Source organism: Podarcis vaucheri, assembly GCF_965113315.1.
Source record: "Podarcis vaucheri genome assembly, chromosome: 2".
Lineage (NCBI taxonomy): Eukaryota > Metazoa > Chordata > Lepidosauria > Squamata > Lacertidae > Podarcis > Podarcis vaucheri.
Genome location: NC_138760.1, coordinates 73,988,266 through 74,119,463, shown reverse-complemented (window position 1 = coordinate 74,119,463; position 131,198 = coordinate 73,988,266). Strand labels below are relative to the sequence as shown.

The 131,198-nt window shown below is 47.3% G+C and overlaps 7 protein-coding genes across 9 annotated transcripts; 3 read left to right on the top strand and 4 right to left on the bottom strand.

Annotated features, from left to right (window-relative positions):
- Positions 1 to 1,031: 1,031 nt before the first annotated feature.
- DOK3 (docking protein 3) lies at positions 1,032 to 12,564 on the bottom strand. The gene is made up of 5 exons (XM_082213380.1): positions 12,131 to 12,564; positions 8,429 to 8,719; positions 7,169 to 7,262; positions 4,342 to 4,514; positions 1,032 to 2,170 (listed from the first exon to the last, which is right to left on the bottom strand). The coding sequence occupies exons 1-5, from the start codon at positions 12,185 to 12,187 to the stop codon at positions 1,349 to 1,351; spliced, it is 1,437 nt and encodes a 478-aa protein (XP_082069506.1). The 5' UTR covers positions 12,188 to 12,564; the 3' UTR covers positions 1,032 to 1,348.
- A 143-nt stretch (positions 12,565 to 12,707) lies between these two features.
- Positions 12,708 to 29,212, bottom strand: DDX41 (DEAD-box helicase 41). The gene is made up of 17 exons (XM_082213379.1): positions 29,054 to 29,212; positions 28,786 to 28,899; positions 27,983 to 28,142; positions 27,819 to 27,893; positions 27,483 to 27,543; positions 26,525 to 26,661; positions 25,721 to 25,793; positions 24,256 to 24,409; positions 23,955 to 24,091; positions 23,151 to 23,313; positions 16,273 to 16,404; positions 15,853 to 15,924; positions 15,516 to 15,612; positions 14,492 to 14,641; positions 14,120 to 14,191; positions 13,661 to 13,771; positions 12,708 to 13,156 (listed from the first exon to the last, which is right to left on the bottom strand). Exons 1-17 carry the CDS (start codon positions 29,075 to 29,077, stop codon positions 13,020 to 13,022), a joined length of 1,869 nt encoding a protein of 622 aa, XP_082069505.1. The 5' UTR covers positions 29,078 to 29,212; the 3' UTR covers positions 12,708 to 13,019.
- Positions 29,213 to 35,109: 5,897 nt separating this feature from the next.
- On the bottom strand, positions 35,110 to 68,197 carry FAM193B (family with sequence similarity 193 member B). 3 transcript variants are annotated; one of them, XM_082213364.1, is made up of 10 exons: positions 67,971 to 68,197; positions 48,026 to 48,265; positions 47,292 to 47,508; positions 46,729 to 46,929; positions 45,789 to 46,185; positions 43,057 to 43,252; positions 42,352 to 42,588; positions 38,843 to 39,851; positions 37,416 to 37,491; positions 35,110 to 35,530 (listed from the first exon to the last, which is right to left on the bottom strand). In XM_082213364.1, the coding sequence occupies exons 1-10, from the start codon at positions 68,136 to 68,138 to the stop codon at positions 35,434 to 35,436; spliced, it is 2,838 nt and encodes a 945-aa protein (XP_082069490.1). In that variant the 5' UTR covers positions 68,139 to 68,197; the 3' UTR covers positions 35,110 to 35,433. The 3 variants fall into 3 exon arrangements, with proteins under 3 accessions (XP_082069490.1, XP_082069491.1, XP_082069492.1); XM_082213365.1 differs by lacking the exon at positions 46,729 to 46,929 and having other exon boundaries at positions 67,971 to 68,195; XM_082213366.1 differs by lacking the exons at positions 48,026 to 48,265; positions 67,971 to 68,197 and adding an exon at positions 47,613 to 48,009.
- An 11,439-nt stretch (positions 68,198 to 79,636) lies between these two features.
- On the top strand, positions 79,637 to 106,378 carry ZFYVE28 (zinc finger FYVE-type containing 28). The gene is made up of 13 exons (XM_082213294.1): positions 79,637 to 79,876; positions 93,925 to 94,065; positions 94,924 to 95,061; positions 95,873 to 96,075; positions 97,037 to 97,126; positions 97,608 to 97,697; positions 98,814 to 98,915; positions 99,557 to 99,706; positions 101,374 to 101,510; positions 102,926 to 103,039; positions 104,241 to 104,327; positions 104,806 to 104,918; positions 105,459 to 106,378. Exons 1-13 carry the CDS (start codon positions 79,835 to 79,837, stop codon positions 105,582 to 105,584), a joined length of 1,533 nt encoding a protein of 510 aa, XP_082069420.1. The 5' UTR covers positions 79,637 to 79,834; the 3' UTR covers positions 105,585 to 106,378.
- Positions 106,379 to 111,469: 5,091 nt separating this feature from the next.
- MXD3 (MAX dimerization protein 3) lies at positions 111,470 to 117,276 on the top strand. Its single transcript, XM_082213397.1, has 6 exons — positions 111,470 to 111,795; positions 112,019 to 112,118; positions 113,580 to 113,609; positions 115,229 to 115,343; positions 115,838 to 116,006; positions 116,461 to 117,276. Exons 1-6 carry the CDS (start codon positions 111,726 to 111,728, stop codon positions 116,577 to 116,579), a joined length of 603 nt encoding a protein of 200 aa, XP_082069523.1. The 5' UTR covers positions 111,470 to 111,725; the 3' UTR covers positions 116,580 to 117,276.
- Positions 117,277 to 117,486: 210 nt separating this feature from the next.
- On the bottom strand, positions 117,487 to 121,473 carry PRELID1 (PRELI domain containing 1). Its single transcript, XM_082213396.1, has 5 exons — positions 121,146 to 121,473; positions 119,346 to 119,571; positions 119,128 to 119,241; positions 118,532 to 118,610; positions 117,487 to 117,829 (listed from the first exon to the last, which is right to left on the bottom strand). Exons 1-5 carry the CDS (start codon positions 121,235 to 121,237, stop codon positions 117,690 to 117,692), a joined length of 651 nt encoding a protein of 216 aa, XP_082069522.1. The 5' UTR covers positions 121,238 to 121,473; the 3' UTR covers positions 117,487 to 117,689.
- Positions 121,474 to 121,573: 100 nt separating this feature from the next.
- RAB24 (RAB24, member RAS oncogene family) lies at positions 121,574 to 130,108 on the top strand. Its single transcript, XM_082213398.1, has 9 exons — positions 121,574 to 121,718; positions 122,546 to 122,779; positions 123,354 to 123,422; positions 124,726 to 124,804; positions 126,969 to 127,036; positions 127,616 to 127,715; positions 127,862 to 127,912; positions 128,388 to 128,450; positions 129,596 to 130,108. Exons 2-9 carry the CDS (start codon positions 122,663 to 122,665, stop codon positions 129,661 to 129,663), a joined length of 615 nt encoding a protein of 204 aa, XP_082069524.1. The 5' UTR covers positions 121,574 to 121,718; positions 122,546 to 122,662; the 3' UTR covers positions 129,664 to 130,108.
- Positions 130,109 to 131,198: the final 1,090 nt, after the last annotated feature.

Sequence of the window (131,198 nt, the reverse complement as noted above, 5' to 3'; positions counted from 1 at the left end):
TGCCCAGAAACGCCAGAGAAATAAATGAAGAAGAGATTAGAAGGGAAAGGGAGGTTGGAATCTAGAGGTCTGTTGAGGGTCACCCCCATCATTCCAACTCAGGAATTTACTCTTTACAATAGGAAATGGCCACTCCACAACATAATTTAAAAGAAAACTCTCCTCACAATAGCACACGTTCCATTCACAACTGACTGGTCAGCAGACTGGTCAGAAAGCCACGCAGGGTCCACCTTTGTCTCCATGGGGCTGACATGGAGCAAGCTGGAGCTCAGTTACATGCAGAGGGCGTATTGCCCTCTAGTGCAAGAATAGAGCAATTACTTGAAGCTCGTCATACTATAGCATGCGAAAAAAGGGGGAAAAGAGGAACCTATGGCCTTTGATATGTTGTTGGACTACAACAACTTGCCATTGGCTATGCTTGAGTCCAAGAGGGCTAAAGTTTCCCCATCACTTCAATAAAAGGACGGTGCTAGGATACTAAATGGATAAGAACAGAGGAAGGTGCCTTAGGTCAGGCCATTGGCTATCTAGAGAGCCTGATACCGTACCCTCCGACGCGTCATGATGAAAATCTAGGGCACCATCTTCCGGGGCTGCACTACTGCATGAGTCATGTGACTCATGCAAGATCACGGCCCCGAAAAAGCACTTCTTTTAGGGTGAGATTGTGACGCCCCAAATGGCTGCCATGCTCTTAGGCGGTGGGATGTCCCAGTTTTTTCAGGACAGTTGAGGGCTATGTGATACTGTGCTGACTGGCATGGGTTCTCCAAGATGTCACATGGATGTTTTCCCCAGCCCTGCATCCAGAGATCCCAGGGATTTAGCACTTGCCAAGCAAGAATGCCCTTCACCACCGAGTGAGGCTGGCCCTCATAACACCAGCAAAGTTCCCAGGGGGTTTCCATGTGAAGATCCCTCCCTAGGAAGTGCAGCAGTGACAGGTGATCTCAAAAGCAAAAGAGCAAAGAAACAAAGAACCAAGCAGCATCCGCATCAACAGAGGGACTTGATAACCCAAGAAACGTTGTTTTATTTATTGATTGAGACACAAAGGAAAAAAGAAAACCCAAAATGTACACCTCACCCACCTGGTCCCTCAGATCCCCTTGTTCCCAAGCTTGACATGCCTCACCTGAGGAACCAAGGCTGACACAATGGAGTTGAGGGCATCTAACCAGCCTTGCCTCCAACGTGCCACTATCTAACGATTTGAGAAGCTGCATCTTGAGGTCACATAGATCCCGCCTGCCAAAGTCTTGATAAGGAGGAGGCAGAGGAGGAATAGCAGATTAAATTGGTGGAAGGGGCTCCCCAAACCCCAGGCAGCTGGAGGGATCCATCATGCTTTGTCCATTGAGCCTGCATTCTTGCCGGCTGCTTTGCTGGCTCCTCCATCCCGGCTCAACATGGTGACCAGCTTGTGCTTGAAGGCCCCAGCCCCTCTGGCCTTGGCCCTGGCCCGGCCCTCACCTCCGCTTTCGGGCCCCTGGCAATCCAGCAAGGGAGGAGGGCACTGGCTGTCTGGGGCAGGGTCAGCCCCCACAGCGCTGGGGTTGAAGCCAGGGTTACTGTTGGAGTGCCTTGCCACCACGGGGCTGTTGTCGTAGATGGGCGACCCCCCGTTGCTGCCGCTGCCCTCAGGGGAGTCTCTGTAGCCGAGGCTCCGAGGCTCCGCGCAGAGGGCCTGCTCCTCCAGGCTGCGCAGGTTCTCATAGAGGTGGTCCGAGCCCTGCTCTCTCCCCGCTTTGGGTTCTGCCTCTGCCTTGCCCGAGGCCTGGAATGGGAGAGGGAAGCTCTTGCCAATGGAAGCGTAGATGATGGGCGAGTCGGAAGCCTTGAACTCTGGAGAAATGGAGCGGCTGCTGCCAGGAGGCGCTGCCGAGTACCCCATGTCCACACTTCCCTTTGGCGTTCTTTCGTACAGCGGCTGCGCTCCCTCTGGGCTCTCTGGGCTGGTGGGCCAGGACCAGCCCCCTGCTTTCTGCACACAGTCCTGGGCTGGGGAGATGCCAGCTTTCTTGTCTCTCTCCAGAAGAGTGGCTTTCTGGCGGTCTATGGAGGCTGAGACAGCTCGGCAGATCTCCGCAGCCCGTACGGTGTTAAAGATAAAGAGGCCCTCTCCGGAGTCACAGCGGCGCCCGGCCTCAAAGGAGAACACCGTCTGGGGAGAGAGTGGGGGAAGAACACAAAGGTGATTCTCATACTTGGCCATCATTGATATCTCTGCTCAACTTTCCCCTGCAGCATCTAAGGCAAAGCAAATCAGAGCAGCACCAAACATTTAAAGCACACCCAACAAACATTCAAGGAACTCCAGAGAACCCTGGGAACTGTAGTTCTACAGTGCCCAGCAACCTCAACAAACTACCGTTTCCCAGGGTTCCTTTTTTGGGAAAGCCATGCGCTTTAAACATTGGATGTGCTTTTCATGTGTCTCAGCCCATAGTTGTCTGCTGATGCTGAGCCTCATTGGAGACAGAGCCAAGAAAAACAGACTAGATAGAAGTTGCTGATTTAATTCAATGGGACCTTTTAGCCCAGGATTATGATGGGCAGTGGCTCTGCAGCATCTCAGCCAGACATTTCCTCTTGCTATGCCACCCAAAATCCTTTTAGCTGGACATGGCAGCGATTTACCCTGGAAGAGGCCAGACTCAAGGGCAGCCCTACCATTAGGGCCAAGCAGGGGGGCAGGTGCTGGGGGAGGACAGGCGACACAGGCTGGTCCATTCAGGGCAAAGGGAGCCCTGTCCCACCAAACTCAGCCTGCCCTTAGCCAACCCCAACCTGTCTCCTTACAACTCGTCACAGGTGGCTCTGGCGCCACCTGCTATTGGTCTCTCTGCCTTCCTCCCGACCAGTCGCAAAGGGGCACCATTCACCACTGGGGGCAGGGCAGCAATCCACCATCATTCCTCCAAGTCCCTTAAGCTAGGCTGCCCTGCACTCGACCCCCTCCTGCCAGGATAGCCTGCTGCCCCCAGGAGTGTTGGAGGGTGCTGTGCCATTGCCAATGCTAAGACTCAGCTGTCAGCCCAGGTAGCTTCTGTGCATGGAATGGAAGGCCGTCATCTTGTCTTTGGCGTCCAGCAGCAAGAGGGCCATCTGTTTGGACTATATTTTCTCCATCTAGCCCAGGATTGCCCAGTTTAACTTCCCACAGCTCTCAGGCAGAGACTCTTCCCCATCGCCTTCTACCTGTTTCTTTTAACTGGAGATGCCAGGGATTGAATCTGGGTCCTTCGGCATGCAAAGGATGTGCAGCATGCTTTCAGCAGCTGATCTATGGTCCCTGCATATGAAATAGCTCTAACTGAGTCTAATCTGGATGGGTTCAGTGGCGTAGCGTGGGTTGTCAGCACCCGGGGCAAGGCAAGTAATTTGCGCCCCCTAACCCGTGGATTTCCGCCCCCTAACCCTAACCCCCAGATGTTCCGCCTGGTGCGGCCGGCCCCCCCTGCACCCCCCACGCTACGCCACTGGATGGGTTTAAAAAGTCCCAGGAGCAGGCAGCGAACTAAGAAGGTGGGTGGGGCAGCGGGAGGAAATATACCAGCCTCCAGGATTGTCATATCAGAAGAGTGGGTGGACAATTTTTTGTGTTCAAGTGAATGGTGAAATAATGGGAGGGTGAGCATTTCAACTCCTAGCCCAATGCACCAAGCCAGAAAAGGGTGGGTGTGAATTTACTAAAGATACTACTATTCGAAGAACAGCAGCAACACACTAAAAGAAGCATCACCTGAAGTGTGAGGTAGACTTATCTGCTATCCCTGTAAAGGTAAAGGGACCCCTGACCATTAGGTCCAGTCGTGGCCGACTCTGGGGTTGTGGTGCTCATCTCGCTTTACTGGCCGAGGGAGCCGGCGTACAGCTTCCGCGTCATGTGGCCAGCATGACTAAGCCACTTCTGGCGGACCAGAGCAGTGCACGGAAACGCCGTTTACCTTCCCACCGGAGCGGTACCTATTTATCTACTTGCACTTTGACATGCTTTCGAACTGCTAGGTTGGCAGGAGCAGGGACCAAGCAACGGGAGCTCACCCCATCGCGGGGATTTGAACCACCGATCTTCTGATCAGCAAGTCTTAGGTTCTGTGGTTTAACCCACAGCACCACCCGCGTCCCAGGTTCACTTATTTTGAAATCATTCTGTGGGCTGAAGGTGTGACCAGGGCCTGCTAACACAGCCCACTGGGAATGAGGGTACTCCCTGTCCTCAAGCTGCAGGACAAGACAGGATGTTCCCTGCCTTTGATGCTACTCCTGAGGGTAGTCAGTAGAGGACAGGTGTTTTCTGGGCCACTGGAGGAGGAAACAGACACAACATACCTTTTCCTGGCCAAATCTTCGGAGGAAGGCATAAGGCCAGGTATAGAGGGCTTGCCCTGAGTGCATGTCCTTCAGCACCAGGTGCTCAGGTAAAGTCGTCATCAGGTAGTTCCCTTTCAAGTGACATCTTGCAGATGCCTCTGTCGGGAAAACTGACACGGGGAACTCGCAGGCTGTTGAGAAGGCATTGCAAAAAGTCAACAAATCCCTCTAAAGCCATGCGTATTCTTAGTTTTAATTCCTCCCAACCCCGCCATGGCTCTGACTACACTCTGTGAGCACACTTTTTTTTAAAAAAAATAAGCAAACAAAAACTTATCAATACTGCACACCACCAGAGTACATTCATACCTTGGAAGTCAAACCCCCTTGCGAGTCAAACGTTTTGGCTCCTGAACGCCGCAAACCCAGAAGTGAGTGTTCAGGTTTGCAAACATTCTTTGGAACCCAAATGTCCAACGGGTTCCACGGCTTCCGATCAGAAGTCATGGCTTCATTTCCGAACATTTTGGAAGTTGAACGGATTTCTGGAACGGATTCCGTTCGACTTCCAAGGTACGACTGTAACCAAAACTGCACAAAATGAGTGGAGGTTGCAAAAATAAGATTAAGTAGCTGGGCACATGTGTTAGCTTATTTTGAAAACTGTATTCTCCTCAAGGACGTGGAGCAAACTGACAGGGGAGGAGCAAGTGGAACTCTGGTGGGAAAGGGATTCAGAAATCTGAAGAGGACCCCATGTTTTTGTTGTGCTATCTAAAGAGCCCTGACTCATTTTTTTTTTATGGTTGAAGACATTTTTGTGACTGCTTCCCTTCCTCTCCTCCTCCCATGCTATCCTAACTGCCTTGTGGAGTGCACAATGGTTGGAGCAGGTACTTTGTTTCAGAACTGCTCTGTTCCCTTCAGAAATATATTCCCCCATTCCATCAGAATATCCACTAGTGCTTGTGAATTTACATCCTTCAAAAATGAGACTCCTTTTTTAGCTTGCCCATCTGCCTCAGTAAATATAGAGTCACTGGGGCACAGAACAGTGTGGGAACAGCTAAGGAGAAACTCCTATCTAATAATAGGAGCACACAAAGCTGTTTGTTTTACGCTTCTTGTCAAGAACACTTTGCCTCTAATTGTCCGTTTTAGAGGGTCCTTTCTTTCTAATGCCAAAATCATCTAAAGAGACACATGACACTCTATTATTATTATTATTATTATTATTATGGAACACTTCACGAATTTGTGTGTCATCCTTGTGAAGGGCCATGCTAATCTTCTCTGTATCGTTCCAATTTTGTAGTATATGTGCTGCCAAAGCGAGCACTGCACATGACACTCTTGAAGAACAGTGGGGTAAAGCTGTCAGCTCAAAAGAGTTGGGTGACTCCAGTTATTACAGCGTTGAACTTTGGACCCCTGGTTTCAAATCTTTTCATCTCAGCTATGGATTCACTTTCTGGGTGGGGCTTGGCAGCCATACCTCAGTTGGCAGATTTTTTTTGGGGGGGGCTATCAGTAAAGGGAGGCACGTTGTCAATGATCCAGCTCTACAGTGAAGAACCTTCAGCTTGTGGGTCTATTCTGCCCCACCAGGCCTGTCCCAACAAGCCCTTCTCATCTCCCGTTCATCTCACGTCATTTTCTGGCTGGTTTCATCATTTTCTGGCTTTTACTATTAGTCAACTTAGCGTGACTACTGGCTCAGTCAGCACATCTATCACATTCTAAGGATCAGAATCTAATCATTATGTTTTGTAAGTCAGAGGTATATAGAGTTTGTTAAATAAAATAGATGAACTGAATAGATTGGTGACAAGCACTTGAAGAGCAGGCAGAGGGATCTCTTTATCTCCAGTGTTAGTGCTGAACACCACCGCACTTTGATGAGAGATAAGAGCAAAAGGCAGCGTGCTGTGCTGGAGGGGGTGGGTGGGAAGAAATGCAGCCTTATACTCTCATTCTCCCATCCTAGCGCTAAGGAGCTAAGGTCAAGATTGAGAGATCCTATCTAAAGAGCAGGCAGATGGATCTTTCCAGTCACCCTAGTGCTGAGGTAGAGAGCACTGTGTGTGTGCATGTAAACACATGCCTGTGTGCCAGTATGTCTGATGTGGGAAAGTGCATGTATATGTGACCGCATGCATGCATGCATGCATGTATGCATGTGTGGGTGCTGTTTGCCTGCATGTCAGGTGACAAGGTGGGGGTGGGCAGGGGGAGGTGCTAACAGAGGAATTTTTCTTGTGTTGTTTTGCTCCATCCACTTTTGCCCCCACCCACCATTGGAATACAGCCTCCGGATAGTTGATTAAGTTCAAATCTGGCCTTCAGGCTGAAATAGGTTCCTCACCTCCAATTTACCTTATCCCATTTTTGCCAGCATGGGGGTTGGCTGTTTGGGTTTTCACAAATGTCCTACCCTTTCTCAAACATGGGTTCCCGGATGTTGTTGGACTACAACTCCCATCGCCCCTGACCACTTTTCCTGGTAGCTAGGGATGATGGGAGTTGTAGTCCAACAACATCCAGGAACCCAAGTTTGAGAAAGGCTTTAGGTCAACTTTGAGTAGCGGACTGGAGCCTGTGCAGCAGAGATGGGAAATCTGTGGTCCTCCATGCTGAATGGGGTTGATGGGAGTTGGGAGCAAGAAGAGGGTTGCATGTTCCCCACTGCCACCATTTTATAGCACCTGCAGCTGCACCAAACCTCCTTACAAGCCTGAAATTCCCAGAAGGGCTCTCCTTTCATCAGCTGCCACTTGGGAGTACAAGAAACTGGTGTTTTGTTCCAGGTCCTTCACCCCCCCCACCCTGCCCCTTAGGCACATACTTTCTTGCCAGGATGAGTAGATGGTGTTCTCCTCCATGAGGGGCTGTGGGCTGGGTGTGTTTCCAACTGAGCCGGACGAGGGGGCAGGCATCCTCTGTGTGCAGCACAGCAAAGGGGAAATGAAGCAAGGAGGATATTTCTCAGATGAAAACCATCACAGAAACAGAGAAAGGCAGGGTGCCTTGTTTCAACATTTGGATTATTCCCTTTGAACCTCAACGTGAACACAAAGACAATTTCAACCATGTACCCATCAACCCTTGTTCCATTCTTACGGGCCAGAAACATCCCTTTAGCTGTTCCACACCTTACTGTTCTTATGAGCAACTAAAAACATTGATCCTCCCATTCAACTCTAATATGTTCCCTTTTTCTTCTTCTTGGTCTCACCAAGGATCTGTTTACTTTGCAAAGAGCTTAGTTGCCAGCTCTGCATAAATACTATTTCCCCGTGAGCCATTCTTTTTCTCGCTCAATTTCAGTTTCACCATTACTAAAGCCCCACCATCATTAACAGAGCATTCTGCCTGCATCAAGAACATCACAAACTTATTATCTTCCTCATGTAACATCCTTGGAAACCAGGCTGCTATTTTCTTCTTTTTAAGTGGCAACAAACAGGAATGAAATGCCCAAGAATTTATTGAAAAGCAAAAATTGCGCAAATTATTTGCACATTAAGGCAGCAATTCTGTGTATACCTATGTGGGAGTGAGCGTCACTTAACACCGTATATTCAAGTAAATATAGATAGGAGTGTCCTAGAAGGTTAAATTCTTATGCATTCTTGAATGTATACCCCATTAAAATCACTGAGACAATGTTCTGAATAACATGGGTTGAGAATAGGCTGCAATACATCATGTCAAGGGAGATTTCAGACCCAGTGGCCATGCCCAGAATTTCCAGAGCTTCATCCCCATCTACATTCCCAGAATAAACCTAAGGATATTTTTTTTGCAAGAATATATAAACCCTTGTATTCAGAACCTAACCAAAAAAAGACACAATTAAAAGTACTTATCATTAAAGCAAGTGGGCAGGGAACATCTGCCACCATGGCAGTCAAATTTAGGACCTTTTCAGTCAATGGAATACAGGTCAAAAAGGACTTAGGAGGTCATAAAGTCCAACCTCACTGAGGGCCAGAAACTTGCAGCTGCAAGCCACCTCTAGAGGAAGCAGCTTGGCCAGGAGGAATTTCCCTATGGTTCAGCGAGACACAGGGCCTTCCCACTGAAGATATGAAGAGGTCAATACCTGAAAAGCCAGCTGGCAGATACATTCGATCCACTCATCTGCTTGATCCGCTGCCAGCAAGCAGTTGCGCTCCATCATGCTCAGGAAGAAGGCCGTGGTGTCCTTGGGGGAGCTGTGCTCACCTGCCCGCTCCACCGAGACACAGTCCGAGAGGCGGATCACCTTCCGCTCGCCCTTCCTCAGGGTGGCCTTCTCCGCTGCGGCCCCTTCACGCCCTTCGAAGTACTCGAGTCGTGCGATGCCAGAGGGGCTGTCGGCGAAGAGCTGGGCCCACACTTTCCGCCAGACCTTCTGTGAACAGGGGGCAAGGGGTGACAGCACACAATCAGGGACAGGCACCAGTTAACAACAGTCTCCACTAGGAAATGCACACACAGAGGAAAAGGCCTCTTTAACAGAAGCATTCTCACAGGAAGGTGCGTTACCCAAGCAGAAATGTGATCCTCTCTGGGGATTTATTGTTCCGTAGGGTCCTTGCCAAGAGCAGGTGGAAGTACAGTATATGGAATCAGAGGTTACGAAGAATTCTTTGGCGATTACCTCTCTTAGGCAATTGAATGCATAGAGCCACACATCTGCACAGACTGCAAGCATTAGTGGGATTGCTGTGTAAATACCACAAGCCCTCAATTTACACAGGGGATTGTGCCGAAAGCCAAAGTTGTGTATAGTCAAAACACATTGGTACAATGGGAGGTGAGACTGCCAAAGTCTTTTTTCCCTGGGTGCCCCAACCATTTTTATTTATTTTTGCCAAGTGCGTAAAGCTGAACGCGTACAAGTTAAATGTGTGTAGATTGTGGGCTTACTGTGCAGGAATTTAGCATCTTCTCCTCCTGCAGCCAGCTGCTGAAATCATACTTTTTTTTTTAAAGCAAGTTTCTAAACCTCATGGAAATAAAAGAAAGCCTGGAAATGTGTGTGAAGTGTCTGGCGGAAGCCTCAGAAGCCCAAAAGACATGTGTAAAGCTGACAGCCAGTAGTGGTTTTAGGGCTGTGGTCTATAATATTTATTTTTATATTATTTCCTAAAATTTATGCACTGCTTTGATTGTAAAAACAACAACACCCTCAAAGGAGTTTACAAAAGATAAAAGAGTAAAATCGGGAAAATTCACAATCCTACTTTAAAACATGAAGAAGTGAAAACGCTAAAACAAATGATGTCCACATTCTAAGCATCTGGGCAGGCTTGTCTACTCAACAATGTTTTTAGCAGGCACTGAAAAGAGCAGTGAAGGCGGCAGGGCAATCTAAAGTGTAGGCGCTCCCACCTGAAATGATCAAATTCTTACAAATGTGGAACAGGCATTATGTGGCACCTGCCAATCCTGCCATTTAAAGCGGTCACGTGGGCACGTGTGGGGTAAGGCGATCTTGTAGGTAAACAGTAACACTTTGAACCTGCCCCAGCATCAAATCAGCAACCACAGCAGATCTCTGAGCACAGGTGTTATATGGTGCTGCAGCTTCTGGATCAAACGCGAGGGAAGCCCCACATAGAGCACAATCCAGTCTAGAAGTAAGTAGCGCATGAACCACTGTGGCAAGGCTTTCCCAGTCCAGGAATAGCCGTAGCTGTCGAATCAGTCACAGTTGGTATAGTGGCCCTTTTCTCTTCCAGCTCACCTAACACCAGACTCCGCTTTCCCCCCGCCCCTTTCTCTTCCTTTTCAAAACAGTCCAATTTCTTTCACGATTGGTATTCTATAGCAGGACAAGTGGAAGCACAAATCTTCCCGGTGCACAAATGGCATGCCAGCTTGAGGTCTACCTATGTAGCCACCAAGTTGCTGTTGGAGAACAGATATGTCAACCTGGCTGGCCCATGAGAAAAAAAACTCCACTTTGGTCTAACAATAAATAAATAAATCTAAGCCGTGGAGATATGCCAAAGCATCTTTTTTAAAAGATGTGTGTCCTAGCACCCGATTGGAGGTGTTACTGCAAGCAGCCAAGCATGGGTGCACACGTGCACAGCACTCCTCCTCTGTTAAACCCCCTTACTGGGTAGCAGGTACACTTTGTCTCTGTGAAGCAAGTAGTAAGAAAGTCAATCTAGCAGTGGCTAGAAACAATGGTTGGCTTGGCTCCCAAGTTTATGTGCCTCTGGTGATGACATTGCAGGGTTTGGATGGTGGTAGGTTGGGCTTGTTTGTTGTTTAAAGTAGTTGGTTAGCACAGAGTCTTAATAGCCAGGAGAAGAAGGGAGTTTTCACCCGTACACTAGAATACAAGGCAGGCCTGGTATTATCAGCGGGCGAAGCTCTATCTCCCAATCTACTCTTGTGACAAGGAGGACTAAGAAGGATGTCAGCACCAAATATGGAAGACACCCACAGGGCTGTTTCTCTCTTCCCTCTACCCTAGAGTGTTCATTTTAGACAGGGGGAAGGAAGATACCTTCCCAGTGCCCATGGGGAGTAACTATGGCTACTTCCGTAAAGTCAAGTTTGCTGAGTAATAAGAACAAGATAGCAGGTCAGCAATGCTGCCTGAACCCTTTAGACCTTAGCATATATCAGCTGCAGACATTTTCAGTCTCGCTTTGCCAGTAGCCATTTGCCACAAAGCAATATAGCCACTTTTGCGATCTAGGTTTCTTAACAATGTGCGATAGATGTAGAACAGTGATTAAGAGCACAAGCCAAAAGTCAAAAAGGCCTCATTTCAAACCTTGGCTTGTTGTGTGGACTCAGGAGTTATTTTTGGGGGGTGGGGTGGGGGGAGAATATTGACCTACTTACAGAGGAAATGTTAAGGAATACTTTTAGAACACCTCCAAGGAATGAAAAAATATCTAATTGTGACTGCCTTTCGGTGTGGGTGGTGTCATTTGCTAGCCCTGGACGTTAAAAAGGCAGGTGACCGAAAATGAGAGAACCACTGAGCCATTTCTTTACAGCCACCTTGCCATATCCGCTGCACATGGGCAGCCACCGAGGGGCTCTGGCACCACAGCCAATTCCACCCTAGGGGAGCCTAAGGCTTCAGCTGAGTTCACTAACACCTGCAACATGATAGATACTTGATCAGAAAGAAAGAAAGAAGAGAGAGAGAGAGAGAGAGAAAGAAATAGATAGATAGATCCAGGTCAATCCCCAACCCCAAGAGATAGGACACAGCAACATGGCTGCCTTGGTCAAGCAAGTCCCTTGACAACAAACTATAAATGGGCCAAAGTACACGCACCCAGTTCTCTAGAAACCTCCTGCAGCAAGAGAAAAACCAGGCACTGGGGGCCCCACTTTTAAAAGGCAGAACCCCATAGGACCACCCCTGCACACTCACGCTCAGTGGTGGTTTCAGGCCAATCCTACTTATTTTATGTGCTCTCTCTGTGTCTCTCTCCCTGCCTCTCTCTCCCACACACCTTGCTTCAGGTACACCCCTTATTTCACATAGCATTTTAATTTGTTAATTATTGAGTTTATTTATATTCAGTTTGGCTGTACATTCACAATATAGTAACATGACGAAGTAGAAGGTAGGAAAGACACCGAGCAATGACAGCTCCTGCAGGCACGCTCTTGCACTACAGAGGGTGTAATCTCAGGCCTTAAAGAAGGAAAAGCTAGGAAATATGCTCCCCTGCATTTGACGGGACCCAAAATTCCCACTCAACCCACCCACCCATACAGCAAAGGCTCCCTGGGGCCAGACACTCCACCCACCAAATCAGACACACACACACCCATTTACCTTCCCAAATTTGGGGTGCTGGATGTATATGATCCCATCTTTCACGGGACACTCCATGGGGCAGGCTCCGATGGGGCAGCCCAGTGAGGAGCGAGGCAGTCTGCAGGCTCCGCAAGCCGTTGTGGCTGCCACAGGGATGAGTCAGTATGTACGATAGCGCTGGCAACTTCCTCTGCCTGCTAACTTCCTCTTTGGGGCCTGCCTGCACATAGGGAGCTGCAAGAGGCAGAGCCGTCCCAGGAGACACAGGCTCTCCCAGGGGACTTCTGGCTTGATGAGCGTTGGTGGGCTAACAGCTTTCTCTTCCGGCAGCTGCAGGGTAACTGCAGAGTGGGCCAGCCAGAGGCACATGACATGGCTGGGGAGAGACAGGTGGGGTCACACAGAGAAGGCTGAACGTCCCTCTCTGAGAGGGGGCGCAGAGTGTCTCGGAAACCACTACCGGAGCTGGGGAATGGAGCAGCACAGGACTTGCCAAGCAGAACAGCGCTTGCCCAACACAGCCTAACCATAGTTACTGACGCAATGGCCTATTGCATCACTGCCCTGCTACTTTCAAGAAAAAAAGTGTCGAGCCTGCTTAAAACAGAGAGGACACACCTCCAATCTATTCCCATCCTGCAGTGCCAAAACCAAACTCCTGCACCAAACAAGCACGAGTCATCCTATTATAGGCATCTCCCATTCCATCCCACGGCAGGATCAGCAACTGCCACAGTGACAAAGAAGCACTAGGCTTCCCAAATGCACAAAGTCCACTGTGATGCCCTTTTCCCACTCCAGCTGGCAACAGTATGCTAGAGCGGGATTTGAGCAGAGCTGCCCTTCCAAAGCAGCAGCAGCAGCAGCAGCAAAGTCCATTTCTTTGCTGGGCCCAATGGCAGCATCTCTAGAAGTCCATGGAGCTGTGTGCCAGGTAGTCTTTGCGCCCAATGTTGCTGACTTGTTTGGTCTGCATGGCTTCCAGCTTGGGGCAGTCCGTGATGCGGTGGCCCAAGCCCCCACAGAAAGCACAGCCCCTCTCTCCTGGAAGAGAAAAAAGGACAGCGTCAGCCAGAGCTCAGGCCCTCTGTGGGGGCACAAAAGGGGGGAAAGACAGAAAGACCTAAGCAACACTCTCAGGTTCAGTTGCAGCCAGGGCCGGGAAACCTTGGTTCTTCAGGTGCTGTTGGACTCCAACACCCATAAGCCCCAGCCAGCATGGCCAATGGACAGAGGTAATGGGACCAGGAGTGCACCACCACCTGCAGAATCACAGGTTGCCTGGAACTCAATTTCGAACCTTTCCCTTTTCATTACAAACAACGGATAGGCCGGTCCATGGCCTGGTTCTATTATTCGGTACTTTGATCTTCTCCTTTTTGAGGCTAATGATCAGATAAGGACTTCTTTTGAAGAACCGTGACCTGATTTATATTCAGGAGACCATTGCCCCAATCTGGCTATAGCTGAGCTGTCTCTCCGGTGAAGTCAACCCCGCCTACTCTACAGCCTCAGACAGGATGGTTGCCTCTTGTCCCATTTGCTTACCTCCAATATCCAGCATGGATTCGTCGCCGCAATGCAACACCTGCAGCACAGGTGGCACCTTCTGCTTGGCCTCCAGAAGCAACGCCTTCAGGTCCATGAGCACAGACTCATCTGGGGACAGAGAAGCAAGTTAGAATGGACACAGGCCGGCTTCCCCAGGAAAGCGCAACAGATTTCAATTCCGGGAAGCCAAAGGAGATTGCCCACGCAGAAGTGATTAGCTGTCTCCATAAGGCAGGCACTCACAATAGACCCAAACCACCCACCCGTGATGCCTTGGCTCCCTGGAGGATTCTATTTTCAGCAGTGACTCACAAGGAAGCATGGCTCTGGCTGGCTCTTCAGTAAGTCCTTATGTGACTAGGACTCTGGCCTGCCTGCCCGGCTCCTCAGCTCTAGCCCCTTTACACCCCCATGCTCTCTACCTCCCACCCCTACCAGCCCCTCTCAATTCCTCACCGCAGGCTTTGTTGATGAAGGTGGTGGCAATGCCAGTATTCCCCGAGCGACCTGTACGTCCAATTCGATGAACTGGAAAAATACATACATAGATATTAACGTGTAAGTCAGCTGAGGGAGAAGCTTTTAGCCCTTTTTGATTTCTGTTCTCTATGGGGCATCAATCTTGATTTATCCAAGCACATTCAAGGACTCACGCACAGCCTATGTACAGAGCAGTCAGCATCTAACCTGTTTATGTTTCGTTCACCTACAAGGGTTTCCCCACATGCCTGAGCTCCTTCTCAGGAGAAGCTCTTCACACAGACTAGGATATGAACAGATGCAACCAGGTAGCCAAAGCCATCCCAAGCCAAGCCTGTCTCCTCGTACCATAGTTTTCTATCTCCTCGGGCATGTCATAGTTGATGACATGCTGGATGGCTGGGAAGTCCAAGCCTTTGGACGCAACGTCAGTGGCGACAAGGACATCCTTCTTGCCATCCCGGAAGGCCTCAATGGCCTTTGTCCGTTCCTCTTGGTCTGAAAGATGAAACGGAGGGTGTTAAGAGACAGCAATAGTGAGATTTCCATTCACCCATAACCCAAAGACAACAAGAGTTTCCATTCAAATACTCTACCGAGAATTATTCACAGTCCCATGACAAAAGGACCATTGTCCCCACAGACACATCTATGAAGTGCCAGAGTGAACAGCTCCACAAGCCACTCAACTCTCGGAGTGACAGCTGTAATGTGCAAGAAAGGGACAGGGCAGGAACTCGTGAAGCTGGCTGATATGGGAGTGCTGTTTCCCCAGGAAGGTTTCTCCTTAGTGGGTTTAAAAATCAAAGGGAAGAAGGGGTTTGTCCCAAATTTAGCAGTGTTAAAATATGCTTCTGTACCAAGGATGTAGGGCTAAATTGTCCACTGGAAGGGAGAGATGCTCAGCAGCAATGCCCACAGGTTTTCACCAATACATTCAATTCTGTATCTGTTCTCATGTTACTCATCCAACGCTGAACTGTCTAGAAGCATCAGCTTCCTAGCTCCAAGGGTAGTTTAATGATTTCTGTGAGTACAGAGGACCTTTAAAGGGCTGATAAGTATCTCTGGCCTTGTTCTGAGTGCCTGTTCTAGATCTTTTGACACTTCACACCCAATGGAAGCAAATTCCACAACAAAAGACAACACTTGCCTTTTGGTCTGTTTGAAATTGGGCACATTTCTACTTAACTGACCAGTTCCATATATTAATGAAAGGGGAAGGCAGACGTAAAAAAGTGTAACCATGGCAAGCCAATAGTTCTGTTATATTCTCAATTCCTTCTACTGTCTTAGCAGATGACTACAAATCTGCAGCCTAGACGTGCTACCCTTGGATAAAGAGCGAATGGGAATCAAGACGCTTACTGACCTTTCCCACCGTGTATGGCCACAGCCTCTACACCCTTGAGTAGCAAGTATTCGTGGATTGCATCTACATCTGCTTTCTTCTCAGCAAAAATAAGAACCTGCACGCACACAAAAGAGCAAAAGTGCCAAGCGATAAGGGGGGCTCTCAAAGAACATGCTTCACTCCCTCCCGCTAAGCAAGGCTCCCACCCTTGGTTCCAGAACCAGGATGCCCCACAAAATTCTGGAACGGCACTTGGTTGCTTCTCTAGAATTTCCTGCTTCAGAATAAAATCAGGTGCTGCCTTTAATGCAACTAGCACTGAGACTCAGACTCAGGACTGAGCATAAGTACTCACAGGCGGTGGTGTCTTCTGTAGACACTCAAGCAGATAGACCATCTTGGCTTCCTCCTTTACATACTCTACTTCCTAGATACAAGAGAAAAATGGCAAAGGTCACACGGTGCCAGTATTTTCAGTGTGAGAAAAGCTACAGACCAACTGATCAGGGCTCAGATGAACTAGTGTCGTGTTGTGTTTGGACACAGAAAACACACAGGTTAAAATTCATAGGCAGCTGTAAAGCTCAGTGCGTTATTTCGGCCAGGTTATCACCTCTCAGGCTAACCTGCTGAATAACACTGCAAGAAATACACACAAATTAGGTGAGAATGTTAAACACTTCTCTTAAAAGAGCTGTAGTAAAATCATCATTTGTACTCCCTTTACGGCGGGACAGAAAGAGTGATGGGACAGGCTCTTTGAGCCGTACTGCACCTGAATAACATCCAAGCTGGCAGCTCCTGCACGTCCCACGTTGATAGTGATGGGCTTCACAAGGGCACTCTTGGCAAAGTTCTGGATCTTCTTGGGCATGGTGGCGCTGAAGAGAAGGGTCTGTCGCTGGCCCTAAGGCAGGAAAAAGTCATGATAGAGAAATGGGCAACTAGGGACATCCCTTTTTATTATGCTACACCTCCCAGAATTCCACTTCCAAGCAATCTCTGGGATCACTAAAAATGGGTCAATGAAATTGTATGCATAAGGTAAGATGGCGGGCTGTCAGGGAACTGACATCGGAGGAAAGGGAAGTGGTAGGGCTCCCAGAGACTGGGAGAGAGTCAACAGCTAAAGCAGGGACCAGTAGGGGGAGCGCGGGGTCTCTGGAGGAGGATCTCAGTAATGCTGAGAGAGACGCAGCAGCCCAGGCAGGAAGCAGAAGGGGAGAGAAAGGGGTGAGAGACACTTCGAGCGAAAATAGCGGGGAGGTGTCAGAAGCAACTGCAGGGAGACCTATGCTTCGCCGGAAGCTGTCACGTCGTGAGTCCAGGAGACGCGTTTCCGTTAAGGAACTTCTTTGCTGGAAGCGCTTCCGCAGACAGCCACTGTCGGACTCTACAAGTGACTAGAGCAGACATGTCTGAGGAGCTCTGTCACACACAGAGGTTTGTGGGGTCGCACAAACTCTGAAGGGGCACTATTTTAAGCACAAGCAGCTAATCATCCCCTGACAGCAGTCCGACAGTCTCTGTACGCTGCCTGTGCAGGAGAAGGCATCATGAGCGACCCAGCAGGAGCCGGAGCCGCAGGGGGTGGAGCTGGTCCAAGCTTGGAAGACAGATACCGAGCATTGGAGGTCCAACTTGCGCTGCAGACGGCGAGGCTCGAGGAGAGGAGGGCTCAAGATGCAGACAAGAAGGGGAGAACCACTCAGTTCCCCAGAAAGGTACCAGGATTAGTGCAGAAGTTTGGGGGGGACCCCAAGGATTACCATGCCTTTAGGACTGAAATGCAATATGCCCTGAATGTGCAGTTTGATGAGTTCCCTGATGAGGAATCCCGAGTTGCTTTCGTAATTGGGCATCTTGAGAAGGGGGCGCGGGACTGGGTTCGACCCCTGATGGCAACGCACAACGATATCCTGAAGGACGCTATGAAATTCTTTCGTGCAATGGATATCATGTTCTCCAGCGATATTGAGGAGGGGGGAGTGCGCAGACAGCTAATGGCTTGCAAGCAGGGAAGCAGATCTGTCCGTGAGTACTGGACTGAATTTACCATGCTGATTCACAGATTGGGGTGGGATTTATCGGCAGCACCCATTCAGATGCTATTTGAAGAAGGTCTTTCTTCAGCTGTGAAAGACGAGCTGGCCAGGAGCCCCAGGGCGGTGTCTATGGATCAGCTGACCAAATCTGCGCTGACCATTGGAGCGCGCCAGGAGGCAAGAGCCTTGGAGAGGCGGGAAGGGAGAGGGGAACGTTGGAAGGAGTTACGCATTCCAGACATTCCTGAGCCAGCTTTCCCGCCGGCAGAGCCGATGGAAATCGGAACAGCCCGCGCGCGCGCAGTTTCAAAGCCCAGTGAGGGGGCGAAGAAGGAGGGAAAGGGACCCCGGAAATGCTATCTCTGCCAACAGCCAGGCCACTTTGCCAGAGTCTGCCCCCAGAGGAAGGAATGGCAAGGGATGGTGGGAACTGTTGAGGGGGAAGAGCAGGGAGAAACGGAGCAGGTAAAAGCCAACGCCTGGTTGCCAGCAGGGCACTGCAGCCAGGCCAAAGAGCAGTGAAAGTGCCCCTTTCCCAAGTGCCAGTGCCAGAAGCTCCTCGACCTGCTCTAGTGATTGAAGTGTCGCTAGAGTTGCAAAATGGACACCCCCTAAAAATAAAGGCGCTGTTGGACTCAGGCAGCTCCTGCAATTTCATGAGCAAGGAGTTTGCGGCTGAACACCAGATACAGACTATCCCCTTAAGCAACCCCCTGCAGGTGACCACGATCGATGGCAGAGAACTGTTGGGAGGAGGCGTCAGCTTGCAGACCATCCCAATGATAATGAGGGTGGCAAGGCACACAGAACTGATAGCGTTTAATGTGGCCACCTTGGGAGGCGCTCCCATTATTTTGGGAATGAGCTGGCTAGCCCTACATGATCCGCTGGTGGGCTGGCATCAAAGAGTGGTTTCCTTCGGTTCCGCACATTGCTTAGAACACTGCAGGGGGGAAAAGGGGTCAGCAGGGGCCCAAGCCACCCTAGCAGGGACGGAAGTGATGGAGAAGGGGAAGGTGCCATCACAGTATGCTGATCTCAGCGACGTGTTCAGCGAGAAGGAAGCTGACCAACTACCCCCGCATAGGCCCTTTGATTGCCAGATCAATTTACTCCCTGGAGCACAGCTTCCTGTAGGCAGGTTGTATGCCATGTCAGACAGGGAGATGCAGGAGTTGCGAGCGTTCATTGACAAGAACCTGAAGAGAGGCTTCATCAGAGAGTCCAAGGCAGCGGGGGGTAGCCCAGTGTTTTTTGTGGATAAAAAGAACACGGACAAGCCGAGACTGGTATGTGACTTTCGGGCCCTAAATGCAGTGACAGAGCCGGTGGCTTTTCCTATGCCCAGGATTGATGATATTTTGACCAGGGTGCGAAAAGGAAAGATTTTTACAAAGCTGGACCTAAGGGGGGCGTACAACCTGATACGTATAAGGAAAGGGGATGAATGGAAGACCACCATGTTCACCCCTTTGGGGGCATTTGAATATCTCGTTATGCCTTTTGGATTACAAGCAGGCTCCGCGTGTTTTCAAGCCTTTATGAACCATGTACTGGGGCCTTTGCTCTACAAGAATTGCGTGGCCTTCTTAGATGACGTGTTGGTGTATTCGGAGAATGAGGAGCAACATGTGAGAGACGTCAGAGAAGTGTTGAGCAGGCTGCAGGCCAACAGACTGTGGGTGAAACTGGAGAAGTGTCAGTTTCATACCAAGGAGGTGGAATTCCTGGGGTACCGCTTGTCAGACAAGGGGTTGGCCATGGACCCCGGCAAGGTTCAGGCGGTGCTGGAATGGAAAACCCCCAAGACTAAGAAGGATGTGCAGAGGTTCCTAGGGTTTGGAAACTTTTATCGTAAGTTCATCCGAAACTTCGCTCACCTGACGGCGCCCATCACGGACTGTCTCAGCAGCAAAAAGAAGTTTGTTTGGACGGGGGAGGCGGAGCGAGCGTTTGAGGAACTGAAAAAGGCCTTCGCCTCTGACGAACAACTTCTACATGTGGATTTACAAAAAAAGCTGAGGGTCGAAACAGACGCTTCTGACAGAGCCATAGGGGCGGTGCTTCTTCTGCAGCCAGGGAAGGAGGGGTCCGAGTGGCGACCGTGTGCCTTCTTTTCGCGAAAGCTGAACAAATCGGAGAGAAACTACACGGTGTATGACCGGGAACTTCTTGCGATTTATGAGGCCTTCCGGAGATGGAGGCACCTACTAATTGGTGCACAAAAGAAGGTGCAAGTACGCACGGACCATAAGAATCTAGAGTATTGGAGAACTGCGCGAGTGCTCAACCAACGGCAGTTGAGATGGGCCCAGGAGTTCTCCAAATTTAACTTTGAGATTTGTTACGTACCAGGCCAGGAGAACGTTAGGGCGGACGCTCTATCACGCAAACCTGAATATTTGGAGGGAGAGGGTGCACCCGAAGAGACCCATGTCATTCCCGAGGATCGCTGGGTGTGTGGGGCGGCACTGGTGGGGCTAAGGGAACTGATAGAGGGAACGGTGCAGGATGAATATGCCCAGGACAAACTCAGGGGTCTCAGGAGGGAGGGAGACAAACCCGGGGGTTTTGAGGAGAGAAACGGGGCGTTGTACTACAAGGGAGCGTTATACGTACCTGAAGGAGAATTGAGGGAAAAGGTACTCAAGCAACTGCACGATAGCCCCACAGCAGGGCATTTTGGGCAACACAAAACCATGTGGCTGGTTACCAGGGAATTCTGGTGGCCCAAGGTCAGGGAAGATGTGCGGGAGTATGTGAGAGGGTGTGACCGATGTCAACGAGCCAAGGGGGAGAGGCGGGCACCGGCAGGTTTATTAGAACCACTACCCACGCCGGAAAGACCATGGGAGGCAGTGGCAATAGATTTTATGACTGATCTGCCCAGGTCCAAAGGGAAGACAGCCATTATGGTTGTGGTAGACCTGTTAACCAAGATGGCCCACTTTATAGCCTGCTCACATGCGGTCACAGCAGAAGAAACCGCTAAATTGTTTGTGGAAAATGTGTTTAGATTGCATGGTGCCCCCTTGAGGGTGGTTTCGGACCGAGGGAAACAATTTACTTCCAGGTTCTGGAGGAAGCTCATGAGCTTATTGCATGTAGAGGTGAATTTTTCAACTGCCCGTCATCCAGAAACCAACGGGCAGGCGGAAAGAGCTAATGGTGTCCTCCAGCAATATTTGAGGTGTTATGTGAATGACAGAGAGAATGATTGGGTGGAGAAGCTGGCGTTGGCAGAATTTGCCTATAACAATGCGGAGAACGTGTCCACGGGAATGAGCCCTTTTTTGGCCAATCACGGGTGTCATCCCCGAGCCTTCCCAGGGGGGGAGGGGGAGAACTGGAGCGTTCCAGCCGCAGAACAGTTCGTTGAAGAAATGGAAGCGATCCATCGCCAGCTCCAACTTAATTTAAACAGGGCGAAGGAGGAATATAAGAGACAGGCAGACAAAACCAGAAGGGAAGGAGAAAGCATTAGGGTGGGGGATCAGGTGTGGTTGTCCACCCAAGGGTTACCATTTAAAGGAGGTTGTAAGAAGTTAAGACCCAAAAGACTGGGCCCATTTGAAGTCACGCAACAGGTCAACCCAGTGGCTTTCAGACTCCGGTTACCTAACCACATGAAGTTGCACCCAGTGTTCCACAGATCATTGCTGTCACCGTATATAGGGGACAGAGAGGGGAGGGTCAATAGGGGACCAGCTATGGAGGAAAAAGAACACAGCTACCATGTAGCGGAGATTCTCGATTCCAGGTGGAGGGGAGAGCAAGTAGAGTATTTGGTAATGTGGGAAGGGGAGCCGGAGTCGGAAAACACCTGGGTCAGGGCAGAGGATGTAGATGACGAGGTTTTGATTGAAACTTTTCATCAGAGATTCCCTCGGAAACCCCAGCCAGTGGCGAGGTTCCGGAGGGAATACTTCGCCACCACCGACGAAGAAGAAGAGTTGGAGGGGTTCGCTGATTCCGAGGTGGAGGAGGATTCAGCGAGTCGGAACGAAGACCGATGGAGGGAAATGTTCGAGACGTCGGAAGATGAGGAGGATTCTTTTAGGGGTTTCAGCTCCTCACCGCCCAGAGGAGAGAGTAGGGGCGGGGGAGAGGGGGGCCCTGGAGGGGAGGTGGATGTCAGGGAACTGACATCGGAGGAAAGGGAAGTGGTAGGGCTCCCAGAGACTGGGAGAGAGTCAACAGCTAAAGCAGGGACCAGTAGGGGGAGCGCGGGGTCTCTGGAGGAGGATCTCAGTAATGCTGAGAGAGACGCAGCAGCCCAGGCAGGAAGCAGAAGGGGAGAGAAAGGGGTGAGAGACACTTCGAGCGAAAATAGCGGGGAGGTGTCAGAAGCAACTGCAGGGAGACCTATGCTTCGCCGGAAGCTGTCACGTCGTGAGTCCAGGAGACGCGTTTCCGTTAAGGAACTTCTTTGCTGGAAGCGCTTCCGCAGACAGCCACTGTCGGACTCTACAAGTGACTAGAGCAGACATGTCTGAGGAGCTCTGTCACACACAGAGGTTTGTGGGGTCGCACAAACTCTGAAGGGGCACTATTTTAAGCACAAGCAGCTAATCATCCCCTGACACGGGCCTATCTTGTTCACATATGTAATTCTCAATATGGGCCTCGCTTTGTACTGGGCAAAAAAATTAGCTAAGAATCTCAGCTTTCATTTCTAAAGGCAAGTTTCTAGCCCTTATGGGCTGCAGAGGCAGACATGAAAGGCAAAAGCAATGGTTGGCAAAGTCTCAGAGGCTAGAGGGCAAGGGTAGGAGGGAAAGAACAGGACAGGAGAATTTCTAGTGGTCAAAATAGGGGCTTTAGTGTCTTGCATAGCTTCTTGCCCCTTCCCATAATCTGCAGAAGTATAATAAATTATGCAAAAATAATATATGCAAACTCTGCTCCACTTATGTTATGTATAGTGATCACAGGATCCAGCTTTCCTTGACATAGAAGGGGTGTGCCACTTTGCAGCAGAGTACACACAATCCTGAATATAATCAGTAGAACCAATTGCACTGCAACAAGTAACATGCTGAATTTGGATGAGAAAAGAGGGATTCATAAGATAACTTACTGTGAACTCCTACGTGTTTATTTGGGCATATGCTGCTCTCTGCACAGCAGGTAATTTCTACAAAGGAGAAACTTGCCAGGCCTCAAACCTGACTAGAAATCACAAAGCTAACCTCAAAGTCTTCCACCCCACCCTCAATTCCAGGTACAAGGCCAAATTGCGGCTAATTTGCAGCAAGGAAGAGGCAAAGGCATGTTCTTCTTTGTTATTCTTTCCAGGCTCCAGGGTAGATTACGGGCTCTGAAAACAAGTTCAAAGGCATAACCCAAACAACCCCCCAGCTCAGTTAAGTCCTGTCCCCAGCAACAGTCTGCATGTTTTCATCTTGACAGGGAGAACACTGCTGTTGCCAGAAGCAGCAGTGCCCAAAGCAAGGAGGAAAGTTCAAGTAAACTAGTGGAGTGCTACCTAAGAGCACACCAACCATGCCTCTGGCTCCAGAAAGCACACGAGTCCATGAGGAGGGTAATACGCAACTGCCCAATTCAATGAGATAAAGGCAGAAGCACAGTCTGTCTCGCCCAGTACCTTGAAGTAGGAAAAGATGGTGCGGATGTCACCCTCGAAGCCCATGTCAATCATCCTGTCTGCTTCATCCAGTGCCAAGTAGCGGCAGACGTCCAAGCTAACCATCTTCTTCTGCAAGAGATCCATCAGCCGGCCTGGAGTTGCCACCATCATGTGCACACCGCTGTGGGAAGAGAAGGAAACAGAGCTGCAGAAGGCCCTCTTCTGGTAGCATCCGCATGAACAAGGAGTTCAGGAGTAGGAGTATGGCTATTCCCCTTTCAAGGACCAATGTCCCATTGCCTCCACACTTTTGAACCCTTCCCTCTGCAAACCCAGCACTTCAAAATGCCTTAAGGACTGGTTAGACTGAGCAGGGCCTGTATGTTGGACTCACTGCTTTCCCAGGAGAAACAGGAAGGCAGTAAAGCAGAGCAAGTCAGATATGTGTGTTTGCTGTGCATTCACAGTCAGTTTGGTTGTAAGAGCAATTTTTTTAAAAAGGCTTTTTTTTTTAGTGTTAGTGACTAAAATAAAGATGGAACAACAAAGTCCTGAAACAAGCAGCAGCAAATACCAAACGGATTGGAATAAACCAGCCTTCCTCAACCTTTTGGCCTCCAGATGTTTTGGACTACAACTCCCATCACCCCCAGCTAATGGTCAGGGATGCTGGAAGTTGTGGTCCAAAACATCTACAGGATACCAGGCTGACGAAGGCTGACAAGAGCGGGGAGGCCCTGCTTTTTTTATTTTTATTTTTACAGACACATGCATTAGCTGCAATTCTAGTGCTCCTTTATTTGCCCCCAATGTTGGCCTTACTGTTTGATGGTCTCCATTTGCTCCTTGACAGACATGCCTCCAATGCAAAGGGCACAGCGCAGGGCAGGCATCCCATCCTCATGCAGCAGGCGGCAGTAATACTCAAGGATACCATGGGTTTGGCGAGCCAGTTCCCTCTGCAGAAACAAAAGTCCTATTAGCCAGCAGCTAACAGTCCCCAGGTGCTTCCTATTTGCACCTCTTTCTCTTTTGCCACAACCATTACACATTTCTGCTCCCCTCTGCCCCCAATATCCAAACAAGTGAACAAGGCCAGTTAAGTGGATGGCAGGAGACTTACTGAGGGGCAGATGATAAGCCCGTATGGCCCTTCTCTCTTGGAAAACGGCAGCCTCTTCTCCTGCTCCAGGCAGAACATGATAACAGGGAGAGTGAACACAAGTGTCTTGCCGGAGCCGGTGAACGCAATGCCAATCATGTCTCTGCCGGAAAGGCTATGGGGGCAGAAAGGAGCAATTTAATGGGACCTGTTTAGGCTAGAAGGAGTTAGGGCTACAGTAGGAAGGAAATGGGATGGGTGTGGAGGAGACTCTCCATCACTGCAGGTAACAAACTGCTGCTTTTTAGGTGCTTAAATAGTGCATCCATCCAGAAGGGAACTCAGTGGCTATGAACTATGACAACACGCAAAGATGTACAGCCTTTGTTTGAGAGAAAGCATATTTCTAGCCTTCATGGTAAGAAAGAAAAGGCTGGAAATGTATGAACAACTATGGTCCTCGGTCCCAGCTTTTACTCAGGATGTACATTCCTCAGTATCAGTAGATTGTCTATTAGGGCAAATGGGGCATTGCCCCACCAACCCCACTTGCCCACCTTTTTACATATAAGCTGCCCAGAGAGGGGCACCAGCACTCAGCTCCCTCCCTCCTTAGTGTCTGTCAAGGATTGGCAGGCTGCTGACAAGTGTGCACCAGAGCAGAGGGGCTGGAGTCTGACTTGGGAGAGGGGAGCAGTGGTTTGTGGGGACTTGTACCAGCCAAAAGGCAAAAATCAGAAACAGGGAAAGCTTCAGAGCTGGAGAGTGGAGCACAAGGTGGGTCTGGAGATGAGGAGGAAGAGGCAGGTTAGGCAAGTGAGGGACCAGCTGCTCCCCCCCCTCCCCTGCACCACTGTCTCCCAGAACCAGGAGGGGATTGAAAAGGGATGAGCAGGGGAAGTTTCCACCCAAGCACAGTCTCAGGCTGTGTGTATGCAGCCTCTGTCGGGGAAAGGTGCATAAACTGGTAGAGGGTGAGTGCCCCCCCCCCCCACTGCTGCAACTGCGTGGACCAGGGAATAGTTGCCTAGCTATTAGACTGGTGTGTGTAGATATCCAGAGCTGTAGAAGCGACTGTAAGTGCTATCTTTGACAATAAAGAGTTAACTATCTGCTGTGTGGATTCCTTGGCTGGGCAGTGCCTTTGACAGTGTTGCCGTTATATATCTGAGAAGGGAGACTGGGGGCAGAAATGTGTTGGCTCTGCCTGTCATTGGCTCTGGTGACACGGACTTCATTTCCTTCCGCCCTGCCAGTCCCAATGGGTACCAGTCACTACTGCTCAGTATATAGTGAATTCCTATAAAACTGAAAATATGCACCCAAAATACTGTGCAAATCTAGAATCATAAAGTTGGTAGGGACCTTGAAGGTCAGCCAATCCAACCACTGCACCATGAAAGATCTCTACACAGCAGGAGCCAACAAGAGAACCCCTGGTGGATGCCTATCGAGCTTCTGCTTAAACACCTCCAACAACACTCACATGGTGGGAATACCCTGTATCTGGATGGGGGTTGGTTGCTGGATCCCCTTCTTCTTCAGACCTCGCAGGATTCCTGTAGAAAGAATTGGACACATGTTAAGCTAAAGAAACATAGAATTGTAGAGTTGGAAGGGACCCTGAGGATCATCTCGTCTAACCCCTTGCAATGCAGGAATATGCAACAGGAATATGTATGGGAATGCAGGGAGAGAACCTGCAACCTTGGCATTATCAGTACCACATTCTAACCAAAAGAGCTATCCAGGATGACAAGAGAACAGAAATATCTCCTATCATACCTGTAGAACAAGCATGTGATACTTACTTTTATTACCTATGTATCTCAGAACATACATTCACGCAGATAGTGTCAAATGTAAATTATGTGTACATATTAGTAGATCCTTCTGGCCAAATGCAAGTATATGCATGCCTTTATCATGAATTTTTGAAATGACATGAGCATATTTTGGATTTTGCTTTGTGCATCCAAGAATAAAAGGTAGCATGAGAAGTGGCCCTTAAGAGTAGGGATGGGGAAGCTGTGGTACTGCAGAAGTATAAAACTCCCAGCATCCCTCACTACAGACCAAGATAAGTGTTGCTGGTGGGAAACATCAAAAGGGTAACAGGCTCCATATCCTTGCTTTAGAATATCTCAGCTGGGTAAAGAGATCAGCGGGACAGCTCAGAGCCCTGACCACTAAATTCGAAGGACAGTCAATCCCTTTAACTCCCTCATGTGAAACAATGCTCCTCAGAAACGGTTTCCTTGTTTTTTCAATCACCACCTTAGTCACTTACCTGGTGGGAACTTCATCTCTTTGAAGCTTTTGATAGGTGGTGGAATGCCTTCCCCCTCCACGAGGATATGATACTTCTTACGCACACGGTCATGTCGGGCCTCTGACATAGTGAGGATGTACCGAGGAGCCTTCCAGCTGGCGAAAGAACACACTGAGATTTCAGTAGGGAACAAGATGCAGGGCACTCATACTGAAATGGAATAATAAATAAAATACAGGCAGAGATAAGTATGTCTGTGCTGAACCCTCAACAGGACTTTCCAAAAAGTGATTGTGATTCTGAAAACAGTACTGAGACTGTATGGGCTTTTCACAAAGGAGGAAATTAGTAAGTCCATTAGCACAGCTCAGCTCCAGAGTGAATCCGTCTTCCTGCTTGGCAGTTACAAAATAAAGTACAAGACGTGCTACGCAGAGAAGCAGTGGCATTATTTATTGATTTTTACATTGACAAAAGCATCCCATTTTACTCGAGACTGGACATTGTTTGAATTCTTATCCACGTCAATGTAACAAAATATAGATCAGCTGCTCAAGCAATATGAAAGACTCAAAGCCTTTTAAAAGTAATGATTCTTGTACCTTGTAACTTTCTAATATAAATGCAGATGCTTTCCCTTCAGAAAATCTTAGCCACTTCATATTCCCCTTGTAATGGGAAGTACACAAACAAAAGCTTTTACATATATATATATATATTTGTGTGAGGAGTTGTCATCCAACATCTGGAGGATATTAACGTTGTACACTGCTCTGAAGTCTTTCAATAAAGGGCGGTATATAAATCAAATAAAAATAATAATTAAAAAATACCCTTGGTAGCGCTTCTCAGCAAACAAGTGACTCCATATCTTGATACCTTTTCTTGAGGATCCTAGCAAGATCACATGTTTCCGGAAGGGTCTAATATTATCCACAGCATCATTTAAATTGTACGAATGGCCTGCAAAACCTACCTGGTTTTAATGGGATCATCATATGTAATGCCCTTTGCCATTTCTTTCACAGACATCAGAGCTGCATGAGAGAAAGAAAACAATGAGTGAGCCCAAAGTCAAGGACAGGTGGTCTCATCATCAGAGCAAAACGGAGAGCAAAGCAAAGGATCTATAGGGGATTTCTCTGCCACACTGGCGTTATTTATAACTGCAGCAACTGATGGGAGGCAACGGTATTAACTGTGGATTCCCAGGTGAAACACTTTACCTGTAATCTTCCTCCACATCACCATCACTTCTGTCCAGTATCAATGAACTGTAAAGATCAGAGGGAAAATATTCCCTGGCACTCACCTCGTCCTTCTGCCACACTCTCCAGGATCTTCTCTTCCTCCTTCAGTTGCTTCTCTTTAGCCGACTCTTTACGTGCTGGGAAGAAAAACAAAGTTGTCAGTTATATCCCTTTAGTCTAGCATCCCCTCCCTAACTACAGATCCATCAGAACATGCCGACTCTACCTTCCGCTTTCTCTTTGAGGTGTTGGTGCTGGTCAAGGAGGCTGACGTTGGACTGTGGACCCAGAGGAATGTCATCTTCATCGCCATGATATTCACTGCCACTGTCCCTTTGTTCCTCCTCCAACGCCCCCTTGCGGCGCATCTGAAGCAATTTTTGCAGCTGAATATATAGAAAAGTGGTAGAGTTAGGAGCTTAGAATGACCCATTGGATTCAAGGCCTTAGCTGCAAGTCCTCAGATATAATTCTCTTACATCCTCTTCAGAACTCTCCTCAAGACTTACAATCCTCAGTAAAGAAATAAATTAAAAAGTGGACCACCCCACCATCTCCATGTACCTAGACACCTCCCGCTCATAACCCATTTCCATGCTAATTTTGAGATCCCTGACTTGTGAATGCGGATTTTGAGACTGCTGGCCAAATAAATAAGTAAAAGTATTAACAGTAAGATTCCAGCCTTTGCATAGCAAAGATGGTTCCTATCCGTAGCATCCCTCCTTTCTTTCTGGAAACCAGCTGTTAAGAGACCAGTTCGAAGATCGGGGTCAGTTAAAATAGAAAACGGGACAAAGGGAGGAGCTGCTCAGCCTGCGATCCTTAAAAGTTACCCGAACAAACTCAAGTGAGACTTTCTTCTCCAGTAAATCGCACGCATGACCTGGCTGCAGACCGGGTGGGCAGAAGAGCGCAGCGGGCGGGCAATGAGCGGGGGAGGGGGGAAGAGACCAGAAGCCCCCTTCCCCTCTCTCTCTCTCTCTCCCTCCCTCCCTCCCTCCCTCCTCCAACCCCGTCCCTCTTTACCATCTGCTGCTTGCGCTGCTTGACGGGCACGTAGGGCACATAGTCGTCGTCTTCGGCGTCCTCCTCTCCTCCGCTGGACTGGCCCGAAGCCTCCGACTCCGCTTCGCGCTGCCTCTGCGGGAATTAAGAGATCCGACTCAGAAGAGCAGAAGCCCCCGTCCCGCCGCGGGGCGGGGGGGGGTCTGGGATGGCGTAGGGGGGGATTCCCCGCCTTTGGTGTCTGTGTCGGGGGGGGGGAGGCACCTGCCGCAAGTCTTTTTTTCGTTACCTTCCTGCCGCTTCCGGCCTCCATGTTCTCAGCGCAGTCCCCTCTCGCCGACTCTCCCCGCACGACAACACACGCAGAGCCAATGGGAACAGGCGCTAGGGACACATGCGCGCAAGGGCCTGCGTCGCTAAGCAACCGCGCCCCCGCACGGCATTGGGAAGGACATGCGCAAGACGGAAGGCGCCGAGGGACAAACTAGGCAGGGGAAAGCGCTCTAGACGCCCGCGCTTCGCAGGGCGGTGCGACGACGGTGTCCCTGATGAAACATAACTGACTCGGGCTTCCTTGCTTTGTTTGGTGGGAGACATGAGCGGGGCAGTTTTTCTGCGTTCCCAAAGCCCACCGCGCCAGCAGCGGACAAGCTCCGTCCGGGGCAGCGGAGAGGCCTCCTTCGGAGGAGGCGTGCAGAGCATCGCTAGGGATGCTCACGAGCTTTACGTGCTCCGTACATAACGGGAGGAGGAGGAGGAGGAGGAAGGCGCTGCTGATGCTCCTCCTCATTTCGTTTCCGTTTCCTACGGAAGCTGAGCGAGGAGTCGCCCGCCTTTCCTGGAATTGGCCGGGGGCGAGCGGAGGAGCGTGCCGCGAAGCATGTTTGGGGATTGTGATGGGAGGGAGGGACCAGAGTCGAAGCAGCTGGGAAGGGGGGCGAAGGAGGGGTAGACTTGGGTGGGAGTCGCCTTACGAGATCGTTTAATTCTCATCGCATTCATTTCGGGTTACAGTACTGGGATCTCTCCCAGCCCCCGTCCCATACAATCGCCCCTCAAATAAATTATTTATTCTGGGTGATTATCGGTGAAATTGCTGCTAAAAGGACTTGGACTTTTACCCTATCCCATAGGTTCGCAGTGCTGTTAGTACACCAAGACCGCGACAGCGTTTTAGGGGAGCCATTGTTGGGGATTACTAGATCGTAGTTTTTGAGACGCAGCTGCCGTTTTCACGTCCTGGTATTGCCTTAGAGAGCTGACGCTGGACCGAGCAACGCGTCTTTCCTGTAAATGTCATTTGCTCTTAAGCGTGTGCAGAGTGCCTTCTCTCTCCATTGAGTATGTACCATCGTATTTATCGCTGTTACTGTGAAGGTGTTTGCGCCGCTGACTTAATACCACTTCCTTATCTCCGTGGTGTTTATGTCACATATTTTTACCATTGATTTTTGTAAGCTACTCTGGTGTCCCTTTAGCTAAACAGCAGCATAAAAATGTTTTAATTAAAAAAAATGACATTCCAGTGCCGGTATCACATCTTCTGATGGTGATTTTTCAAGCACAGATGTAACCATTAGTTGTGCAGTAACAGTGCAAAATGGAACGGAGTTTCTAATCTACAACATTAAATATCAAAAGGATAAGAAGTAAAATAAAGAAATGGTCCAATTCTGTGTAACTGAGGACTGAATAAATTATCACTGTAGATTTAAACAGGGCAGCAAATAGATCAGTTTCCCCTCTCTCTGGTGTCCAACACCTGATTTTATGAGATTGAAACAAGTTCTTGTATGAAATGTTAGCACACAAAAAAATATTGAGTTGTCTTTCTTGTGACTCCTGAATCTCAGGTTGATTTTATCAGTCTGTATTTGTACATGAAATACCTTATTCAGCAATGTTGTATCTTACATAGATTGACTAGAGACAAAAATAGATTCAAGTAGGTGCATGTATTGATATGTCAGCAAAAATCAAAGGCGTGCAAAATTGGCATGGGTTTTCTGAATTACTTTGAGGGGAAATAATTGTGGATGACACATGGTAAATTACATTAGCCACTAATGTAAAAGATTATTGGGAATGCAGCTCAATTCCATTATTTAACTCATTCTGGCATTGTGCCTTTTTTATTAAAAAAAAAGAAAGATACACAGCAGATGGTTGTTTGGGGTGTGGGGAGAACCACAGCTTAGCAGTAGAAAACATCGTTTGCACGCAGAAGGTCCTGTGTTTAAACTATGGCACCTACAGTAATGAGGTAGCAGGTAATATGAAGCACTTCTGCCTGAGATACTGGGGAGCCACTGCCATTCCAAATACGACAATACTGAACTAGAAGCACAGATAGCCTGACCTGATATATATCAGCACCTTCTGTACCATCCTGTTTCAGGGTTGTGCCATCAGATCCAGAAATATGCTTGTGACCCGGCAAGGAAGTTTTGTAGACCTTGATCTAGGATTTGCAGCTGCCGTTCTAAACAGACTTGCTAGTTAGGGAGCCCCACTTGGTACAAGAGAACCCATTAGTAAACGTGCACTGTAAGTTATTCAGAGCGGCATACTCCCTCGGAGACTGTGACTAGCTCACCAAACTTGCTGAATAGAAAACAAAATGGCAGGTGACACTTGACGGGTGGAATTCAATGTCATGCTAATATGGTTCTTCTGTCAGCTCAAGCATTTCCGCTTGCAAGATGGAACACTCTCTCCTTTCCTTCCCTTGTTTTGGGGATTCTCCTGATCCCCCAGAGCCGATTTGTGGGCAAAAGTAGGAAAGCCGTATTGCACTGGCTCCTGCTAGCACTAGTTGAATCTAGCCCCTTGTACAACTGATACGAAAAGTGTTGGAGCACCTTAACAATGTGGTAAGGCAAGGTGACTGGATATTTTTTTAGTTCAGAAAAAAAGAACTGGGGTGTGACAAATAGAAGCTTAGAAGACTGTGAGTGGCACTGAAAGAGTAGTGATAATTCTCTACCTTCTCCTACAAAACTAGTTGCAGAGGTCACACAGTGAAACTGACTATTCAGGAAAGATGAAAGGAAGTTTCACATCATGTAGAATTAATATAGGATTCTCTTCACCTTGGTTTAGATAGCCTAAAAAAAAATTAGACAAATTAAGAGAGAATAGATCTTCAGGGGCAATAAACGTTCAGAAGACAAACAATGTACAGCTGTTGTTTTCATGCCACACTTGTTGCTTCCCAGAGGCATCTGGCTGCTGTTGGACAAATAATGCTGTTGAACTGATACATGTTTGGCGTAAACTAGCAAATTAATTCTGCCAACTTATCTCTCATTGCTCCAGCTGTGTTTCCTTAACTCACTTCTCTCCTCCAGTTCTCACATCACTGGTGGTGGTGGGGAAATCCAAGCACGATAAGCATTTAGATAAAAGGGTTAGACTAAAAGAATGCAAAATATATCAGTACATACTTTCCTCAGAGAAAAGAAGAGCCAGCTGAATCAGGCCAATGGCCCATTAGCATCCTGTTCTCACAGTGGCCAACCAGATACCTGTGAGAAACTCCCAGGTGGACCCAAGCACAACAGCACTCTGCTCCCTTGTGGTTTCTCACAACTGGTATTCAGAGGCATTCTTGCCTCCATCCATAGAGGCAGAGCATAGTCACCATGGCTAGTAGCCATTAGTCAGCTACTGATAATTTCCCCTGTTCAACGCTATGGCATGGTGAACTATCACTCAAGCCTAGGCAACCTGAGGTAAGTATCAGTTTGTTCAACTACCAATACCATTGCTAGCAGCTAACAGGTCTTATAATAGGGAAGGAGCTAGTAGAGATCATTTACAGCTTGGAAACCAGTAGCCCTCCAAATTATGTTGGGCCACAACTCCCATCAGCCCTAGTCAACATGGTCAGTAATCAGGGATGATGGGAGTTGAAAGCAACACTATCTGCAGGGCCAGTGTCTCCCAATCACTGATATCTTCCATATGGGTAGAGAAGGTAATCCGAGGGGATTTCGGCTTCTGTTGTCATCCGGCATGGTTTAAGGCAGTCAATGTGCTGAGGAATGTGCCTATTTCTTTCCACCCATCACTCCCCACTCAACAGTGTTAACACAGTCTTAGTAGCATTGTACTGGGATACCTGCCCTCCAGCTCAAGCTAGCAATGTACCTAGTAGGTGGCCTTAGACAAGTTAAATCAGTTTCTTCAGTTCTTCAGTAGGACTGATGGGCAGAATGACTTGCTTTACCAAGCATCGTAAGGATGAATGCATTAAGCCTGCCTTCCTGAAAAATGCTACAAATAATTTCCTGTTATACAGCTGGCTGAAGTAAACAAGAATCAAATATGAAAGAGGCCCCTCTGTGCCATGCCTAGAAACCAACAGGATTTAATCCTGATGTGCATTTAGGGTTGGAGTACAGGCTGTAAGGTGCCCACCATGTTTCATGAGCGGAGAAACATGTTCCTGACAAAATGAAGACGGGGTGGAAATTTATGGAGGTGGGCAATTTGGTTCAAGCACCCAGGGGGATTGCAAGGGTTGTGGCCCATGTTGACTTTTGGTACCAGCAGCTACTCTGGATTCAAATGAGTTTCAAGCCAGAGCTGAGACCCCAGTGCTAGCCATAGGCAGCAATTACACAGCACACATAGCCACTCTGTGTCCAAATGTCAGTTTATCTTTCAGCACGAAAGATTTCACAGTATCAAAAAGTAAATAATTTAATAAAACCCCAAAAAAGTTGATCTGCCTGTGGTCTGCAGCATGGTATGGCCCAATGCCTCTGAGATGTCGGTTGGGCACCACCCTCAAAAGTAGGGAGAGCCTAGGTAGCACCAGAAATTGGGGTCAGAGACCCACCAGGGCTCAGTTGCTGCTGCAGTTAGGTTTGTTGTGCATGTGACAAATGAACAGGGATGTGTGCAGACAAGATTTAGCTGAGGCAACAGGAAGCGAAGTGCAAACACTGATTGGCCTGGTAGGATGGTCAGCATCACTTGAGGGAAGATGACCATCCCAACTGGGCTACTGGGGAGATCAGAATCAATGGCTGACAGAGTAAAATTCAAGGGCACAGCTAAGGCCAGTAGAGTTCAAGCAGCATTCTGACGTTTGCCTTGGTTGTCAGGGGAAAGGTGAAAGTCAGACTCAATGGGCTCAATGGCAATGGGGCAGTTTCTCCTTTAGCGAGGAACAGCCAACCACTGACTATGGCCATAGCTCTGCTCATCCTGAAATGGAATGATGGTTTTCCACGGACAATTTCTTCAGATGGGTTGTGATTATTATGGTCCTTTTACCAGTACCAGAACAGTCCTCGGGCTTTGTTGAGCAACTGTGGGATCGTAAGAGTGCACCTCTACTAGCACAACCTACTTGCTATGAAGTCACAGATATTTAGAAATGACGGGGCTGTCACTCCCTACCATCATCAGGGCTGATGGGGCGCATCACTCTAGTGGGGGAAATAAACAGGGCCTTATGGGCAGGGCTTAAGTCTGCTGAGAGGTAATCAGAAACAAGACCAGTCCAAAGTAGTAGGCTTTTGGTGGTGGAGGACGAATGGAGTCATGCTCCCCACCTGATGCGAGAGCCAATGTGCAGCGTTATTTGCAACAACGGCTGTTTTGCACAAGAGGACTTTCCCATGTGGATATCACTTCCCTGTAGGAAATAACACATCCGTGGCCATGTGTGAGGAGCACAAACATGTTTATTTTGTTGCAGGAGCCTGCAGCCAAACTGGGGGTGTCCTGCTGGGAGCAATCATGGTGAAACAGACAGGAGTGCGCTCGTCATACATGGTCGGTGTCAATGGAGCCACCTACATGGAAGTGATATCTGCACAGGAAAGCTGAAGGGCCATAAACTCCCACAGAGCACATCTACCATTCTTGGACTTGAACTCAACTGTTATGAAAGCAAAGGAAAACGCTGGCTGTCCCTGTGGCAGAGGCTGCCTGCTTGAGAAGGCATGGCAGCCTTTCCGCTGACAGGAGGCTCCTTAAGACAATGCTGCCGCAGGATGGCATTTCGGCCGAGAGAACATTCCCTGAGAAGTGGGGTGGCACAGCCAAGGATTGAATGACCCATGCAGTTTCCAGGAGACTGAAGAGAGCTGCGTCTTCCACCAGTGAGCTCTGCCACTGTAAACCGTGCAAGGAGATGGCAGGGTTGTCAGACTGGAGACTGAGACCCCTAGGACTGCTCCATGTGCGCCGGGTGCCCTGATCCCAACCAGCCGTGAGTGCAATTTGAGCGCCGAGTGTAGCTGGGTTGCTGCGGTCGCCCACCACCACCAGCGGAGCCCTGCCCACCTCCCCTAGGGACCAGAAAAGCCAGAACAAACAACAGAAAAGTTGGGTTTTTTAAATAAAATAAAAAATTAAAAAGTCCTTTATTGGGTGCAGCCTGGTCCCTGTGCCACGCTGGGCCTTGGCCGATCAAGACTGCCCCTGGGCTCGGGGCGGCTCAGTCAGCATCTCCCCGAACGTCGAACACTTACGAGGTGAGGGACGCAAGGGCTGTCCAGGCCTTGCCTATAGGCTAGGAATAGAAGCCCCAGGGGGAGGGGGGAGGGGGAAAGAGCAAGGGATGGTGAGGCCAAGTGTCTGTCTATGGGTTTGGGGGAGGGGAGGCGAGGTGTGGGGCCCTGCACCTATACCAGGGGTGCACCGCACACCTCACTGAGCTGCACTCGAAGTGGTTTTCTTCAGGGTGAAATTGGTCCAGTTCACAGCCACTTTCTGCCGGGTCTGCTTGGCTGAGTCCAGGCAAAACCTGCAAGTACAGAAAAAAAACAACTAGTGAGAGGAAATGATGGGGCTGCGGGACCCTTGTTTTATTCACACATATAATATAGCTGCCTGTCTCCTGTGAACTTCCCCCTACTCCCTCATGGAGTTGCTCAGATTGTTCAACAAGGAATGTCCACAAACATCCTAATGATTTTAAGGGGCAAAGGGCTAACAGCACAATGGCACCAGGCGGCACCACTTCTGTGATGAAAATACTTTGGAAAGTATGTTGCAGGACAACACAAAGATAGGACAGGTCCTACTGGCAGAGACAGGCAACATAGGCAGGGATGCTGGACAAAGCTGAGGAAGAAGATACGAAGTGTGTGCTGTTTGCAGCATAGAAGCCAAGATTTTTAGGGACTATAGGGCAGGTAGCTCATCAAAAAGGGTATGGGTGAATTTGGTTATTCCTTTTAGCCAAAGAGGAATGAACAACTTGATATAGGAAGCTCAGAGAAGATGTGACTCTGGTCTCCTTGAAGAAAGGATATGGGAGACCACTCCTGAAGAAATTCTCTCTGGACCTAAGATGCTTTTCCCAGGCAGCAGTCAGTTTTCAATCTCCTTCTCCTGGGCTTGAGCTGGTGGGCAGAACCACATCTTCAGATTTTCCTGGACTATCATGCTTTGATGGCTCTCTCTGACAATAGGTGGTACTTGCAGACTGCTGCTACATGGCACTTGTACTCTGGGGTGCTGTAGGGAACTTGTCCCACATGTGTTAAACCACAGGCGTAGCTTGGAGTGAGGTGACTTCAGCTCTCCTTCTGTTTTTCATCTAATCCAGATGCACTGGATATCCAGAACAGGTTTCTGGAGTCAGTAAGGAGTCCACTGAGGGCCAACAAACTGAAGTTCAATCCAACAAAACCAAACTGCTGTTAGCAGAGGATATGCTCATGGAGATGGTCTTCAATTTCTCTGGGATGGGGCTGAAATTCCCCCTAAAGAATTAACTTTACAGCTTATGGGTGCTTTTGGATCCAGCTTTATCCATGGACACCCAAATGGCTCAAAATGCCTTTTACCACCATCCGTTGATATGCATGGAATTTCAATTTAATGGAAATATTAATTAAGCAACAGCTTGACTTATAAAGGTTGCTAGCCCTGCCTAAATAGTAGGTTGAAATGCTGAGGTGGCACATCTCTCAAGACTCTGAAAGAGTGTAGTGGAAATGATGATCCCATTCTCTCACATAGATAAACTTGGCCTTGATCACTGCCATGAGAACAGCCTGCCCAGTACCCTCCTCCCCATAATACACTGAGTCAGGACTCGTCCTCTCTGACATGCTGGTGGATGGCACCTCTTCTCACTACAACATCAAATGATGTGACACTGCAGGGCCCATGTTGTATTTACATCAAGACACCTCTGGAAATTTGTGAATGATGGGGAAGAAATAGAAAGACTGCCTGCGCTAGTCTCATCCATATGTGGTTGAAATGGGGAACCATCTTCAGCTCAAGGGCCTCGTTCCCTTCCGGGCAACCTTCTGGGCATCACGTACTAAATGCGGGTAGTGCCAGAGGCAAAAGTGGAGAAAGCAACAGAGGTGACATTTGCCCCTGTACGATTTCTACACACATGCACACACCTCTCTCCTTCCTCCATGCAGGCAAGCAAGAGGAACTATCAGTGTTCAAGGCACATTCCAGCAAGGCAAAAACACTCAGGGAGGGAGCAGGGAGGGATGTTGCCCCGGGAGAGGGTGTGTGTGGTCTGGCGAGTACCCCAAGGAAGTATCTGCATTTAGTTCCCAGATCCGAGGTTCCACATCCCTGATGTATGGCATTGATTTATTTCTCGTCTGCAAGGCCCTGATCCCAGGACTCCACAGTTTATCGGGACCAAGTCTTACCTCTTGAAGTATTCCACTTCTCTGTCAGTCTCATCCATTTCCACACCATCTAAGTCTTTGGGCAGGAACACATCATCTAACAAATCACAACAGTGAAAAAGAAGAATGAGTTAGCTGGACCCGAGAGCTGCTCATAGTCAGCGACAGGGATCTCCTCCTTCCCTTCCAAACCAGGCACATGCCTCACACCACTCAAACATCACTAGCTGCCCAAGCCAGGAGACTCCCCTGCAGTGATGCTCAAGGTGCCCAAGTCCACAACCACTGGCCCAAAGCAGAGAAAGCGAGAGGTGTGACAGAGTGTGACTACCCAAAGTTTGTGATGTACAGCAAGCACTGGTGGGATAAAAATAAATTTCAGTGGGAACATAGGAAAGTGCAGTTAAAGGGTATGCAAAATTCCACACTTCTGAGCCTGGCTTTATGAGAATCTCAGTTTCAATCAGTGCCAACATGCTCTCATAATTGCAGGGAGAAGTCTGAAAATACACACAGTTTTGAGCTGGGCCTTAGGGAGCTGAGCAGGCCACAAAAGCTGTCTCACCTTACCCCCATTAAACCTTAGCCCTACATACAGCTGTTTTAACAGCAATGTCTCTCCTGCACCTTCACAACATCAACTCTTGCCCGCAATATTCCAAATTCTTTTTAAAAATCCAGATTGGTCCAGAAAATGTGCATAGCTCACACTCAGGATACTGTATGGGGCCCCATCTGCACTATTCATTTAAAGCAGTATCACAGCACTTTAAATAGCCGTCGCTTCCCCACAAAAATCCTGAGAACTGTAGCTTGTTATGGGTGTTGAGAGTTGTTAGGAAACCTCTATTCCCTGCACAGACCTACAATCTCCACAAGAGGCACTGATTGTTCAGCCTCTCTGGGAAGTGTAATTCTATGAGGAGAATTCTCCTAACAACTGTCAGAACCCTTAAACTACACTTCCCAGAATTCTTTGACTGTTTAAAGTGGTGTGATACTACTTTGAATGTATAATGCAGATGGGGTAGTCTCCCTGGTACTTTTGCAGTTTTTTAAAGTGTTCGTCCAAAACATACCCAGATTCTAGGCTGTTATGCATGCCCTCAGGATGTACGCTAGTACCTGCCCTCTCACTAGCCTTCATAACAGGACCGGCAGCTGTCATGCACTTGGTGGGCCTCACCAGTATATAATGGGCCTCAGAAGCGCCAACGTCCTGAGTGCATAAGGGGCCCACCCCAATCTTAATCAGAAGCTGGGATAGCTCAGTCAGTAGAGCAGGAGACTCAATCTCAGGGTTGTGGGTTCGAACCCCACATCGGGCAAAAGATCCCTGCATTGCAACTGATGGACCCTTGTGATCCCTTCCAACTCTCTATTTTTGTGAAAAAGCCAGAGAGCAGAAATAACAGCCCAAATACAGGGAAAGCCTTCCACATACTCACCAATGGAAGGGCTCGCTTTCTCCATTTTGTTCCTACTCTTCTTGCCTTTGCCCTTTGGCTGGGGCAAGTCATCTGGCGCAGTTGTATGGGGCAGATGCCGCTCGCCAGTCCCCAAGGAAACAGGCTCCTGCTCTGCCTGGTCGGTTCTGCCTTCCCCTCTCCGGCTCCTGCCCTCCGCACTCTTCTCTTTGTCCACCTTAGAGCCGCCGCAACCCCAGCCCTGCCCCTGCCGCAGCCCTCTGGCCCCATCGCCATGCTCCACGCTGCTTCCTCTCGGGGCTTCGGGAGCCGTACCCTTCAGGGGGTTCTTCTGCCCCACCCCCTTGGAGCCGGAAGCCTCACTGCTCAAAGCGAGAGCCTCCCCTTTCTTGGCCGGGCAGTTCTGCCTCTTGCCCTTCCTCTGCTTCCCGGTGGTGGGGGCTTGCTCCTGCGGCTCCACTCCTCTGCCCGGGGCCGCCTCCTTGGACTCGTGGCCGGCCCCACTCTCCAGGGGAGAGTCTGTTGGCTTGGGGGACTGGACCCAGATCATGCGCGAGAGGTTGGGGACGGCGTTGAGTCGCTTCACCACGCCGTTCTCACAAGCTGGGGGCGGCGGGGGCGGCACCTCGCCTGGGCTCTCTACCCATCGGGAGGCCACCTCGCTCCGCAGCAACGTGTGGTTGTGTGGCGTGCCCAGGCTAAGCGGAGACAGGTCGAGGTCGATCTCCTGCAGCTCCGAGGAGCCGTTGAGGTGGGAGAGCAGGTTCTTCTGCTCCAGCACGGCTGCCTTCTTTGGGAAGTCGTTGACGTCCAGGTTGAGGTCGTAGACATTGAAGCTGGCACGGATGGAGTCCTTGATGGTGTTCTTGATCTCCTGCAGTCGGCTGCTCAGGAAATTGTTCACTCGCTCCAGTTCTAGCTGGGGCCACTCCAGAAGCTTCTCTTCAGCCAGCTCCTGGTCCTGACCCGTAGGCGGGGTCCGGTCCACTCGCTTCTGGGCCTCCGCCTCCAGCTGGGCCTTCTCTTTCTCCTGAAAGTCCAGAAGTTAGCAACATGAACTCGAGTCGTTCTAGTATTCCTACTGGCAACCGAGAAGAGGGACTGTGGTGAGGATGGCAGCCAAACTCCGGCTGGCTGGATGAAGAGTCCCCTGCTTCTCAGCTGCTGACAGTAACTACTTCTATGCAGCTGCATGGGGACTACAGCAAACCACCGTGCACTTGGGAATTGGCACTGGGAACTGGCATACACAAAGCCTGTGCTATGGTAACAAACCTTAAGGAACAGATGCGCTGCCAGCCATTTCCCACAGCCATTTCCCTGTGTGTACAAGCTGCAGAAAGGTTGCTACACCTCAGGCCCTAAACTTAGTTCATGTGGCGCTGGAGCATTTGGGGTGGGTGTGGGGCAGGAAGGTTGCAAGCAGAGAAACACAGTTACACTTTCACGCTGCCTCCCCCAGCTCAGCAGCAACTGAGGAACACAAGAGAGAAAGACTGAAGGGGCCCATTTCACTGACCAGGCATCCTCAGTCAATAACCCAGTGTGAGAGAGCCAGTGTGGCATGATGGTTAGGATCTGGGAGAGACCAGGGTTCAAATCCCCACTCGGCCATGAAGCTCTCGCTGGGTGGTGACCTTGGGCCAGTCATTGGCTTCTCTCAGCCTAACCTCCCTCACAGGGGTGTTGTGGGGGTTAAATGAGGAGGGGGGAGGACCACGTACATGCCACCTTGAGCTCCTTGGAGGAAAAGGTGGAATATCATGTGATATAACAACAACAATTGTATAAACAACCTTAATTCACTTCAACTTCTGACTAGTTTACACTCGTGTGTGTGTGTGTGAATAAGAATCAGGCATGATAAAAAGTGCATGAGAATCTGAGGAGAGATGGCTGAGATGACTGGCAGAATCCGGGACCAAGGAGAAGAGTCGGTGGAAGAAGAGTGGAAAAAAATTTAAAGTATATCTTCAAAAATATTGTAAAATTAAGGACTGTTAGAAAGGTGTTGGAAAAAGAAAATTAGGTAGTTTTGGTAGATATGAGATAAAGGTTTAAGTAAAAAGGAGTTGATGAAAGTGATGAAAGAGAGGACGTTAAACTATATTATTTTAAATTAAATTACTTAACTGAAAATAAGGTTGAAAGGATTTGCTGAAAAAACGATTTGAATTAGAATACAAAATTGGCAGGTGTGAGGAGGTCAAGGAAATAAGTAAAGGAAGAAAGCTATGTAAAGGTTTAATCTGTTCTTTTTTGTAAAAAAATTTTTTAATTGAATGTATTTTTATACCTTCTTTTTCTTCCTTTTCTGTTACTGTTGTATCCTTTTTTATATTTTGTATTGGTTTTTTTTTTCTTTTTGAAACCTTAAACTTTGAATAAATATTATATATAAAAAAATATAAAAAAAGAGAATCTGAGGAGAGAGAGCTTAAATTCACCTCTTTCATCTCTCTGTGAAAGAGATCACATCTCCTGTTTGCAAAGGTAGTAGGGAAACTGAGTTCCTTGCAGATACATAGCAACTTGTGAATAACGTGAAATGCCAGGCAAAACAGCATTACTGAAACATACTAAGTAGTCAAGGAGTGTTCATACAGGTTAACAGCCAAGTCGGCACCCTTCGAGTGAACATCAATGAAGTGTTCTTGTAGCATACACAGCACAGGCTGTGCATGCAGAATGTTCCTGAAATGTCTATTTAAAAAGTTAACAAGGATGGGAAAGACATCAGCATAAAACTTTGGAAAACCATTGCAAGTCAGAGCAGTGACTGCAGGGCTAGGTGGACCAGTGGTCTGATTCTGCAAAACACAGTTTCATATGTTCAGGAATCCCCCTGTAGCATAGACAAGCTTCAGAATGAATCCCTTCACAAAAGAACCCAAGCTAGCTGCTTAGCATGTTCACGTGTGGATATACTGGAGGGAGAGCCCTGTTTCATATGGCTCAGATCAGGCCCAGAGGTACTCACAACACTCATTAGCAATACTTAGATAAGGTTGAAACTGAAGTATCTATTTGCAAGAAAGAAAGAAAGAAAGAAAGAAAGAAAGAAAGAAAGAAAGAAAGAAAGAAAGAAAGAAAGAAAACACCTTGTGATCTTATTATGCCACTATGCATTTTGGCGTCTGTATCAATTATGAAAATATGTCAAAAGTCGACATGGGGAAGTGACAGATATTTGTCAAATAGTTCATCCTCCTTTCTGTTTAACTCTTTTATCTACAGTCATCTGCCCACCCAAAGGCATACACAACTGGGGACTGAGGCATAACTGCCCCACTTCTATGAAGAAAGGACATACTATAAAAAAATCAGATTAGTTTCTAAGCAAGTTCTATCCCATTTCCATCCCTAGCTAGGGCCAAGATTTAAACTGTTCCCCCTAATCGATGGACTCATTCTATCAGGATTCTGAAATGATCCTTACCCTCTTCCCCTTCACATTCAATCTCCAAGAAGCTGTGGGCCAGCGTACGCTCTCTTTTGCACACTCATCCACGCACGCACACCCAGCCCACCTTCTTCTTCTGCTTGTGACGTGCACGCTTGGCAGCCTTGGCACTGTTCAGGGGCTTCGGCTCTGTGCTGTTGATGTAGTCCAGGAGCTCATCCACGTCCCGGTGATCGACCGCCGGCTCTCCCGAGCTGCTGCTGTGCCCCAGCTTTTGAGGGAGCTCCTCTTTTCTCTTGGTCAGCCGGGAGCGCAGCTTCTCCCGGATCTCGGCATAGTTCCGGCTCGTGGGGGCGGCCGGAGGCTGCGGACAGAGTTGGGCTATTGGTCTGCTGCGGGTGCAGGAGATGGTTACTGATCTACAACTGCCACTGACAGAAACCATGTGCTTTCCTGCTCTCTCTCCCCTCTGATAGGCCCAAGGCTGAGCTGAGATCCACAGCTAGTTCCATCCACGTAACCACTGACACTACAGAGGCCCCAAAGCTGGAACAGCTGAGTGCAAGATGCAACAGCAGGGCTTTACTTCAGCAGCTCAGGACAGGAATGAGAGGAAATGACAGGGTTGAGAGAACTGTGTGGAAGTCCAAGGCTAGAATACTGGGGTTTGGGGGTGGAGAGAGAAGCTAATCTCAAGGCTACCAAGGCCAAGAGAGATGAGCAATGATGCATGCCATGCGTGTATTGTCAACATGGTGTTTTTCCAAGCCGCCCACATAGAAACAAGTCTGGGAGTGAAGGTCATGGATGCTGCTGACTCTATTCCACTTACCGCGTTGTGGCCGAAGAACTCACAGTAGCAGCAGTCGCAGAACTTTCCATCTTTCTGGGTTGTGGAGGACGAGGTGCAGGAGCTGCGCTCGGAGCTGCTGTCCTCGTCCTCGCCAAGCCCCTCGTCTGCCTCGCAGGACTGTGGTGCGTGGCAGCTTGTACCGTTGGGGAACTTGTGACCTTTGCAGGAAGGATCCCTGCAAGAGGAAGGAAGAACAGGCAGGTGAGAGGCAGGCCAGGCAGATGGGCTGAACTGGCCTCCAAGCTCAATTCAAAGCGCTGGTTTTGATCTACAAAGCCCTAGGTGGTCTGTGAGCAAAATGCCTGACCGAGTTCATCTGTACAGACCCTGTTCTATATGTCACTGCCTTCAAGAGGACCAGGCAGGTAGACTGTTAGAGAAAGGAGACTTTCTGTTGTTGGAACACCCCATCTTTGGAGTTCACTCCCCAAACGGGCTTTCACCTGGCATTGGAATGAAAGCAATCTTCTCTTCCCTGGGCCTCCACTGACAGATTATGAATGTTTCTGCAGTTTGCCTTTTTTTTTGGGGGGGGGGGGAGGTTTTAAAGCTGTTTACTGAGTCTATACCTATGTAGGTTGTGTATCATACATATATAGTATATGTAAAATTACTCAGCCCCCAGTAATAAGCAGGTTTCAATATTACATAAAAAACAACAACACAAAAAACCCCCAGAACTATCACTGGATATATTCTCCTGAAAATGTATAGTTTGGAATTCCAAATTTATTGTATTAAGCAACTTTTTTTTTTCCTTCTTGGGATTATACTAGGTGAGTCCATTTAACCATGTACAACGTGTTCTAAACCTTATTCAGCCAATCTGTGGGCCTCATGTTCGCTTCCATTTATAAGTAACTTCTATTTTTTAAGGTTTTTTCTTACGATCAAGTGAAATACATTCTGTGAAATAAAAATTTAAAAAAATCTGGTTGCAATAATGAAATATTTGACACCAGTTCTTGTTTCCGTTTAGATACCAGACTAGTGTTGTTTTTTACTGTTTGCTTATTTTTTTGTTTGATGAGGGCTTATTTATTTATTGTTGTGAGCCATCTTGGACACTTGCATGAAAACATGCAACACAAATGATTGAAGCAAACAAAACAAAATGCTTCATTATCTCCTCAACCCTGCAGAGGCCTGAAGATTGAACTCGGGTGGGGGGGTGGGGGGTGCTGCGAGGGGGGGGTTAAGCCTGAGAAAGCAGAAGGCTTTGAAAGTGCAGCATCAACACAGAAATTAGACCAGTTCTGATGCTGAAATGCTGCAGGGCTAAGAATTAAAAAGAGGCTATAATATGGCTAAAAAATGGCAAACACAATGGAAAATGGGGATCAAACCCTGCAGCGCTCCAGCACCCCCGTCTTCAGTGAAGGCCAATAATATTACTTTGCAACACTTAACAACAGGTTCTGAAATAACTTTTTCCTTCATGGCAAAATATTCATGAAAAAAGTTTGATGGAATACAAAAGGTTTGTGGACTCTGTAGGATAGATCCACGAGTGGGAGAGATTCCTGCCCGCTCTCATTCACAGCTGTTTTCTTCCAAAACTACATGGAGTTTGCATTCTAGTGTAACTTTTTTCATTTATATTTTTTTACGGAAAGAAAAATGTTATGCCAGCACTGACCTCTTAACAGAGCAAGTGAAGCTCCAACAATGGCGGGATAGCTATGCCCCAAATAACATTATCCAGAGCTGGCACTTCTAAGAGCTAAAAAAAAACCCCCCTGCCTCATGCATTGGTCCCAGCAGGTTGGACAGGCCCTCTCTCCAAATGGTTCGTGGTAAGCATCACTAAATCTAGACGAGCAAATGCTCAAGCCATCCCTACTGTAACAGCAATCCCCTCAGGCACAGAAGTCACAGACTGCCTCTGGTTTCAATTTTTTAGGACAGGATTGAACACAAGCCTCCTTTGGGAGCTGGAGAGAACAGAGCAGGGAAAGAAGACCAAGTTGCCCATTCAGCTGCCTAGACAACACAGGTGAAAAGATGGCTTCTCCAGAAGTCCTGTTAATTCAGCATTCACCTTCATTTGCTTGCACGAAGTATACAGGGCAATTAGGCTCATCGTTATTTGTTTGTAGAGCAGTTACATGACAACGAGAAATTGTCCTGCATTCATCCTGAATTTGTTTGCAGGATGCCTACACATCCTCCCAATAATCACTCCTCCATCTCATACATTTTCCTGTCATTTCCAAGGTGCAAAATGTCCACTTTTTTGAAGGTGGATCTACTACACTAACTAGTCCAGGATTTCCCAAATTTGGGACCCCAGCTGTTGTTGGACTACAACTCCCATCATCCCTGGCCAATGGTCCTGCTAGCTAGTGATGATGGGAGTCGTAGACCAACAACAGCCGGGGACCCAAGTTTGAGAAACCTTGGGCAAGACTAACAGAAAGCTTTAATCAACTTTAATTGTGCCATCCTGCAGTTCTGGTATGCACTTAACCCCCCCCCCCAGCAAAATAGTGACACTGTAGAGGTACCCCTAGTCTATCCACCTGCCTGGAGTTTCAAATGGTTCACTCACACTGAGCAGAGATAATCGTCCTTAGGCTGCAATCCTAAAATGAATGCCACATATTCTACAGCCAATGGCAGCAAGCATGACTTCAGCCAAGTGGCAAATTACCCCAGGAAGGTACTGAGCACATTCCTATCAGCAACCCTATGCCCAGGGCTCCACTCACCTGTTGGTGCTGGGCAGTTGATGCGAGGCAGTTGGAGGACCCAAGGAGCCGCTGCAATGGCCGTTGCATGGATGAGTGCAGCCTACGGGAGGCGGTATCTTCAGCAGTGGCACATTGGCAGTTGGCAGGTGTGGGCTCTTGCAAGATCCAGTGGGAGGGGAGTCTGCTCCTGGCTTGGGCACCGGTGTGTGTGGACTGAGGGCTGGCGCAGGGAAGGGGGCCGCCTGCGGTGAGGAGCTCAGGTGGACGTGAGGAGGGGAGCTGAAGGGCCCAGGGTGGGCAGGCATCTGCTTTGTCGGGAGGAGTGCCGGCGGCTGCGAGGGGAGGCCTGTGGGGCTGTTGGGTGGAGCAGTGAGGTCCACATGCCGGTGGTGCTCCGAGGAGTGGAAGGCCTCTCCTGCAGCCAGATGGAAAAGGGAGAGCTATTAGGTCCAATCCTGGACAGCAGACTTTTCACACACTACTACAAGGGGCAAGACATTCCACGGGTGCTAAGCTTCCCCACCATGGGGACCTCTGCACCACAAGGTTCTTGCCCAGAAGTACTGCCCCTCCCATAATACCTCCAAGGCTCTGTGGCCATACACCCAGGCATGCCGCTCAAGCCAACCCAACCTGGTGATCATATTCTCAGCTAGAAGCTTCCCTGTAGCTGTGGTACTTTCCAACATACCAGGGCTTGCAACATAACATGTTTCCTCAAAACATGATAGGGTGTTTGGCCACACATATGACATGTTTAACATTTTAAACCCACAGCTCTCAGAAGGGGAAAGGGGGGCAACCCTTGCCCTTTGGGGTTGTGCTAAGGTCTCACTCAGCCCAAGGATGGGCCCTAAGGGGCTGGCCCCGAGAGGAGGCAGGATTCCACAGTAGTGAGCCCACTTTTTGCCCTGCGGATGTGGTCAGCTGGCCTTCCCCAGGCCCCGCCCATACAGACCTGGCGGGGTGGGTCTCCGGCACATGCTCTTGAACTGCTTGGGAAGAGTTTTGCAGAAGTCGAGTGAGGTAGGCAGAGGCGAGCCTGGGGTGCCGCTGGGAGCTGGGGAGAGCGCGTGGCTGTAAGGGCAGGCTTTGAGCCCACCTCCCACAGCAGGGGCCTGGCTGGCACACTCCGGAGGGAGGCCGGGGTGCTTGTCACCTGAAATGGAGTCAGAGATGGAGCTGGCTGCTCTCCAGGCCCCTCACTCACCTCCCCACTTGTGGCACCGCATCTGGGTTGCAAAAGGCCTCTGGTGGGAAGACCTCAGTAAGCAGGGACCTTCATGTAAAGAATTACTCTCCCTCAGGAGAAGAGCAAGACAGGCTTGTGCATGGTCATCCCTTCTCTGACAAAATGCATTGATATAGGTTGCCAGATGCTAGCACTTCCTCACACAGTTCAGCAATTGCCACGCCCCCTCCCAATGACTACTGGCATAGCCTCCATGAAGAAGCTGTGGGGAGAACCCCGCATCTCGAAGGGAGAAGAGCATCACTGGCCCAGGGGCAAGATGAACTTACCTGGTACAACAGGTGTTCCGCCCAGGGAGCTCCCTTGAGCTGCCCCATTGGCATGCTGGGAGTTCCAGAGCCCCGAGAGCTTGTGTGCAGACAGGAAGGAGCTGGGGTCCCAGTCTCCCGAGTTCCCGTGGCACGAGGATGAAGATGACGAAGACGAAGAGGAGTGGGAGCCTGCCCCGCAGGACTGTGACTTGCAGGCCGTATGCGACAGCGAGACCTGGGAAGAGAACGGGCGGCTCAGACCACAAAACCAATGCAACACGTCTGCTTGGGAGGGTAAGCTCATGGCTGATCTGTGAGGAATAGTAACATTGGACTAACCTTTGCTCCAACCAATTCTTGTCCTGGACCCACCATGGCACTTGCCCAGGAGGACGCAGACTCTCGGTGAGGAGACAGGCTTGTCTAGTCTTACCTCTACTCTCATTCCCTTTCCCACCACCGCAAATGATGACAGTGACAAGAAAGAAAAGAGTCAAGGCCCTGTTGTTGTAGGCAATGCATTCACTCAAGCCAAAGCTGGCAAGTTACACAGCCTAGAGCTGGGAGCAGTTAGGGTCCCAGAACATAACACAGCCATCCGACAGTGGTCAAGGGTGTGCAGTGCAGCTTGACCAATCCAGGAAGGCCTTTTATGTAGACTGCTGGCTTCACAGCAGTTAACCCTCCTTGACCCAACAACATCTGTCCCAGAGTGAGTGATGGCGTGCATTCTGGTGGGGTTAAATGCTTACCGCCAGCGCCTGCTCCTGGACTGCCCTCCTTTCTTCCTCTTCCACGCTCTGCCTGCAGCTCTGGCAGATCCACAGCGGCATCTCTCCCAACAGGTTCTGCACCAGCGTCGGTACAAAATCCGGAGGCAGCCGCTCCCCCGGAGATATCAGCCCATTGTGGGATGGCCCTCCCCAATCTTTACGCTCCCGGTGGCACAGCAAGCAGCACGTCTGCACTGACTGGTTGGAGGTGGGCAGCACCTGCAGCAGGGCAAACACACAGAAAGCGAGGGTTGCTCACAGGGGACACTGGGCCATGCGCTATGGCGACAGGATATGCTTAGGAAAATCCCCAAATCTGGATTAGGGCAATACCTTTTGTCAGGTCATGGCTTTCCCACAGAGCTCTCGCAAACCTGTGGGCAAACAGGCCATCCAGACAGCCAACAGCTGGATGCTCCCAGAAAAGATTTTCTAGTGCTTCCTGCCTAACTCTGCTATTACTACAATACTGTTCACACTAAGCGACCTCAGAACTAAGCACAACAGCAGAGTGGCAGATCCGGGACAGCAGGAGAGGGAATGAACAGTCTGTGGTGGCAGAAGGGTGTGTGTTTCTGTGTGAGAGCCACAAAGGTGCCTGATCTGTATCTCAGTTCTCTCTGTCCCTTTTATTCTCCCACCCGCAGTTGTCCCCCAGCTCACAACTCCTGCCTCAGCAAAGGACACTGCTTCCCCCACCCAATGCTTCCAGCACTATTCCAAGGCCCTGTGGGCCCAGAAGACAGGCAGCCTGCTCCCCCTTGCTCCTGTGCAGCTGAAGACGGAGGAACAGCTGCAAACCGTAAGGCAGAAACCTTCTCCTGGCTGCTCCTTTCATTCCCACACAAGGCCTTCAGCTTCCTGTCTGGCTCCGGGGCGGAAGCCAGGCGACAAATCGGCTTCAGTACTGCTTTGAGATGGTGACAGGCATGAAGGGTTAGGGGCAGGGTCGCATTGTTTCCCCACCGACTGAGGAGCCTGGGACAATGGGCCGTGCATCTGACTGCTGCTGCAAAGCAGATGGTCGTTCTCAGACTCAAGGTGAGACAAAGCCCAAAGGGGCAAAGGGTGCAGCATGAGGAGGAGACAGAAGGAGAACCGGAGTTCCCTTCTCACAATCACCGCAGGAACAGGTGTGCTCGGGGGCAGGGGTGACAGAGGAAAGTGACAAAGGAGTAGTTCCACAGCAGGATGTGGGCTGGCAGCCTCAGAGCATGCCCAGAAAATCAGACACACCCCTGAGGGGGAGAGTCCAATCAGCAACAACTTGTCAGCGTATGTAAGAGAATATTAATTACCAATCCCGTGGCTCTATAGTTTAAGGTGAGGTTCTTTTTCTGCATTCTTTCATCATAAAACCAGAAAATGCTATTCAACAGAATGAAGACAAATTATCTTATCAGGAGGAAATCTGGCACTGGAAATCTAAGAATGCCAATGTGTGATAGCAGTTTAATTGTGTCCTGTTTTTGCACACCCCTTTTCTCAAAACATACCTAGAAATTTCCCCTTTCACGTAAGCGAGAAAACCAAATTGCTGTTTTGGTGAAAGTCTGTTAAGTATTCCTAAAGTTATGACAGTTCAAAGTTCCCATTTTAAATAAACAATTTAACTAAGGGCAAGTATGACAAAATGGATCTGTTGGGCAGACTGAAGTTCCTCTGGTTGAACCTGCTTCCCCAAGGAAAAGGGTTGCTGCCAGAGGGAACAGGTTGGAGCAGTGTGCATTTCTAGCTGCTCTGCATGCGACATTGTGCTGCTGTGCATGTTCAAAAGTGGTGGGCTGCTTGTGCAATGGGCTACTGCATCTGTTTGTGCATGCCTGCGTATGGCATACCCTTGCAAATGCCTACCCATGGCATGCTCCTGCTTATTCCTGTGTGTGGTGTGTTGCTATGAAACTTTGATTATTACGTGTTCCAGCAGATGTGTGCATGTGTGTGTATATATCAAGAGAAAAGGTGCCACAACTCCATTAGACTGCACTCCTGGGGCTTAGATCACAGCCCCCACCCCTTCCACTCTGCTGGCAGAAGCCCAGCGGTTCCTTCACCTTTGATCTTCTCTCTCCCACCCACTTTGGATTGCTTTGTAAGTCTTTAGAATTCAGAAGAAGAGCAAAGCAAAAGTGCAAGTCTGATATCCTGATCAGTTTTGATAGCTACTCTGCAGGTTTTACTTTCAGTTCAACATGTACAGTTTGTACTTTGCAGCTTAAGGTAAGCAAATCAAAAGTTTAGGGTTATATCCAACTAAATCATTACATGCGTGGAATGACTTCTGCAAGTGCACTGGAACTTCTCTCCTCTCCTCCAAATCTGCACTGGAGAGTTGGAGGGAAGAACCAGAACAGATTTAGGGAGCTGACAGTCCGGGGTGGGGGGGTGGGGGGGTGGGGGGGAGGAATTTCATTGTGTTTACCAAATCTGTTCTGCTTGCACATTGATTTCATTGGATACAACCCTTAGAATGTAAAACTATATATCTAACTAAAGACCAGCTTCCCAGCTTCAGAGTTCTCCCAACCGATATAAATAGAGGATTTGGGCTGAAAAACCAAGATAAAATTTGTGTGCACAGACGCTAAGTTGTAAATGGGCACAGCATATACTGTAGATCAGACTGTGCCTACCTATGTTTTAGACTGCAGCTCCCATCAACTTCAGCCAGTCACCATCCAAAACATCTGGAAGGCATTGGGTTGGCAAAGGCTAAGGTAATACATAGGTTTTTACCAATTCCATGGCAGAGAAGCTAAGGCTGTTGCCTTAACTTACTGTTTCCATGCTTTTTGGTGCCTGAGTGAATTCATAAATGCCTTAACTCTTCTCTTAAATGAGTGTTGTTGTTTTTAATCCTAGAATATGCACCTATCACCGGCAATCATCAGATGTTGATTTCACCTCCTAAATTAAACACTGCAAGGCAGACAAACATCTGCTTAAAACACACTCATCTTTGTTCCCTAGGCAAGCCTCTTCTCACCACACCTTTGTTCCCTGGAAATCCCTATCAAGGAGCGAGGTTCTCAAAAGGAGGACTGACACAGCAAGAGACAGATTCAGAACACGGGACTCCAAACCTTGTCATGCCTGTTTGGAAATTCCAAACTTTCTGGAACAAATTTCAATATTGTTGATGGAAGAAATAACTCTTTGGGTATAAGAAGTAGCACTCGTTATTTCCACAACTCCTGATGTCACTTAGAGTAAATGCAACCGAAGGTCTTTACTTTCAGCTATCCAACCCACACCGTAATGAAAAATATATCTACTGCTTAAGCAGTATCTATTACCGGGATCCCTGAAATGTATCCATTTCGCCTGTTGCTGCTGCTCCTGGACTTAGCAAACACGTCCCCGAGTTTGTCATAAGCTCCCTACCACCACCACCTCTACTTCACACACCTACAGCAACCCTCACCAGAGCCAGCCCTGCAATGAGGCAGAGAGGCAACTGCCTCAGGCGGCAGATACTGAGGTACAGGGAGTGGGCAGAGCTGTGTGTACCATGTGGCCCATCCTGCTAGCCTGCTGCCCTCAAGTACAGTGGAAGATCCTGTTCATCATTATTGGAGTAAATTTCAAATGCCACTCCAATTGGCTTCTGTATGTGCCTTGGAGCTGGGGCATAGTTTAGGGGGTTTTGTTGGTTTTTTTTCCTGTTGTTACCTTCTTGTATCTTGCATTTTGTAGCTTATGATTTATGTGTAAATTGTTCAGTTTGGTTGTGAACTTCTTGACATTTTGTTTATTATTTAGGATTACTTGTATTACATTTGTAGTTATGTCATTTTTAAAATAAATTGTAAGCCACCTTGAGCATGGTTTTAACCTTGGAAAGGTGGAATATGAATAAAATGACTGACTGACTGACTGGTTGGTCAGTTGGGGGAGGGCACCAGCTGGTCCTCTGCCTCAGGCAGCAAAATGTCTTGAGCCAGCCCTGACCATCACCTATTCCTGCTCCAGCTTCTAGCCACAAGTGCCACAACCATGATAGTTCTACAAACTTAAGTAGGCCTTCCTAAAGAAGCAAGAGCTTCTCTCTCATCCTATCCAGCCTTCATTTTGAGTGCTGAGGTTGAGTTAGGAGGTATTGCCCTCTCATTCTTTGCTTCCTTCTGATCAGTAGTCTACAGGCAAGTGTGTGAGTGCCCCTCCTTTCCCCCCTCTTTTGCCCACTGATGATAATTTACACCCATCCAGCAGTGTCCTCCACCCACTGGCAGAGGAAGAGGAGTGTGGGGGGGGAGCGCCCCGCCCCTGGCAGTGAAATCACGGCAGGGTGCCATCGCGGCTGCCTCCCTGCCCGGGACACACGTCAGCCCCACCCCCGTCTGCTCTCCACCCTACCCCCGGTGCCAAAGCATGAAGTTCCGCCACTACCTCCACCCTCATTTTAGTGAACATGCTGCTCTGTCAAAACACACTGGGAGCCTACATGGCCCTGACCCATCATGTCAATTTAACTCAGGGATGGGGAACATGTGGCCCTCCAAATAATGTTGCACTCCAACTCTAGAGAGCCACAGATTCCTCACTCCGGAATTCTAAACATTACGCCTCTTCTGAGGTTTCGGATGAGAACATCACCAGCCAAACACTTATCTCTTTGTTTTGTCTTGCGTCTGATCCAGATATGAACTGTCTGGTGCAGATTAATTCTCCTGCAGGGCTATTCCACGTAGGAAGTCACTTGTTTAGAAAGAGTCCCCGCATGAAAATTGCACCCTACGTCAAAAATGCATCACCTTGAGCAAATACTGACTCCTGAGTTTCCCCATTGTGGTGGCAGAGGTCGCATGAAATATATGTAGGTAGAAAGTTCTCTTAAGTATGGGGAACCCAGGCTGTGTGCAGACATACTTCAAAATCAGGGCAAGCTGCTCGTTTCCACATGGCTTGAACCAACCCTTTCGACATGCATTTACCAGTGAATTCAGTTCTGATTCACTACTCCATTTTGACCCCTTCCCCATTTCGGGCAGGCAGCCTGCCTTTTAAATATTTTTTTCAAAAACTGTAGCTTAACTATGTCCGGTCACTTGAATGTTTATTCAGAGCCCAATCTGAATAAAAACAATCAATTCCTTTTTTATTTTTTCTATTCATTTTGGGGTTTTTTTTAAAAAAGAAAACTGAAGGGTGAATGAAAGAAATGGCAGTGCTATCATAGGAATCAGTCAATCAATCTCCATGGCCAGCTTTTGCAGAAACAGGTTAAGCTGGTCTCCCAGAGATGGATCTTGAAGAGAAGTCTGTATGTAAGGCACAATACATTAAGAGTCATTCAAAAGTAAAACCCTCAAGCTCTGAGGGAGAAAGCAGGGTCCTGTCCACCAGCCTGCAGCCATCACTGGCTGGACAAATGGCAGGCATTTAAAGAATCACTACACATAGTGTGTACACAGATAGAACTACCTCAGATGAGTGGGAATTCTGAGTCACTCTCTTTTCACATGTATAGAAGACTTGAGTGGTGGGGCAGGCCACCTTTTGGACACACCAGCAGGGGAGGGGGAGGTGTAACCCACATAGCCCTGTGACCCCCCTCATGCATTCTTTGTATGAATGAGTTGTTTGACCCCCTCCACAGTGAGTGCTCTTTCCCTGCAAGCTTGCCACAAAGGTCACATACATCTGGACACAACCCCATAATCAAATCGCTGCTCATCTGACTGGACATGTTCTCCAGCAGCCTTGTGCACCTTAGAGATTTGCTGAGGGCAGAAAGGGATAGTGGCATGTTTAAGAACTATGGTCTATGGATCAGACTTCAGATATTTAATCCATATTTCTTAAGGCATGTGGGAAATGCCACAGTGATTTGTTGTTGTTTAGTCGTTTAGTCGTGTCCGACTCTTCGTGACCCCATGGACCACAGCACGCCAGGCACTTCTGTCTTCCACTGCCTCCCACAATTTGGTCAAACTCATGCTGGTAGCTTCGAGAACACTATCCAACCATCTCGTCCTCTGTCATCCCCTTCTCCTTGTGCCCTCCATCTTTCCCAACATCGGGGTCTTTCCCAGGGAGTCTTCTCTTCTCATGAGGTGGCCAAAGTATTGGAGACTCAGCTTCACGATCTGTCCTTTCAGTGAGCACTCAGGGCTGATTTCCTTAAGAATGGATAGGTTTGATCTTCTTGCAGTCCATGGGACTCTCAAGAGTCTCCTCCAGCACCATAATTCAAAAGCATCAATTCTTCGGCGATCAGCCTTCTTTATGGTCCAGCTCTCACTTCCATACATCACTACTGGGAAAACCATAGCTTTAACTATACGGACCTTTGTTGGCAAGGTGATGTCTCTACTTTTTAAGATGCTGTCTAGGTTTGTCATTGCTTTCCTCCCAAGAAGCAGGCGTCTCTTAATTTCATGGCTGCTGTCACTATCTGCAGTGATCATGGAGCCCAAGAAAGTGAAATCTCTCACTGCCTCCATTTCTTCCCCTTCTATTTGCCAGGAGGTGATGGGCCCAGTGGCCATGATCTTCGTTTTTTTGATGTTGAGCTTCAGACCATATTTTGCGCTCTCCTCTTTCACCTTCAATAAAAGGTTCTTTAATTCCTCCTCACTTTCTGCCATCAAGGTTGTGTCATCTGCATATCTGAGGTTGTTGATATTTCTTCCAGCAATCTTAATTCCGGCTAGGGATTCATCCAGCCCAGCCTTTCGCATGATGAATTCTGCATATAAGTTAAATAACCAGGGAGACAATATACAGCCTGTACTCCTTTCCCAATTTTGCCACAGTGGTAGATCTTCTTTATTGCTAATAGGAGGTTTGAAAGCTGACCTCGCTGTGACTGACACCACACTCCAGGATATGAATCACTAACAAAAGCCCGCTAGATCATGCTCATCCTGCAGATCGTAGGCTAAGCAGCATGTGCCCTGCATTGTCAGCGAAGACAAGTTTCTTGTTCTGTTAAGCAGTCATCTCTGCTCCTATTCCCCTGAAAAGCTGACTTGTCAGTGCCGATGGCTTGGCTACATCAGAACGGGGTTCTTGCTTCCACACTAGACCAGTTCAACCTGGCTAAATGAAGTGATGCCGTATATTTAACTACCATGCACAATTTGATCATTTGCTGGTGGAGGGGACCCTATCACTGAAACCCTGGAAAGCTACTGCAAGTCTCTGTAGACAATACTGAGAGATGAACCAATAGGCCAAGTCAGAAAAAGGCAGTTTCTTATGTTACTAATCAAAGAGTAGGGAAGACAAGATTTACTCATGCTGAAAACAATCACAAACAATTTTATTTATTTTTTACTAATTAGGTTGCTCTACAAGTGTCTCTCTTTCAGACCATGCATTAAATGCTATCACAGCATGCTACTGTTTCAGTTTGATAATGGTATTACCAGGAATACGAGAGGCTAAAGGTGGGGTTCAACTGAGTCTTGGTAGTGGAAGCCTGTGCAAGGACTTCCACTAGCACAATGCCTTTCTCACTTTCCCAAGCCCCAAAATTGGATGGGGGGGTGGGGTGTTCAGGAGAACCCCCAGTACAGCACACAAGGGGAGAAGAGGAAGGAATCCAGAGAAGGAACCCAGGAATCTTTCCTGCTCCTGCTCCAGACATTTTTGGTCAACAACTACCATGCTGCTGTCCAATATCATATGCAGTACTATATACAAGTATTTAGAAGACCCACTTAGTTCAATGGAGCTTAATCCCATGTACGTGTGCGTAAGATTGCAGCCTCACTAATACTAATCTAGATTTAAAATTTCATCTACAACGTATTAACCTCTAGACCAGCCTTTCTCAACCTTGGGTCGCCATATGTTGTTGGACTACAACTCCCATCATCCCTGACCACTGGTCCTGCTAACCAGGGGTGATGGGAGCTGTAGTCCAACAACATATGGCGACCCAAGGTTGTGAAAGGCTGATCTAGACCAGTAGTGGAGAATCTCTGGTCTGCAAGCACTAATTAGGCCTGACAGGGTTTCTAGTTTGGCTTGTGAGGCAGTTTTCCCCAAACCACACCCACCCAACATCATATATGACATCAGTTGTGGGCCAGGTAAAACCTCAACAGCTAATGAACAATCTGGAACTTAAAGGGTGCTCCCAATTGTGCCTTGGTAAGCAAGGCTTGCTGACAGTACTGACCTACGAGTGCCACTGAATTTTTCCATTCGCAGGCATCACTTTGATTCAAACCACACAAGGAAACGGACTTCAAAGAGGCTTGCTGTAACCACTGAGCAGCTAATCCGGGCAACGGGGTGAGCTCCCGTTGCTCTGTCCCAACTCCTGCCAACCTAGCAGCTCGAAAGCACACCAGTGCAAGTAGATAAATAGGTACTGCTGTGGCGGGAAGGTAAACGGTGTTTCTGTGCGCTCTGATTTCCGTCACGGTGTTCCATTGCGCCAGAAGCAGTTTAGTCATGCTAGCCACATGACCCGGAAAGCTGTCTGTGGACAAACACCGACTCCCTCAGCCTAAAAGCGAGATGAGCGCCGCAACCCCAGTCACCTTTGACTGGACTTAACTGTCCAGGGGTCCTTTACCTTTACATATAGGCAGCTATATTCACCTGTCAAAGCTGGGTCACTGGGTGAGGGAGCTAAAGATCAGGCCTGCCAGCCAGATCTAATTCCCTGCCCCTACTCCAGATGTTTGAAGCATAATTCCCATCAAACCCCAACCAGAATGACTAATCATCAGGGATGATAGGAGTTGCAGTCCAAAAATCTGGGGGCCACCAGGCTGAGTGAGGCTGCCCAGCAAGATCTTTGACTTAAAGTCCACACACATTACCTCAACCTTTCTGGCCAGAGCTTCTGCAAAGGATTCCAACCCTACCTGCACCATGTGGCACATTAAGGGTTGAGCAACATGATATAGCTACCTTGGAATGACCTGGCCTTCTCTGAGGCAGGCCTCCAATTTACAATGTGACAGCTAGAAAAATAACCAGAGTGCAAAGCTACCCACAAACGTTTTTAACAGGGAATCAAGACCACCCCAAGGGAAGCGTTTTTATCAAAACATCACACACCTACAACAACTACAACATCGAGATACCACCATAAAACTTGTTTGGTTTGGGACTGCTAAGTTTTACCTGAACAACGTATGAAAAGGAGATGCCCTCGGCGATAAGGAGAACCACATTTGTAAAGACACACCTTGACTTAATTTTACCAGCTTTAAAGTTAAAACAGAAAATAAGTATTTCCAAAAATGTTAGGGGAAGGGTAACTACAGCAAGGAAAAGTGTTTAAGAGAAAATAATCCACTCAATCATTAGTTAATGCATTTCCCCAGAACATACCAAACTAATTGGACCATATAAAAACCAAAGCCCAAACCAGGAAGTGTTGTATTTATAGTTTCAATCCCACCCACTCCTTGGTCATGCATCCAACCAGCAAACAATTACAGTACTGAGCATGTGTAGTAGATCCTCAGGTGCTTTATAAGGGAAACAGACAGACATCTTTTAGGATAATACTGAAGGGAAAGACAGGAGGTGGGTGCTTTCTGATTGGCTGAATGGTAACACCACTACCACCCTCCCCATAGTTTCAAATTTTAGATGTGTCTGTGATTCCCCCCTGTCTACTATGAGGCATCTTAACTTTGAAAATGGCTCAAACAAATGTAGTTCTGAGCGTACCCAGACTATAGCATGTTCCAGCCTATGCTATTCTTCCTGCTAACATTCAGGACTATATTAAGCAGGTGAGTCCCTAGAGAATCCTCTTCAGGTAATTGGAGAGTGAGAGTGTGCTGAATAAGACAGGTAGTTCTGACTTCTGTTTTTAGATATACATTTCCTATAGGCTTCAAAATTAAATTTTCCTTGTGTGCTCACAGCTAGTAACTAAAATCTTCTTGTATTGTGGTCATCTTGGTTAGTATATTTTTATATTCAGGTGTGCTACCCCAGGGAGCCTTGGTTGACTAGGAAGGGACTCGTTTTCCCAGAGAGGAGGGACTTTCTTGTTGGAAGAGGCACTTGTTCAAGATGAGATACATAAGCTGCATCTCATCTTCCCATTTCTTAAAGCTGGAACTAACTGTGATTCCCCTCCTCACCTGTAGATATCCTGTTAGAAGCTCTCTTTTAAAGTCACTTCTGTGAGTCCAGCGCTGCCCTCTAAGACATATAGATGATTTATTTGCTCTTTGAAAAATGAGGAACTGAAAAGAGGGGTGAGGGCTTATGGTAAACTCCATGATAGAAAGCTATCTGTTTGAATTAGGGCAACAACTTTTAAATCTATAAATCAATTGCCCAAACCTTTAGCCACTTTAATGAAGGGAAAGTTTTAATTGGTAGTGCTGTGATTTAAAAGCAAGTTTGGCATTTGGGTTCCGATGTATAGCAAGGAAATAAATGGTAGGATATTTTGCATGGCGAGGTCTCAAAAAAGCAGTTCTGTTGCAGTTTTAGTAATATGCAAAGTGGTGTAAATGTAAGTTGTTAAACAGCAGACACACCAAATTCATTTTGGTTTAGCTGACAGCTCTAAACAGAACAGTGAAAGAAGTATGAAGTAACTGTAGAAACAGAAGTTGATACAGCAGATAACCTCCCTACACAATTAATTATTTGATTTTTAAAAAATGTTGTAGCTTTTATTGTGATGTCTTGAAGAGCTCTTGCCTGGAAGCAGAGTATACATTTTCAAAAAACAGGAGCAAAGCCTACCTTCTTATACCACAGAACAATATATATATCTGTTTGGATCAGAGCAATAGGCACACAGACAACTGCTGTTATATAACGTCTGAATATTGGGATGGTGGTGGTTGTGTGTTTTTAAAAATGTGACCAACTGACTCTCAAGCTGGTGGGTAGCTTGCTGCTGAAGTAGGTAAGCTTTTTGCCTTTATTTGAGAACAGTGTATGGAATGCCTAAACAGAGGATAAGAGTTAGATGCAGGAAGAAATCCAGCTTGTATTTAACAAATAATATGTCCCAGTCCTGCTGTGTAATATCCAAGCAGTCCAAACACAGATAACAAATCAGCACTCACTGGTTTGTTCCCAATGCCACTATTCAAGTCTCTCCCTTTTTGGCTCTCTGTCCCTAAACTGCTCTCTTGGTACCCTCTCAAAGCAAGGACTAACTTGGGGTGGGGAGGAAGGAACATCCTATAAAAGCTCCCTTTTGGGAGAATGTTTGTAACCAGTCCATTTCAGCCTAGCCACTGAAATGATAACTAATAAAGCTTACTAGTATCTTGCTGCACACCTTTTTGCAAAAGAACCTCTGAAACAAGTGAGTAATCAACAGATTTTTTTTAATGAATGGGAGTAATGTAAAGATCAAAAGGCTAAGAGACATGGCCAAACTTGGCCCTCCAGCTGTTTTGGGACTACAACTCCCATCATCCCTAGCTAACAGGACCAGTGGTCAGGGATGATGGGAACTGTAGTCCCAAAGCAGCTGGAGGACCAGGTTTGGCCATGCCTGGGCTAAAACCTTGCTATGGAATGTTTAGTGTAGACAGAGAAGAGATATTTGTACTAATTCTGAAGGCTGGGTCATTTCTTCCAACCTAGGCTTCAATCCAGAAGTGTGAGAGGCTCCCTTTCAGCTGGTATATCAACTGAGGACCTGAGCTGTGCCTTTCAAAACACTCCCACAGCTTTCAGAAGCATCTTGGTATCTGAGCTGCTGATACTTGTACATGCATATCTGAGCTAGTTCCCCTTCTAGGAATTTTTGCACCTGACCTGCTCTTTGAAACTGAATTCAGAAAGCAGTTTAGAAGTTTGGCTCTGCCCCAACTCCCTTCCAGTGCATTAAAAGGCTACTGGCTGTGGCCGTTTAATCTGAGAAGAGAAAATGTTGGGCACAGTCTCTTAATGCTAAAGAGCAAGTGTGTTCTGGCGACTGGGCAGAAGGAGAGACGCGTCCATGTATCTTACTATGCAACTTTGCTACTCGGCTCCTAGGTACACATGGCCTACTGATGTAAGGGAGTTGACCACTTGCATGTGGGAAGGGAAAGCAGAGGTGTCTACTCTTCTTAACCCTCAGCCTCCTCACCTCAAACTACAACTTATGGATACAGCAGTTTATTGATGTTGTTCTGCATGCAGCACTGGGAGCACTAACTTTTTCCAGTAGTCAGGAGTGTCAGTAAAGATGGTAGTAAGGATTTTGACTTATCCCTGTCACCGCCTCTTAGTTGCTCAGCAGCTAAGTCAGCAGCATGCCATCATCTCATTGCAGTCTAGACAAGCAGAGGTGGCAGCAGAATGGCCTGATCCTTCCTCACACACGCTCCCGAGATGAGCATGCATCAAAACCCTTTCTTGTCCTTGCCAAGGGTATCTACTAGTACAGAGGTTTGCAAACTTTTTTCATTGGGCCACCTTAAATTTTTTACTGATAAGAAATATATAAGAAAACAAAAAGAAACAACTCCTAGCAATGCCTGATTTATAACATAGAACACAACTACTTTATAATATGAAAATAAGAAATCTGGAAAGTATATAAAACAATGCAGCTACATATTCCATGGTTTAAAAATTGTGGGTGTTTTTTTTATGCTATACTACACTGAAATGTTTGAACGTTTCTTTGATTCCTTGAATCTTCCCACCACACTTGCCATCCTCTCCTGCCACACACTTTGAGAACCACCGCACTAGTACCAAAGTACCAACTATTTTACTAGAAAAAGAGGTGCCTAAACTCACCACAAATGCCTCCCTCATTCTCTTATAATGGCAGTGGCGCTGAGAGGTGCTGAAACTGAGTTCCGGTAAGTTCCATCTGAAAAAAAGCGCTGTAAACTACCAAGATATCCTTTTCTACTGAGTGGCAGGAAAGGCAGCTAACTATCCTCTTCCCTGAGCCGCAAACGGGGGACCTGGTGAGGGGATATTTTTCCACAGTCACATAAGTGGGTGGCTACACAAAGGTGACTGCTACGGGCAGGGCTTTTTTTCAGCTGGAACTCACCAGAACCGAATTCCGGCACTTCTTTGGTGCGTTCTGGCAACCTGTCACAGGAGGCTGAGTGCCAGAGGCTGTGGGCGGCACGGCACTCCGTGGTGAGTGATGATGGAGGCTGCAGGCAACAAGGCGATTGGTGTGAGAAGTTCAACAACTTTTGATGGTTTCTCCCTTAAAAAAAGCTCAACAAGTTCTGGCACCTCTTTTTCCAGAAAAGAAGCCCTGGGGTCTTTCACCCTTTGCTCTGGCTTCCTGTGTCTTCTGCTATTTCTGGATAATAATAATAATAATAATAATAATAATAATAATAATAATAATTTTTTGTTATTTATACCCCACCCATCTGGCTGTGTTTCCCCAGCCACTCTGGGCGGTATCACAGCGGCTCCCAACAGAATTTTAAAAACACAATAAAACTTCAAACGTTAAAAACTTCCCTAAACAGGGCTGCCTTCAGATGCCTTCCAATATTCAGATAGTTGTTTATTTCCTTGACATCTGATGGGAGGGCATTCCACCGGGCAGGCGCCACTACTGAGAAGGCGCTCTGCCTGGTTTCCTGGTTTTTCTGACAGTGAGGGAACTGTCAGAAGGCCCTCGGAGTCCGGGCTGAACGATGGGGGTGGAGACTCTCCTTCAGATATACTGGGCTAAGGCCGTTTAGGGCTTTAAAGGTCAGCACCAACACTTTGAGAAGGATTGCATCTCAGTTGTAGAGCTTCTGTTTACATGCAGAAGGTCCCTGATTCAATCATTGACATTTCCAGGTAGGACTGGAAGTGTCTGCTGTCTGCAACCCTGAAGAACTGAGCCAGTCAGTATGGACAATGGGACAATGGGCTGGGTGGGACAATGGTCTGCTTCTGTAAACAGCACCTTCCTGAGCTCCTAGATATCTAATTGCAAGATCACCTAGAATCCTGTCAAAGCAGAACTGGAGCACCAGCAGCTTCCTAACACTAAGGAAGGGAAGAGTAAGTGTGTCGCCTTCATGGCGTAACTTCTGCAAAACAAAATGTCACAATGTGAAGCCTTTGAACATTATGTGTACTTGCACTTCTAGTGTTGGAGCCACTGGGTCTGTAATACTAGAGAGCAGAAGGACACATCCAGCTCCCAGCAGGTGGCTTTGTGTTAAGCACAGCACTGTGGCGATCTTGTGCAGTATGCTATGGCTAGCGAGCAGTTGGCCATTTGGGTGTTCACCAAGAGGCAGTTGCTAACTACAAGACTGACTTAGTGTGACAGCTGCTGAAAAGAAACATACAAAAATAACTGCAGTTAATGCACCCCCGGATCATGGCCCTGGGTAACAAGACTGCAACTGGTACTTGAATCTGGGGAGAAGGAGGTTTGTTAGGTAGTTTTGTTAGTTCGCATTCTCAAACTCTGTCTGGCTACTCCAACCTCAGGACGGGCAGGACAGGATCTGGTTTGGTACAATGGGAAATGAAGCCAGGAGATGGATAAAGACACTCCATAGTTTTCCAGAAATTGCCGTGAGCCTCTAGGTAGTCAACTGCTAATAAAAACCAGCAGCAGAAAGACAACATTAAACAATACACTTGGATTATTGTGGCAATCTTTCATGGCATCATAGAATCTAGTGGCGTAGCGTGGGGGGTGCAGGGGGGGCCGGACGCACCGGGCGCAACGTCTGGGGGTTAGGGTTAGGGGGCGCAAATCCACGGGTTAAGGGGCGCAAATCCATGGGTTAGGGGTCGCAAATCCACAGGTTAGGGGGCACAAATTACTTGCCTTGCCCCGGGTGCTGACAACCCACGCTACGCCACTGATAGAATCTAACCGCTGACAGTTGTGACTGAGAAGTGCAAAAAGTCAACATCAAAGGCAGGGAAGATCTTAATGCACTCTGTATAGTCAAGCTAAAGAAATCTGGCTGCTGTGCTAAGCAACACCAACTTATGGACAAGTATGGCAGCATGCCTGCCCAGCCTTAAGTGTTTGTGGCAAGTCTAAATCTCACTTTGTGAACCCGAGGCATTACTACTAGCAGTCTGTCTCGCAAAACTTGTACAATACTAGCTCTGGTGTGCTGCCTGGCAGCATCCCTGTCGCTTTTGCTTGGAGGACTAACTTTCCTTTTAATTACTTTAATTAGACTATTGTAAGTTAGCCTCCATGCAGCTCCCGAACAAGTGCTGTGAAGGTCAGCTCCACTAGTACATTCCTAATTGCTTAGAAATGAGTGGACAAGAGAAACTTGCCTCATTGTATTGAAGTGCGGCTGTTGGTTTAACTGCAGGCTCCATTGCATTGAAAAGCTATATAAAAGGGAGATGATCACTAGGTACTGTTTTTCTTAGTGCGGTAGTGGAAGCAGATACACCTGTGGGTTCTTCTTGCCACACTGCTTTTTAAGGCATAGCAGATCTGTCCCATTTGGTGTATATGGCAACCATTGCCTTCCAGTTTGCTGCTGGCCAGTTTCCAGCTTGCTGCAGAAGCCTGCAAACTGTAAAGGAGAGTGTGTGCACGTGTACAGCTGCATACGCCCAATTCATATGCACATACTTGAAGTTTTAGCTGAGCTGCAGGGACCAACAGAGAGAACAGAAAAGCTATCCTAAAATCTCCCTAGAGCTATACTGAAAAGTTTACATGTAGCTAGTTGCACTGTCCCTTTTGCAGAACACTTGGAGCATCCTAAAGTAACAGGCTGCCTACTGTTTGTCTTCTCCAATTCCCCACATTTCTGCTTTGCTCCAAGCATTAGACTCTGATTAGATGAATAAGCACTTGTTAGAGTAAATGAAACAATGTAAAGTCGTTTAAACACCTGAAAGCACAAAATAAAAGCTAGATGATATTCCTAACAAAACTTGCTAGGATAATATCCAATTGGAACGATTTATGTACCCTCATTTAATGCTTGGAACAAAGGCTCTGTGATTCAGGCAGGGCAAGGACAGCATAGGCACAAATCTATGCTAATGCGCTCAGCACCTCGGCCTTCTCTTTCTGCAGCTTAGGTTAACCTGCAGTAGAGCTACACATACCAGAAAGCTCTTCTGGAGTTTCCATCAAGGTTTCCCATATCAGCCGATTGAAGCTTCGTGGCTGGATATGTGAGATATAGTTAAGAAGCAGAAAGTATAGAACTTGTGATTCAGTGATTCTCTTCTCCCAAACCCATGTCTTAACTAGAGACAAGTGGCTTTGTGGAACAGTAACTCCTCTCAGAATTCAGGTGCTGCTGCTTTTTGTTCATTTATCAACAATGCTTTCTGTTTTATTTGCAATACATAGGTACTTCAGACACCACATGCAACTAAAAGCGTCTTTTGGTCTTTGTTCGCAGACTACCTCTCCAAACTGGATTTGGAAGCCTGCTCTGTGCTTAAGTTTCCACTGCAGGTTTGCATCACACTTCATTACACCGGGACAGTAAGAGTAACAGCTCTGTCCAAGCCACTGTAGCAATTGCTCTTAAGCCAGCAACAAGCTGGTCTTTCCAGTTACTATTTTGCGTCCCAAATACCAGGAACATAGAAATCACATAATTAGGAAACTGATTACAGTGCATCATAATGGGTTTTAACTAATATTTTTGTATTAGCCTATACCTGGCTGTTCCAACGCTAAGCCTTTTCCACTGGCTTCTACTTCTGTACTTATCTCTTGAAGATGCTCAAATATCCTCTGCGTGAACCTGTTGATCGGGGAAGCCTTTTCTGCCTTGAAAGTCATAGCTAGCATTAGACCCTTGGAAGTGTAGATAGCAGGGCTGCTTCGAGGTGCATCTTCCACAACTATGGAAGATGAGCAACTACACAGATGAGCAAGTTACTGAGTGTGGGGGTGGGGGTGGATTCAAGGGGTGGAATGGCTGAGATGCTCAAGGACCAGATCCCAGCCCCCAGTCATGAACTTATTGTCCCTTACTCCAGCATCTTGGCCAGGGGAGCTGTTCTTCTATCTACGAAGTGAAAAGTGAGGCTAGGAAAGTCATGTTCTTTGTTTCAGTGTGACAGGTCCGTCTACCAAACGAAACCAAGAAGCCGAAAGTGACTCCCTAGCATATTAGCACACCGTATCTTATAGAGTTGTGTTTCCCAAACTTGGGTCCCTAGCTGATGTTGGACTATACCTCCAATCAGCCCTGACCACTGGTCCTGTTAGCTAGGGATGTTGGGAGTTGTAGTCCGACAACAGCTGGAGACCAAAGTTTGAGAAACACTGTCTCAGAGGCATGTGAGAGGAGTGCCATGAGGCAAGAGGTTATGCCCTGTGCATCTCATATGGCATGGATGTTGGCCATCCTTGGTATAGACAAGACAGACAAACAGCACTCCTCTCCCCACCCGGCAACTCTCAAAGCTGCTGTGCTGCACCCTGACTTGACTTATCTGTTGCACACTTATGTGCTAGTCTCTTAAACCCAGTTCTCCGTAGAGAATACGTGCTCTAATAAGCAGCAAGGGAAGCACTCCCAACCAATTCCCAACCCTGCTACAGCACATCATAGTCTATTGTAGTCTCATTTATGTGATATTTGTAATCCTCTCATCTCTGAATAATGAAGTTGGCATATTTGCGGGGAGGGGGCAGATCAATGCTTGAATTACAGGCAGTCTAGAGGGGCCCCAGTTCTCTTTATTTGATGCTAACCCCCTCAGCCAGTTTTTACAAAACTAAAAAGGGATTCAAAGTATGATGTAACAGACGAATTGGATGAATTTTGTTAAAACTGTAATGATATAATTTTATCAATTTAAGTTTAAAAACTGAGAGGGGGAAAAGGCTACACTGAGGCGTGGTGTTTAAACAGGGAAAGTTGGGGGTGCGGGCTTATGACTTTCACTAGGGACCCTGTACCTTTTTGTCCATAACTTGAGCACCGGGGCAGATGAGACACAAACTTTCATGGAGAGAAACTACCTCTTAATCATTCCCACTGCATGCAAAAGTCTAGGAGACACAATCGGACAAAAAACGTTGACTACTGCGACTGGTGACCTGCTTGCTTACTTGCTAGCAACTCTGTATGATGATAGTTTGGGATTCTTTTATCCTGGGCCAGACACATGCCAGTCTAAGTGCACTGTATCCTATCCAGGGACAAATTTGCCACTGTGCCCGCTTCACCCACCAAATGGCTCGTTAGCCAGGCTAAAAAACAGGTGTGCAAACAAGAAGAGCGCTCTCTCCCTGCCCCGCCCCCTGAAAAAGGCTGAAAATGCCTTGCCGACTGGCACAGTCTATAGACAAGCCCCCACTTCCACATACTCTGTGTAACTCTGGCTGAGTCTCCTGCAGGTCTGCTGTCTGCCAACAGCAGCCTGGCTTCCCAGAAGGCTAATTCTACAATCCTTAGTTAACACAAAGCTGTCCTGAGGATTTGCCACCTCAGCGTACATGGCTAACAGTACAGAGACAGGAGCAGTTTCCCCAGTGCCCATAAGGGTAGCTGTTACCTATGCAGACTCAGGACCAAGAGACACACTGGAATGGATTTTGAACATCCTCCTCTGTCCATGCCAGGTTCTAGCTCTTTCCTTGGCTCAAACTGCATTCTGCTTGCAGCACAGCTCCTGTCCAATTGTCCCACAGTAACTCAGCAAAGCTCTGCAAATTCACCCAAATACCAACATCCAGCTGGAGAAACTCAATTCCTCTTGGAGGGCAGAGCATCACTTACACAGTGACCTTCTGTGGTGTACACTGGTCAGTGCTGTCTGCCATTAGTCTCATGTGTTCTCTGTCCACACATCTGCCCTTACCCTTCCAAAGTAGCCTTCTTGCAAGAAACATTGGATAGTGGCCATTTGTTGATTCCTGCATTGCAGGGGGTTGGACTGGATGACCCTAAGGGTCCCTTCCAACTCTACAATTCTATGGTGCTAGTTCATCTGAGCAAGCAACAATAGTTCCCTACTCTGATTTCTTGTTTAGTAGAAATGTAGACTGCACAAAGATTCAGTTGGCTGCCACCCCCTACCTACTGGGAAGGGATGCGTGCATATATCTGAAAACAGGACCGGGCACAATCTGAAGGACAAGATACAGCATGGTCGCAGGGCAAGGCCCCACTCAATTTTCAGCCCCACAAGAGAAGCAAATGAAATGGAAATGCTCAAAATGCAAACAGAAGATAAAGCTGCATATGCTAAGTACTAGTTAGTATTTGGGGGAAGGCCTGTCTTTCTATACCTGAGGAAGATGCAACAAGAAGCCTGAAAAGATGCAGCAAGCACAGAATGTATGGGTGCTCCAGCACCAAAAACTATAGAATTGGTGGTGCGTGGAACATATGGAATGGGGCTTTCATAAGTAAAGGAGAAGGGGACCTGGTCTAGCAGCCTTCTGCAGGCTAGGGTGGACTATAAATGCTCGGCGACTGTTGCATGCAAGCAAAAAGGTGGCCACTGCACACTGAAGGGGTATCGGTAAGTAGTGCACATAAGGATTGTGGATGTGGGACTATTTGTGGTTGGACTAGAGTAGATTTGAGTGCTGGGTGTAACAAGAGGGTGGGCAGACGAAGCGAGGGCTTGACATGAACAGAGGTGGGGATCTGGGCCTGACGGGCGCTGGATGTGGGGGAAGCAGGTGGCTTCAGTGTAAGGGGGGATAGGGAGAGAGCGAGCCACACACCCACCACACACACCCTAGGTCATGATCTAGACAGCTTGGATTCAAGGTGGATCTTGAGGTGACTGCACGGCGCACACTGGGTGCCGCTGCTGGATGTCTGGTGGCACTCGTGCAATGTGCTGCGGGAGCCGCATCCAGGAGGGCGATCCCAGTCGGCGGGGGCGGGGAGTGGGGGGAGGCGAACGGGGGGCACTTCGGGTGGATGGATCGGGGCGATCCGCGTGCAGGCGGACGTGTGCGGTCGGGGTTTCTGGGTGAAGGGTGGATCGCGCGCCGCAAATGGATGCGGGGCGAGCGGTCTAAGGGCAGCAGAGGGGTGTGGATGCAGGGCGGGATGTGGGCGCGCGCTCCCGGTACCTGTGAGGCTCTGCCCTGCTCCGCACTGCTCGCCGCCGCCGCCGCCTCGGGAGTCTCTGGAAGGCCGGGCCCGGCGGGGGGCGCGGGCGGCTCTGGGGGGGCTGCTCCCCCCGCCCGCTCCCGCCGCGCCCCGGCCGCGCCCACCGCCTTATTCCGCCTGCGAGTCATGCCCGTCCCGCGCCCCACGCTGCCGCGCTCTCGCCGCCGCCGCTAACACCGCTGTTGCTCCCGCCGCCGCCGCTAACGCCGCCGCCGCCGCCGCTGCTGCTTTCAGACAGGACAACAGCCAATATGGCGGCGCGGCCCGTCCGGCCCCTGCCCGCGGGGGGAAGCCTCCGCCGCCATCGCCGGAGCGGGCAGCGCCTGGGCAGCGCGCCCCCCAGCGGCTGGAGGAGGCGCCGTCCCTGGCAGAGAGCGCGTGTTCCCGGCTAGAGGCGCGGAGCTGGCGGAGGGGCCGAAGCGGGCCCGGTCTCTCCGGAGGCGGGAGCGGGGGGTGGCCCGGGGCGGAGCCGGAGTCTGCAACTCCGACGGGAGGCTAAGGTGGTCATTTGGGGTCACCAGGGCCCATTTAAAGGGAATCATGAGGAAAGCCTCAGCCGGAGCCCTCGGCCTTGTTCCACAGCATCTCCGACGAGCGCGGCGGTGCTGCAAACTTGAGCAATTCGCCTTTCTGCTCGCTGCAAGCCTCCCCTATGCAGGCCCGTCTCTGCTTCTCGCGGCTCCCCCACCCGCTGTCAGCAGTGCAGGGAGGGCACAAGGTGCAGATGTACCCCGCTGCCCCGGGTGTGTCTGAGCCTTAGCAGGTAACCTTAATTCATCACGTCTACGCGGGGATGTTAAACAACTGACACCGGAGTGTTGTGGTGCTCCGACATAGAATGGTGAAATCTCTGTATAATATATAAGCATCTAGTAAATTAAGTTTTCATGTATCTGAAAATACCTATTGCCAACAATACAATCGAATGGGGTTTTTTTTGGGGGGGGTCATATACCTACTGCAGTATAAAATTAATAAGGGAGGGGCATCGTTATAGATCTAAAAGGTGTGTGAAGTTGCATTTTAACAGGAAATAAAAGACTATCTGGAAACGATCAAATTATATATTTAGAAATAACTCTCATTTTGGTAATTTTTCAAATGTTTTTTAATGTTGTTAGTTATCTAGCAGATTAGTTGGAATAATTATTCTTAACCCCAAAATTAGAAATTTGTATGCTGTGTGTTCTAAATGTGGTTACAACTGCAGTCCAAATTTGGGACTTCTGAATAAGTGGCAAAGCACTGGCCAATCGCAAGAGGAGTCTGTCACTTGCAGCCATGATCTGGTCCTGACTTGCAGCATGGTAATGTTAACCTCTTCAGGAAGCACCTAGGAGGGAGGGGTGTGTGGAATAGAGATTAAGGCTGGAATGGAGTTTTGAAAGTGTACAGTACTGGTAGCCCTAGTGGTGTGGAGTGGAAGTGCCATTTGGGTAGCAAGTATCTACCCAATTGTGTTTAAAACATGTGCTGCCTTTTTAACATGTACAGTTAAAAAACATAGGTGCCACTGATAACTCTGTTGCATAGCACTTGCTACGTAACAGAACCCTGGGCTATGTGATATCCTAACACCTGAAATTTACTAAGGGTTTGGCTGCCAGAGCTGACACTGGAAGGAACTGCATGCATCAGAGCAATAAAGGAGAATTGTAAATCACGCCTACAACATGTGAAGCAGCCCCAAGTGAACTCAAACTAGTGGCAGATGTTTACTAGGAAGAAGAATAGCTCCATGTCACACTGATCTTTACAAAATAAAACCATTCTCCCAAACCAGTGCTTCAGGTAACAGAGGTACAATTTAGAAGTATCATGAAACTGCAAAAGAGCAATGATGTCTATTGGGTCTTACAAGATATACTGAGTGAAAGCAGAAAAGTGATCACTAATGAGAAAATAGATGCCTATAATGAAGTAGCAATCACCATCCTGAACAGCAGCTCAAAAAAAGAGAGCAAAAGCTAAAGTATTTTTTTCCAGAGTAATAATAACAATGCAATATATATTAACAAGCTGGAAGAAAAGCAAGAGTCTTCCCAGAAAGAACTGCTGTATATTGTACTCTTGGAATTATGAACAGACTGGGAGGGCCATGTTTTCATGGGTGTGCTGGCCTTTTGGTATACACCAGAGGGCACTGTCCCTTCACTTCTGGCAACATAAATACAACTTGCCTTACTAGTGTATCTTTCAGCCTTCATTAATTTTATGGACATTGGCCAAATGCAGACTGAAGTATTAGAGTCCTGTCCCTTCCATTTTGGGAAGCAGCTGGCTATTTTGAAATGCACTATTTCGTACAAAATGAGCAGAAATTAGCTATTTTGTACGAAAGGTGTTTCAAAAGACATTTTTGGATCTACACATGCCTCCTAATGGCCCAATTGATTTTATTTCAATATCTGCTTTTGCCAGTGCCTTTAAATTCTTTCAGGCTATGTGATCTTCATCACTAGCTTCTCTTCAGTGCTTCCTGCTAGCCCAGCCATCCACCTTCTCCTAAAAGAGCAACTCTAGGGGCTCATCCACATGGGAATTTAATGTGGATTTGAAACTGCATGTGCCTTGGTTTTGGGGCGTTGTCCACATGACGTTCTCCCCATTCAACTGACAGCCTATGGTTCTTCAACGCTAAACTTGGATTTTCATATCAAGGTGAAATCCAAAATGGGAGAGTAATTTCAATATAAAATTGTTTGTTTCCTGATTGTGAATGCACGTGGAGCACATTTTGTGGGTGGGCCTTCGACATGTTTCTCTGGTGCCATCTATTGCCACCATCCACCCACTTCCATTTTGCTTCCATCAGCTGATAGGGAAGGATGCATGCTCCCAGTATCATTGTTTTTGAAATTTTAAAACAACTGTTTTGCACAGAAGAGATCTTGCACAAAACAGCTGTATTAAAAATAAAAATTGCCCTTGCAAGTAGAGGAGGCGGTGAAGGAATAGGGGAGGAAAGGAAGCAGCAGCCTTTCATGTGAGTGACTCCAAATCCTTGCTGGGCTTGGAACAACAGAGGTCTTTAAAAATATTTTTACAGTTTTGTGCAAATCTGGAATATTAGGAAACTTGTATTTCAAATATACATCCCAGGAAGCACCAAGATAGATTTTGAAAGTACCTACTCCTGTGTGGACAAAGGCACACAAACCTGCACACAGAAACAGTGACCCAAATACGCAGGAATGTGTGGACACAGTCTGCTTCTTTTTGTTCTGAATACGATAACCAACTTGATAGAACAACAGTTTTTCAGAGACCCTAGTTTGAAAATGTTTGTGCAGTGACTTGTCTCCAACTTCTCTGTAACAATGCTTCCCAATAGACCTCTGGGCTTTCATAGCTTCTTTCCTCCAAACAAAAACAAAGCTTTTATTTTTCATCCCTAAGTGTCCCATAATGATTACATCCCGGTCATATTACCAATTGGCTATATACCTATCGCATTTCTCTGTAGTAACAACTACATGAAGACATCTTTAATGCTTCAGTAAAGCAATGTCCAATAGGCTGCCTTTAAACTCTGAGTTGCCATCACCTTGTGACAAGCTGTATCCTACCCAACTGTAGGATTCTTCCCGCACTCACAATTAGCTTAGAAGGGTACAGTAAGTGTCATTGACAATAGGAGTGACTCCCAAGCAGACTAAGGCATAGAATCTTAGAGTAGGAAGGGACCCAAGGGACATCTAGTCCAACCCCCTGCAATGCAGGAATCTCAGCTAAAGTATCCGTGACAGATGGTCATCCAATCTCTGCTTAAAACTTCTAAGGAAGGAGAGTCCACACCTCTTGTGTGAGTCTGTTCCACTGTCAAACAGCTCTTACTGTCAGAAAGTTTTTTTGAATGTTTAGTCAGAATCTCTTTGCTTGTCACTTGAAGCCATTGCCTCAAGTTCTACCCTCCAGAGCAAGAGAAAACAAGCATGCTCCCTCTTCCATATGACAGAACTTCAGATATTTGAAGATGGCTGTCATATCTCCTCTCGGTCTCCTCCAGGCTAAACATACCCAGCTACTTCAAGCGTTCCTCATAAGACTTAGTTTCCAGACACTTGATCATCTTGGTTGTCCTCTTCTGCACACATTCCAGCTTGTCAACAGCCTTCTTAAATTGTGGTGCCCAGAACTGGACACAGTACTCCAGGTGTGGTCTGACCAAGGCAGAGTAGAGTAGTACTATTACTTCCTTTGATCTGGACACTAGACTTCTGTTGAGGCAGCCTAGAATAGTGTTATCTTTTTTTGATGCTGCATCACACTATTGTCATGTCTTAAGAGCTGCTTCAGGCTCCCTCTGCTGAATGAACAAAGCAAATATTTGTTGTTTTTAAAAGTGATTGGTAGCTATTTTGAAAGAGGGGGCTGTCAGTAAGCAAGGACAGGCCTACCCCTCTAGACGTGTGAGGATAGTATTGCTGACCAGGATGGCTGTAGATAATTGAAGATGCATCACAGCAGTTTCAGCTGGATGCCAAAGGTGGCAATAAGCAGAATTGTTGCAGGAAATGTTGCAGGCATATTTTAACCACCAGGGGGCTTACCTTGCAGGAAATGGGAAAAAAGAGAGTGGAAGAACACCATACGAACATAATAAAGTCATACCTCATGTTACATCCGATTTATGTTACGTTCTTTCAGGTTACGTCCTGCGGTGATCCTGAAGTACCGGAAAGGGTTACTTCTGTATTCTGCTCTGGTCAGACCACACCTGGAGCACTGTGTCCAGTTCTGGGCACCACAATTCAAGAAGGACACTGACAAACTGGAACGTGTCCAGAGGAGGGCAACCAAAATGGTCAAAGGCCTGGAAACGATGCCTTATGAGGAACGGCTAAGGGAGCTGGGCATGTTTAGCCTGGAGAAGAGGAGGTTAAGGGGTGATATGATAGCCATGTTCAAATATATAAAAGGATGTCACATAGAGGAGGGAGAAAGGTTGTTTTCTGCTGCTCCAGAGAAGCGGACACGGGGCAATGGATCCAAACTACAAGAAAGAAGATTCCACCTAAACATTAGGAAGAACTTCCTGACAGTAAGAGCTGTTCGACAGTGGAATTTGCTGCCAAGGTGTGTGGTGGAGTCTCCTACTTTGGAGGTCTTTAAGCAGAGGCTTGACAACCATATGTCAGGAGTGCTCTGATGGTGTTTCCTGCTTGGCAGGGGGTTGGACTCGATGGCCCTTGTGGTCTCTTCCAACTCTATGATTCTATGATTCTATGATTCTGGGTTTCGCTGCTCGCGCATGCACAGATGTGCAAAATGACGACATGCGCAGAAGTGGCAAATTGCAACCCGCGCATGCGCAGACGCGCCACTGCGGGTTGCATGCCTTTCATGTTGTGAATGGGCCTCTGGAATGGATCCCATTCACAATCAGAGGTACCACTGTAGCCCTTCTGAATCAGACCAAAGACCCATCTAGTCCATCTCAACCAGATGCAGGACATGAGCACAACAGCCCTCTCCCACTTGTTCTCTCCAGCAGCTGGCATTCAGAGACCTGCTGCCTCTGACAATGGAGGTAGAACATAGCCCTCATGCCTAGTAGCAAGGAGAGATTGAAGTCTGTTGTGTTACCTTGCTGTACCACATGTCGTTTATCCACAAGCAGGGATGTGGATGTTCTAGAAAACGTTGCGTCAGTAAAATTTTCGTGAAAGTTTTCTGCTGCCTTAAATTGATAAGGATCTGTACCACCATATATTTATTTCACACTTTAAAATAATGATAATAATTGTATGCCACATTTGTACACTATATGGATTGGATTTTTTTTTCCAGTACCCAAAAGTTTTTACTGAAATAATTGAATAGGAAATAAAATCAATAAAGTGCACTACATGTTGTTTCAATGATATATTCAAACAGATTTAAAGTGTTGGTTGGATTTTCACTGGAGCACTTGGAAAATCATTAGGGTTTTTTTTATTCTTTATTGAAAAATAAAAAGTACAAAATAACAAGTGCACAGAGCAAAGTAAGAAGAAATAAGCAATAGTACCCATGAAGAAAACAACAACAAAGATATTGTGTTCATTACAAAAAAGGGGGGGGGGACTTCTTATTGTAGTTAACCAGATCATTGTAAGACTTGCTAATGTCATATATTTCCTTTATATTATTTAGATTTTGAGGGGGGAAACGAAGGCACTGAAAACTCTGCAGCCAGCTTTGAAAACTTTTGATTAGTACTACAGTGGTAGCTCAAGTTACAAACGCCTCAGGTTACAAACACTTAAGGTTACAAACTCCGCTAACCTGGAAGAGTTACCTTGAGTTGAGAACTTTGCCCCAGGTTGAGAATGGAAATCATGTGCCGGTGGCACAGTGACAGCAAGGGGCCCTTATTAGCGAAAGCACGTCTCTAGTTAAGAACAGTTTCAGGTTAAGAACGGACCTCCGGAACTAATGAAGTTCGTAACTAGAGGTACCACTGTGTATCCACTGCAGTTGTTTACTCATCGTGAGATCAATCCAAGGGTGGTTGAGTTCATGGGAGAGCAATTGCCACATCCGGAACCCTTCTTGCTGGCCAGCTGTGGCCAGAGCGGGAGGGTGAACCTTTTCCTTCTCCTCCCTGGCCTTATGTTGAATCCAGTGGGAGAGAAATTACTTTCCCAGCCTTAGGGCTTCTGTTGTTTCTGGCCCTCCCTGGAGGTGTGAGACAATGGTGACTGATGCCCACTGAGACTGGTAGGGCAGAAGGCCAACAGCAGGTGGAGCCCAAGTCAATGACAGGCAGAGCCAACTAATTCCAGTTTTGTCCCCCTTCTTCCTCCTCAGCTGAGATCTACAAGGGAAACACTGAGACTAAGGAGGAGGAAGCTGATAAGGCAGTGCTACACCCTGCATTGGTTATAAGTAACAAAGGCAGGTGGGTGGAGGCTGACTGAAGGGGGGCTGAGGTTGGTGGGACTGTCCGAATGGACCAGCCTCCACTGGGGTGGGAGCAACAAGGGTGCTGGAGATCTTCCAGATCCATAGCCAGATCCACACACACATCACGGGTGGAACATCAAGAGCAGGATGTCACTGCCTACAGCTTAACTGGACAACCTTGAAATAATTTACTTGTGAAAATATGTGTTTGTTTTAAAAAAAATTCAAAAAGCTTTGTATGGTTTTGTTAATATTCTGTTGGGTGGCTGGGGAAACCCAGCCAGATGATTGAGGTATAAATAAATTGTTGTTGTTTACCTCCACCTTTTGAAGGAATGGATGAAAAATCTAAACAACAACAACATAATTATGAGTGCTGGCCCACTGGCAGCCGCCTTCTTCAACAGGGGAGTAGCACATGGTAACATTGAATAGCCTTTAACCTGCCTGGGGAGTGCTTGGCCCATTACTAATGAATTTTATGAAAATTCATTTCTAAAAATGGAAAACTTTCCAAACCTCCATCACCTTGCACAAATGATTAAAGAATTCCTGCCCTGAGTAGCCTGATTCTTATAATCATGTGATGAGCTTCTGGAGATGATTCTTTGCTCATCTGAGATGCGTCTAGAGACACAGGCTGATTTAAATACTATGCTTTTTATAAAATTGCAGTCAGAGAAATACAGGTAATCATGCTCAAAGCATATATATGTGTGTGTACTCATATTTTTTAGTTAACAATATTGAAACTGGAAACAAAAGTACTATCCAGTCTAGTAGTGTTTACATAAACCTCTAAAATGGTGAATAGCAACCTCCTTATCAATAATATTTTACCAGTTACAGCAGCTGCTCACCTCTTAACACAATTCCTTGGGTTATTTTAAATTGGTAGTGAGAAACCTCTGGTCCACCAGGCCTCCCACTTTGGCCCACAGCATAGTTTGGGCTAAACCACATACACCTGTGCATCACCTAACCTCACTGAACCTGCAGAGGAAATCTGAAAAGGACCAGCAGTGCACTCTTAAATGTGCTCCCAAATCCTCCTTTCCAGCTGCTGTTACAATTGCAGAGAAAGAGAAATGTGCCAAATTACTGCACACTTCCTATTCTTCTTTCACAGGTGTGGTTTGTTCAAAGGAAGATTCTGCTTTTGCAGTCAAACTTGAATTCAAACTGGGCTGGCTAGGAAGGATCGGGAGCATGCTTCAGAATGCGCTCCCATTCTTCCTTTGAAACCACATTGCCTGTTGTAAATTGAGACAGGATTTTGATAACTGACACCTGAGATTAAGGGGTGGGGCAAGTCAACCCAGGCTCCTGTCACGTTTCAGTGGTGTTCAAAGTTGATCAATTAACCGCATTCCTTAAAAGAATAGCTGCAGCCCAATGGAATGATGTGCACTGATAGAACATAATGGGACTTAAAAGCCGTTGGAGGGTGGGATTAGTAGAGAAAAGATACTTCCAAGATCCTATCAGGAAGCTGAAACCAGCTACTAGAGAACTAATTCCTGCTTCCCTGCACTGCTGTTGAGTTGTATTTCTGGACAAGTACAAGTACCTGTGTCACCATTTCCCATAAACCACGCTGACTTCCTGTCAAGCACACCCTCAGGATATGAGAAGCAGAGACAAATATTGCTTTCCTTGGAATTCAGCTTCTAGTCAAAAGAGCCACACACGCCCACAGTGTGCTGGACACGTGCTGGTATTTTATTGTTATTTATATCCCACTCCCCCCCCCCAGGAAAAACGCAGCGATGTTGGGGGTGGGGGTTACTGTAGCTCTGCCCCACCACCGGCTTTTCCTGCAGGAATCTAAATGAGCATGAACTGAAACTAGTTTCGGTAGACTTCTCATTTTCACAGCAGAGATGATACCCAATATTTTAATTTTCTCCATTTTAAACCCACTCCCCCTTGATGTGCCCAATAGAGGGGACAAACAATGTTTATGGCCAGCTTTTATCTCACAGGCCTTTTCCTCCAGCTGGTGCTCAATGACCTGGGGTTGTTGCTTATAGCACCTTACCATCTTAGATACCATGGCAAGCAAGCAGAATCATCTTAATACCAAACTACTCCAGATATACTTAATGGAATTGTGGTATTCAACTATCTTACATAAAAATATCAAGTGACATCTTCAGTAACATTCATACTTGCGCTGTGCCATCAATGCATTGTAGATCCAGCCTCTGGTCATGGAGGGCAGGAACCCCCCAGGAGCAGCTGTCTGGCAATTTAGATAGGAAGTGAAAGTGGTGAGGTTTATAACACCACACAGTAGTGGCAGCAGCTCTTCCTTCCACCTGTCTTATCTGCAAAACATCCAATTGGTCAATAAACTCCCATTGCCAGCAAAGCCCCCAGAGCAGAACTTGCGTAACTACTTCAGGAAATGCTACATAATTACCTATGGGACAGTGAATACAGGTACCTGTAAAGAGAAAAATCCGTTTTAGTGTTTAATAGCAGCAGGTAGTTTGAAACCACATAACCCTAGCTGGCATTGTTCAAATACGTATTTTATAGCTGCTTACCTCACCAAAAGCCATAATTCCATGTACAATTTTTTCTCTCTCTCTGCATATGTGTATATCTTCCTATACAGTTGTACCTTGGGTTAAGTACTTTATTCGTTCCGGTGGTCCGTTCTTAATCTGAAACCATTCTTAACCTGAAGCATCACTTTAGCTAATGGGGCCTCCTGCTGCCGCTGCGCCGCCGGAGCGCAATTTCTGTTCTCATGCTGAAGCAAAGTTCTTAACCCGAGGTACTATTTCTGGGTTAGCGGAGTCTGTAACCTGAAGCGTCTGTAACCTGAGGTACCACTGTATACATAAAAATGTAATGCTGTCCTCACTATCAGCCCTCTTTGGAAGAATTGTTGTGCCACATCGCAATCCTGGAATTGCATGAAGTCAGGGGAGGGGAGGGAGAAAAGAGAAGGCAGGTTTAAAAACAGGTTTTAAACATCAACAGAAGCTTGAATAAAGGAAACAGAGATAAAATGTGATAATAAACAATGGCTGAGGCATCAGGAGAGTATATTCATCTTAAAGATACAGTAACAACTCACTGAATGGGGTGGGGAATCTTCTGCAATGTGTGTTTGTTAAACAAGGTCTCTAGAGTCTGTTTTAAAGGCCAAGGCACAGCATGTGGATTAATAATACAGTGTTTTAGAAGATGCCCCCCCCCCAGCACCCACCTGAATATCCACAGCATGTCCCCATAGAGCTAGCATTAGGAGGCAAGCATTTCCAGGGAAACATAAGCCCTGGCAAACCTGTAGGCTCTCCCTCCCGCCTGCATATCTTCCTCTGATGCTGGTTTAGGGAGCCAACAAGGCATCAGATATCTAACCTCATCTGTTCCTGCCTTTTCACTGGCAGTACTCTGTAAGAGAAGCTGAAATCCAACTGGGGCAGCTTTTCCTGTTGCTGCATCTCCAGTTAAGAAAGAAGGTAATTGGGGGTACGGTTCTTATATCCGGTTCCTATACAGTGGTACCTCAGGTTACATACGCTTCAGGTTACAGACTCCGCTAACACAGAAATAGTACCTCGGGTTAAGAACTTTGCTTCAGCATGAGAACAGAAATTGTGCTCCGGCAGCGGCGCGGCGACAGTGGGAGGCCCCATTAGCTAAAGTGGTGTCTCATGTTAAGAACAGTTTCAGGTTAAGAACAGACCTCCAGAACGAATTAAGTTCTTAACCCGAGGTACCACTGTACAGTATTAAGAAACACACTTGTCTCTGGCTGCTTCCCTCTAATTTATATGGCAAATATTGGCAAAATGAAGTGAAATGAAATGGTGACTGTGTGTGTGCTCACATTCTCTGTGTATGTATTGCCTGGTTGTTTATTCTGTGTTGATAAGGTTGTTGTAGCCATCATAAAGGACAATAAAGAAAGAACAAAGGATCATAAAGCTAGGAAATAACAAATCCTGTTTTTAAAACAAACATACAACTGAAGTTTGAAGCTGGAATCAGACCTCAGGGCATGTTCTGAAGGGACAAGATGCAGTAAAGTGAAAACTCGGCAGGTCTAGATTGAGTCTGTCGGTGCCTGGATGGGAGAAAGCCCTCTGGAGTGGAGGAAAAAGCAGGACACAGAAAGGTAGCAAACGAAATAATATATCGTGCCCCCCTTCCGAAATGGCGCCCCTAAGCCGGGCACATCGGCGCGTCCTCTCGTATCTACCTACCCCAGGTGCCCGGCACCCAGCTGGGATACCAGCCCCGCCAAACAACCCCCCTGAAAAGGCAGCCCCGCGAGGGCGGACAGACAGAAAGGACTTTGGAGCTCGAGCATCATCGCAATAAGATCTCTTTTTCCAAACTCTGAGGGCCCTCTCCAGGGATGCCCACTTGAATAAAATAGAGGGGGGCAGGTAAGCCCCGCCCCGCATAATCGATCACATGATGAGGTGCAAGCACACTATTTGAATGGCAATGCCCATAAACTTTGGGGTGGTCCGGCCCCCTCAAATATTTTATGGCCCTCTCGGAAGGCGGAAAGTTATTCCCGACCCCCTCCCCGCTCGCTCGCCCCCCCCTCTCGGAGACTAGTGTTGTTCCGCACGTTTCGCAGGGAGCCGTTGGCGTCCTCCTGCTCCGCGAGGTGGGCGGAGACCCCACGCCGCCCCTTCGAGGCCGCCAAGTCGCGTGCGCGCGCGCGCACTAGGGGGCGTCGGCCTCGTCCGCCAAACGAGCGCCGGAGCAGGGCGGGGATAAAGGCGTGCGGGTGCTCCCATGTCCCGCTCCTGGAGCCCGAAGCTCCGCCTCGACCCGCCCCGGGGAGGCGCCAAAGGGCAGCCCCAGGCGGAGGCGGCGGAGCGCAGACGGCTCAGGTGTGTCTGCGGGAGCCAGAGCGCTTTCGCCCACCGACGCCGCCGCGCACCGAGCTCGAGCCATGCTGCCCGCCGCCGTCCGCAGGTGGCTGCATAGACCCAAGGTGAGGAGGGGGGGGGCTCCGAGAAGGGGCTCTTCCCAGCCCGGGACGGGCTCCCCGACGGGCTCGCGCTCGGTTTCTTTCTCGCTGTCTCTGGGCTAGGCCCGGTGAGGGCTCCTTTTTCTCTTCTCGGCATGTTTCGCGGGGGGGGGGGGGCTTCTCGCGCCTCGGTCTTCGCTCCCCGCGCGTCCCGTCCGCGACCCACCTCGCTTTTCGCTCTAAGGCTCGGAAGGGAATCCGGACTTGAATTCGGACTTCTCGGGAGTTGCTTGTCTTTCGCGGCAGCGATCCTGATCACGCGGAGGCTGCCAAATCAGGGTCGAGGATTACAGCTGAGTTTGCCTCCAACTTCTTAAAACGCCCCTCTCCCAGCTGCCTTCACAACCCGGGTGGTAAAATGGTGTCAAGAATGAGCTCCCCCCTTCCAATGCCCGCTTGGGGGGTGAAATGAGAGTTTCAATGCGTGGTAGTGATTTGCCGAGTATATTTGATGTTGTAGCTCTTCGGGAATGACATAAGTGTACACAGGTGTGTCTTTGTGTACGCCTTTGTCTTTGTTTCTTCATTCGTCTACCGCCACTTTGTCCTCTCGCCTGCTGGTAAACCTGGAGCCTTAAGACCTTAGAGGTGTGGAGACCTTGCTCCCTTCAGTGGCTTCAAGAGCTCTGTGGTGCGGGATGGCTTCTTTCTCAACTTTCCTAGAATCCCAGTCTTGCAAGAGGGGATCTCTGATATCTAGTCCAACCCCTTCCCAAGCAGGAAATCCAGTTAAATAGCACCCTTCATTCAGCCTCTGCTTAAACACCTCATTAGGAAAGCCCACCACCTTTTAAAGCCGCCTGTTCTGCTAGAGTACTGCTCATACCATCAAGCACTTCTTCCTAATGTTTAGTTGAGAAATCCCCTTCCTTGTAACTTGAACCCATTGCTTTGGGTCCTCCCCGAACCAAGCAACAAATCAAATTTGCTCCACCTGTGTGTCAGCTCTTCAAATAATTCACCTTCTTCTGTACCGTAGATGGCATGCTGTTTCTAAGCTCCAGGGTAAGCATGTGGGTTTGTGATGTTCTACTTTTTTCCTGTCTGTCACCTTCTGCCAGTAGTGGCACTAGAAGATCCCCCACAGCAAAAAAGCATCTCTGTACTGGTTAGGTTTGCTCTAAGGATTTCTTCTAGAGTTTTCACCCAGGTCCGTGACTACCATAATGGAGCCATACATTTCATATGGGTAAAGGAAAGGGTGTATGTGACAGATCAAGGTATGTATTGTTGAAAACACTCATCTCCTGCCTTTCTAACACATTAAAAAACTGCTCAAAACAGCCAGCAACAGGAGAGATTAAAGCCAAAACAGACCAATAAGTGCAGTGAAAAACCAGCTGTGTGGTAACTGATAGCAGGTTTTAGGAGTCAGCCAAACCCTATGCTAAAATCAAAGTATTTTAGTCTCACTTTATTTTAGTCCATGGGGGAGGGAGCTTTTAGGCCAGACCTTGTGGCCAAAAACAGCTGCCCCATACCACTTGTTTAGGAGAGGGAGATCTGGGCCAGTTGTGGATGGAACTGAAAGCCTGAGGTTTGTGTGTAAATAGGTGTTGTGCCATCACTTCTTTGCAAGGGTGAAACTGAAGTTTGTGGGTGGATGCAACTGGCTCTACAGGGATCGGTGTCATCTATTGGCTGGCAGGGGGTTGACTTCCTGCTGACTTGTTTGACTCATATTTCACTCAGCCAAGCATATACCAAGGTGTAATTAGTAAACAGAACCGGGGTTGCTAGCTCTACTCTAGCGAATAAACCTAGGTTTATGTTGTGTGCTAGATAGCTCAGCTGAAATTGCTGGTTGACACTAAACTTACTGTTCTGGATGAGCTTTAATTTTCTAAACCACCTTGTATTCTAGGAAGGAAAAAGTCACTGTTTCTCCATCAAGGTTTTAGGGGCAGAGCTAAAAAACCCACTTTATGATTGAGAGAGTTATTTTATATAAGCAAAACAATAATTGGCAATAGGAGCAAAGGGGTACGGATTACAACCTACAATTTGCTGATAAAAGTAAAAATGTGTTGTGGAATTCTCTGCCTCAGAACTTGTTTGAGGCCTAAAGCAGAGCAGCATTCAAATGGATTTTGACAGTTATGTGTGAGACTAGATTACTTGGACCTGGAATAATAAAATGCTAGCAGATTTGGGGAATAGGTGTGAAGGCTACTTTGGGAATTAATCCACCCTCTAATGTGGGGGTCAAGTGACTGGCATGTTTTAGGGAGAAAGGAAGGGACTATTTTATATACTTCATGGGTTTATTTTTTTAATTTTTTGACACTTAAAGTCAGAAATTGCATACTAAACTAGGTAGGTGAAAGGACTATCTGATCCATTCGTCATACTCTATGAACAGTACAGTGTGTTGTAAATTGCTTTGAGGTTTTATTACAGTCAAGTGGGATATAAATATTGTGAAATAAACAAATGTTGCAACAATGTTGACGTACAAAGAATATAGTGCATATGGGTTCAAATCTAAGCATTGAGAAGAGAAAACCTGTAGGTCTTGCTTTTAGTAGAAGGTGCTTAGTTTCCTCTTATGGTGGTACCTCGGGTTATGTGGTACCTCGGGTTACATACGCTTCAGGTTACAGACTCCGCTAACCCAGAAATATTACCTCTGGTTAATAACTTTGCTTCAGGATGAGAACAGAAATCGTGCTCCAGCAGCATGGCAGCAGCAGGAGGCCCCATTAGCTAAAGTGGTGCTTCAGGTTAAGAACAGTTTCAGGTTAAGAATGGACCTCCAGAACGAATTAAGTTCTTAACCCGAGATACCATTGTAATATGAAGCTGATTTTAAGGCCATGCTGTTCAATTCCTGGGGCTGAGATTGAAGGACATATTTATTTTTAAAAAGCCATTTTGCCCTTACTATATTCCTGTGTACACCCTTACCTGGGAGTAAGTTCCATTGAATTCAGTGAGACTTACACCTGAGTAGATATGCATAGAATTATGCTGTGAATGTTCCTCAACTTGGGGAAAAAAACACACACATTTCACATAGAAAACTAGCCATCACACTGAATTCTTAGTTTTCTATATGCAGGGATTTTTATTTTTGGTGAGGAACATTCAGTCATGATGTGTTCCAGTCCAGATGCATGTTAACACATTGGTAAGAACTAAGCCATAGTTAAAACAAACAAACAAACAAACAAACATTTTTGTGATCCAACTGCTCATGTATGAAAAAAAACTGATTGTTTGGGAATTTTTTTTGAAAGAGAACATTCCTGTGGCTGGCAAGACTCATACATCCAGTAGCTATGAACTCTTGAAAATCCAGTTCTTGTTTTTTTTATTGTTGGTTGTTTATCCAGAAGGAACCAAAAATAGCAGTTAGCTGCTTACCAGTGACAATAGTTGCTCATGAATCCTATTATTGCTTTTCTGTTCCTTTTCAGATATTTCATAATCACATTAGGTAACTTTTTATTATTGTTCAACTTTTTTTCCCTAAACAGCAATGAATCACCCCCTCTTGCTTGCCCTTATCCACATTCTCAAGAGTGAATGAAAAATGTATCATAAAGAATTGATGAAAAGGCAAATCGGTATAAAGACTTTGTGTGTGTGGTCATTTGTTGACTTCTTTGTAGCATTACAGAGAAGCTTCAGTTCACCTGCTTGTCAGCTGCGGGAGAGCCAAGAGAACTCTGATTCTCTCGTGGTGGGGTCATATTTATTTGTTCAACTCTGCGGACAGTGAATGTGAAGGCCACAGGCCAGTTTATTCAACATCTGTTACGTATGTCTATCCTTGACCAATCTGTCTTAATAGAATTTAGGGAACAGCGTATTGCTGGCATTTTGAAAAGGAGCGTGTTTCCTTCCATTAATTTGTCACATTGCAAAACGGGGTGTGTGAGGGGGAATAACAAGTGGGGCATAATTGTCACTTGTGAGTGACAGTTGAACTCCCCTGGTTCGAAAGATAAAGCTTGCATCTTGTTGATCCTTGCGCAGCTCTGTAGTTCAGGGATAGGCAACATTTTTTGTCCTGAACAGCCACATAGAGTTGCTGGGGGACGGGAGCTATGGGCTACCTACCTGTGCTTTAAGAGAGCAGTTCTAATAGCCTACCTGGATATGCCATGATAGCTGATAACTGCAGAACTGTTGTTGAAAACTAACTCTGTGTTTAAGCATCCCTGGAGAGGGAGCCCAGGTGGCTCACCATGGCCCATTGCATGCTAATGCAAAATGTACTTTTAGTATAGGAGCCCCAGAAGGAGCAGATGACTCAAACATGCTATCAACAATGTAAATAAATATCACAACTTTATTTTAGGGTGTCCTAAAAAGCAGCGTCTCCTTTTGTAGCCACTTGGATTTGGCTGTTGATAGCAGATAGCTCAGTCCATAGAACACGAAATTCTTAATCTTAGGGTCCCTTCCAACTCTACAATTCTATGTGTTGGATTTCTTGCCCTTATATTGTAGAAGAAGCCCAGTCAGTTACATACACAGAATATTCATTATTTGCTAAGGTTTCCTTGCATTAACTTGCCACATTGCTGCAAATCTGTAACGCTATACTCACTCACCTGAGAGCAAGTCCTGTTGAACATAATGAGGCTTCTGAATCTGCATACAATCAGATTACTGTATTTTTCGCTCCATTACTGTATTTTTCGCTCCATAACACGCACCTGACCATAACACACACGTAGTTTTTAGAGGAGGAAAACAAGAAAAAAATTATTCTAAACGAAACAGTGGATGTATGATTTTTGTGGTTCATGCTGTGGCCACAGACATCTGATCTGATGGTGAGTTTGGAGTAGCCCAATGCAAAAATCCTGAGGATCCATGTGGATCCATGCTTTGTAACCAAGTTTTTGCGCCATTGCAGCCCCATGAAACAGTGTGTGTGTGTGTGTGTGTGTGTGTGTGGTTTTTTTGGTGCAGGCGTAGCTATGGACATGCTATGTGATCTGATGGTGAATTTGGGGTGACCCAGTTCAAGAATCCTGAGGATCCATGTGGATCCGTGCTTTGTAACCACATTTTAAGTGGGGAGGGAAGGAAAAGCACTCGAGGGACAAGGAGCACGTGTGGGGTGTGTGGAGAAGGATGCTGCTAATAATGCAGGAGAGGGGTTTAAGGGGAGAAGGAACACGCGTGGGGTGTGTGGAGAAGGATGCTGCTAATAATGCAGAAGAGGGGTATAAGGGAAGAAGGCTCCTCTCCTCTCCCGCTTTGCTCCTTTAAAACAAGCAGGCTCTGCTTCTCTCCCTCCTCCCCAGCTGAAAATGAAAATGCTGAAAAGCTTTGCTGCTATTTAGCGAGCTGAGTGGGGAGGAGAGAGGGACAAAGAGCACAGTTGATTTAAAGCAGCCAACCAGACAGGAGCCGCTTACACCTGTGTAAGCGGCTCCTCTCCCACTTTGCTGTTTCAAAGCGAGCCACGGAGGAGGGAAGGAAGGGGAACCATGGATCCTCTGCTCACGACTGCAGCAGATTCCCCCGCCACCCATAGGCATTCGCTCCATAACACGCACAGACATTTTCCCTTACTTTCTAGGACAAAAAAAGTGAGTGTTGTGGAGAGAAAAATACGGTACTTTTAAAAAATTAGGTTTTATTAAAGCTTTTCTTGGGAAAAGAATGGGAAAAGTATGGAAGGAATTTATTTGAAAAAAAATAGGACAGAAAATCGCTGCAAATACAACAGGAAATGGGATCAGAAGATATGGAGCTGGGTGTGAATTAATGAATACATAATAAGTAAACAACTATGGAATATTATTTTAACATATGATCACAGCGGAGAGAATCAGGCTGTAATTAGTGTAGTCTGAAGACTTCCTCACTAATGATTTTAATGCTGCATTTGGTATGTCTTTTAAAATTAACAGGAAGCTGGACCCTGAACTGATGATTTTTCTAGGAACACTATCTTTTGATAGTGATTTCCTCCTTAAAGCTGTCAGCCACCTTTATTGGTTAGCCACAAATTCTTTCTTGCCCCACATAACTCTTTGCTTCTCCTCAATTTGCACACAGAAGGTCCCAGGTTCAATCCCTGGTGTTTCCATGTTGGGCTGGAAATGCCTCCCGTCTGAAACCTTGGAGAACCACTGCCAATCAGTGTAGACAACATGGACAGATGGTCTGGCTTAATATAAGGCAACTTCCTATGTACTTTTAAGTCAAATGTCTTAAGCATACATCTCTCTCTCTCTCTCTCTCTCTCTCTTTTAATAGTCGATCAACACCACTTTCTGCTATCCTGACTGCATACTCTGTGGGTTGCACAGATCTTGTGGAGCCGATTGCCTGTCTGTTACTAGTCAATATGGCGGTGCATCACAATGTCCTGTTTACAGGGTCCCACAAGTATTTGCTTTGCTCATTAGCCAGACGTTACTTGTGGTCACCGCAAAGCCTTCTCAAAATCTTGTGCTCATACAAAACACTTTAAGGAGAGGTATAAGGGGGTGTTGTCTCATAGCAAGTTGGTTTCCGGAACAGGTTGAAGTAGTGTTAAACGATTCGTGTGGCTTCTGCCTACTCCAAAGCTGAACATGAAACAAGAGAACCACCTCCAGCCCTCTCAAGTTTTCTGCCCATACCAGAGGACTTGAGGGCGGAGAGTAGAGAAAGGTTTTGTGTTGAAACCACCGACGAGTGTGTTGATCTTGTGATTGTGATGAGCTGCAGCTAGACAGATCAGTGGTCAGAGAAGGCTCTCTCTGTTCCAAAGCTCAGTGCAACATAAGAGGTGGCATCAGAGTCCAATGCTATTTACAGAGAACTTGGGGGAGGGAGTTTGGGTGTTGTGGAGCATCATTACCCAGAAGCTCGCAGCTTCACTTCTAGGTTGGAGCTATAAGCCCATTCCAAAGAGACAGCATTTCATTAGCTTGGGCTTCAGTAAAAACCTCGGGAGCCAATATCTTCCAGATGTTCTAGCAAGGCCATTTAACTTGGTATCATTTTACAATTAAACCTGTAATATCAGCAAAAGGTTAAAATAGGGTTTGTTTAACAAGAACCCTTTCCCTGCAAAACATTGATCTGATCTTTTTGCTCTTTGAAATCATTTGGCTCCCTTGATTGCTTTTTCATTGGATTGGCACTGGGCTAAATAATTACGTTATAGTAATCCTTGCCCTTTCTCTTGTCCTCTTCAAACATTGGCACGAGTGTCTCTTGGCTTTTCTCCAGTATTTCAAGATTTGGTAATAATTATCTGTAGGTGTTGTCCGAACAGACTACTTGGATACAACTTATTTTGAATAAAACAAGCCTGTATATTTATGTCTAGTATAAATCCATCAGGAAGAGAAAACAGGTTGTCATTGTGATGTTTGCATGGAAGAAAGATTACTCACATATTGCTAAGCACGTCTGCCTTCACACTGGTTTTTAAGTCTTCCGCCATGTCTTCCATTAATGTGCTTGGTGTTTGCAAACACAATATGGTCCAGTTGCTACTGTGGAATAAACATGTAATTTATAATGCAATCCTAACCAAGTCTATTTAGAAGTGAGTCCTATTGAATTTGGGGGGGGGGTGTTGGATTTTCACCCTAATTACTCTGGTAATGAATTGCCCATGGTACTGCTGTTATCCATATGAGTCTTGCTGATCCATAGGTATGTAGGAACTGCTTTACGCTGTGACACAGACCATTGGTTCTCTATTCAGCCCTGGTGTAGACAATCCTGGGCCAAACTGTGGCCCTCCAGATGTTGTTGGATCTACTTGCCATCAGCTCCAGCCAGCATGACCAATGGTTAGGGGTAATAAGAGTTGTAGACCAACAACATTGGGAGGGCCATAGGATTAGCCCCACCCTGCACATGGCCTACGTACTGACTTCCCAAGGTTTTAAGCACAGGTCTTTCTCAACCCTGACTGGAGATGCCAGAGATTGGAATCTGGGACTTTTTGTATGCAGAGTATGTGCTATACCATTGAGCCATGTTGGCACATAATACAATTTTCAGCATTTTGCATATTACATAAGGTTTGATTCATTATCTCCTTCCCATAGTTTTCCTTTGTTGTTGAACTCAAGTAATTCTTGTTACTCGGAACCTGCTGATCATGCATTTGAATTCTGTCTCTTGGTGGTTCAGTATTGGAGGTGGCGAGAGAAAGAGATGATTAATGCTGCTGGGTTTTCTCCAAGCTTTCATAGCCAGGACAACCAACTTTCCTTGTGTCATGCCCTCACCCATTTCTGTGACTGGCACAGGAAGTAGGACGATGTATGAAGAAGAAGAGATTCTGTGGGTGACTGGGAAGATACTGTGTTGGCTAAAATTGATGGTCTGGTTGTACAGGTCACTGCAAGTCCAGTGCTTGGCGAAACAGACTATGGGTGTGTCTGTCCTGCGGTTGAGATGAGCTCCAACTAGAGGGATTGGTGGTCAAAGAGAGAAGCAGAGCTGACCACCAGACAGTAGTAATCTCTGGAGAAGTCCTAAACTGCTGCATTATTCTGTGACTTACATTTTGATGGTAAAAAGGCAGTGGATTTGGAGTAAGTCTTGGCCAAGAGAGATCCAGAAAGATCAGGGGAGGGGAAGAAATCCTCTTTATTTGCCTTTCTTATTTATTCATTCATTCATTCATTCATTCATTCATTCATACACTTTAAATATGCTCTCCAACCTCCCACAGTTTCATGGAGGAACTCACAGTAAAAGTAATAGTTTTAACATATTATGTTTAAAATGAGCAAACAACAAATAGTTATTAAATCAAGATACATCCATAACTGAGCTGGGAAGAAACAGGCTATTAATACAAGGTCATCTCTGCATGCATGCATACATGTTCATGTGGGAGCAAGCAGTCCTTGAAGAACACTGCTGTATAGCAGGGGTGAGGATTTGCTTTCAGCCTAGGGGCCACTTTACCTCCGGGGCGACTTCTGGCTGCAGTGAATGAGGCCAAACCTGCATGACATTCCCCATTCACATGCACAAGGGCTCACCTCTCTCAGTATGAAAACCCAGCAAGCTGTCAGCAGTAGGATCCTGCAGCCATGCCTCCTCTTCTCTGCTCCTCAGCTGTTTTCCACAGACCAGATCAGCAGCTGGGGAGAGAGTTCACAAGGAGCAGAGGTTGAAACCTCGCACACGCATCACCCTCAGTCCCCCCTGTGCTGCTCATCCATGCAGCCAGAAGCAGCAGAGGCAGTGGGGAAAACAGGCCTATAGGGGGCAAGGTCTCTTCCTGTCCTCCTGGTATAGGTCACCCATCAGGGTCACCAAAGCACTTTCCTTTCCAAAACCAGACTGGAAACCAAACAGTAATTAAACTGGAAAATTGAGGTCATCCGAGAGTGTTTGGGGTTGCATAACAACCACCTACTCGTATGTATGTGACCAGCTTAATCATCAAGAGTTCAGAGAAACCTTTTCAGAAGCAACCGCCATCTCTCACAAAGAGGCACTTCCCCTGAACCCAGTCAGTCAGCCCACTCCTGCCTGATCTAATGAGGTAGAGGAGGGGCAAGAATGGAACAAACGGCAGGTAGAGCAAGTCCTGCCAAGCACCTGAATTGACAGTGCTCTGAACATAGTCATGGGCCCTGTGGTCAACGCAGCATCTAAGTTGATGCCGATCAGAGGTATTTTAATAATGCTTTGCAAACAAGTTTTTGCAGGCCTCCAAAGGTTTTCAACATACGTATTGCTGGCCTGGCTGGATGCCACACACCTCTCAGAGAAGCTCTGCTGGGCAGTATTGTGAAGGTGTCATTCCTCTTGGGGCATGGCAGCTGCTTCTGCCTTCCGTTGTTCCTCAACTGGAGGATTTGGCCCAGAAAATTATTCCTTCCAATGACAGAAACAGTGGTTTTTGGAGCTCAGTTTCTGATCACCAAAACCTTGCAGCTTTTGAGGAACTGAGGCACCAAGTGAGCTAATGGCAGGCCTAGCTAGGGTCTCAGGAAGAAAAATCTGTGTAAGAATCCTAATGGGTGCCCAATCAGGGCTGGCTCATATCTCCCCCACCCGCTTCAGAACGTGCTATTTTTCTGGTTCTTGGTGCAAACTGCTATGCCTTAGCTGCTTCACCAGCAAATTATGGCTTGACTTGGGTGGAGGCAGCTGACGGTGTGATTGGTGGAGGTGCAGCATAGCGATGTTTGTGCTCCTGAGATTAACGTCTTCTTTGTGAGAGCTTCCTGCCCTCCCAGCATACCTGAGAGAGGTGTGTGTATATGACTTCATGCCGCAAGGCTGTGCACATCCTGAGATGGCTGCATGATTTCATCTTGTGTTAACTCTGCACAAAAGCCACTGCACAGAGTCAGCTGTTTGGGAGCGTTTCCACGTCACACCTGTTTATGAGAATCTCTGACCCAGCTTGAAATTGGTTTCTTATGGCCTTTCCCATCTGGCCGTGCAGTATTTGTTTGTGTCAAATGCCAACCACCACACCACCACAACAACAACAACAGATTGGAGACACAAAAGGAGATTCGTGGTGAACAAGTTTGCTAATATACCTGCATGGCAACCTCTGAAGACCTTTCCAGAGAAAAAAGAACTTTTAAAAAATCCAGTGGTTTTAATGTTATCTCTAGAACAGTCTTTCCCAACTAGAGTCCCTCCAAGATGTTTGGGACGACAACTCCAACTAGCCCTAGCTGGCATGGTGAATGGTAAGGAATGGTGGCCATTCTGAAGGATACCATCATGAGGAATGCCTTCATCCTTTGTCAGTTGTACAGCATTGCACTGTGGGGCAGAAGATAGCCTTTCTGTGGTGGGTGTGCAACAGCTAATGTTTCACTATTGGTTTTGCACAGGAGGGTGGGGCTGGAGGAAAGTGGCATGCAACTTGCAAGAAAGTGTAATTAAAACAAAAAAAAAAGAATTTCAGCAGGTGTGGGGAACCTATCACCCTCCAGCTGTTGCTGAACTGCAACTCCCATCATCCCTGGCTATCAAGCATACTTGACAAGGCTGATGGGAGCAACTTCTGGAGGTCCAAAGGTCTTCCCCACCCCCTGATTGGCAGGGTTTTTATACCACCCATCAACACAAAGTTCTCTTTGTGGTTTACAATATTCCAAACCCATAAAATATAACAATGTAATATGAACATAAAATCAGAAATAGCAGCCAAATAAAACCAGCAACAAGGTCTAGAAAGTGCTCAACCATGTTTTAAAAACTGAAAAGCCAGGGTGGGGGGAGAAGGTCCTTACTTGGTGTTTAAAAGACCACATGTAAGGCACCAGGCAAAATTCTCTAGCCGGGGAGTTACTGCAGAAAAGGTTCTGTTGTTAAATGCCACTGAACTGGCTTGTTGTACTCTGAGGATGTGAGCTTTATTTTTTTAACTGTTGCTGGGTGAGACCCTCTCTCCAAGTGCCCACATAACTCTTTCATGAGCAGAGAAGTTGGTTGGCTGGCCTGTTGGCTGTGATTGCCTGGTTCTGGTGATAGAGAGATTCTGACAGATAATCTACTCCTACAGTCCTTTGGCCCCCTCCCCTATCCTAGCTTTTGTGTCCTGGCATGGCTTTTGTTTCCACTGGGGGTGAAGATCCTTACAGAGAACTCCATCACTTGGTAATCCGTGAGCCCAGCTCTGTATATGCATAGGTGTGTGCTGCCTCATTTACAGAGTGGAAAATCTAACCACAGCATCATGCCAGTTTCTGACTGTCAATAAATGGTCTGTCCTTGGCATTCTGTCTCCCCCTGGATCAGTCTGAAGGCCTGAGCTGGGTTCAGTTCATGAACTAGTTTCTGTACATGCTTAAAGGGTGGCAGTTCCAGAGTAGTTGGGTTAGTCAAAAGCAGCCAAGTGGCAGTGCCGTGACACTTCTCTAAATCAGTGGTTCCCAATTGATAACCCGCGGATCCCAGGGGATCTGTGGCACCATTCACATAACAAAAACTACCATAGAGATAGCAACATTTTCAAAAGTAGGGGGTTCACGGCTCGACTTTTGAAAAACAGGGGGTCTGCAGTACTTAAGTCATCTAGAGCAGTGGTTCCCAATTACCTACTATCTATTTTTATTTATTTATGTATCATATTAATAGGCCTGAGGATCCCAAGACAGAAGTGCATAAACTGAAAGCCAACATTAGAAAATAATCTTAGAACAGGCCAATGTATTTTCTATAGGAATATAACAGCAGCAGCAATAAGCAATTGATCCACCGTACCTCACCCTTCCCTGAAGGTTCATTTGTGACATGGACTTGCTCAGGCACAAGCCTCTTTCATTATATGCCGGAAGTAGACAGAGAAAGATGCTTGCTCGTGACTTGAGGGGCTTTGGGAAACCTTTCCAAACTCTGTCATTATCCTGTTTGTCACAAAGGTGGAGATCATGAGCCTTTGAATGTGACCCGTTAGTAATCCTCCCACTCAGTGGAGCCAGGGGTGGACAGTTAGGACAGCCTGCACAGTGATTCAGTCATAGAAGGAGGATTTTTTATTTCAGAAAAGGGCAACCATAATGATCGGGGGGTGGGGGGTGGAGCAACTCCTTAAGAGGAAAGGTTGCCGCATTTGGGTTAGAGAAAAGGTGTGTGAGAGAGAGATAACATAATAAAAGCTTATAAATTTGCACATGGGAATAGCAGAGAACCTGCACAAGCGATGCTGACACAAAGCCCCATATATATTAAGTAAAATAGAAACCTCGCCACCCAACCCCACTCATCTCTCCCCCCCCCCCGCCACCTCTTTCCCCCTTTTCTTCCTAATGTCTCAGCAAATGAAACTGATCTGTAAAAAATGTTACTGGGGGGGGGGGAGAGAGAGACATTGCACATACTTTTGTAAACCAAGAAAATCTTTAATAAAAATACATAAATAAATAAATTATTTTGCACATGGCATGGAGCTAGAACAGCATAAAAGTTCTTATACATACAATGACAATGCATAATTAAAAAATGGCATTTACTCTGGCAGGAGGTGTTGACGGCCACCAACTTTGGATGGCTTTGAAGGAAGATTGGACAAATTCATGGAGGACAAGGCTGTCAAGGGCTACTAGCCATGATGGCTATACTCTGCCTCCCTAGTCAGAATCAGCAATGCTTCTGAAGACCAGTTGCTGGAAACGGCAGGAGGGAAGAGTGCTCTTGTACTTGGATCCTGATTGCATCTTTCCCACAGGCATCTGGCTGGCCAGTGTGGGAACAGGATGCCGGACTAGATGGGCCACTGGCTCCCTGACTAGATGATCCAGCAGGCTCTTCTGATGTTCTGATGAGTTGAAAGGGAGCTTTGAAGTCAAGTAATCCAGCCCCCTGCTCAATGCAGGGTGCAGCTGAAGCATCCCTGTCCAGCCTCTGCTGAAAGGCCTTTAGCCAAAGTCTCCCTCTCCCTTTCTAAATTGTCAAAAAGGGGGAGGCAAATGCAGAGGCACTTCTGTTTAGCACAAGTTGCTTGTCTCTAGCAGCTTCAAAGCAATAGCTTGAGACTTCTGGCTTGGTCCCAAGGTTAATTTACTCAAATGTGCTGACGAGGCTGCGTTTGAGCGGGGATAATCTTGGGCATGTTACTGTTGCCTTTGCCGGTTTCTGTTTGGCAGAGTATGCAATTGCATGGCATTGATCTGAAGGACAGTCCTGCAAATAAGTTTCCTGGACTTCAGTAATTAGCCTACACAGATTTCCACTCTGCCTAGCTTAGCCTTTCACATGCCGTCTGAAAGAACATAAGGGATTGAGAAGCTTCAGCACCCCCTTTAGAATCACAGTTTCATCAGAAGCAGCCAAGATGGGTGATCCCATTTAAAATTTGTAGCAACCCAGTCAGATGGTAGGGGTATCACCATCACCATCATCATCAACATCATCTAGTTTTCTGCACAGAGGGAACTCTCCCCCTCCCCTTGCAGTGAAGCACATTCAGTCATGTAATTTCCCCCACCTGCAGTCTGAAATGGTATCGTTCAGAAACCAGTTTACTACCGCAACTTCTGTTCATGAGTACCAGCATTGCCTCATAGGGATGAGCTGTGAATAAACCATGCTTTCTTATCTCTATTCAGCGCTCCGATCCGAGATTACTGTCACAGTTCTTCTATGCCGATGAGCGAGTGACCCAAGTGGTGACGGAGATCAACTGTCTGGATGTAGAGACAGATCCTCAGCAATACCTGGTTCTATTAAATCAGCTGCACCTTAGTCAGGTAAGGCAGTCTCTTTAAGGGCCAAACGAGACATGATGATCAGAAGGGGAGGGAGGGTGGCACTTCAAAGCACAGTTCTGATAGGTGGCAGTAGCTGACACACACACACACACAGAGACAGACACATTTCTAGCTGTTTGCTTGGGGAAACTCCATGACCAAAATCAACCTTGGCTGGGGGGAAAGCCAGCACACAACTCAAAATAAGAGATTTCCAACGGGGAAGTTCAGCGAGGGATTTTGCTTCCCCTTCCTATTCATCTTTTCACTTTAAATGCAGATATACTCCAGTTAGGAGATGGCAAGACCCGCATTGATCTCATTGCACCCTCCTTTGGAGATTCTTTCCAAAGTACATGGTCTACAGTCCCTGGCTGCTTCAGTGGAGCAGTGCGAATGGCATGCCTCTGACTGGCAAGGATCAAGATGGAGATTATACACTGCAATCATCCAGAGTGTAGTGCTCCCTCAGTGCTTGTGTGCTTTTGGGGTTGGCTATTGTTGTTTTTTAACGGAAAATGATTTCCTCCTCCTATTTTAGGAGTAAATTTCCTGTGGCAGGAAAAAAAAAGTGGGACACTCTTGGAATATGGAGCGGCTGCAGTCTGAGGTCCCCCTCTCCCCCAATTTTCACCTCTTCTGATCAACACAGAATACAGAACAGTGTGTTTTGTCTTGCTAAATCCTCACCGCTGAGTTCCATTTCTGGCTGAGATGTTTGGCAATGGAAATGCCAAAATCTACCCTGGCCCATCAGTAATTTTCTGGGAAGACCTGGCTTCCTGCCTTGTCAGCTCATTTGGTGTCTCCAGAAAGTCCTTGTGTTGAAGGTAACAACCACTCTACCCATTCTCCTAGACCGAACTGCTGTCCATCATAGAGCGAATTATGGATGAGTGTATCCCCAAGGAGCGTCATGGCCGTGACTATGTCATCAAATTCCCCGAAGACCTCCTCGTGGACAATCTCCGAAACCACATGCTGTTTGCTGCTGAGGTGAGCCGTGTGGGAGGGATTTCATGCAATCATTGAGCTGTAGAGTTGTATGGGACCATGGGGGGGGGGGCATTTGGTCCAACCCTATGCAATGCAGGAATCCAGCCCCTAGCCATCCTTGGGTGGGCTCAAACCACCAAACTTCTGGTTATCAGCCGCAACCACTGTCCCACCTGATTTGGTGGACTAGAACATTCAACCACTCTTTGTATGTTCTGTTCTTGAGTACAGCTCCATTTTAGGCTACAAACATGAACAGCTGGAATAGTGGAAACTCCTAACGTCTTGTGCATCTAGTGTCATCATCTTCTCCTTTTCCTCTTTCGTTACTCACAGCCTGGATTCCTTTAGCTGCGATTTCTCTGGCTCACCTGAGTAGATGATTGCTGTGCGCTTGGGAATTTTGCTTGCTTCATTGGGATGTAATGTGGTTCCGTTCCTAGAGTTAGGGTTTGGCAGTTGCTGGGGGGCTCATCCCAGCCCTGAGATAGCTTGTGTGATATGGCGGGAGAGGCAGTCAAAGGACACGGAGTGTTCCTGAGCTGTCACTATTCCTTCCTGTGTGGTGTAGTGGTTATGAGCGGTAGACTCATAATCTGGTGAACCAGGTTCGCTTCCCCGCTCCTCCACCTGCAACTGCTGGGTGACCTTGGGCTAATCACACTTCTCTGAAGTCTCTCAGCCTCACTCACCTCACAGAGTGTTTGTTGTGGGGGAGGAAGGGAAAGGAGAATGTTAGCCGCTTTGAGACTCCTACGGGTAGTGATAAAGCGGGATATCAAATCCAAATTCAAACTCTTCTTCCCTCCAGTGTTTGATGGCACGCACCTACATTGATGTGGACGAAGCAGATGGGATACGGCTGCGACCTCTGGCCAAGGATCTGCTGTGCAGCTTGGAGTTGGTGCGGACGGTACTCCGGGAACAAAGCCTCAACCAACCTGGACCCTATTCAGAGCCTATCCGCAGGGCATTGATTCGTTTTGATATGCTCTTTGCTGAGTTTGAGCTGAGGTGGGTGCTGAGCAAACCTGCTTCTCAGAGGCATCTGATTGGCAGCTGTATAACTAGATAGGTCTCCAGGCTGATCCAGTAGGGTTATTACATTCTGACTATTTTTCTCTTTATAACTAATATTTATATACCATTCTATCATGCAAAGGTTCAAGGCAGTGTACAATAATATTGATACATAAGAAAAACTCATTAAAAAATTAAAATCAGAGAGCATCAACTGACCGTTACGGAAATATGTATTCTGAATTGTCTGCATAAGCCTGGTGGAATAAAAGTTTTCAGCAGGCATTTAAAGGTTGAAACAGAAGGTGCTGGCAGAGCATTCCACAGGACTAGGCAGATCACACTAAAGTCTCTCTTTTGTGTTGATGTCAAATGTGTGTCACCAATATGGGGGAACAAGCAGCAATACTCCTGCAGGTGATCTCAGTGATATAAGGGTTGGGATATAAGGGTTTAGGTGGTCCCAAATGTGCCCTGGACCTAAGTTGTTTGGGGCTTTGTGAGTTATCACAAGGACCTTAAGCTTGTTTCAGTAATAGATGGGCAGCCATTGCAGATATTTCAACAATGGTGTTCATGTTATGTGTACATTATTTCACTTTAAGGAATTGGGCATGTCCATAGGCTGACCTTTTGAGGCAATGCAGTGGATTAAGCTAAGGAGCAGAAAGTGGTTCAATGTGGGCAGAAGAGGAGGAAACGTCTAACAGCTACTTTTTAAATACGAAAACGAAAAGATGCTAAAAACAACTTGGCCAGAACCAATAAAAGTAGTGACTGGGCAGCAAGGGGAATCTCTGGAAAAAGACCACTGCTACCTTCTGAAGTTTATGCTGCCAAATTGTGAGTTGCAAAGGGAGACCAGAAAATTAGGGCTATGTCTTGGGCTTGTGTGCAAGGTAGGTGCTGAGAGTGGTGGCTAAGCTGGGTTTCAAAGCTTGTTTCTCTTTTCCAGTTACGTGTCATCTTTAGTCTCGGTGAAGTCGCCCGAAGAAATCTATAGGCAGCAGGAGATTGTTGTGCTCTTCTGTGAAACTGTGGCTAGGTGAGGATTTTGCGCTCTGTGGCTTGGAAAGATCCTTGGGCAAGCACTATCTACCTCTCCAATAGAATGAACGTTCATTTTATTTTATTATTTTTATTTTATTTGTTTAGATGTATTTATAATCTGCTTCATGTTTTTTATATTTCTTGGAAACATACAGCATAAAATACAAACAGTATCATTTTTTAAAAATACAATCATTTTCCAGAACCAACAAAGCAGTAGAATAAAAACATGTTTAAAAAAATCAAGAGATTAAAGCATAATAAGCAGGGTCTTGTTTTATGGATCAGAGAAAACCTGGGCACAAAGATGGGTCTTTACAAAACCTTATGACGCACACCAGCCAATGCTCCTTTTTGATGTGGGAAGTTTGGCTCAAGTGAGGTCTAGGATAATTATCTACTTGGACTGGGGATTTTGACTTCTGCCCACGCCTTCCTTCCTCATTTCCTGCCCCTTCTCTCCCTCACTCATCTAGAGCTCTGAAACTTGGCTACTTGACTCAGGAGACGATTGATGGGTATGAACCGCAGCTGATGTTCACCATTCCCCGCCTGGCCATTATCAGGTATGTGGTTTTACCTGTCATATTTTGGTTGGGTATAGAGGCTGGTAGCTCGATAAACTCGAGACATGTGGAATGTCCAATCTGGCAATTATAGCTGTCGAAGCTGGCAAGACCAGGTGTGCATTCTTAACCGAAGAAACTGGGGCAAGTCACATTTGTCTAAAAGGAGGTCTCTCATTTTACCTCTTCCTTCATGGTACATAAATCAGCTACACATCTATAAGTTCCTCGGCTCTTGCCAATCTTCTGGGCAGCAGAACAGTGTGCAATGGCATCTTGGCAGTCCAAACATGTTCCTCTCCCCGTCTCTCATGTGTGTCTTCATGGTGGTAGGGAGGATGTGACACCCCCAAAAGTTGCCCACCACTGCTCTGGCTCATGCAGTTGGGAAGATTGCTTGCTTGTGCTGTATTTAAAACTTTCGGACTGTCCCTCTCTCCAAATGGCCATCCTCCCTGCCTATTCTTAGTGTGTGTGACTACTTTAGAGGTGGGATGACTTTCCCAAAGCCAGCTGTTGCTCCTTTAGATCCTGATTGGGGCAGCTACTGCCTGAGGTACCAGCACAGTTATTTGCAAGTGGCCCTTTCCCACCAGTTTTTGCCTTGTCAAATTCCACTCATGGTGGTTCTTCAAAGTACAGCACTATGTCCCCATCTCAGCAGTAAGTGGCTGTGCTACTTTTGAGTGGGTAACACACTGAAAGCTCCTTGGGAAACATAGCTGCTAGTAGGAATTTAGAGAGTGGCGGGCACAAAATATAGGCAGAGCAGTGGCATCAGAGCTGAATAATGCACATCTGGTAACTAACCGAAAAAGTAATTTAAAGTTAGGGAAATTTTGCTATCTTGGAAAAGAAATTAAAAGAGGAAACTTGGACAAGGTTTACTGCAGTGTCCCAGCTTTCATTTTGAGAATTCTCTGCCCAAACGATGAGGAAAGAGCAATTCCCATTAATCTTTCCCCATTATTATTTTGAAAGTTCTCGCATTTTGGGAAAGACCCCCCCCACCTCCAATAATAATTAATGTATTAGGAAAAACATACATAGCAGCAGTAGATCAGGAAATCCAATCCTCCCTGTGTGTTTTGTTTTATTTCTTTGCCCCGTACACAGTGGTCTTCTGATCTACCCAGATGGACCCCTCAATTTGGAGCGGAGGCCTGAGGAGATATCCAGAGTCTTTAGCCCCTTTTACGTCTTGCTTAGAAAAATCAGGTGAGTGTCTATAAAAGCAGCTGTTGCACAGGAACTCAACTGGAACTTCACCAGCTTAAGAAGAGTCTGGGTCTTTGTGGAGGGGTTTGTGTTAAGAACCCAAGCTACGTGTTCAGCAAAATCACCTGGCTGCGGTGCTTTAGTGCAGTCACGGGAAGGGCTAATATAGCTCATTTGAAAAATGCAATCCCTGCCACCCTGCAGTCTGAAGCTGCGCAATCCAAGAAGTATTCTACCACATAACTTTGCTGATGTTTGATCAACCCTCAGTTAAATGGAAATTATTGCATAAATGTTACTGGTGTCCTTCTCCTGCAAGCAGACATGCAGTTAACAGAGGATGAAGCAAGATGTTCTGGATACATGATCAGAGTTTGTGTGCATGCTGGGGGAGAGATGCAGCAGCAGGTTGCCTCATTAGGGGGTACAAATTATATGCATTTGCACATGGTGTGTCGGGCATGAGCTCCTTTTTGCGAGCTTGGTTTCCACATTGCACTGAAGCCCTACCATAACGAGAGTAGATCTGACCTTCCTTCCAGGGTACTGCGTGAGAGCTGGGTTATCCAGTCTGTTCCTTTAGGGCAATTTCAGTGTCTTGTTTTCCTAGATGCCTCCTTTATGAGCCTTCTCCCTTATAGGGATTTGCTGCGTGTGTTGTCCAAGGAAGAACTTTACATGTTGGAGAAGCGTGTACTGAATGAGAGCACTACAGATTCACAGCCCTTCAAGGATATAGATTCTCCTGACTTCCGAGGTGCTGCGACACCACGTGTCTCGGCTGTCCCAAGGTATGACCAAGAACCACTTCTCTTCACCCACCCGCCCTCAGCCCAAAATATTGGAATCTGAGATTGTATGCTGATTTCATTGGGCCCATTGTCCGTGTGGAAAAGATTAATTGCTGTGTTCCGCTTTAGTGCGCACCAGATCATGATTGTGCACCACCACCCTGGATCACAATTTAGGTGTGGTGTGGGGAGACTGATATAATGACAATAATATTTTTGGAAAGAGGAGGGTTAAAGTGATTGAGCTGATTCCTAGAGAGACAGATAGGTAGCCGTGTTGGTCTGCCATAGTCAAAATAAAAAAATTCCTTCCAGTAGCACCTTAAAGACCAACTAAGTTAGTTCTTGGTATGAGCTTTCGTGTGCATGCACACTTCTTCAGATACACTGAAGAAGTGTATGCACACTTATGTATGTATCTGAAGAAGTGTGCATGCACACGAAAGCTCATACCAAGAACTAACTTAGTTGGTCTTTAAGGTGCTACTGGAAGGAATTTTTTTATTTTCCTAGAGAGAGAGAGACATACCGTAGAGAAGGAAATGCTAGAACACAATCTAGGAAATGGCTAGAGCAATCAAATCAGAATAGCAGCGCGATAGGCCATCTATACTATACACCTGAGGAAATTTTGTAGCTTTTCTGTCGAGTAAAAATAAAGTTGGATTTCTGTTTTGTTTTGTTTTTTTAAGTTCTGGGGGAAACAAAGCTAAACAGAGAAAGCATAAGAAGGGTGGCTAGAGCAATCAAATCAGAATAGCAGCGCGATAGGCCATCTATACTATACACCTGAGGAAATTTTGTAGCTTTTCTGTCGAGTAAAAATAAAGTTGGATTTCTGTTTTGTTTGTTTTTTTTTAAGTTCTGGGGGAAACAAAGCTAAACAGGGAAAGCATAAGAAGGGTGGGTTTGTTTTGTTGACAGTGTCATGTAGGTGCTCTGTAAAAGTGAGCTAACAAGGCATGGCTCTTCCACAGTAAATCCTTAATGTGGAAGCCACTAAAAGTGTTATCCATGACAGCATCAAGACCATGGAAAGGTTTCATCAGTACTTCTGCAGGAATCAGGAGTGCTTGTAGGTTTTGAGCAGAGTGTGGACTACATGAGAGGTAAAGGAGTAATTGAAACTTTGCAGCTAGGTGGCAGTACAGTCGTACCTTGGTTCTCTGACACCTTGTGATTTGAATGTTTTGGCTCCTGAAGGCTTCAAGTCTGGAAGTAAGTGTTTCGGTTTGAGAACGTTTTTTGGAAGCCGAACGTCCGACACAACTTCCCATTGAGTGCAGGGAGCTCCTGTAGCCAATCAAAAGCCACGCCTTGGTTTTCAAATGTTTTCGGAGAGAACCAAGGTAGTTGACAAACCCTGTCAGAGCACTACCTGTTTCAGCGTTTGAGGAGTCAGTGGCTATTGTCTCTTGGAAACGGAAAGAAGGGGTGCAAAAATCTTACCTGACCCAAAGCTCATGTGGGAACATTTACTGTATATATTGCTTATCCTTCCCTTGGCATTTGCTTACCTGGCATTCATATATTTAGGGAAGATGATGCCTTTGGGTGGTTGTTTTTTGAGGGGGGGGGAGGGAGAACTTTGAAAGAACAGGAGTGCAGAAGGTGAGAGAGTAACCCCTTAATACCCATTCTAATGCTGCTTGTTCTCTTCTTAACAGGCAGCGTGGGCAGGGGTCTGGTAGCACCAAGGCAGGAGTGACCACACAAGCTCCACAGACGGCTCGTTGGGCAGAACTGCGAGCCCGTTATACCACTACAGAGGACATGATCCACACACTGTTTGTCTGCATCTCTGGTGAGTACCCTGTTTTTGCTGGATAAGGGAGGTCTCCATCAGCCAATATCCCATAATGCAACTGGGGCATTGGCTGGCAGGTGTATGGTTGGCAGCAGAAGGGAGTTTTTAATATATATGCAGACAAGCCTCTGTAGATTCCCTGATTTGGACAAACTGGACAAGTGAACAAGTGTTCCCTATGTTTGGAATGTATTCCTACTATTCCTGACCATTCCTGCTGGTCAAGATTTTGGAAAGGAACAGATATGTCCAAGTGGAAGAACAGCGTACCTGATCATACCTCCAAACAAGCTTCTTGTTACCCTGTTGTGGAAGAGATCCTGGCAGGAAGCAGTTGGTTTTCTAGAATCAAATAAGCTTTTAGGAGGAGCAGGGCTTGAGATTAAAAGTCCCCACCAGTATTGCTTATGCTACATGCAAAATGTCTTGGTAAAGCATCCCTTCAAAAATCCACAACTGACAAGAGATTGTTTGCTTTTCCTGCCCAGTTCCTCTTCAACACTCCCCCTTTAACATGCCCACATTTCCTTGGAAGCCAACAGTGGAAGCCCATACTCCCATCTGTTCTGAACAGAGGAGAGGTGCAAAGACCTTCTCTGCCCGAGCAGTAGCTAATGTTAAGTGGCTTCCTCCTGTGACACTGATAGGATGGCTGATGGAGGGGCTTGCCCACACCACTTTGAACTCCCGCCTCTCCTTATCTTTTAGCTGTGACAGCTATTTTGCGGCATTCCCCTCCGCTCACAACAGCCATTTTGTGACCGCTGCTCGTGGCAGAATTCTCAAAATTCCAAATGTACCGCCTAGCACACAAAAGGTTGACGACTCCTTAGTTAAGCATCACAGTGACTACAAGCTGTAATATCCCGATCTGGATATGATGGCAAGTTAGAACAAGTTGTTCCACATGCCATTAAAAATAGCTCAGAAGATGGCAGCTATTGTATTACATGATTAGGGAATAGCATCCATTTTAATAAAATATATATTCATTGGGGCAAGTACTTAAATTTTGCATGACTCAGCTGAAAGTGCTTCACACACATTAGCTAAGAAGCCCAAGAACTTGCCTGTAAAGCAGCCAAGTATTGCCCCCATGTTGCCTAAGGATTTTGAACTGTAAGTTTTGGTTCAGCTCAGATACTGCATGAACTCTCTTGCCTACCCTTAATCCTGAAGGTTTAGCACCTAAATTGAGAATTAGTCTCTTCGGCAGGAGAGTAGTGAAAAAATAGTATCCCGTTGGTTCAGAATTGAAATGGAAAGAATTGCTTGGTTAGAAGCTTGTTGACTACTGTTTCCCTCTAAGGAAGGACTTTTGTGTTAGTTGGCTAAAATCTACATGTTTATCTCTTGCCCTTGTGTCATTGTGCAATGGATATTACTCAAATTGCTGTGTTGTGTTTGGGTAGGAGTGGCAGACCAGCTCCAAACCAACTTTGCAAGTGATCTGCGTGCCATCCTGAAGACTGTATTTAAAATTGTGACATCCCGGGCAGAGGAACAGGAGGTGACAGACACTGGCCGTGAGTGACACTCCTTGACTCGTGCATGGTTTCATAGCATTTCCTTAGTGTTTGCATGTGCAGAAGCTAGGTATGGCATGGACATGTAATGCTGCTCCACTAAAAGTGCTGGGCAGTCATGTTAGTGACACATACTGAGTCATTTATACTGTCATGCAGCCTTCCCCAACCTAAGGTCTTCCAAATTAGTATGACTAATGGTCACAGATGGGAATTGTATTCCAAAACTTACTGGACCAGCAGGCACCAGATTGGGGCTGGCTGTTTGTAATACTTAAATCAATCCTACTTAAATTTCAAGGACTCTGGGGCTGTTTCATTATTTTCTATTTATTTATCTCAACATACATATCTTATCTCTCTCTCCTAAAATCAGACTTGAGGTGGCTTACAAAAAATAATAATCACAGAATTCACAAACAAAATAAAAGCAAAATAATAACAGCAGCAAAAACTGCGTAGTGGAAACTGTATCAGCAACCACAAAGAAAAAACTTCATCAGAGGCTGCACTAGGGGGAAAGCCTACCATAATCAATAGAACACTCTTAAGGGTTTGGGGGCAAAGAGGCAACCAAATGAATGTCTGTTGAGAAGTAATTTCATTTTCGGCACCACAACTGAAAATAATATTTTATCTTGTGCTAATTACTTCTGTTGGCTAATGGACCTCAGAATGAGAGCAGGGCTCCTTTAGCTACATGTTGGTACTGTGTCTCTGGAACTGAGTTTGTTAATGACACGCTTGCTCTAAGCCCAATAAAACATTCTCTTTCCTCAAAGGATTGCTGCTAATTGCAGTGTGACTTTGCTCAATCCAGGTTCCTGCCCCTTCGTCTTTCAGTTGTGCATTAGACCAGTGAGCATGGGGGTACAAATTGAGGTGAAGAACATGGAGTACTTTTTAGTTCTTCATATAAGCATAGAAAACACACACTCCAAGCACCACATTGTGGCTGGTGCTTAGGCATCATCATCCCTCTTTCTCCCTCCCCACTTTAAAACAAAGTTGGGTATGTCTGATTATGTGTCTCCCTCGTAACATGTAGTTGGACCCCTTTTTTAAGGATAATGAATGGAACATTTATGGGAACATACAGCTGAGGTGTCTATGCCAGTTGTATCTTTGCCCTAGCACAGATGCCTTTTCCCTGGAGCAGTAGCAACTTGCATGCTTATAGCTTTTCTTTTTTCCTTTTCAGAGGTGGAGGTCCATGTGCTACCAACAGCTTCTCAGCTGGCAGACTGTGCTCTCTGCTCCAGAAGCCGGGGAGGCACTGGGAGAGAAGGTGAGAGCCCAGAATGTGAAACAGGCCTCTTCCTGAGCATCTCTATTGTCCTGGGGAATTTGGTCTGAGCTTCTCTCTCTCTCTGCCAAGCCTTCAAGAATGGTTTATCCCATGTTCAAGGATTTATTATGCACAGGCAGGGACCCTGGGCTGGCCTTGCTGACAAAAGGAATTTTGCTCTTTGATTTGCAGTAAGCAAAAGATCCTGCACAGTCCCCCTCTTGCCTTACATTTTAGGGGCTGTGTTGTCCAAACCGTGCCCCACTCTAGAGCCCCATGGCTTTTCCTGAGGCTTTGTGCCTGGGGAGATAACTCGTGACTCCTTGTGAACTACTTTCTGCTTTGTCACTGAATAAACATATATCTCTCTGTAATTGGAGTTCTCTTAACACATTTTAGCTGGGGGAAGTTTTATGGCTCTGACAGACTTTAGAAGACATGTGGCCATGTCCCCAACTCCTCTTCTATTCTTTTCCAGATGCCTTAGCACCACCAGACTGGGTGCCAGACAGCACTTGCAGCCACTGCATGGCTTGCCGTGTGCCTTTCACCTTTCTTCGCCGACGGCACCACTGCCGAAGTTGTGGCAAGGTAGGCGATGGGGCTAAATAAGGACCTCCTGGGACTTTCATTCTAGTGGAAGCAGCAGCAGCTGCAAAAGCACCAGGCAGACCATGCCTGTGAACACTTTAACTATAGCGTATCTTGTCGTGGGCCAGGGCTTGGGCTTGGTGTCCTCCATATCTTTTGGGCTGCAACCCCATAAGCCCCAGCCAGCATGGCCCAGTAGTCAGGAATGAGGGAAGTTGTAGTTCAAAGCATATAGGGGGTCCCTGGTTGGGCAAGACTGGCTTACATTCTCCCCTGGAAAGATGCCTTTAAAAAATATTGTGAGTAAAGGTTGTGCCTGAAAGGATGGCCTCTCCAGATGGGAGGAATGGGGAGAGGTTGCAATAATTGAACAAGCCTGCAATCCAAGGCCCTGTTGGGACCTCTATTGGGTCAATCATGTTTTTTTATTGTTTCTTGGCCAAAGGATTAGAGCAACCACATCTCTTCCATGTGAAGCGGGGCTTGCAGTACCACATGGCCCTCGGCTCTATTTGACGCACAATCTTATTTCCTCCCCAGATCTTCTGCTCTCGCTGCTCGTCACACTTGGCACCTCTGCCCCACTTCAAGCAGCTGAAGCCAGTCCGCATTTGTACACACTGCTACACCACCCACTTGCCTTCCACTAGCAAAAATACCAGTTGATTGGAGCTGCCTCAAACACCTTCTGTGCCTGTGGAGACACCAAAGACTTTGGAAGTGGCAACAGCCTGTACTGTCAGCAAAGGACTATGGGCACAACCACACTTGTCTTATTAGGATGCTCCTGGGAACTTTCCAAAGGCCTTGGTGGTTGGGGCAAGAGATGGGAATGCCAGGCTTTAATAGCTGGGGATTGAATCTTTGCTGTTTAATATAAATAACTCCCAGTGGGATTCCTTGGGCTGGAGCTAGAGCTTGCTGTAGAAGATGTTTCGGCAAGCTCTTGTAAATGACAGTAAAAGCATCTTTCCCCCCATTAATCTTTCCTTAGAGTAAATTGTGGCCCATGGAGGGATTGCCTGGTGCTGGTTGCCTGGCTTTTGGGAGAGCCCCATGATAGTCATCAGTCCTGTGGATTTATTTTTGACAAATCTCTGAGGTTGCATTACAAGATTTGGGTGTATGTGCAATAAGGGCTTTATGGAGCCTTTCACTGGAACTGAAAGGCAGGATCTCTAGTTCAGCAGCAACCTTGTGGAGGATAGCCATGACATTTTGCCCACCAGCTTCTGATACAGCTAAGGGCTTCAACAGTCTTCATATGCAATGTATTTTCTTGTAAAACTCTCCTGCCACACTGTTGTGTGGAAGACGCTTTTGAAGCTTCTCTAGGAGATTTATAGCTCCTTTTTGAAACCAGGCAGAGCTGGTTCTTCTCCTGAATACTTGAATAAATGCTATCTGTTACTGTTGCCAATTTGTCTTCTCTGGGCTAAAAAATAAACACTTTTGCTGAATTAACTGTTGGATACTGAGAGGCAGAATCTGCTGCTACACTTCTTTCCCCAGGAAAATGCAAATACAAACTCTAAACCTTCCGTGTGTGTGTGTGTGTGTGTGTGTGTGTGTGTGTGTGTGTGGAGTTTTTCCCCCTCCTTCAGCTCACACTCCAGCCATCCCCACTCCTCTCTGTGCAGGTTTGATGAGCTACATCACCTGCCTTCCAGCATCAGATAACCTCTTTGATATACAGTCATACATCGGGTTAAATATGCTTCAGGTTGAGCATTTTCAGGTTACGCTCCACGGGGACCCGGAAGTAACAGAACGCGTTACTTCTGGGTTTTGCTGCTCGCGCATGTGCAGACGCTCAAAATGACTTCACACACATGCGCAGACGCAGGTTGCATTCGCTTCAGGATGCGAATGGGGCTCGGAACAGACCCCGTTCGCATCCAGAGGTGTCACTGTAAATGGAATGGTAGGTTACATTGAAAGCGTTTACAGGGATTCATTTGTTCATTCAGCCTTTCACATGGGTGTCCACCTTCAGCAATTAATGCTGCCAACACTTTGGCTGTAATTCCGCCTCTACCAAACCCCTTCATTTTCACCCCAGAAACCCAGTGTAGAACTTACCTCTGTCCTTCATATGACCATCTCCCCAGCTGCATTTGGAGTGGTGACTATTCTAAAAGCATAGCCAGCTCCTCTTGTAAGATTTATTATGAATTTTCATTATAATGCAATTGTCAGCTTCCTCTCACATTTGCTTTAGGAGGTAGTGTAGGAACAGGGCTGACAACAGTTTCCATCAGTGAGGGTGAGGGCAGCAGGGGATTAGGCCTTGGCATAACTTAAGGTATATGGTAGGCCTACAGTTCTGTACACCCCTGCCTAGGAAAAAGCCCTTTTGAACTTGGCAGGGCTTACTTGCAGCCGGCACCAATAGAATTACAGGCCTTCTGTTTTACTCTGCAAAATAGCAGAGGATATAATCTCCTTTTCCATTACTGCAATGTTTCCCTGCAGCTACCCATGAATCAACCCCACCATGTCAGTTGTGTTAGTATTTTTGCAGCAAAGACCTGGGAGGCCCCCTTTTCCATAGAAAAACCTTAAAATAGCTTTGGTAGATCTTTGGGCAATTTGCAATAGTATTATTAACCTGATAATGCCACGAGCCCTTTTCCTGGAAGGTTATACCCAGGTATTTAAAAGATGATACCTGTTCAATAGGTCGATTGTCAATTCTCCATTTGTGTCTCATTCTTTTTTTAGAGAACACCATAACTTTGGATTTGCTATAGTTAATTGTTAATTAAGTTTGGCCCAACCCATAGTCATGGACATGCCTTAGACCTGGTGTTCACCTGTAGTGACATGGGTGATCTGACACTAAGTAAAAGTGAAACAAAAGACGTGCCATGGTCAGATCACTTCCTGGTGCAACTGGACTTCTCTGCGACCCATCCCCTCTGCAGGGAGGTGGGACCAATTCGGATGGTCCGCCCCCGCCACTTAATGGATCCAAATGGTTTCCAGAGAGTGGTAGGGGATGCTTTAGCCCATGTTGATGGCCTTTCAGCTGATTCCCTGGTGGCCCGCTGGAATGCGGAGTTAACCAGGGCTATCAACTGTCTGGCTCCGAAGCACCCTCTCTGATTGCATGGAGCCCGGACAGCCCCGTTGTTTTCTTCGGAGCTGAGGGCGATGAAACAATCGCTGAGACGGCTAGAGCATCGGTGGCAGAAAACTCACTCCGAATCTGACCGGACACAGGCTAGAGCTCAACGTTGAACCTACCAAGTGGCGATAGCGACGGCGAAGAAGACTCTTCACCGTCTCTATTGCATCTGCAGAAAATAGTAGCAGGAGACTCTTTCAGGTGGTTCGCAATTTAACGGAACCACCTTTACCACCGGGGCCTTGTAAAGACCCCAAGATCTCCTGCAATGATTTTGCGAAGTTTTTTGCAGATAAAATCACTCATATTCGGAAGGAGCTAGACACCACCGTGGGAGCAGGGCCGGGCCGGGAGAGTGCCAGAGCTCTGTCTGGTCAAGTAGCATGGAATCAATTTCAATCCGTTACCCCCGAGGATGTGGACAGGCTGCTTCGACGCGTGAAACCAACCACCTGTCTCCTTGATCCTTGCCCATCCTGGCTAATAAAAGCAAGCCAGGAAGGGCTGGGCGATGGGCTCTGCGGGGTAGTGAATGCTTCCCTCTGTGAGGGAACATTCCCAGATCCGCTGAAAGAGGCGGTCATTAAACCGCTTCTTAAAAAACCATCTTTAGACCCGGCCAGTATGGCCAACTATCGCCCAGTCTCAAATCTTCCATTCTTGGGCAAGGTGATTGAGCGCGTGGTTGCTGAACAACTCCAGGCACGCCTGGAGGATGCAGACCATTTGGATCCCTTCCAATCGGGATTCAGGCCTCACCATGGGACTGAAACTGCCTTGGTCGCGCTGGTTGATGATCTCCGGCGAGCTAGGGAAAAAGGTGAGAGTTGTTTCCTGGTTCTGCTGGATCTCTCAGCGGCCTTTGATACAATTGACCATAACATCCTTCTGGACCATCTAGAGGGGCTGGGAGCTGGGGGCACTGTTATACAGTGGTTTCGCTCCTTCCTCCTGGGCCCTGTTCAGAAAGTGGGGGGGGGATGAGTGTTCAGACCCCTGGGCCCTCACTTGTGGGGTGCCTCAGGGTTCCGTCCTCTCCCCCATGCTATTTAACATCTATATGAAGCCGCTGGGAGAGATCATCAGGGGGTTTGGACTGGGTGTCCATCAATATGCAGATGATACCCAGCTCTACTTCTCTTTCAAATCAGAACCAGTGAAGGCGGTGAAGGTCCTGTGTGAGTGCCTGGAGGCAGTTGGAGGATGGATGGCGGCTAATGGATTGAAGTTGAATCCTGACACGACAGAAGTACTGTTTTTGGGGGACAGGGGGCGGGCTGGTGTGGAGGACTCCCTGGTCCTGAATGGGGTAACTGTGCCCCTGAAGGACCAGGTGCGCAGCCTGGGAGTCATTTTGGACTCACAGCTGTCCATGGAGGCGCAGGTCAATTCTGTATCCAGGGCAGCTGTCTACCAACTCCACCTGGTACGCAGGCTGAGACCCTACCTGCCCGCGGACTGTCTCGCCAGAGTAGTGCATGCTCTGGTTATCTCCCGCTTGGGGCTACCTTTGAAGGTGACTCGGAAACTACAACTAATCCAGAATGCGGCAGCTAGACTGGTGACTGGGGGCGGCCGCCGAGACCACATAACACCAGTCTTGAAAGACCTACATTGGCTCCCAGTACGTTTCCGAGCACAATTCAAAGTGCTGGTGTTGACCTTTAAAGCCCTAAATGGCCTTGGCACAGTATACCTGAAGGAGCGTCTCCACCCCCATCGTTCTGCCCGGACGCTGAGGTCCAGCGCCGAGGGCCTTCTGGTGGTTCCCTCATTGCGAGAAGCAAAGCTACAGGGAACCAGGCAGAGGGCCTTCTCGGTAGTGGCGCCAGCCCTGTGGAACGCCCTCACATCAGATGTCAAAGAGATAAACAACTACCTGACATTTAGAAGACATCTTAAGGCAGCCCTGTTCAGGGAAGTTTTTAATCTGTGATATTTTACTGTATTTTTGGTTTCTATGGAAGCCGCCCAGAGTGGCTGGGGAAACCCAGCCAGATGGGCGGGGTACAAATAATAAATATTTATTTATTTATTTATTGTTGGGCATTACAATAAACAGTGAGACATCTTAGAAGTTTTCTTAGGTCTACACAGGAGAAGGAAATTAGAACTGCATCATCCGCATTTAAGAGAACTGGGAGGGGTGTAGTAGCCAATTTAGGGGGGTGGGCATTTTCTTTCTCCATGTTTCCTATTAAGGAGTTAATATAGAAGTTGAATAGAGTAGGCGCAAGGACACAGCCTTGTTTGACACCATGGTAGGTTTGGATTTCCTTGGGTAAATGGCCCTGTTGGTCACACCTAACCCAGACCCGAATGTTTCCATATAAACTGCAGATGAGACACAGTAGACGTCCATGTTTGAGGAGCTTCCCCACCGTGTCTGTCAAAATTATAACCGTGTGGATGTGGTGAAGCGTATACATTCACAAGCCCAACTCTATCAAGGAAAATATGACTACCTTATGTGACTGGAAATCAGTCAGGATATGCAAGTTAAACACACACACACTTACTTTAAATTATGCATGTTCATGCAAACTATTGTATAAATAACAGCAGTATGTGACGGATAAACTTTGTTTTCCTTATGAGAAATGATCTTGATGCACTATAATAGTGACCCCAGGTTACTTATCTCACAGAGCACTCTTCTTACCCTCCCCAACCACATGAGTTGTGGTGACAAGAGGAGGCTTTAAATTCTCTTGCACCTTTCCCATCCATACATATAGGAAGCTGCCCCAAGGTAGGGCACTGGGATGGGCCATCTGCCTCAGTGTTGCCCACTGACTGGCAGCTACTCCATAGCTGTCAACCTTCCTTTTTTTGAGGGAAATTCCCTTATTTCAGCGCCTTTTCCCGCTGCTATCCCAGATTGTTAGATATCCCATAGACTGTCTCTGGGACAGGTGAGGCTGCTGATCCCTTATTTTCAAATCCGAAAGTTGACAGTTATGCTGCTGATCCCTTATTTTCGAGGCTGCTGATCCCTTATTTTCAAATCTGAAAGTTGACAGCTATGAGCTACTCTCTGCAACAAGGAGTCTTTGCTAGTCCTACCTGGAGATCGCACCTGAGACCTTCTGCATACAAAGCACCTCCTCTACTACTGAGCGACACATGAAGCGAGGGGTTCTAGTCTAAACTGTCGAACGAAGGAACTACTCTGAATTCTGAGGTGTTAGAAGCCTGACCTCCTCCTAGAAGCCTTATTTTAAAAAATCCCTCACGTCAATATACTGTACTCCCGCTGGAGAGCGATGGCCCCGCCTCCAATTCAAATTTGAAGCCCCATCCTTTTCCCGCCCGAATTTGTTTTGAAACTGCAGTGACGTAGCCACGCCTGGTCAAGCCTTTCAGCCAATGAGAGCGCTAGTTTCCCAGGCCACGTCCGCCGCAGGGTGAGATTCAAAACAAGTCAGCTGGGTGGGCTCGCGGAGCTTCGGAGGGTCACGGGTCTTGGGAGTTCCGGGCAGTTCAAAAAGCAGCTCTCGGCTCCTGGAGCGCAGCTTGTGGCCCGCGCCAAAACTGGAGCCGGTTCCGAGGCCTGCCGCCAGGGTTCGAAGAGGCGGGGTTAGAACCTCGGAGCGTTCGAAGGGGCGGAGCCGGAGCCGAAGGCAGTGGGTCGGTTACGGTGTAACAAAGTCTTCGCTCGGTCCGAGTCTGTTGTCATGGAGCTCATGGCCAGCAACATTCAGGTGCTGCTGCAAGCGGCGGAGTACCTGGAGCGCAGGGAGAGAGGTACCACCTGCCTATCTCAGGGTCGGGGGCGGTGGCTTGGCTATGCGGGGTATGAGGGCCATACTGTGGCTCCTCGATCGGAGGCAGGCAGGACCGGCTCTCCTCCGTGGGAGTGGGGCGGAGGAATGGGGCGGTGGGTTGTTTCCTTAGAAAAGAAGTGGGCTGGGGGTTATTAAATGGTGCGGAGGCGAAATCGTTCCGAGCCTCGGATTTTGTCTCGCAGAAGCCGAACATGGCTACGCTTCGCTGTCCCCTTACTCCGGGAAAGACTCGTTGCAGCCCCGGAAGAGGTCCAAGCCTCGGAATGCCCTGCAAAACCTCAGGTAAGAGTCCGGGTTTTGTTCTACTATTGCCATTGGAACTGCAGTGGAACATCTGGTGATGGACTAACTGAAAGCAGAAGTCTATATAGCGAAATAAAAATAAAGAAGATGGGGGTGTGAAATCTCAGCGAGGCTGGCAAAGCGCTTCTTCAAAGTGATGGGGTCGCCACCAGAAACAAAATGCTTGTATATGACATGAGGCAACCAGTTTTGAATGCAGCATTAGTTGTATAGACAGTAGACCTGAAGTTACTGGGTTTGATTAATACTGATCCATGAATTTCAGTGTGTCTACTCTGAATTAAATTAGTTGGATACAAGCCGTAGCCACCAGTGGAGTTGTTTCTCTCTCCTGGACATCAGTTTTTGGCTTTGTGGTTTAAGAAAATCAAAACCTCCTCTTTCATTGGTTTTACCTTGCTCAGGAATTGGACTAGGTATTTTGTTTTACTTTTACATTTTCCACTAGAGCAAGGCTCACATTTCAATACATGGACCCCGAGGTTCCTATACTCTACTGCGTTACTATCCAATAGGAGACAGAAGTCCTAATTGCAGGAAACAAAATGCTTTAATTGATGGTTGCATATTTCCTGTGACATTGTGCAAGCTCCGAGGAGCTGCATTCCTGGCATAGAGGTTAGCAGTTATGACTATTCCTGACATCTGGTTCTTTAAAACCAGTTGTGCCACTGTCACGCAACCACAAGCATGAGAACATAGGAAACGGCCTTATCCTGAGTCAGAGCATTAGTCCACCTAGCTCTATTGCTGTCTATATGCCAGGCGTAGCCAATGTGATGTCGGACAGCATCTCCCATCATCCTTGCAAATTAGCCATGCAGCTATGTTGCCATCCAACAACATTTTGAGAGCACAACATTGCCTGCCTGGTCTATACTGGCTGGCAGTGGTCTTTTGTAGCCCTATTGAAACTGGAACCTTCTACATGCAAACCATATGCTCCATCCCTGAGCTATGTACCACCTCTCAGCTTTCTTACTGCAGAAATAGTTACACCCACCTCTTGCAGTGTGCTGTTGCACTTGTCATTTTCTCTGTGAAATCTGACTATTCTCAAATAGGCATTTAGTTTTACATTACATTACATCAAGCCACCCCAGACTTAGGGATTTGTGCTATTTATTACATGTTTCCTGGGCCCTTGGATGTGTGGGTTTCTGATGATGTAGCAAACAGGACCTTGACTGGTCCAGTCCAGTGCCAGTTCCTGGGCTTCTTCATAAACTACTTTAGAGAATGAAATGGATCTTCTTCCTCTCCTGTCCTGCATATTCACTATGTGGATAGTAGACATTGAGCTTTGGGAAGGTAGGATTTTACTGGGATTGAATGAGAACTTTCTGTCTCGGTGGACAATGTGAACAAAACCAGTTATCATTTTGCTACAAATCTAAATGTGATCCATTAATCTTATTTCCTATTCTTCTTTCGTTTCAGAACTGTGCACAATGAGCTGGAGAAGCACAGGTAAATTTTCATATAGGAAGGGCTGGGGTTGCAGGGAGAAGAGGGGTAATTTCTCATTTATCATGTTCAGTAAGAAGTGGGAGTTGACAGCACTGAACATACCAGCTCCTCTTTATAAGAGCACTTCCTGTCTAAGTAGAGAGATGGAATTCATGAAGTAGCAAAAGCATTTTACAGCTGAGTAAGAAGGCTGCCCCAGGCCACTTCTACCTTGCCAAACTTAGGAGATGTACACCGAATTTTTGTATAAGGAGTTAGCACGCTGTTGACCACTAGTTTTCAATAGGATTTTATTTTTAAATGGAGATGCACATAGGAGAATGTCCATGGAGGGAGATGTAAGTGAAGAAGTATGTGAAATATTTGGAGGACTATACATACTTTCCAATCAAATGGTGATAAAGTTAACATGTACTTACCACAGCTAAGTAAATAAAGTGTCTTGACCATGAGTAGGCAAACTAAGGCCTGGGGGCTGGATCTAAACCAATCGCCTTCTAAATCTGGTCCGCAGAGAATCCGGGAATCAGTGTGTTTTTACAAGAGTAGAATGTGTGCTTTTATTTAAAATGCATCTCTAGGTTATTTGTGGGGCATAATAATTCGTTCATTTAAAAAAAAAAAGTCCGGCCCCCAACAAGGTTTGAGGGACATTGGATCGGCCCCCTGCTGAAAAAGTTTGCTGACCCCTGGTCTTGACTCTCCAGCATTGAAATCCTGGCACTTCCAGCAATGAAGGTGCCAAGTGATAAATTTGTCACTCCTGATTAACCTTGCATAATTGTCAATCCCTGTATATCATATCTTGCCAAAATGCCTTTTTTGAGTTCCTGGTTTAATTTAAAATGCTCACATGTGGTTTCCATTGGGGTAGAGGATCACACGATGTTCAACTTAGACCATAAAACTCAATACCTACAGTAAATAGATGAGATGTCAGGAAAGCCATGATTGGAACTCCTGTGTTTTTTAAAAGAAATTAAAAGACGTCTGAAGGAGTTAACTGCCTCTACACACAAATCACTTTGATCTTATATACACGCAAACACACACACACACACACACACACTTCTGATAACTAGACGAAGATCGTGTTATGGATCTTCTGATACAACTCGTTTGGGCCAGTTTTTAGTTCTGTGTTCTTATGGTAGGGCTTGCCAACTGTTAAGATCCTGCGTGCAGTAGCCATGGATCACTCTACCACGATTTCTGTACAATGAGAGATCGGAAGAAAGCCATGTTGGTTGGGTCTGGGTGTCTGTAATTCTGCTCAAGCTACTTATTATAACCATCCCAATTTGTATTTATCTGCTACCTTTATCCATCTACCCATATCAGCTTGCTTGGATTCAGGAACACAGGCATGTAAGAGTTGCGGCAGATGATGAAATCTGGTTCCGTTTCCCCCTCTGTACATAAAGTTAATTAATTACAATGAAGTCTGAGACCTGGCCTACATGGATGACTATAGCTCTCTAGCTAGAGGAGACTTAGGCACACATTTTCCAATTTTGTAAGGGCCTGGAAGTTGCCTCAAGGCCTTACCCAGAGACACGGCGAGCTCCCGTGCCATCTCATGCATCAAACCCACATTGTGATATCTTTTTCTCTGGCAGGAGGGCTCAGCTGCGTCATTGTTTGGATCAACTAAAGCAACAGGTCCCCATGAACACAGAGTGCTCTCGTTATACAACCCTCAGTCTTTTGCACAGAGCCAGGCTGCATATTAAGGTAAGCGACACACTTCCCTGCTTACTGGCTGTCTTTCAAGGTTGCCTTGCCAGCCTTGTACTTTAAACTTGGAACACATGAGACAGACGGTGTATGAGCAGGATCCAACAGATTTACTGAGTAGGGCTGGAAATGGATCGAACAGCTTCCAACCTCCAGAGGGGTGAAAAATCACATGAGTGTGACTAAACCTCTTATTTTAGCAGTGTGTTGCGTTGCTAAGGGGTGTACCTTTTTATTTTACCGCATATGAACTAATTCACATTGGGTGCTTCATTTGGCCCTGCTGGATCATACCCCTGTGATCTCTCATCTTGCCAGCAGCTGTGGCCACCCAAATGTTTCCAGGGAATTTATAAGCCAGACATCAAAGTCCTCCTGGACAGCTGTGATGGAAGTGCAGTGTTGCTTCCCAAAAACTGGTAAACCCGGAAGGAGCCGAAGCATTTGCTATAGTTATTGGATACTGTCCTTGACCCTGTTCCCCCTTCCAGAAGCTGGAAGAGCAGGAGCAGAGAGCACAGCAACTGAAGGAGAGGCTACGCTGTGAGCAGCAGAACCTGCACCAGCGGCTGGAAGAGTTGCTGGCTCATTCCAGCGTGGAGAGGCTGCGAACCGATAGCCTGGACTCTTCTCGGTTCTCCTCCGAACGCTCCGATTCAGGTGGGTGTTGCCGTACAATCGGATGGGCTGTGCTGCGGTCCCCATAGCTGGATGCGTTCTATTGAAGGCATAAGTGTAAGAGCAGGATACACTGGACATTTCCTACTACAGCCTTCCTCAACCTGGTGCCTTCCAGACATTTTGGACTATAAGTCCCATCAGTCTCAGCCAGCACAACTGTGCTGGCTCAGGTTGATGGGAGCTATAGTCCAAAACATGGAGAGTACCAGGTTGTGGAAGGCAGGGATGGGGAACCTGTGACAGCTCCAAATGTTGTCAGACTACAACTCCTATCAGCCCTCTGCAAGGATGACCAAGGATGACAGGGGTTGCAGTTCAGCAGCATCTGGAGGTGTCCCAGTTCCTGTGCCTCTAGTGACCTTCTGGAGTGTCTGTAAAAGATACCAAATCCTGTATGGGTAAAGAACTCTGATGTATTTTTTTTCTGCTACAGAAGATGCAGAAGTGGACGTGGAAGGTCTGGCATTCAGCAGCGTTGAAGAGGATGTTGTGGCCGCCTTCAGCACTGGGCAGGAACACAGTTATTCCAGTGCCAGCAACTTTTGGTTATGATGGACAGAAGCCTAGTTATAAGGGCAGCTCTCACCCAGATGGATTTCCAGCAGCAAAGCCAGGATTTCATGAATGGAATTTGGTTCTGAACAAAACTCTGCATGGTGCAAAGGACAGTGCTACCCACGTTGTACCTCTACCTTTCTGCTAGACTAAGCCGGAACATTTTCTAGACTTGGATAAAAGACTTGGATTACTCAATTATGGGGCAGGGCTGAAAGAAGGGTGAGATCCCCACAGCACTTAATGTGTACCAGACAGATTACGCTGTGCATGGGGTAGCTATATGGTTTTCTGTGCCCCACCCGCTGTGAAAGCTTGTATGTCTCTTCCAGTCAGAAAGAGGAGGTAGGCTTGGCCTGTTAAGGACTGGAAGCAAGTCTCAACAAGGGCAACAGTAGACCTTGACATACTGAATCATTCCAACTTTATAGCAGAGATGCACTTAGTTCCAGGAATGCAGGATGAACAAGCTAGCAAAACCGGGTTGCTCTTATCTCCAATTCCTCAACATGGAATGGGTTGCGTCAAGGGGAGCTGGGAACAGCTAGGACAATGCCTAGTGGGCTCTCATTCCATGGCACATTCCACCCAATTGAAGTATCTGATCTTCCCCGAAACAAACATTGCTTCCGTTTTGTGACCGATCCGCTTATGTACTCAGCAGTATTCTAGTAAAGGTTTTTAATTTCTTGCATCCTATTCATCTGGTTTTCTCCTAAGAATGCAAAACATGGGTGAGGCTGTTTATAGCATACTTGCTAACCAGCAGCCACCCACACCCACATCTTAATATACAGAGACCTCCAAGTTGCATAGAAGGTAAATGTAAACAGGAAGACTTCTATTGGCTTAGTCACAGCTTTGAAAATTGGTGCCCACCTGAGGAACAGGCCCTGGCACTGGATTAACTTGAAGTCTAATCTTTTAATGATAATTACACCTTTTAGAAAGAAGATGATTGTCAGATTTGTATAGTTTCAATTTAAAAAAAACACAAGAGCTAGAGACATGCTTCCCAAGGGAAGAGACGCTTAGTTACAGACAGGTAAGCCTTCCAGTATTATTTTGTTGCATTCTATTCCCCACAGCAGGAAAACTGAGTTTTTTTCAAACATATTGCTGCTTCTTTTTAGTAGCTGCCTTGCTAGCCAAGTCCTTTGCTTTCTCAGTTGCTGCCAAGGCAGTCTCCTTGGCCTTCTCGGTTGCCTCCTTTGCAGTTTCCACCAAGGTTTTGGATGGTGCTTCACCTGTAATAAAGCCAAAAGCTCTTAAGTATGTCCACTGAACTGCCTGAAGGTCTGAACAAAAAATCAATGTAAGGGTTTTAGTTTGCTGCCTCTGTTTGTTTAGGTATCACTCTCTACAGTGGGCATCTCCTTCCACATAGTTAAGGAAGTGTTATTTTATCTAGCCTTAATGTTCACGAGAAACACCAATTGGAAGAAGAGAAGAGCCAAAGGGGAACTCTCCTACTGTTTTCTCAATAGTCCATATTGCCACTAGCTAAAAGTCTGAAGTCTACAGGTTTACCTAGAACAAGCACAGAAGACGCCTGCCCCCCAAAAGGTAGCTCCAGACATTCTAAAGCTGCATTTTCTGTCTTCACCCCACTCCTTGGTTTTGAATGCTGAAACTACTCTGGAGCAGGACTGGTGAAATTAGCAACCCAAAACTCTCTTGGAACTTCCTGCAGAAAATGGAACAAGCTCTACCCTATTCGGTGCTAGCCTAAGGTCCAGTTGATGCAGCAAATTTGCTCCTCTCCCAACAAAATTTACATGCTTTCATGGGTGCAGTAAACTAAAGGGGGGAAATCTTGGCACTGGTAAAAGGGAGCTGTGCTTTTTAGAACCTGAATGTGCTAACAATGCTGGAGGCTTAGGAACTCCATCCCACTGTTTGCTTGTGGCATATTCTCAGACGCTTTCCTTTACCACCACAGTACTCACCTTGCATTTTGGCCAGCACGTACTCAAACCCTTTGGTACTCTTGGTCACATTGCTTTTGAACCTGGCCAAGCCAAACTCCTAAAACAAGAATACAGGGGGAGTGAGCAGAGAAATGAATAATGAATGCCACCGCCGGAGTCCACTCATTTACACAACCTGAACTCAGAGGAATCTGCCTGGCTCATCAGCTATCTTCCTAGTAGACCTGGGTGATATATTAATATATCGGCCAGGAGCTGTATGAGGAGCAGGCCGTGATGTCAGTTTTCACTGGTGAAACTGCCACCACTCCTGAGCTCCTCCCCGCAGCAAGCGGTCAAAGGAGCCCCAATGCTGCGCCTGAGCCAAGAGTAGGGGCAGTTTCACCTTGTTTCTCACGGGCAGAGGCCAATGCATCTTGTTTTTTCGACACTGCGGTATATCACCAAACTGTGATGTTTGGCTGGTGATACACAGCAGTGTTGAAAAGCTGATATCGCCCAGCCCTAGTTCCCAGTTACAAAACTATCCAAAGGTACCCGTCATGTTGAGCTCTTCTAAGACTGCCTCTTTGCAGCTGAAGTATATCAAGAGACACAGGTCACTGACCACTCACCTGGACAGCACGCGAGACACCAAACAGAGTGGAGGAAACCCAAGCTTCCCGCTGGACTTCTGTCCAGCCGCTGTTTTCAGGGTTCTCTCTGTAAACACACCGCTCCTCCACCACCTGCAAGGCACAAGAGATGGCACAACAAAATGACTATCAACTCCCCCCATAGGATGAAACACAGTAGGAGTTTATGCTGCTAGCCCTGCTCAAAGCCTGCTCACCATAAGACGTGCATGATTAATGTTCCAGGTGAATGTGGTCATGGTTCGGTTCTGTGGGTCCACAATGGAATCTTCGAGGATGTAGACAGAGTGGGCGACATTGGATGGAAAGAAGCGCTCTGCCCAGCGAGGCATCCTGTTGGTCTTGGTGAGGAGCCGCCTGGAAAGCAGCTTCTGGTCTTCTGTCACCTCTCGGTGTAAAATGTCTTCTGTCAGGACATGTTTGCTGGGGAGGAGAGAAGAGCATCTGACGAATTCATTTTAAGCTGTGCTTCCTCAACTGGTGCCCTCCAGTTGTTTTTTTGGAGTACAACTCTGATCGTCCCTGGCTGATGTCCATGTTGGTTGGGGCAGATAGGAGTTGGTAGTCCCAGAGGGCACCAGATTGGGGGAAGGCTGTTCTAAGCTTTCCTATGTGTATAATCATGTGACAAGAGTACATTGCCTCCTATCCAGTCACTCAGCAGAGCGGAATGCCATTCCTAGCTGGACTGCTTCCCTCTGTCCCACTTAGGCCCCAGTTTAGCTGTTTTTCCCAAGCCACCTTCACTAGATGGCATGTACGATGTTAACATGTTGCTTAGGGAGCTGCAGAGCTCCCAAGTGTAGCTGACCCTAGCCAAAATTGAGGCTTAATGACAGTGCCACTCAGCTAATCAGTGTTGACTTCAAGCCCTGCTTAGATTGGCTGGGATCTTCCTTTGTAGCTCAACTTGAGTTCAAGTCACTCTGCAAAGAAAAAAAGGATTACCTGAGGTCCCGGTGATGTCAGATGATTTACAGGCTGATTTACAGGCGAGTCAATCACCACCAGAAGCTAGTAGTTGGTTTTAATCAACTGATCCCTAATGAAAACACAAATCTGTGCATGTGCACTTTTACAGCAGTGTTAAGAGCTCAAACTCGGCCCTCCAGATGTTTTGAGACTACAATTCCCATCATCCCTGACCACTGGTCCTGCTAGCTAGGGATCATGGGAGTTGTAGGCCAAAACCATCTGGAGGGCCGAGTTTGAGGAAGCCTGGTTAAGAGGATGCTTTCCTCAAGAGTCAAGGCAGCAGGCAAAGAGAAAAGGTTGCCTGTGGCATTTGAAAATGGCTGTTCCAGAGCAAACTTCGATATTTTTTACACACACCACACCCGTACCTCCAGCATATCTGCCTATGCTAATCTATCATCTAGCAAATCTTTTTGATCTTATTTACTCCTGTTTCTAGAAATCCCTGCCCTGCCCCACCTCCCAAAATCCAAATGATCGGTAAACAGTAAGCTCCGACGGCTTAGCCTCAAAGAAGAGGCTATCAAAGATTACACCCTGATGGCCACAAAGCCTCTCCCGGCGCACTAGGTGAAAGGTTCATGCAGCGGCCTTGGCCAAGGCAGAGAAGAAAGGCAACTGCTTCACCAGCACGTACGTCTCCCGCCAGACTTTTCCCCACTGCATTACCCCGTCTTGAGACCGCCGCTGGGGGCAGCACAGATCGCCAGGATGAGCCCACCAAGTCGGGGCTGCGAGCACCTCGACGCGCGCTCCCCTAGCGGCAAGCCTCAGCCAACCGAGCAGCCTGTATGTACGTGAACAGGCTCGGGCTGTGAATGTGCGGGGCCACCCAAAATGTATGGGGCTTGCTCCGGAGCCAATGACGGGAGCAGGGATCACGGGAGGGAGAAAGTATCGCTCTGTCAGGCTGTCGCCCGGCATCTCCTACGAGAAAAACACTGTGCCCCCCCCAGCCCAGCCCTTTTCACTTCCTACTGGGGAGGGGGAGGGAGAGAGGAGACCCCACGGCCCGCGCTCACCTGTAGGGGTTCGGATAGCGCTGCCAGAAGGCGGCGAAGACTTGGTCCCAGGGCCCCTTGAGGACGCTCAGGGTCAGGAAGTATTTCCCCATCACCTCCGCGGTCACCGATCCTGCAGGAGGCGGAGAGGAAAGGGCGGCGGTCGCGCGGCGGTCGCCCGGCGGCCTGGCCCGCCTTACGCCTCCCGGGCCTCTCGCTCGCCGAGGCCTCTCTCCGGCGTCACGGCCAGTCCCGAAGATCGCGGCCAGCGGCGCCCAGCGGCCGCCATGCGAGGGCAGGGCAGCGGCAGCGACTTCCGCGACGAGCAGCCCAGGCGCTTCCGCCGCCTCAGCTCCGCCAGCCTCCTGCTTCCTCCCTCCTCGTGCACTGGGGGACTCAAGCCCCGCCCCGCCGCGGCCGCGCGCTTCCGGCCCCGCCGCGAAGCCCCGCCCCCTTCCGCGGGCTGCTCCGCCGCAGCAGCAGCAGCGCTGGCTGGGAACTGGTCCGTCGGCGGCTCGTTCCCCCGCCGCCGCCGCGTCCCGACTCCCTCCCGCCTCCGCCAGCGGCGACCGGCTCCAGCGCCATGAGACCGGGGTGAGCGCCGCCGCCCTCTCCCTCCGCAGCCCGGCCCTGCAGAAGCCGCCAGCCCCTGCCGCCCGGGCAACCGGGACTGGGCGCAGAGCGCTGTCCCGAAGCCTCCGGGGAGCCTCCTGTTAGGATCACCCTTGCCGCGTCATCGGATCCAGGGTCCTGCCAGACCTGGGGCCAGTCCCTCAGCCCCTGTGCGCCCACATGGGGGGAGTTCGTGGAGGCCAAGGGAAGCCCATGCGCCCCTCCCCTGGGGACAGAGCAGCGTAGAATCGCGGAAGGGTAGAGTCGGAGGGGACCCCGAGGATCATCTAGTCCAGCCCCTTAGAGCGTAGGGCAGCACCCCGGTGGACAGCTGCCGCAGAAATGGGTAGCGCTGGAGAAATACGTTTCTTGTCGTTGTGAATAGTATTGCCCTTTTTGCCTCCCTCTCCGCATTTTTTTGAAGTGCTGCTACTGCCTGCCAGTACAGTGGTACCTCGGGTTAAGTACTTAATTCGTTCTGGAGGTCTGTTCTTAACCTGAAGCACCACGTTAGCTAATGGGGCCTCCTGCTGCCGCCCGCCAGAGCCCGATTTCTGTTCTTATCCTGAAGGAAAGTTCTTAACCTGAAGCACTATTTCTCGGTTAGTGGAGTGTGTAACCTGAAGCGTATGTAACCCGAGGTACCACTCGCAACTGCTGTGGAGGATGCAGGGCACACCTGCATTCTGGGCAGTGCCAGGCCTTCTGGCTTATGCCTGCTGGAGCCCTCTTAGCTTTCGAGGTGACGTGGGAACGGGGAGGTGCTGCTCCTGAGTCACTTGCTCTACTTCCTCCTCTGCTTACTGCAGGTGAGCCTCTCCACCTGAGCCGCATCTGTCTTAGGCTGCGCCAGCCGACTCAGGTGGGGGCATTGGGGATCCCTCTGGACCACCTGGAGGGGAACACACGGCTGCCAGGGCAAGAGGATGAGCGGGCAGCGTGTGGATGCCAAAGTTGTGATGCTGGGCAAAGAGTACGTGGGCAAGACCAGCTTGGTGGAGCGATACGTTCACAACCGCTTCCTTGTGGGACCTTACCAGAACGTGAGTGTGTCCTTTGGGGGGTGGGGGGCAGATGTGGAGAGCCTTTCAAGTGGCAACTGGGTTGAGCAATCTGTAGTTCTCTTCCGCTCCCACCCCTCCACTTCTTAAATCTTTATCCGTGAATCTTGTATGTTGTGAAATGGACATTTGGTGAGCGGTTTGTAACCACAAAGGAACTTTGAAGCCTAAAAGAAAGTGAAACTAAGAAGGCCCGTAAGACAACGTGCCATATCAGAAGGGGCCATGTTGGCTAGGAAAAAGAAAGAAACTGCTAGTATCTGCTATCTGTTAAAGGTAGCCTCTATTAAAGGTAGCCTTGCAAAGAGATTCACTGATGTCACTAATCCACAGAAATATTTACTAGCTTGCCTGTCAGTATGTACTTGTGTTAGTCATTTGTTTGTGATGCTCCGACAGCCTAAAAAGGAGTGGGGGGGTGCAGCAATTCTTTTTCTATTTGTAAAAACTTCCTGGTTTGGACGTCTGGAAGAAATACTTGTTTGCCACTAGTGGCTACTTTCAAAGAGCTGATGAGGTGGTGCAGCTGCATTCATATGTATTCTTCTTATTTTAGACAATAGGTGCTGCGTTTGTAGCCAAAGTGATGCCAGTGGGAGGTCGGACCGTAACCTTGGGAATCTGGGTAAGTCTTAAGATGGGAATGACACTGGCTGTGTGTGGCAAACATAAAGTACCAGAGAACTAATGGGACATGCTTTGGTTGTGCAGGGGAGGGGGGACAAGTGTGAGGAGGCTTCTAGAACAGTAGTTCCCAAACATTTCCCACATGAACAACTTGAAAATTGCTAAGGGTCTTGGTGCACTACTTAACTATTTTTCTTTCTGTTGTAATGCACTATGCTAGATGCTACATGATTTTCGTAATACAATATCAATTCCAATTGTAATACAAATGGTAATACAATAAAAGACAATATGTTTCTGGCTCCTGGTCTTCACTCCTTTCAAGTCGCTTCCTCCTGCCTGTCGCTTCTGGTCTGTCCCAGAGCAGCCACTGCTCCTGTTGTTCACAGACATGCTGCAGACCACCCGAGTTAGGTTTGTGGGGCACCGTTTGGGAACTTTAGAGCTTTCTCAGTGGTGGCACCCCAACTGTGGAACGGCCTCCCCAGAGATGCTTGCTTAGCACCTTTCTGGCACGAGTTGAAGACCTCTCTATTTAGTCGGGCCTTTGAAACAATTTGTGGTCTTCAAATCCCGGCTCGTAATGTCTGGTGTTTATTGTTGTACACTGGTTTTCTCTGTGTGTGTTTAATGCTGCTATTTAATTATTTCGCACTTGTAGCTGAATCATTGTATTTATTCTTTTATTTCTTTTGAGCTGCCCGGAAAACGTTCTATTTACTTCACAACGCTGACAGTATTTCTTTTCGTTCCTTCACTTTGATCAGCCTGTTTTGTGTTTAATTGAAAGAGGGCTATATGCCAGGCTCTAGGGGCTGGATTCCACTGCCCAGTTCTGTTAGCAGACGCCAGCGCAAGGCCTCCCACTTGTGCGGTTGGGCTTTCCCCGTTGCTGTGTGTTTCCCCTAAAGCTGCTCTGAAGGGTTGGGTGAATCCCCAGAACAATATACAGTGGTACCTCAGTTTTCAAACGTAATCTGCTCCAGAAGACTGTTTGAGTTCTGAAACTTTTGAAAACTGAAAACTCAATAGCCGACAGCCAGGCCTCAGGATCCTGCACTCATCAGAAGCCACATGGCATGTTTGACTTCCAAGGCGTGTTTGAAAACCGAAGCATTTACCTCCGGCTTTATAGCGTTCGAAAACTGAAATGCTCGTCAGTGGAGACATTTGAAAACTGAGGTACCACTGTCCAGGGAAGTGAAATCATTTTGACAGACAAGCAGACTGGCTCCTTAGTGCTATGTTGAATTCCATTGGGATTCTAAGTTTCTCCCTCTTACTGTTTCTCCCTTTTCTAGGATACAGCTGGCTCAGAGCGTTATGAGGCCATGAGCCGGATATACTACCGTGGGGCAAAAGCTGCCATTGTATGTTATGGTAAGAGTTCACTTGCATGCCAACTCAGGTACCCTTGTAGCTCTGGACCACCAATGCTAGGAGAACATTCTTACAAACTTGGAAAGGGCGGTGCTAGCCAATCCATTGTTCTGAAGGAGATTTGTGTGCAAATATTTGGGAACAGAATCAAACAAATACAGAGGGAGTATAATTGGGATGTTGTTTGGGGATTATTGTTTGCTACATACTCAGGCCCTCCTTCCATCGGGATGTTAGTTGAGGGTCCCTTGATCTCTCCATTGTCATCGCTTTCTTACAGTGACAGACTGCCCTCTAGTTGCACAGGGTTGGTTCCTCTGCAGATGTGCAGGTGTCCAGTTAAGAACATCATGGAAATACCAATTCCTCAGGATGTGGTCACTTAGCCGCTGCTTTACTTGCCAGCTTTACTGCCTCTTTTCTTGTTTCCTAAGCTGTGTCTATTAGCAGTTTCACTTCCACAATAGAGAGGGCAGTTTGCTCTGCCTCAGAACTAGCAGCAGTGAGAGATTCTCATGCGTTGATTTGGGGGTTGTATCATTGTGCTTGTGTTTGTGAAAAGAGCTAGCGCCTGCCAAATACATTTTATGCCCTCAAATAGAGCCCATGTGGCAGCCTGCTTCTTCTGTCAGGGGCAACACTAACCTTGCACCATTCAGACACCAATTCCTGTCTTCATTTGTGTCCATCCCCCTTCCCTCTCCATGGTGCCACTTTAAGAGTGCCCTGTAAAGGCCAGAAGAGAGGCAAGGAGCTGCCTCTATAGTGCTCCTGTCTTTAAGAGGACAACTCTGTGAAAGCTGCACATGTAGTTCTATCTCCTCCTCAATAGCTATTATGATGGCAGCAGAGTTGCTGAAATCGTTAGTCTACCACTAGTCTGGGATAAATTACATGATTTGTGTTGGCCATGGGAGATTCCCTATCACTGGAGGTTTCCTGGTGTTTCTTTGCCTAAACACAAAACTGCATGGCTGTTACCTTAATAGGAGGGAAAACGTCTCTACCCAGTGATACTAGGCTGTGGTTTGGCATACCAAGGCAGTCAAACTATGGCTGCTCAACAGGACTGGCTCTACAGTTAGGTGAAATGAGACAGGAGCCTCAGGCAGTTGAAGGCTGATGGTGGTAAGAGAGACACAGTGAGATGTTGGAGTGCAGAGCTGTGAGTGCCACATGGCCTGTCTTGTGTCCTCTAAGCTAGAATGACACTGTTCTCTTGCCACTGTTGAGACGAGATTCAACTACCAGTCCAGTCAACTTTTGTACATGGAAAGAGGGTGCCATTTTGCCCTTTGCCTCAGGCAAAAAAATGTATTGCTCCAGCCCTGGTGTCTAAGTCAAGAAAGCTGGGCAGTTCCAATTAGCTTTCCTTTAACTCTTCGTGGAAGGGGATTTGTGTGTGTGGCGCTGTGGGTTAAGCCACAGAGCCTAGGGCTTGCCAATCAGAAGGTCGGCGGTTTGAATCCCTGCAACGACGTGAGTTCCTGTTGTTCGGTCCCTGCTCCTACCAACCTAGCAGTTCGAAAGCATGAAGTGCAAGTAGACAAATAAATCCCGCTCCAGCGGGAAGGTAAATGGTGTTTCTGTGCGCTGCTCTGCTTCACCAGAAGTGGCTTAGTCATGCTGGCCACATGACCCAGCTCCCTCAGCCTATAGAGCGAGATGAGCGCCGTAACCCCAGAGTCGTCTGCGGCTGGATCTAACGGTCAGGGGTCCCTTTACCTTATCTTATTATACACATTTCTTTATTTTTTATAATTTTTATTAGAGTTTCAAAAAAGGAAAAATATCATATACAGAAAAAAAAGAAAAAAAAAGTAACGATAAAAGTAAAACCATATGTACAACAAATCATATTCCTTTTGGACTTCCATCAACGTTGCTGACATCATTCGTAGTTATCCTTTTAATACACATTCCATCTTTTTTAGATGGAATATAAGGAATATTATACACATTTCAGTTGTGTGCCACAAAAGAACTCAAGATGCGTGGACAGAGGCTCTATTATGAGCTGTTCAGGGAAAGAGAGCAATTCTTTCCTAGCCAACCTATTCATTTCAGTACTTCAGTTACTCTGCCTATATATACAGGGGCCAGTGAATCTGCTTTATGAACTTTTTGGGTGGGATCTAGTCTTGACACCTCCCCACTTCCACAGATCTTACTGATAGCAGCAGTTTCCAGAGAGCAAAATTCTGGGTGAATGAGCTGCAGAACTTTGAGGAGGTAAGTAGATCTCCATTTCCAGGCAGGGAGAAAAGAAATATTCGCCTCACTGGGAGAGCCACAGGGAATATTGGTCTTACAGAGGAGCATCATTCTATAATTTGTATACTGGGACACTGGAGGGCAGTTCCTCAGTGGGATGGAGGGAGGGAGGGTGGCCAGTTGTTGATAAGTTACATGGTTGCTTGACTTGTATCTCATGTTTTTGGGAAGGTCAGAAGTATGAGGCTTCCAGACCGTCTCCCAGGTGGATTTAGCAGCGCAACAGCATTGTGTGTAACCATTCCCTGAGCTCTGTTAATTGTGTGCACCTTAGGATTGCATTTTGGGCATGTCAAATTTTTACTGTTACTACTACTACATTTTAATTATTATCTGCCCTTCACCTTAAGGTTCCAGGGCAGGTTGCAACAATTTAAAGTACAGTATGAAACAGTTTTAAAACTTACAATTAAAAAAAACCACAGTCACACAAAAATAGGGTGGGTCCTGTTGGTTTGGCTACATGGATTCTTGGCAATACCTGCTTGCTAGACTGACCTTGTATGGAAGTACTTGCCTTGTTCTCTTTCTCTGCAGAACTGCAGGATCTATTTGTGTGGCACCAAGTGTGATTTGTTGGACGAGGACAGGAGAAGGCGAGGAATTGACTTCCATGATGTGCAGGACTATGCGGATGGTTAGGCTTTTCTTCTTCACTTGTTGGGAGGAGAGAAAGGGAATCTCAGTGCACCAGGAGCTCTTAACATTGGTGCATCTACAATGGCAGTCCCCATTGTAGAGTAAAACAACTAAAACTTTCCGTCTGACATACTGTCATTTCAGAGATCAAAGCCGAGCTGTTTGAAACCTCCAGTAAGACTGGGCAGAATGTGGGTGAGTATTGCTTCCAGGGTGCATTGCAAGGCTTTATGGAGCTTAAGTGTGGCTAATGCCTCTGGACAGTCACACCCAGAGTGAGAAGACTGCTGTTCTCCTTTTGGTTGGGGACAGTTTGCACATGGCGTCACTGTGGCTCCTGATAAATAAGGGTGATGCCGAGTACCTTGCCCATGCTTTCTCGCCAGGTAGAACTGAACCACAATTCCAAATTCCAATAAGTTCAAGATTATGGCTGCAATCTAATGAGAGTGGACAAGTGGGGCAGGGCAGTAGGTCTCAAGGTATCACCGTGTTTACCAAAGGATATCCAGGATGCTTATTTCTGAGTTTTGTTCCCTTTTATCATTCAGTCAAAATTTTGTAGCCAGTGGCCATTTGCTGCCTCCCAAGTTCAGGTCAGTTCAGGTGTTCCTACTGAAGCCAGCTGTGGGCGAGACACCAATCCTGTGTTGCTGTGTTTTGTTTACAGATGAGCTCTTCATGAAGGTGGCTGAGGATTATGCGCAGCTTACTGCCTTTCAGGAGATGACAGGTGAGTTTCTGAACAATATACTTCCACTGTGTGTGTGTGCTCACAGGTTCTTCTGAACATGCATAGAACCTCTGGTGCAAATATATTTCCTGGACATGAAAGTGGGACTTGGGGACACGCTGAGTAAGAAAAAAAAGTGCTTTAAGAATGCCCATGATTTTTTACATATGTAGAAAGCAGAGACTCCATGAACTGCATTTTCAAATGGACTCTATTGCCTCTGGGAAGAGAAGAGCTGGGGAAAGCAGGGGAGGGGGACCTAACTGCAGTGGTTCAGGGTAGGGGGTGGTATAGTGTGGAAGGTGGGGCAGACTGTAAGGGGCACACAGCACAGGCTGTTAGCGACTGTGCAGTGTGCCAGCCCCCCCTCCACCTGGGGAATTGCAGTTGTCCTGTCAGCCAGCTCTTGGACTTGCTGCTGTTGCTGTTGCTGGATGCCAGGTTTGCATTCACCTCCCTCATCCATGATCTGATTGTGGATGAGGAGACTGTTCTGGTCTGTATCATTGAGATCTGGCTGGATGAGCAGGGTGGAGTTGGTCTGTGCCCACCTGGGTACTTGGTGTGGCATCAGGACAGACTTGAGGGTCAGGGAGGGGGAGTTGCGATAGTCTGTAGACTCTCCCTGTATGAACCAGCCTGGGCCCTGCGATCATCTGAGGCCCTTATTTGTGCCTCCTCTGTGAGAGGTCTAGGGTGGCAACACAATAAAGGGCCTTTTCTGTGGAGACTCCATCTGGGGAACGTTCTCCCCAGGAAGGCACACCTGGCATCTTCGTTGCATATCCAGGCATTTCAACCAGGCATTTGGTCCATGGCTTTTTAGATGTGGGAGGGGGAGGTTATCGGTTTGCTTTTATTATATATTTTGTATTTTTCTGTTGTGAACCACACTAGGCTCTTTAGATGAAGGACTGTATGCACATTTAATTAATAAAAGTAATAGTAATAATAATAATTGTTGATAACTTGGGAGTCGGGGATAATCTGTTGTGTGTTGGTCTTTACCCCCTGTATGCAAACTTGATCTGGACAGGGCAGGACTTTTCCCTGGGAGAAAGAAATCCTCTTAACAGAGCCATTAAATATTCTGCTGCTACAGATCTGCCCCTCTTTCCTAACCCTTGTATATGTTCTGCTTTCAGAGGAGAAAGGAGTTGATCTGAGCCAAAAGAACACTACCACCTACTTTTATAGCTGTTGCCATCACTGAGTTCTTTCCTTGTTTTGCCAAAGCAGCAGTGCTCCCCTCCTGGGATAGCAGTTCATGCTGTCTTTGGATAGTTCACACTGTTTCCCTGCTGTATGGAATGTCTTGCCCTTTCGGACCTGTGGAGCATCACTTGCTGGCACTTCTCCTTGGGGAGGGGGGAGAACATGGCACACGCTGCGAGATTTTCTGCTGCCTTGTTGACCAGAGACCTTGACTGCCTTGTGCTCCCATCCCTTCCAGAGGCTGACTTAAAATTCTTGACGCGCTTCAGGAATTGCTTTTTCACAACTGGCTCTCCAACGCTGAAGACACCTTGTTCTGGCAGCGGTTGGTTCTGCTGTTTTGATGGTGTTGCACCTGATTTTTTGCTTTATTATTTAAATGGCTTCTAATAAGCTATGTATATGTAAATAAAAGTGCATTGTGGTCCTGTGTTGTTGAGAAACACAGCTAGGTTTGTTTTCTTATTGAAGTTACTCAAACTTGTTTCCAGGCTAAACTCCTAGAGGAGATGGGAAGAAACATGGCTGCCTCTCCTACTATGGGCTGACCACCAGTTTCCAATGGTTGATGTTTCTCTGCGACGTTCCAGCAGTTGAAACATGCATTGGTACAGGGAGAAAAAACAAGCATCTGAGGAGGCTTAGGAATTTGCTGCATTTTTTTTAATCGGCCAATTTGATAGATGTGTACGTGTGTGATAAACAGGCCCAGTTGCTCCAGTACTGTAAATGCATCAATCAGCATCACAGAACAGTTGTAGATACAAGCAGTGATGGGCTTTGCAGCAGTTATAAGGCGGCTGGAAAATGAAGGGGAACCTGGGCTAGGCTATAGTTGGCTGGATCACCAGGGGTGCTGATCTACACAAGCAGGCCACCCTCTTTCCAGAGAAAGCAGAAGGCAGATGCAGCTGGGGATCCCTGTGCCAAGGACGGTGCTGGCCTGTACTGTGGAAGTTGAAGCACGGCATGGCAGCTGAATGGAAAAGGTTACAGAGCTGCACAATACTCTGCCATTTGACGGAGTGGACTATTTCTATCCGTTTTCCTTTACATGATCATCTCTGTGGAATGGAACATACTGATGGTTTTTCTCCAACATATGCTCTCTTCCCTTAGATGTTTTGGAGTGTGTTTTATGCTTTAAATATATATACCTGGATATCTTTTTACTATATTGTTACAGGTAACTGCCATAGTGCAACTCTGGTCTTGGCTAACCTAGTGACCTGTGGCTGGGGGAGAAGTAATTGGTAGGCACAAGTTAGGGCCCCTCACTCTGTGCACTAAAAATTGGGGGCAAAAGTATTGAAAGTGATCTTTGGGCTGTAGTTCCATTGACATCTACCTCTGTGTCAAATTTCAAAGGCTTTACACAAGCAGCAAGAGCCCCAAAGCTTCCTAAGAGTTATTTGCTACATTGGTAATAAAGGTCCATTCTCAGGTTGATTTACCAAACCTTTTAAGTCTCTATGGAAGTTGAGTTTTCAGAAGTAGTTGCTAAATGGTTAGATGCACCTCACAAGTTATAAT

Coding starts and splice junctions, on each gene's coding strand:
- DOK3 (XM_082213380.1), bottom strand. CDS start 12,187: ATGGAGTGTCCCGTGAAAGATGGGATCATATACATCCAGCACCCCAAA. Junction 8,720..12,130: donor AGCACCCCAAATTTGGGAAG/GTAAATGGGTGT, acceptor CCCTGTTCACAG/AAGGTCTGGCGGAAAGTGTG. Junction 2,171..4,341: donor GAAGATTTGGCCAGGAAAAG/GTATGTTGTGTC, acceptor CTCTCTCCCCAG/ACGGTGTTCTCCTTTGAGGC.
- DDX41 (XM_082213379.1), bottom strand. CDS start 29,077: ATGGAGGCCGGAAGCGGCAGGAAG. Junction 28,900..29,053: donor AGGCCGGAAGCGGCAGGAAG/GTAACGAAAAAA, acceptor TAATTCCCGCAG/AGGCAGCGCGAAGCGGAGTC. Junction 24,410..25,720: donor ATACAGGGTATTCCCACCAT/GTGAGTGTTGTT, acceptor CTGCCCCCATAG/CCTTTCCGGCAGAGACATGA.
- FAM193B (XM_082213364.1), bottom strand. CDS start 68,138: ATGACTCGCAGGCGGAATAAGGCGGTGGGCGCGGCCGGGGCGCGGCGG. Junction 47,509..48,025: donor TCCAGGAGCAGGCGCTGGCG/GTAAGCATTTAA, acceptor TTCTCTTCCCAG/GTCTCGCTGTCGCATACGGC. Junction 46,186..46,728: donor CCGGAGACCCACCCCGCCAG/GTCTGTATGGGC, acceptor ATCTGGCTGCAG/GAGAGGCCTTCCACTCCTCG.
- ZFYVE28 (XM_082213294.1), top strand. CDS start 79,835: ATGCTGCCCGCCGCCGTCCGCAGGTGGCTGCATAGACCCAAG. Junction 79,877..93,924: donor GGTGGCTGCATAGACCCAAG/GTGAGGAGGGGG, acceptor ATCTCTATTCAG/CGCTCCGATCCGAGATTACT. Junction 98,916..99,556: donor GTCTTGCTTAGAAAAATCAG/GTGAGTGTCTAT, acceptor TCTCCCTTATAG/GGATTTGCTGCGTGTGTTGT.
- MXD3 (XM_082213397.1), top strand. CDS start 111,726: ATGGAGCTCATGGCCAGCAACATTCAGGTGCTGCTGCAAGCGGCGGAG. Junction 113,610..115,228: donor AATGAGCTGGAGAAGCACAG/GTAAATTTTCAT, acceptor TTTCTCTGGCAG/GAGGGCTCAGCTGCGTCATT. Junction 115,344..115,837: donor GAGCCAGGCTGCATATTAAG/GTAAGCGACACA, acceptor TCCCCCTTCCAG/AAGCTGGAAGAGCAGGAGCA.
- PRELID1 (XM_082213396.1), bottom strand. CDS start 121,237: ATGGGGAAATACTTCCTGACCCTGAGCGTCCTCAAGGGGCCCTGGGAC. Junction 119,242..119,345: donor TTAATCATGCACGTCTTATG/GTGAGCAGGCTT, acceptor TGTGCCTTGCAG/GTGGTGGAGGAGCGGTGTGT. Junction 118,611..119,127: donor GTGTCTCGCGTGCTGTCCAG/GTGAGTGGTCAG, acceptor TTCTTGTTTTAG/GAGTTTGGCTTGGCCAGGTT.
- RAB24 (XM_082213398.1), top strand. CDS start 122,663: ATGAGCGGGCAGCGTGTGGATGCCAAAGTTGTGATGCTGGGCAAAGAG. Junction 127,913..128,387: donor TAAGACTGGGCAGAATGTGG/GTGAGTATTGCT, acceptor TTTTGTTTACAG/ATGAGCTCTTCATGAAGGTG. Junction 128,451..129,595: donor TGCCTTTCAGGAGATGACAG/GTGAGTTTCTGA, acceptor TTCTGCTTTCAG/AGGAGAAAGGAGTTGATCTG.